Below are 106,453 nucleotides of genomic sequence, written 5' to 3'. Positions count from 1 at the left end.
ACATGTGTGCACATATCTTAGTGCCTGCGGGCGGCTGCTGTGTCTTTGTCTTTGTTTGCTTGTACATATTACATCTCCCACCTACTCACCGCAGTCCAGCCCTTCCTCCATAGCTGTGCTCAGACATTTCAGGAGATGATAACCAGACTCATTTTTGGGCTCATCTTATGTACTGTAATTCTACCTTTACCAAAATGTAATAATTTTGTCTACACAAATTGTTGCAGAACTTTACAAACCCTTTGTTATATTCTTTTGTACAGATTTTGAGTTATTTCACATCTTTCACATTAGAAACCAACAACATATTAGCTCCACCCCTCTGTCATTTATATGATTGAAAACTGCTCAAAAGTCACAAATTTGCCAGAATTGTTTGTTAACCTCTGTAAGGCCTGGTTTACATCTGCGTTCGGGTTTCCATTCGGGGAGACCGCTTGGGAACCCTCCAAACGGAAACCTATACGCATAAAAAGTGGTTACCTAAGCAAACTCGTGGATCCCATAGACTGTGGTTTCCGCAGGAAACATGCGAAGAGAAAAGTGGTGCTCTAACAATCTTACTGTAGTGGGGACATTTTTTTGTCTTAACTGGTTGTCAATGGATACAAGCAGGAACTTTCTATGGTCAGCGAACCCTAGCCATAATGTTCTTATTGTAGTCAGGTTATCAGGAGGACACTACATGTATGAGAAGATAACCCGACCACAATAAGGACATCATGGCTGGTTATCAGGAGGACACTACATGTATGAGAAGATAACCCGACCACAGTAAGGACATCATGGCTGGTTATCAGGAGGACACTACATGTATGAGAAGATAACCCGACCACAATAAGGACATCATGGCTGGTTATCAGGAGGACACTACATGTATGAGAAGATAACCTGACCACAATAAGGACATCATGGCTGGTTATCAGGAGGACACTACATGTATGAGAAGATAACCCGACCACAATAAGGGCATCATGGCTGGTTATCAGGAGGACACTACATGTATGAGAAGATAACCCGACCACAGTAAGGACATCATGTCTGGTTATCAGGAGGACACTACATGTATGAGAAGATAACCTGACCACAATAAGGACATCATGTCTGGTTATCAGGAGGACACTACATGTATGAGAAGATAACCCGACCACAATAAGGACATCATGGCTGGTTATCAGGAGGGGACACTACATGTATGAGAAGATAACCCGACCACAATAAGGACATCATAGCTGGTTATCAGGAGGACACTACATGTATGAGAAGATAATCAGACCACAATAAGGACATCATGGCTGGTTATCAGGAGGACACTACATGTATGAGAAGATAATCAGACCACAATAAGGACATCATGGCTGGTTTTCAGGAGGACACTACATGTATGAGAAGATAACCCGACCACAATAAGGACATCATGGCTGGTTATCAGGAGGACACTACATGTATGAGAAGATAACCCGACCACAATAAGGACATCATGGCTGGTTTTCAGGAGGACACTACATGTATGAGAAGATAACCTGACCACAATAAGGACATCATGGCTGGTTTTCAGGAGGACACTACATGTATGAGAAGATAACCCGACCACAATAAGGACATCATGGCTGGTTTTCAGGAGGACACTACATGTATGAGAAGATAACCCGACCACAATAAGGACATCATGGCTGGTTTTCAGGAGGACACTACATGTATGAGAAGATAACCCGACCACAATAAGGACATCATGGCTGGTTTTCAGGAGGACACTACAATCTATTCAGCACTTATGGTCCTCAGACCCTCACCAATCAGACTCTGTGCATGGAGAATAAATCTTGTCATGCTACAATCCCTTAAACTGAAGAAACGATATTTAAGCATTTTCCTTTAAATTCACACCAAAGCTTACATGAGACATGGCTGAAATCTGCACCTTCTCTTTAGTGAGTTTATATAAATCTAAGTCTAATGATCCTGGTATGAGCACAGGGTATTGTACCCCGTCAGCCCCCTCCTCCCTTGCAGTGAATCATAGGACTCCCCCGTGTGATTCTCTTACTGGGCCTCGTGCCCATAGCCTGGTTCATTTCGTGTTTTACCACGACACAACAGACCTTGTTAGGCAGCGAATGAGACTGAGCAGGAATGTAAACAGAATACCCTGGAGCTGCCGATACATCTGGGACATAACTGTGAGGATGGCACATAATAGTAATATATATGCAGCGTTCTGTAATATTATATATTACACTAATGCTAGCAACAGGCAGGATACACTGCAAACACATAACACACATCAATATCCTACACAATATACTGATAACACACTGTATTTGAACATGGGGGCAGTACTACTACTACTAGTTTTGTACATAGTCGTATTATAGCAGTAATATTGTTGTACATAAGGTCTAACATTCTATTACTTATGTTCATGTACATTATAGTTGCTGGTCAGTATATGTGGCTGTTTACGTGAAAAGGGCCCAGATCGTCGATACTAATTATAGAGAAAATAGTCCAAAACATATTTGGGTAAAAAAATCACAATTTTGTTTTATGCAAAAATTTTATTTAAAAATATGTCAATTGTGCTTTCAATAAAAAATTTTTTGCTGTTTCGGACAATGTTACACCATAACCGTTACAATGATACCAAGAACTCCATATCGACAGTGTGGGCCCTTTTCACATAAACAGCCACATATATTCTCACTTAGTGTGTAGGATAATGGGTGATTATTATCTCTGTAGTGTAATAACTGCTTTCTTCAGGTCTAGATAAGTGTTTGTTCCTTTTGGTAAACCCACAATGGTTTTGTCATTGTTGGCCTTCCTCTTGTGATTTAGTGTAAAGTATTATTGTGAAATATTAATGGTCTAAAATCATTTGTTAAAAAGAACTGATGTGACTTTTTGTGTTAGTTATTTGATATTCCAGCTTATTGTGAGTGACAGGTTCATTACTGAGTAAGATAAAATATTTCCCGTATTTATTATGTAGAATAATGTTACATACTGCAACTCGATGTCATAATATGATGTACTTAGTACAGTCACACGCAGTGTCACATATGACCACGGATATGGTGTATCTACATGACATGACAACATTAGGAAATCCTTATTGTCTTCATTTCAGGATGAAGTTAAATATAAATATCACACCACGGTATATGACAGCGATGAAGCATTACTGATCAGTACTGTCGCTCTGTGTATGAAGTTACCCTTTTATGTTTGGTTTAAAATAAAGTATTGTTTGAAAAATGAATGGTAATATTATATAGGGCTTGTATCACATGGGAAATGTTTGGTAACTGTATGGTAATATTATACAGGGTGTGTATCATATGCTCACTGTATTGTAATATTATATAAGGTTTATATTATATGGTGACTGTATGGTAATATTATGTAGGGTTTATATTATATGGTCATAGTATTTAGGGTTTATATTATACTAGCAGGAGGACCCAGCTTCGCAAGGGTATATTTAATTTTTTGTTTCTGTAGTGGCCTCATAAGAATCGTCTAGTTTTGCACCGGTGTATTTTGTATGTCGTTTGTGTGTGTGTGTGTGTCCATAAGCGTCATGTGATCATGTGTATCTCAGTTTGGATATCAGTGAAAAACCTGCAATTGCTTGTTATGGATACCTGGAGTAAAGCTGTGTGATTGTGACCTTGTGTAACAGTGTCATCCACAGCGCCCTGCCTCTTTAAAGCTGACATACAGCAGTGAAGAAAAATGGCTGGTTTGCTATGGAGACCTAGAGTAAAGCTCTAATGTGTGATACTGTGTGCTGAGCTGTGTATCTAATCCTTCAGCGTGTGGTACTGTGTGCTGAGGCACGTATCTAATCCTCCCGCATGCGCGGTACTGTGTGGTGAGGCACGTATCTAATCCTTTGATGCGTGTATCTCAGTTTGCAAATTAGTGTTGGATTGTGCATATGGAGTGACCGTATGTATGGCAGTCAGAATATGAGTGAAAGACTTGCAGGTTTGCATTGGCTAATGCCGGTCATTGTTTTGGGAATACTGTATCTCCAGAACCGTACGTCCGAGAGAGTTGAGGTCTCATCTAAAACCTTCCCGGACACCTGAAGTATCTGTGTGCCAAATTTGGTGAAGATCGGTCCAGTCCTTTGGTCGTGCATAAGGAACAGACAGGCAGGCAGAAACTCATTTTTATATATATGAAACGGTCACTGTATTTTTATATTTTTTAGGGTTTGTATTATATGGTCTCTGTATGCTACTATTATTTGAGCTCAGTATGATGGTATATTTTCAGCTACTGTATGACTGCATTATGTCAGCACTGCTTATTGGTAATATTTGGTTTATTGGGTATTTAGGTATTACATACAGTGGGGCAAAAAAGTATTTAGTCAGTCACCAATAGTGCAAGTTCCACCACTTAAAAAGATGAGAGGCGTCTGTAATTTACATCATAGGTAGACCTCAACTATGAGAGACAAAATGAGAAAACAAATCCAGAAAATCACATTGTCTGATTTTGTAAGAATTTATTTGCAAATTATGGTGGAAAATAAGTATTTGGTCACCTACAAGCAATCAAGATTTCTGGCTCTCACAGACCTGTAACTTCTTCTTTAAGAGTCTCCTCTTTCCTCCACTCATTACCTGTAGTAATGGCACCTGTTTAAACTTGTTATCAGTATAAAAAGACACCTGTGCACACCCTCAAACAGTCAGACTCCAAACTCCACTATGGTGAAGACCAAAGAGCTGTCAAAGGACACCAGAAACAAAATTGTAGCCCTGCACCAGGCTGGGAAGACTGAATCTGCAATAGGCAACCAGCTTGGATTGAAGAAATCAACTGTGGGAGCAATAATTAGAAAATGGAAGACATACAAGACCACTGATAATCTCCCTCGATCTGGGGCTCCACGCAAAATCTCACCCCGTGGGGTCAAAATGATCACAAGAACGGTGAGCAAAAATCCCAGAACCACGCGGGGGGACCTAGTGAATGAACTGCAGAGAGCTGGGACCAATGTAACAAAGCCTACCATCAGTAACACACTACGCTGCCAGAGACTCAGATCCTGCAGTGCCAGACGTGTCCCACTGCTTAAGCCAGTACATGTCTGGGCCCGTCTGAAGTTTGCTAGAGAGCATTTGGATGATCCAGAAGAGTATTGGGAGAATGTCCTATGGTCTGATGAAACCAAACTGGAACTGTTTGGTAGAAACACAACTTTTCGTGTTTGGAGGAAGAAGAATACGGAGTTGCATCCATCAAACACCATACCTACTGTAAAGCATGGGGGTGGAAACATCATGCTTTGGGGCTGTTTCTCTGCAAAGGGGCCAGGACGACTGATCATGGTACATGAAAGAATGAATGGGGCCATGTATCGTGAGATTTTGAGTGCAAACCTCCTTCCATCAGCAAGGGCATTGAAGATGAAACGTGGCTGGGTCTTTCAACATGACAATGATCCAAAGCACACCGCCAGGGCAACGAAGGAGTGGCTTTGTAAGAAGCATTTCAAGGTCCTGGAGTGGCCTAGCCAGTCTCCAGATCTCAACCCTATAGAAAACCTTTGGAGGGAGTTGAAAGTCCGTGTTGCCAAGCGACAGTCCCAAAACATCACTGCTCTAGAGGAGATCTGCATGGAGGAATGGGCCAACATACCAACAACAGTGTGTGCCAACCTTGTGAAGACTTACAGAAAACGTTTGACCTCTGTCATTGCCAACAAAGGATATAGAACAAAGTACTGAGATGAAATTTTGTTACTGAGCAAATACTTATTTTCCACCATAATTTGCAAATAAATTCTTACAAAATCAGACAATGTGATTTTCTGGATTTGTTTTCTCATTTTGTCTCTCATAGTTGAGGTCTACCTATGATGTAAATTACAGACGCCTCTCATCTTTTTAAGTGGTGGAACTTGCACTATTGGTGGCTGACTAAATACTTTTTTGCCCCACTGTAGGTGTACAGGATTGTATTTGATCTTACTTTTTATGGCAGTATGATATTAACACTGTATAATGGTGTTATTTGTACATTATATATTGTTATTATTTAAAGGGGACCTGACACCATGAAAATGCATCTTAAAGGGAGTCTATCATTGGCTAGATGGTTTTTTTAATAAGCATACCTTTACATAGCCTTTAGATAGGCTATTCTAGGAATACCTTTCATTCATTGATCCTCGCAGACGTTTTTTTTTTTATAAATTAACCCAGCTAGAGAACTGTTCTGGACCCGTTGGCCAGGTATAGTTACTATCTAGAAAGTTGGGAAAGTCCTTATTATAAATCCAACAATTTACAGAAGATGAGGATGCCATGATTATTTCATTATGTTGGATTCTCTTTAAAAACTATATAAAAGATTCATGGTGTGACTGGAACATAGCGCGCTTGTGGTAGAGAGAGAAGGATATTGCTTCATATAGATCAATTTATGCACCGTGCAAAAGGCTTTACCCTGAGATTGTTCTGTATGGCCGTCCTGTAGAAATGTTACCGCACATGTATGTTTTATGTGGAATGGCTGTAAACGTCAAGCGCAGATCTCCTCGTGTCCATTGTGGTTTGAGATGTGCTGAGACTACAGGACTGGAGTGTAGTACATTAATAATGATGTGAATGGCTCATACATAAGGCAGGCTGTATTACACTGAGGCGTCTCCACCTTTACTCTCTGGACTCCATTAAGTATACAAGCAACGAGAAAAACAAGTAGACTTACTACTAGGCCGACCGCCCATCATTTGCAGGTAGCTGGATCAAACATATTATGTTCTCTTTATTATTAAAATCTCTGTACAGATACTCCGATACCCCATCTGCAGACAAACCAGCGACAACAGACAACATATAGACAATCTAGATAGGATTATACCACTCGTACATACAGGATTTTCCACAGCAGATTTTGCAGAAAAATCTACACATGACCTGCAGGTTGGTCACTGCCTGTGCTGTGGATTTGCCCCTGAGTTCACCCTATACCTTCATTGTAACATTGGTACATTTCAAGTTACTTTTGTTAATTCCTTATACAGACACTTTTCGTTTGTTTCTTGGGGCCGGGAATTCTGTGAAGTTTTTGCTGTCCTATGTGTTATACTATTGGCCTATTCAGGGTATTTCTCCTCAGATGTGGATTGTTCTGTAATGTGCCTGGATTAGTAACGTCTCATCTTACTTTTGTGAGATTGTCATTTGTTGCATGGGTTAATCTTTTGCCTGGGGGTTTCATGTTTGAGACCTGGGAGGGTGCACGCTTTGGTCTTTTAAGTATTATGTATAAGCGTTGTAGGACATTTCTCAGTAATGTTACCTTTACCTGGAATTGTTTGTGCAATTACATTCTATGGTGACTTCTAGTTTCTTCATAGGAGACAATAAAGGGGTATTCTGCTTACTACAAATGAATCCCATTCCACTGAATAGGGAATAAAGTTCTCAGCGTGGGTCCCGTTTCTATGTGTCTTGTAGGAATGACGCTGTAGGTCCCACATGGATGCTGCTGATCCATGCAATGGTATAGGACTGTCAGAGATGGACATGCACCGTACTCAGCCCGATATGAGTTGTGCTGAACTTAAATAAAGAGGTTTGTTTTCCATTCCGGTGAAGTGCGGTCCTTTGTTCTGGTCCATGCACATATTACTCATCTGATCGGCGCTGAGCATTATGGTGTTTTATTGATTAGAAAAACTTTTAGTTGCTCCAAAGATATAAGCTCTTTTAGTTTTAATGCAAATTATTGTTTACTGACCAAGTGGGCGGTGACTCTGTGGTTTCTATTGGGGCGGGATCCCTGTGCTATATGTCATGACTCCTAGTATCTTTTCTATCTGCTATGAGCTTGTATGTGTTCTTTATTGTGATATATTATAATATGTATATATATATATATATATATATATATATATATATATATATATATATATATAAATAATAATATATTATATGTGATGTATTATTCATGCCATGGTGGGGTTATTAAAGGATTATCTTATCTTATATACAACTGAGTTATAATAAATTGGGTCAAGGTACCCCCGCCCCGACTCTCCCTGCTCCTCACCCCATTGCACAACATGACAAGCAAGGCCTAGAATGGGAGTTGTGGCGCATGTTTGGTATAAGAAAGGGCCTTGTGCCAAATGTATGCCACAATATCAGCAGTGATCAACCTCTCCCTGTGTCTGTAAAACGATATAGTGTACTTAGAGGAGAGACTGTGAAAGGGTTAACCTGTACATTTGGAAGGGTGGAGAATCCATTCCAGGCATATAGTGTATAATCCAGGTCAAGTCAATCTACATAGTTGGATGGTTTCCCAGTGGCGGCATCTTTAATACATCAGCACCAGAGCTATGGGGCTCTACATCATGGTGTACTATGCTAAAGGGAAACACCATGAGCTTCACAGATGGGAGGGAATCCGCAGAGGGTCCGGGATCCTCAGCAGCCTCAGCACAATGCTCCAGGATCACTGGAAAAAGTCCATTACTATAGGGCGTTACTGAAGTGACTTGTGGATTATCTAAGGGAGCTTCTAACTAGGACAACCAAGTCTCCGGGAATATAAACCCATCACACCGCTCGGATGTCCATCAGTCATCATTAATCTTTGGGTGGAACCTGTCAGAAAGTGTTGTGTGCCCCCCACAGGAAAATTGGAGCATTACACAGATGTCATTGAAATCAAAGGCCTGTCTATATAAAGTACAGATGCAATGTCCTCCAGAACAATATCAATATCAGATCGGTCTTGGTCTGACACCCAGCACCCAAACTGAACAGCAACAATAAATGGAAGTGGTGCTCAATTCCGGTGCGCAGTTCTCCATATTCACTGACCATTTCCCAAAATAGTTATCGGTCACGTGACCTGTTGGAAGATCTCTCATTAAGGTGAATGGGACTGAGCTGCAATACCAAGCACAGACGCTATACAATATACATACCTCCCAACCGTCCCGATTTCCGCGGGACATTCACGATTCCGGTGACGTGTCCCGCGGTCCCGGTTGAAGGGAGGTATGTCCCGATTTCAACTCAGATCTGCGTCCAGAGGAGTTGAACACATACGCGGCTGAAGCAAGAAGCTGTCACAGTTCAGCTCCTTGCTTCACCGCTGAACGCCGCCTACTGGCTGTTCAGACGCGATGTGATGACGTCACATCGCGTCTACAACTGTGCGCGAGTGAAAGAGAGAGGCATGCAGAGAGCAGCAGGGAACGAGGAGAAGGTAAGTGTAATGTTTACACTGAGGTGGAACGTGAAACTGGGGGCAGATGAAGGAGAGGACATACAAATGGGGGCAGAGATGGAGAGGACATGAATCTGGGGGCAGAGATGGAGAGGACATGCAACTGGGGGCAGAGATGTGGGGACATGAATCTGGGGGCAGAGATGTGGGGACATGAATCTGGGGGCAGAGATGGAGAGGACATGAATCTGGGGCAGAGATGGAGGGGACATGAATCTGGGGGCAGAGATGGAGAGGACATGAATCTGGGGGCAGAGATGGGGGGACATGAATCTGGGGGCAGAGATGTGGGGACATTAATCTGGGGGCAGAGATGGAGAGGACATTAATCTGGGGGCAGAGATGGAGGGGACATGAATCTGGGGGCAGAGATGGAGAGGACATGAATCTGGGGGCAGAGATGGGGGGACATGAATCGGGGCAGAGATAGAGAGGGGACATGAAACTGGGGGCAGATGAAGGGTGTATATGAAACTGGGGTAGCGATAGAGGGGGAACATATAATTTACGGGTGACTGTAGGAGGATTATACTGTGTGGGCACATGAAAAATGAATGAGAATGGGCGGAGTCAACACAAAGTGGGCGGGGCTAAATTTGCCGCAGTGCGCCTAGCGCGCTGCACATTTTCTCCCTCTTTAAGTTCTTCAAAAGTTGGGAGGTATGCAATATATACAGTGCTGTGCTTAGTAAGTAGTGAAGAGGCTGCAGCAGTTTTCTGAATATTGCAGTATCATTAAACAGCCAAGTGGTGGGGTACCAAGTGTCATACCCCCACTGATCACATATTAATAACCTATCCTAAAAAATAGCCCATCAGTATTTTAGTACTGGATGGCTGGGGACATATGCAGTCGGATAGAAATGGGCCCTTCAGGCTCTCGGTTACTGCCCTCGGCTTAGTTCACATCTGCCTTTACTACCCCCATGATAAAACGTGTGCTAAGTCTAATTTACAAATTGTTCATCTGCATTCCTCTATATCAGAGGAAAACTACCCGAGAGAAGATTCTCACCTTCCTGTGTATGGGAACAGCATATGGAGGAGGAGATTATACTATACCACCTGTGCCCTTTAAGTGCCCCAGCAATTGCTGCCAGTGGGAAGAAGCCTTTGTAGTTGCACAAGACCTGAAACACATCAAATATCTACAAAATCTGTCATTTCACCTCATAAAATATGTCACATTGAATCTTTGCTCGTTTTCTTTGTAATTTTGCCTAGATTTTTTTTCACAGTCTCCAGACAAAGAGTGACTACCGCATTAACAATTCTCTTCTGTGTACTTTACTGGAAAATGCTACAAAAGTACACAAGTCACATGATATAATCACCTACAACATAGTGAGCGCAGCTCTGGAGTATAATACAGGATAAGTAATGTAATGTATGTACACAGTGACTGTACCAGCAGAATAGTGAGCGCAGCTCCGGAGTATAATACAGGATAATTAATGTAATGTATGTACACAGTGACTGTACCAGCAGAATAGTGAGCGCAGCTCTGGAGTATAATACAGGATAAGTAATGTAATGTATGTACACAGTGACTGTACCAGCAGAATAGTGAGCGCAGCTCTGGAGTATAATACAGGATAAGTAATGTAATGTATGTACACAGTGACTGTACCAGCAGAATAGTGAGCGCAGCTCTGGAGTATAATACAGGATAAGTAATGTAATATATGTACACAGTGACTGTACCAGCAGAATAGAGAGCGCAGCTCTGGAGTATAATACAGGATAAGTAATGTAATATATGTACACAGTGACTGTACCAGCAGAATAGTGAGCGCAGCTCTGGAGTATAATACAGGATAAGTAATGTAATGTATGTACACAGTGACTGTACCAGCAGAATAGTGAGCGCAGCTCTGGAGTATAATACAGGATAAGTAATGTAATATATGTACACAGTGACTGTAACAACAGAATAGTGAGCGCAGCTCTGGAGTATAATACAGGATAAGTAATGTAATGTATGTACACAGTGGCTGTACCAGCAGAATAGTGAGCGCAGCTCTGGAGTATAATACAGGATATAACTCATGGTCAGTACACAGTTGTAGAATTATTCTAGATGTAAACTGTTCAGGGGTGGAGTATATACTTCTCTGTTATTATCATTACTCCACGTATATCATCTCTGTAGCCTGTATCTTTGCTCATCGGGTTGGTCTGCAGTTACAGATCTGTGTATATATAAGGTATATTTGATACTCTCCTTCATCTCAGATCTTTACTAAGCTCATCTGGTGATTTGTATAATTGCATTTCTTCTCCAGGCATTTATAGGATAAGCCTCTTTTAAAGGGGCAGCCCACACTCACAAGATTGAGCCCCTGCTCCTTGAATAACTATGCTGTGAACAGGAAATGAATACATTGGAGATTTGTAGTTCGGGACCGCTCCCCACTACAGATGTGCATTCAACATCCATATGTGTGCTAGAGAGGAACGTACAGGGTTGGGTTACTGGAGGGGGGCATTCATACATTAATTGGTGAAAAAAGGATATAGAGGGTCAGGAACCTCTTATAGTGACAAATGATGGCATACAGGGGCTCTTCATATTTTTGGTGCTATAGAGAAAGTCATAACAGACAGATGACCTAGGGAGGCGTCCAGTGATAGAAGAGCTGATTGTCTCCATTACTATGGTGAAGCACCAAAGGCTTGTTGTGGTTGCTGTTCCTGTCCTGTAGCAGATTCTGGAGCTCTAAATGATGTGCCGTAGCTGGGGGGTACATTACCTAGTTTTCATCAGGATCAAGAAGTTTCAAGTTGCTCCTCTGGCACTGGTTACTCCCCATTTCAAAGGTGGATGGAAAAATATCACCCCTCATAATGATGCAGTGGGGACAACTTGTGACTGTGACTATAACTGTGAATTGTAATGTTATGTTCTGGGGAGACTACAGATGTTCATCTACTACAATTTATCCATCACTATGTAGAAGCCCATCCATATGGAAGTCATTACAGACGACCTTCCCAGTAACTCAGCACCCTGAGAAATACAGGCAGAAGAGCAGAATATTCCTGATGATTATAATGGTCACATCTGAGCCACATTACATGAAAAAGAGGGAATTATAGTAAATGTGATGAAAGCGCAAGCAATCTGTGGGGGTAGAGGACCCGAGACTGTGCCATACTGACACTGAGAGGGGAAAAGGTCAATGACAATCCTAGAGGTTTTTTTTTTTTTTTTTTTTTTTGATAATGACAGGCTGACACTCTGGGTACGGGACAATGACAGGCTGACACTCGGGGTATGGGAAAATGACAGGCTGACACTCGGGGTACGGGACGATGACAGGCTGACACTCGGGGTACGGGACGATGACAGGCTGACACGGGGGGTACGGGAAAATGACAGGCTGACACTCGGGGTACGGGACGATGACAGGCTGACACTCGGGGTACGGGACGATGACAGGCTGACACGGGGGGTACGGGAAAATGACAGGCTGACACTCGGGGTACGGGACGATGACAGGCTGACACTCGGGGTACGGGACGATGACAGGCTGACACTCGGGGTACGGGACAATGACAGGCTGACACTCGGGGGAAGGGACAATGACAGGCTGACACTCGGGGGACGGGACAATGACAGGCTGACACTCGGGGGACGGGACAATGACAGGCTGACACTGGGGGTACGGGATAATGACAGGCTGACACTGGGGGTACGGGATAATGACAGGCTGACACTCGGGCTACGGGACACTAACTTTTGGGGGTACTGTGAGGTTTTGTATTCAAATGTATTACTGGATGCGGCACGTGTAGACTGTCAGGGTGCCGTAAATCTGCTGGCTCAGCACTGGGGGGGGGGCTCACAGAAGAGGTGACAATTACTAAAGGGCACACACAGGAAATGCGCAGAAGAAAGAGGAAGCAGACGCCCCCACCTCAGCTGGCATTGTGTTTGCAAGGCGCTAAATACAGTAACACTTCTGCCTTTTTGGCCTTTGTTGTCATAGAAACCACCGAAACAAACAATCCCAAGTTTTTGTCAGAACATCAAATTGACATTCACTTCCATGTTTGGTTTACAAGTCATTTTGGATGCACAGGGACCGGCAGATTTCCAGACTATAAGATTCCAATGTGACTGAATTTAATTTTACAATTGTACATTTTGCTACAATGGTGAAGATTCTGCTTAGTAACAGATGATCTGATCAGGTGGTTTGATATTATACAGGAAATAAAAAGAAAAATCCATGTATAATAATAAAGGGGTTATCCCATAAAGACACCACCTGTGGATAGGGGATGAGTGTCACATCGCTGGGGGTTCCCCAACAATCAGGAAAATGAGGGACTAACGCTTCCTCCATGTGAATGAATTACCAGTGTGTTTGTGTGACCGGCACATCTTTCACTGCTATGGGGCTGCCAACGCTCGGCCCTCCAACAATGTAACACAGGCTACACAGTGACTTTGGCCACGACTTAAATCATGAAACCAAAGATTGTCATGTTGCCCTGGGACCCCTTCATCTGTGATCCTGAGGATGCAGCGACTACAACTTCTAGTCACAAACAAAAGCCACCACTGCTTGATCTCTTTACAACTCAGAGTCAATGTTGCAGCACCCTCAGGGTCACAGTGTGACTCCATGTACTTACATTAGAGGAGTCGCAGGGCAACATGATGATCTTTGTGCAACAGGAGTACAGAAAAGTAAGGCCATAGGAGACTTGACTGCAGATTCCGTCTAAAATCTGCAAAGAAAAATGTCTTGCACAGAGGACTAGTGGAACCCCTTTATAGTCTATGGGATACGCTGGTAACTGCTTTTATTTAGAAGTTGGGCTCTCCCTCTTTCGGGTCTCTATGTGGACCCAAACGACAGAGACAAACACTAGTGTGAAGTATCTGGGCAGAAGATACGGTACAGGGCAGGACCACTTTAACCATAGGGACAAAAGTGCGTGACTGCGGGATAGTCCTACATTTGCTGTCCCACTGTCCTGGGCAGTGGGTCTGATGCGGCCCCAACTTCAACTCATCGGCATGGGGTAACCTGGAGGGGGGCATTATAATATAATGAGGAAAAAAAACACAACTGTCGGCGGCACTACTGTTCCCAGAATATTTTTAAGTTCCCGACCTCCAAATCAGGTGAAGCAATGGTGGCGTAGACAATAGGAATCCCTATAATTACACTGCTTGACGCAGACTAGGCGGTGCTCACTAGAGTTGAGCGAGTACTATTCGAAACGGCCGTTTCGACTAGCACGCACCCATAGAAATGAATAGAAGCGGCCGGCACGCAGACTGTGTCGTCGGCCGGCTGCTTGACCCCCTGCATACCTGCTGCGTCCATTCATTCCTTTGGGTGTGTGCTATTCATGCTGTATGAGGGCCACTAAGGGATATTATACTATGAATTGTGCGAGTCAGGTATGTCTAAGTGGTGGTGATGGGGAGGGAGCACTTATTAAACCTTTGCGCTGGACCCACCAATGTGTTAAAAGGGCCCTGATGCTGGGACTTTGGGACTTGTACTGCCATGGGATGAAGACCAATATATATAAGACATTTATAGGTTTCATTTTACAAAGAAGTGTCAGATTATCAGAAATTGAAGTTGCATTGGATTTTAGGAAATTAATGCAACACCCTCTATTTGTGAACATTTCATAACCTACTAACCTCCTCTCCCCTTCAGGCCATGGACTGTCCAATTGCCCTTGATGTACAGCTCTGCTTTTATGATGTGGTAGATGTTGGCATCAGACCATAGACAAACTTCAAAGCTCCGATCTTTTAAGAATATAACAATGGCTTACTGGGCACAACACAGAAGATCCCCAGTGACCAATATGTACCATACAAACATGGTGGATCAATCGTATTCTACAAAGAAGACCCATTGTACCCAGAGCATCTGGTATCTAGGAGGAGGAGGCCACAGAAACTGGTGAGAGGATAGTATGACACATGGCAACGCTGGTCACACATGATATTAACATTACAGTCCTATGGGAAAGAAAATGTAGTCACTAATTCTAACGTCCCTGACAACATCCCTTATTACTCCGGAGTTTTTCTTTAAGAGCTGCTTAACGTTTGTCTTGTTTTATTAATGTGGACAGAATATAAATCTTCATGTTGGCTCCATCATTTTAGAACAGTGTTGATTCTGCAGACACATGGAGACAATGTCACATTGTAATGTAGGGAACATCTACACTATAATCCAGCCAACTTGCCTCTGGCCATAGGAGCAATTCAAACATCAACAAGAGGGAGATTTATTTTCTTCCTCCTCATACACCCAAATTTATAATTGCCTGTGTCTGCTCCGGGGAATAATCGCTTGCCCAGCAGTAAGAAGCTGCCTCGTCTGACCATGCGTCCAGCTCACAACAGGTTTCCTCTTGGCTACCACTTGAGTCTTTAATCAATTTAGCACCATACAAAGGCCATGTTCTTGAGCTGCCAAAACTTCACAAGTTGCCCAGCCACAGAGTGGCATTTAGATAATGAGACAGTTGGATGGAATTCAGGGAAGAAAGATCACATCAAGATAGACTCTATTATGTCCGAGCTCATGGAAGAAAGAGCACATTTGTATACCCCAAATTCAGGGTCAAGTATGACAGGAGCAAAACTAGGAATAGATGAGTGTGCACTGTATTATCAGGACAATAGGAATAGAACTACCATAATACTGCCCCCTATGTACAAGAATATTGTACTGTATTATTCGGACTATGACTCACTCTTTTTCCCCAAATTCCGAAGGAAAATGAGGGTGCGTCTTATAGTCCGAAGACGCCGTGCTCCTGCCACCGCTGGTTTTCCGCAGCGGCAGGAACGTGGTAATACTGCGGGCACCTGTGCCGGCGGCTAAAAACCCTCCCCGGCATCCGCCTTTCTATTATAGCGGATGCCGGGTCTGCAAGTAATGGCAGCTGCTCTGCTGCAGAGCGGTCGCTATAAGAAGGAGACGCCAGAGCTAGTGATCAGAGATCACAGGCATCAAAGTCGTCCTCGTCCCCCCCGAGTTTAACCTTTGGAATTGAAGCCGGCTCCTGGGCGGCGAGGTCGACCTGTTCTGGTGACAGCCGGGAGCCTAATGAAGACTCACAGGCCTGTCATGGCAATATTACTAATGCAGCTAGTCTATGACCAGCCGCGATGGTAATGTACAGAATCTCCCACAGACGGCAATACACTTGTATTGCCGTCTATGGGACTTGCAATCAAATGATAATACTCCTATGTACAAGGGTAGAACCGCTGTACATATCTAGGTACACTTATTATGTTGTGCTGCAGTAGTTAAATAAAACTTGCAGATACATTAGGTTCTCACAGTTTATTCTGGGTGACAATCACGGTGTATAAATTAGCACCCTCCAGGGATAAGATCGCTGATTATTCTGTCATATTTGGGATACTTCCTCCTTTTGGACAAAGTAGATTTTCACTTTTTTCCTCCAAGCAGTTGATGATTGTAAATCGGATGAATGTGTTATAATATCTATAAGATAAGCCTGAGTCAGGTGACTGGAAAGAGAAGTTTCAGCAATCATGGATGTACACAGCTAGTAGAGAAATCCAAAGAACTATATAGTGATCAGGAAAATAAACAGAGGTTTATCTATGGTTGTCCTTAAACAACATCTGCAAACAATGATGGTGGCAGTATTATAGTAGTTGTAGTCTGGTACATAGTGAGGTTTTATTGTAGATAATGCTGTAGATTCCCTTCTTCTTGTAAGTATACACCCACACATCTTTTCATACTAGTTGTCATTTCTGCTACTCTTGCAGTACATTTACTACTCAGTAGGGGGTGATAAAGAGCACAGATGAAAGCTCCAGTCAAGAGTGAAGAATATAATGCTGCTCTCTCCTGCTGAATGATCACAGGGACAGTAAATATAGTAATATGTAAGTAAAGCCATCACTACCCTGTTCCTTGGGATTACTTCTGTGCAGCATAATCCTTGGAAGTTGCCATCACACCTTGCACTTCTCCCAGTCAGAGTCCACCCCCATTATTTGAGAAGGGTGGAGGTTGTGATTACATAGTGAAATGGGGCTGGGACACAATTGATAACTTTTCTATTGTTGGTAATTAATGTTCACTGCTGATCCTTCTTCAGCGATCTGTGAGAGATTACAAGTGACCCTAATAAATAGGTGTTTGTTGGACTTTTAAAGAAAAAAAAGAAAAAGACAGGGGGCAGCTGTGCAGAAAGTGAGACCCACAGACACAATCATCATCTGAAGAAATGGACTTTGGAATGGGGAGTAAAGGTTATCTTTTGGTTTAGGCCTTTACATTGGTCAAATTAACATGAAAGGCTGAACTTCTAAGGAATCTGGGAACAGGCCATAGGACACTTGTGATATAAGAAGGTATCACATCTTTGTAAGGCTGTGTATAGAGCTCCCTGCCAGGGCTTTCAGTATCTATCCTGTACTGCCTGGTGATGTATCATAGTAATATTTCTATAATGTGATATTTAATAATACACGGTTTCTTGTACAGAATATGAAAGAGCCAGAAGCAGAGTCTTATTCCTTTTTGAAAGTTAGAAAATTCAGAGTGACCTCTAGTGGTCAGCCGCAGAATAACCTCGTCTACCCATTTTACTTACCTCTTCTGTATCAACCCCGTTGCTTGAATGACACCGCAGCTCTTGGTTCTGATAAACTGGCACTCTCTAGTGGTGTCTGTGACAGCGATCGTACCAACCACACCTAAAACTGATAACACACACGGCTCTTCAATGACATATCCTATCCTACTAATATTATAAATGTGAAAGTTTGTGTGCTTGGAGGTTTGTTCCTCAATCATGCAAAAAAATCACTGAACAGATTTGAATGGAATTTGGCACATAGATTTAACCGTGGTTAGAAATATAGGCTACTTTTTATCCCGGTAAATGACATGGCTTCACGACTGTTATGAATTTATGTTCATATACTATATTACACTGCTCTTATCTCAGCTTCTGAGAAAGCCAGGGCTGTTATCTCTCTGTGTAAACGCACACTAACCCTCTGTGGTTTGTGTACATGCATTTGCATATTATCTGATCTGCTCTAGGCACTGCAGGAAACTTGACACGGGCAAACACCTTTAATCCAAATTGGCAGTTTGTCAATTTTAAATATGCCTGGAAATAGAAAATCTAATTTGTCGTAAATAACGAGAATTATGAAGGAGCCAGAAGTCGCAGAGTTCTTCTCAAGCGGAGCTAACGGAGATCATCAACAACACGCTCATTATATGGTGTCCCAGCGAGCTGCTGAGATGTCGGAACAATTACAGGCACAGTGTGAGGAACAAGTTCAGCGGCAGGCCAGCTTGAGAGTTGCTGAATCACCGGAGCATGCGGATCATCAACCCCAACAACGCGCTAATTATATGGCGTCCCAGAGAGCTGCCACAACAATCACGGGCACAGCTCCAGGAACAAATTCAGCAACAGGCCAGCTTCAGAGCTGCCAAAACGCCGGCGCATGCGGATCATCAAGGCCAACACGCTCATTATATGGCGTCCCAGCGAGCAGCTGAGATGCTGGAACAATTACAGGCAGTGTGAGGAACAAGTTCAGCACCAGGACCGCTTGAGAGCTGCAGAAACGCCAGAGCAGGCAAACCATCGACCGCAGCTGAATTTGCTGAATATAGGTGGATCATCCACTCCAACAACACGCAGACAAAGTCGCGGGCAGAGACTACTACACCATGATCCTCTAGGGGATGACGTGTTACAGGGCTGCAGATCCAGCTCTTCATTATCAGATAACCCAAACAATAAAACTTCACTTATTTCCTGTTAACTACGGTATTTTTTAGAACATGGTACGGGAAAATGAAACCCCTCATCTGTATCAGATTTATCTTACCACTCTTGTCAAAGTCTGGAATTCACCGCTAGTTACAGGGATGGAAAGTCTTCTCTATTAGTGGCACAGATACAGTGTATACTGCTCCCTGTTATCAGACACTCTACCTAGCAGAGGTCAATTGTAAGTCACATCCCCAATGCTATAAGACCTGTTATCACTCACCCTGCTGCACTAATACAAGCCCTGGAGCTGGCAGTGCAGACCTATACACCATCAGCACGAATCAGGCATCATCTTAAATGCTCTGTGCTGCTGTGAATCCCCTCAATTCTAATGTAGTCAAGTGAGTAGACAAGGGATAATGTAGAAAGTGTGCAAATATTTGTTTAATCACCAAAAAAAATTGATTTTTTTTGACAGTTCACTTAGTGAATATGAATTTATGACTTCTCCACAGTGCTACAACAAAAATAAGGGAGACTTTGTGTAATTCCGGAGCAGAGAACTGGTGCAGCCATCGTGTCCTCCCCCAATCACAGAGGAGATAAAGCAATTGTCAGTGTGAGGATCTACAGTATAATCATAGAAGAACAACAACTCCCATCATCTATAGGAGAACTCATTAGAAGGAAAGGAATACAAAACAAAAGTAAGAACTTCTGAGTCTCCACGTCTGAGACCGATAAGTCAATCGTCCTTATACAATGCATCACAGAAGAGAAGAGAGCAGCGTGCAAGGAAGACACTAGACACTGTGCTGCCACCATGTGGAAGACTTGTGTTACTGCAGGCACACTTGTTAGCGCCTTGTGTCCCGCAGTATACTGCAGGCTGTAAACATCTTAGAAGAAAATCTCATTAGCAGCTAGGGGTGATTGAGGAGTGTGTCATTGGTAGGAAAGGTTAAAAAAAAACAAAAACAATTTTTGGCACATGAGCACCAAAGATCTTAAAATCAGTCTTGTATGTACCGCAAAAAGCAGACTATGGCCTTGACAGATTATATATTAGCTGTATCTGCCAATCCAGCCATTATACCCTGTGCACAGAAAAGCTCCCGGCCTTGGTCAGGACATGCAGGGTTTCTGTCAGTCTATATGAAGGTGGAGTCCATGGCGTTGGTTTCCTGATTATTTCGGGCTCGTGCCTCAAAGAGCTGTTTGATTAAAGCCGACTTCTCCTGCTCCAGCTGCGTGATCCGGTCACTCTTGTCTGACACTTCCTGGAGACAGAAAGATGGATATACTGATATAATGGCCTAATACTTAGTTTGTTATTCCTACAGATTTCTGGCTGGAATTCCAGATCTGATGGGCTGAATTATAAGATATTTATCCACATCCATGAGCCTTTATACACACTGACCAAAAAAAAAACAAAAACCTGACACCACAAGGTGATGTTGTCCTGGAGAGAATCCTCAATGTGATGAATATCTATGGAAGTGATAATATTACAGCCAAAGGAGAAGGTTATTAGGGAAACTGGACAATTGAGTGCTAGGACCCTGTTGGACATCTCTAGCTACAACATACACAGAACATGGAGGTATATACAGGTTCTGTATGCTATATTGCACAACATTTACCACAGGTGTTACACCTTGGCCTGTGCATCTTGCACACAGTTTGGTGATGTCCCAGCTTGTCCTATAAATGGTGGAATGGTAAATCTGGGAATCCTTGTGTGTGGGCAAGCATTATCCCACAGAGTTGAGAGCCAACCCATGTGGCAGTGTCAGGATGTCCTGTATATAATACTGAGCCATTCATAGCCTTGTATCACTACTGGGTATGACCATCTGTCCTATGTAACATTCCCCACATCACTACACCAGCAGGGGCCAGTGTGTCACTCCACAGCAGAAGCGGGATTAACCCTTTCCCTGCCAAGGACGTCAGCTCTACATCCTCCCAGGGTGGCACTTCAGTAGCGGATGACGTAGCTAATAAGACCTCCCTACTAATGCCGATATCTCTGGACTGCCTGAACATATCTTGATGCTTTAAAATTCATTTTAAAGATGAGAATCTCATCTTTAAAATGATATCAAGGAATTCATGATCGAATTTATAGTTTTAGAGCAATTCACTGTTGAAAAAACTGTTTGGCATTCAGATCCAACTGCAGATCTCAATTCCCGACTGCATTTCAACCGTGAATCGCTCCAAAACTTTAAGTTCTATCATCAAGTGCTTGGTATCATTTTAAAGATGAGAAGAGGCCGCCTCAGGTTCCAGACTAAAAGCTGGGTAGCTGCAACTGAAAGCCGGTTCACTGCACTGGCATCCAGCCACGCACTCTGCTCCGGATTAGGCCCAATGAGGCGACTCGGCCTGAAGAATGAGCATGTCGCTTCTTTTTTTTTTCCAGGAGCCATAAGAAATAGCTCCCGGAAAAAAAAACAACAACTCCTGAGCGGCTCTCATTGACTTCAATGGGGGCCGTCTTTTTTGGTCAGGATTTTGAGGGGGATACGGCCTCAAAACCCTGACCAGAAAACTCTGTGTGAACTTACCCTGAGACATAAGAGCATGCACAATTTTCCAGGAATCTAGGCATGGGATTATTTCTGCCAATGAGTGTATACGCATACAGTAACTAGACTTCCAGCTGCCTCCCTGTGCCAGATTATGGTATAGTCCGTGATAAACTACAAAGAAAGCTGCTAGATTATGAATTGCAATGATTTAATACCACATGCTGGATTTAAAGAGATTTATGTCCTAGTGAAGACTCTAGAGCTGTCTGTAATACTTTATACCTAGAAGACGACCAAGTATCTCCTGCCCACCAGTAGGGGGAAGCACTGGATCCAGAGTCACAGTCTATGCCCTGGATGCATAGAAGATTTCCCAGTGCTGTGGCATTGAACTGAACTACCAGGATACGGCTTTTATAAAAGAAACCTCAATGCCTCTCCAGCGCTTGTGAAACTACAAGTCCCAGCACACTGCCGGTTGGAGTCCACGCTCACCTTTGTCAGTAGGCGGTTCTGTTCCTTCAGCATATTCACTGCTTGTTGCTGTCCAGGCATGATGGGTGCAGCGGCCGCAGAGGGGGAGGAGTGTACGGCGGCCTGATGAGGATATACAAGGTGGTTATATGGCAACATCTGGGTTGCCATCTTTGTGGAAGGATTGTCACCCAACTTTCCCAAAAACAGATCTAGCAAACCTTTAAAAAGGACTACTTTTATTGGCTTAAGGGAAAACTACTATTTTCAAGGAACTACTTGCTCCATCTGCAAGAAGCCATGCACAGAATACACATCTTCTATACTCTACTTGTTTTATGGTCTCACCTTGCACGGATTAATCAGCTCGCTCAGACATCGATTCACATCCTGTAGTTTGGGGAGCAGCTGGGTGAGAGGTCCCTGCTGACCCTCACTGAAGGGATCCTGGAAGAAAGACAGGCTCTTAAGTCTTAAGGAGTTATGGTACTGATACACTGTGACACAAAGAAAACTGAATGCAGCACTATACAATAAAGCATCTTAGACTGTCCCATCCACGTAAGAGAAGATGTGCCACCACTTGCATCAGAACAGAATATATTAACATAAAGCGCTGTGGAATAGGATGGCGCTATAGAAGCACAAGAATCATATGCCAAAAATACTGAACTTGAGCTTAGTTGTTATGAACGTAAAACAGCCCCACCTGTCAGCTGTATGGAGAACTGCAGGCTGACTACAGCACTCATCACGCTGACATGCCTACCGTTTTTGCCAGGTTTCTCTGCTGTTCCTGCACAATATGGATCTGCTGAAGGTACCAGTCCCGTGCCCTCTCCACCAGCTCCAGCCCCTGAAGCAGAAGATCCTTCTCATGCTCCTTCTCCTTCATCATCTTCAGCTGTAGAGAGACACGACCAACAGGAGGAAACAGAATGCTCTGCTGTATCACATGGGGCACTACTCATAACTGGCCTAGTATCAAGTGACAGGGCTCACCAAAGACTTGGGGAATAAGCAGCATTGAGGAGAAGCTACTACTTTACCAAGAGCTGAAGCTTCAATGCCCTGAGACATGGAGTTAATAGCAATATATTCATTCAAAAACTTATGGTCACCAAGAGCAGCTAAGGACCCAAGACTCCTTGACCTCAGATGTCACCCATCCTCTTTTAGCGCACGCCTTCCCCGATGAACCATCCTAAGGAGGGCACAAAATAAGTGCATGGTATAGACTAAATCAACCCAAAAGTTCTGACAACCCTTACAATTACAGAATAGGAGCAGAGTTGTCAGCTGCTGTTCTACTCCTGGTTAAGGAATTACATGACCTTTAGGACCACAGAGAGACATGCACTCCTTGCCAAAGCAGCCATTTAGATCTGACAAGCTTATTCGGATGGACGGGGACATCATCTGGGCAAAATGATTAAAGGAGTTATAGTAGGATTTGTTTAATTTAAAGGGATGTTCCAGGAATTAGTCATTAAAGGCCTATCCTTGGAATTGGTCATCAATCGAAGATTAGAGCGGGCCCTACACCCAGGACCCCTCCGGATCCAAAGTTTGAAGCAACCATGAGACGACATGTTCATCAGTCACATGGCCTGGTTGTAGTTCGGTCCCATTCCAGTGAAGGAGCCGAGTTGTGATACCAAACACAACCACTATACAATGCAGGGCACTGCGCTTGGTTTTATTTTAGGAGACCTGCAGGGGTCAGAATAGATATTGTGCCAATGTCATGGGTACTCAGTAGAGGAGCGTGCTCCAGACGTAAGGCAGCATGTGCAGTATTCTCATGGACTGTCTATGGCTAATGTAACTGCTATGGACACATCTAGCAGGCATGGCAGGAGCTTTCCCGCTGTACACACTGGCAGTTCATCGCATTATATTCTCTGTAGAATATTTTGGCACCAGCATAAAAAAAAAAAAAAAAAATAGAAATAAGTAGGCTGGAAAGTATCGCCGCTGCGATCGTCCTCCTCCTCCGCACCCAGAGGAGCGCAATTGTGCAAGGAACAGATGTCGGGCTCAGTGACCCAGCACCTATCTGACCCTGTGGTCCTCCTTTTCCTGTATCCTCCAAATCTAAAGGGACAGTTGAGTGCCAGGAATTTCTAGTGTGCATGGATAAGTCACTCACATGCAAGAACCGGACGGCCCCCGGGGCTCATCTTGGCAGGTTATCAGACTGACTTAAGGAGGGGAGATACATTAGAGGGCAGTGACGCATCCCTTTAAAGTCACAACGGCATACAGCTGCTCTTGTGTATGTAGTCCTACTCCCCATGTGAACCTTACCATGGTGTAATCCACTCCATTCGTAATGGTATGTCGCCTGTGCTCACCACGGCTGCGCTGGTGCCGGCACTGATCTGCCAGGCCTTGACTTGTCGATTCACTGTGTGACCTACACATGGGCTTCACCTCTCCTCCTGCTGGGGACACAAGCAAGACGTCAGTGACCTCAAGGGGCTGATCTGGGTTACCATGAGCCCTCCTAGATACAAGGGGGAAGATTGAGCAAAACTAGTGGGGGAGCGATAGCGCTCCATTATACTACAACTCCCAGCATGCCTTGTCAGCCAGCGATCAGAGAATGCTGGGAGATGTAGTTACAAGAACTAGAGCAGTAACTGGAGAATGCTATGAATCCCACACATGGGAAGGGAACACAAGCAGTCTGCAGATTAGTCAGACCATTTAATATTTCATTGTAAGAGGAAGGAAAAAGTTCCCTGAACACCAGAGCAGAAATCGTGACACAACACGCAGAGGAGCTGTAAGGTTAGTAGTCTTCTCATCTTAAAGGGGCAGCCCAATCATCAAGCACTCTGGGATTTTATTATTAGTGACATATCCTTAGGATGCATCAATGTCAGAAGTGTTGGGGTCTAAGCTCAGCCCCCCCACTGATCAGCTATTTGTAGAGTCTACCTGCCGGTGACATCGCATCTATTGCTCTCTTTATACAAGTCACTTATATCGCAGACAACTCAAAGTCATTGGAGATATCCAGTATTATCATCCCAAAGTAGTGAGAGGGCGGCCCACCTACCATAAACAGCGCCCCGCACTCCTACAGGGGTGAGCTGCATTAGGAAACAGCTAGTTATGAAATTGTCCATTATAATGATGGAGCCGGTCCAAACCTAAAGTATTTGGCCACAGCTTTGCTAAGAAGATCGGAAGGAGGGTGTGGGGGGATTTTTCACCATCACATGGAAGTGATTATACTCAGAATAATCGCACTCTCACATTACCAGCTGGAGAAATACCAAGGTGGTCGCCGCCCGTCCCCCACATCGCTGCAGGCCAGAGAGGACTATATATATTTCTATATCCATCGCCATCACTGGCCGGCCTGCAGCAATGTGAAGGACCGGCGCTGTCTATATTTTATTACACACGAGGTGGCCAGCGCCAGTCCCTCACATCGCTGCAAGCCAGAGAGGGCGCTATACATGTGTTAGCCATACAAGACTCAGTCACCGTCTACATGAAATAGGCTGATGAAAGTCCTGCAGATATAGTCTGCTTTTTCGTCCACATCTTCCAGTTTTAAAGCAACGCGCCTGTGATGGACCCCATTAGTCAATGCTCTGTATGTATCCAGCGTTTTAGCAGTCCGCCTGTCTGCTCTTGTCCTTTGACCAGGCACTATTGTGAACCTAAATCTTTCAAACAAACTCCTAACAGGACTGATCTTGATTTGTCTTGTACTCCAGTCAGGTCCAAAGCTGCAGTCACAATTCAGCACAGTATGTCTGTATGTCCCTTGCCTAGGAGACTGCGGTTGACAATATTTAATAGGGACGAGCCAATAAACCACAACTCCTAGAAGGCAAATCAGAGCAGCAAACTACAGAGGCATACTGAAGGTAGGAGCCAGCAGAATTGTGACTGCAGCTCTGGATGTGACCAGGTCTAATCTTTATGATACCTATAGGATGGAGCTGGTGACCCTGGGAATGAGAAAGGCCGGCACTATAACAGTCAGTCACCAGGAGGGGGCAGCGCTACATGCCAATATTTGTTTTACACCTGGTCCTTAAACTGACTAAGGACAAGTGGTGGGGTGTGAGGATTCCCAACAAGGGCTCTAGCCTGCAGACATGTGGCATGGGGGTCCTCACCCCAGGGCTGGGGGAGGGTCACACTGCATGTCACACAGCTGCTAGTACTGGCACAGCTCTGATAAAACAAACAGGGCATGGCTGGGCTCCACTCACTGAGGATTCTGGGAAAGCTGGGTTACGATGTTTACTGTTGCCATTACGGCCCCTGCAGAATCTGGTTCATGAATAGAAGACAAAATCGAAACTAAAGACAAGAGGACAAGTTAGGCTAAGGTCACACCTGCCAGCCCGACTTGTCAGGAAGAAAATGTCAGTTACCCGACAGCCCCCATTATAATCACTGGGGGGCCCCTGGAATCCGTCACCCATCGTTAGACAGGCCATCTTTATTGTTTAAATTTGTTCTGCCTAACCCACGACAGATTAAATGATGCAGATGTGAACATGGCCCAACTCTGCGCCCGCTTTCCACATTGTGTGATCACCCAGCTTTACTGAGAACAGATACTGCTCAGACTGGATACGACTGTAACAATCCTTCAGCTGTGAGAAGTAAAGGCTACACAATGAAGGGGAATACGGTTACGTTGCAAATTGCCAAGACACGATGGCTGCTAAAAATTAAAACTAGACAGATTTTCTGTGGCTGTTAAGTAATTTACTGCGACATTACAGCATTGGCTTCCTGGTGGTCTTTGGCCGCACTGTGTGTACGGTCACCAAAGTCACTGTGTAGCCGTGGTCTAAGGCACTGTTCACATGGTCATATGTGACTGACTAGTGCAGCATGATTTACAGCAAAGTGCAATCCCACAGACCCCATTGTATGTCAGGGGGCTTGTGCACCCCAGCCCCTATTATTATACAAGCAGTGGAGCCCCTGTGGCCCCCGCATTACCCAGCTTGGCTCTGTCCACTCCTCTGTCCGGCTCTGCCTTCCTGCAGGTGGGCACAGCTCCTTCACCCCCAGCACTGGGCTTCTCTTGACTGCGGCCAGGGTTGGTGCCATTGATGAAGCGCACCCCTAGTGGCTGGGGTTTGCAGGTGTACCCCACTTTTCCATGAACTTTCCCTGGAGCTCTGGGCGCCCCCACTTGGTAATTCTCCCTGTTCTGAGAGTTCAGCATTGAAGACCGGAGCCCCAAAACAAACCGTTCGAAGGTGAGGTATCCATCAGGGGGCGCCACCTTCCTCAGGCACAGCAGCACTCCAGGGGGCAGCTCTCGGGTGTCTGCCCCTCTCCAGCGACTCTCTATCTCCTGGATGTGCACGTAGCCCCGGCGCTCATCGTCCAGGATGTCAAACAGGGTGCGCAGGCTGTGGAGGAAGGCCCGGGGTAACCCCTGCGTGCTGCCCGCCACCGCCGCCTCCATAGACCCCGACACCTGAAAGCCAGACTCGCACCCGGACACGGCGAGTGCAGAGTGAGGAGACCCGGCCGTGACGTCACAATGTGCTCCTCCTGCTCAGCGCTCATTGGGCAGAGCTCACCTCAGCTCGCCGCTGATTGGACGAAACACACCTCTATTCGCTGCTGATTGGCCAGGACAGAGCAGACGTTCAGTTTGATTTTGAGAATAGTTGAGTTGTGATGGAAATCAGATGTGAGAGCAGCGCGGACCAATCAGCGAGCAGGAGCACAGCGCCCCCCCTCATGTACTGACGGGGATACAGCACAATGCACCGAAATAGCGGCCTGTTTTCTCGTGTGCACTATGAACATTAACAATATTTAAATAAGGATATCATCTTCACTGCATGCAATAACCACTAGGGGGAGCACACTGTATATGGCTGTATACTGCTAGCATTATAACTGCCTGCAATAACCACTAGGGGAAGCACACTGTATATGGCTGTATACTGCTAGCATTATAACTGCCTGCAACAACCACTAGGGGGAGCACACTGTATATGGCTGTATACTGCTAGCATTATAACTGCCTGCAACAACCACTAGGGGGAGCACACTGTAAACGGACGTATACTGTTAGTATTGTTACTACCTGCAGCAACCACTAGGGGAGAACACTGTATATGGCTGTATACTGTTAGCATTGTAATTGCTTGCAGTAACCACTAGGGGGAGCACACTGTATATGGCTGTATACTGTTAGTATTGTTACTACCGGCAGCAACCACTAGGGGAGAACACTGTATATGGCTGTATACTGTTAGTATTGTTACTACCTGCCTCAACCACTAGGGGGAGCACACTGTATATGACTGTATACTGTTAGTATTGTTACTACCTGCAGCAACCACTAGGGGGAGCACACTGTATATGGCTGTATACTGCTAGTATTATAACTGCCTGCAGTGACAACTATGGAATATTGAACACCATAGAAGCTGTATAAAATCTGTATACGATGAGCTCCCTCTAGTGGTGGCTACTGCAAGTGGTTATAATAACAAGGTTACGTGTACCTCCTGTCTGCATATTGGTTAAGCTGCGGCATATTTGTGGCAGTCTATGCCTGTCTCATATAGCTTGGAGCTGTCTACATTTAAGGCAGTATTAATGTTTTCCCCACAACCACTGTGACGCTTCTATTCACTGCCGGCAATCAGAGAGTTCTGTGCTACAGGGGTCTAACAAGGAAGTGTATACATCTGAGGGTCACCTCACCCTCCAGGATGGACAGATCACCCTTCTGGTATATCCTGCTCTCCATGATATTGATCCTTTTCTATAAACTAGGTCAGGACTCGCTGCGGATTATCCTTATTTATTCATAGGCTGCAGGTTGTTAAAATGGACTTAAAAAATCGCCCTAATGAAGACGAGAAGGAGAAGGCAACTCTAGCTGCAGCCTGGGTAGATCTAGAGGAGCGCCTGTCAGGTCAGGTACATGAAATAATATATGGTCATCATGACCAGGCAACATATTCTGTCTGGCTGTATGAGAATCACTTAAGCTAGGTTCACATCTGTGTTAGGGTTTCCTTTTGGGGGGTTTGCTTGGGGACGTTTAAAGGGGCTCTATTAGCAAAATTTTGCTGTATGAGCCCCACATACAGGCAACGCTAATCTTATTTTAAACCCCCCGCCCGTTTTAAAATAAAACTATAAAAACATATATGTAAATCATACGTGAACGTGCACGCTGGGCGGTCGTGCACAATCCGACGTCATCTTCGGTCCCACCTTCCTCTTCTTTCTTCTTCCAGTGACGCCCTCCTGTCCTGGCTCTTCTCCGCCTTCATCTTCTGTTCGACGTTCGGAAGCGTATTGCGCATGCTCGCGTAGTTCTGCGCAAGCGCGGGATTTGAATGCAACCCGCCGGAAGAACAGAAGATGGAAAATGAGGAGAAAAAGGCGCTGCTGGCTTATATAGCAATTCACAAGTGTAATGTTACAGTTTAGGGCTAGTTCACACGTGAACAAAGCGGCGGATTTTGAAAGCGGATTTCGCTTCAAAATCCACCCCTTTACAATAGTGGTCTATGTAGACTGCTTTTTTTTTTCTGCTAGCAGAAAAAAAGAAGCAACATGACCTTTCTTCAGGCGGAAGCCGCGGCGCGCTGAGCCGCAGCTTCCGCCTAGCGGCAGCACCCTCTGGTGCCGGCTCATTCAAAAGTCTTCAGCCCCCTGTCCTGATACCCGTAAATAATATCCAGTCCACACAATTGCCATCAGAAGTCATGGAATGAGTTAATAGATTAGTCCGGCTGTGTGTAATGTAGGCTCAGTGTATATATATATATATATATATATATATATACTGTATATATGTATATATATATATATATATCCTGTAAAGGCCTCAGTGGTTTGTTAGAGAACACTGGTGATCAAATTGCATCATGAAAACCAAGGAACTCACCAGACAGCTCAGAGATAAAGTTGTGGAGAAGTATGAAGCAGGCTCGCTCCGGTTATAAAAACATATCCCAAGCTTTGAGCATCCCAAGGAGCCCTGATCAATCCGTCATCCCAAAAATGGAGAAAGGATTCTACAACTGCAAACTTACAAGATGTAGCCATCCACCTAAACTAACAGATCACTGAACAAGGAGGTCAGAGGAGCAGCCAAGAGGCCTATGGTCAGTGTGGAGGAGCTCCCGAAATCCTCAGGTACAGGGAGAATCTGTCCACAGGACAACTGGAAGTCACTGCACTCCTAATGACCCCTTATTTTAATGACCACCCCCCTTATGTTCATAAGGCCTCCTAATATAAATGATGCCCCCTAATATAAATAACTTTCCCTTTATATTCATAACGCCCCCTAATAACCCTTATATAAATAATTGTCCCTGTCTTGTAAACCGCAGGCCTCATGTGGCTTACGGTTTACAAGTTGCTGAAAGCATTGTAATTAGTTCAATGTCTGCAGACACCGATTTAGTTAAAAGTAGAAGATGTATTAATTGCGGCCCTGTGGTGGGCCCCTGAGTATTAAAAAAAAAAAAAATTCAAGTCAACAATCAGCAGCCCAGTGGGCCCCCTCAGAGACTTGGAGCCCTGGCACTTGCCTGATACCGGCCCTCGCCCTGCCATAAACTATCACATAGGTGTTGCTAATCTGTATATGGCCATCTACAGTCACCCACCTAAGGTTGTTTTACTGAGGTCAGTGTTCACCTCTTTACACAGACATCACTTACAGGCCAACAATTTCTGCTCTCGGAGTGGTTTGCACCCAGCTCTCTAAGCTTCTTCGATGGATCCCTCCCGTGGTGTGCCCGTACAGGTCATTCAGCCCTCGGATCCATTAGGTCCTGTACGTGTCATATCTATTCATGTCCCAATAGTTCTCTATAAAGGCTCTTATAATTTCAAGGCGTCTTCTTCTATAATTGGTTGTTGGCGGTATCGTCTGTAACATGGCAGTCTAATGAGATCATTACTGGAGATGTCTCTAAGGTAACAGATCATCTCAACTACAGGTAAGATGGATTAGAGCCCTTATATTTACCTTGGGGCATTACAGCTTCTGGATGTTTAAGAGCCTCTGAGGCGGGTCACATATTTCAGAGAGGCTCGAGTCTATACTGAGGATGGGTTACCCAGAGATGAAGGTCCTGGCATCCTCGTCTTATGATGCCAAGGCATTGAGGAAGCTGGGCCAGACCACTCTGGAGCACACCTCGGCTCATGGGATTCCCAACATCTTCCGTTCTCGCCACTGGTTCCGTCGCCTGGTCTGGTTGTTCTTTGTGAGTTTCGCTTTGTGCTGTGCCCTTTGGCAGTGCACCGAGATGGTCATGACTTACTACACGTACCCGTCCCATGAGAAGATCATGCTTATCTCCAGCTCCAAGCTCAAGTTCCCGGCCATCACCATCTGCAACCTGAACAGTATGAAACTTTCATCCATCAAGAAGAGTTTTGCAATGGCGACCTCCCTGCAGGTGCGAGTTATGCCCACGAAGGGCACCCGTGAGATTATCTGTGTGTGTGGATTTATTGGCTCGTGTGTCTGTGGATAAGTAAATATGGTACATTAGAAAACATGGCGGTCAGTGTGCATTATGGCGCCATACAGACCTGCAACTAATTTAGGAAGATATTCATAGATCTCGCAGAACATTCATATTTCCTTCCAAGGTGTTAAAACCAATCCTGATCTAACACTTCTCACAGCTGAGGGATTGTTACATCGTATCCTCTGTAAGCCACCAGCTGATATGTTACCTGCACTGATACATTGTAACAAACTTAGGACAGGGAGGAGATCTGTGCTCTTGATATACTGTGTACCTACCTGTGTAGACTTAATACAGATGTAACAAATCCTCAGCTGTGATGGAGTTTCGGCTTCTAAACAAGTATGCCCCTATTGAGTGACAGCAAACAGATGCCATGAGGATTTCTTTGTGTTTTTTTCTCCCTAGGACTCTGGTCTAGAACAGATGCATCGGAGAAATCGCTCACACGTCAATGCATCGTCTGAATACCAAGATGAGAGCGTGCAGTACGCCAGCGCCTTCAATAGGTTCGCTTCGGAATTCAACCAGTTAACGGATGAGCAGAAGGTGGAGATGGGACACCAGCTGGAGGATATGCTGATCTTCTGCAACTTCCATGGTCAGGAATGTAACACCAGGTACAGCAGGATGGAGACTGGCCCTACATGTAATATGGGCTGCTATGTTGGGGTGTGATGGGTTCTGGGACTGGTGACACCATTGCTGCATAAAGCTGTGTGGAGTGTGGTAATATAATGAAGACCATGACCCAACATGACCCTTCGGGGGTAAGGGGTCAGCAGCCTTCATCCTAGTCTAGGGATACAAGGGGAGCAGTGGGCACTGTCTAGATACCAAACTAGTCATATGACAGTGGAGAAATTAATCTGACCAATAATAGCCGGTCCCTCCCCCCCCCTTCCTCTTTCCACTGTGCCTGCAGAGCCCTGAAGAAGTTAAGTGAACCATTCTGCCTATGCCTAGATCTGTTTATGGAAAAGTTGGGTGATAGCCCTTCCTGGAATTGAAATGGTGGCCTTATTGAGTGGCTATTGCCCTGTTAGTTATGAAGTGATACGGTCCCTGCTCCTGTCACCATATACAGTCCTATGAAAAAGTTTGGGCACCAAATCTTAATCATTTTTAGTTCTAAATATTTTGGTGTTTGCAACAGCTATTTGAGTTTGATATATCTAATAACTGATGGACACAGTAATATTTCAGGATTGAAATGAGGTTTGTTGTACTAACAGAAAATGTGCAATATGCATTAAACCAAAATTTGAGCGGTGCAAAAGTATGGGCACCTCAACAGAAAAGTGACATTAATATTTAGTAGATCCTCCTTTTGCAAAGATAACAGCCTTTAGTCGCTTCCTGTAGCTTTTAATCAGTTCCTGGATCCTGGATGAAGGTATTTTGGACCATTCCTCTTTACAAAACAATTCAAGTTCAGTTAAATTTGATGGTCGCCGAGCATGGACAGCTTCAAATCATCCCACAGATGTTCAATGATATTCAGGTCTGGGGACTGGGATGGCCATTCCAGAACATTGTAATTGTTCCTCTGCATGAATGCCTGAGTCGATTTGGAGCGGTGTTTTGGATCATTGTCTTGCTGAAATATCCATCCCCGGCGTAACTTCAACTTCGTCACTGATTCTTGAACATTATTCTCAAGAATCTGCCGATACTGAGTGGAATCCATGCGACCCTCAACTATAACAAGATCCTCAGTGTCGGCATTGGCCACACAGCCCCAAAGCATGATGGAACCTCCACCAAATTTTACAGTGGGTAGCAAGTGTTTTTCTTGGAATTCTGTTTTTTTTGGACACCATGCATAACGCCTTTTTGTATGACCAAACAACTCAGTCTTTATTTCATCAGTCCACAGGACCTTCTTCCAAAATGAAGCTGGCTTGTCCAAATGTGCTTTTGCGTACCTCAGGCAACTCTATTTGTGGCATGCTTGCAGAAACGGCTTCTTTCTCATCACTCTCCCATACAGCTTCTCCTTGTGCAAAGTGCGCTGTATAGTTGACCGATGCACAGTGACACCATCTGCAGCAAGATGATGCTGCAGCTCTTTGGAGGTGGTCTGTGGATTGTCCTTGACTGTTCTCACCATTCTTCTTCTCTGCCTTTCGGATATTTTTGTTGGCCTGCCACTTCTGGGCTTAACAAGAACTGTCCCTGTGGTCTTCCATTTCCTTACTATGGTCCTCACAGTGGAAACTGACAGGTTAAATCTCTGAGACAACTTTTTGTATCCTTCCCCTGAACAACTATGTTGAACAATCTTTGTTTTCAGATCATTTGAGAGCGGGCTGTCCATGCTCGGCGACCATCAAACTTAACTGAACTTGAATTGTTTTGTAAAGAGGAATGGTCCAAAATACCTTCATCCAGGAACTGATTAAAAGCTACAGGAAGCGACTAGAGGCTGTTATCTTTGCAAAAGGAGGATGTACTAAATATTTATGTCACTTTTCTGTTGAGGTGCCCATACTTTTGCATTGGTCAAATTTAGGTTTAATGCATGTTGCACATTTTCTGTTAGTACAATAAACCTCATTTCAATCCTGAAATATTACTGTGTCCATCAGTTATTAGATATATCAAACTGAAATGGCTGTTACAAACACCAAAATATTTAGAACTAAAAATGATTAAAGAGGACCTTTCACCACTTTTGGGCACATGCAGTGTTATATACTGCTGGAAAGCTGACAGTGCGCTGAATTCAGCGCACTGTCGGCTTTCCCGATCCGTGCCCGGTGTACAGAGCTTACGGTGCCGGTACCGTAGTGCTCTATGGTCAGAAGGGCGTTTCTGACCATTAGCCAGGAACGTCCTTCTGCCTCGCGGCGCCTATCGCGCTGTGCTGTGGAGCGGGGAGGAACTCCCCCCTCCCGCTCCTGATAATACTCGTCTATGGACAAGCGCTGTGAGCAGAGGGAGGGGGCGTTCCTCCCCGCTCCACAGTACAGCGCGATAGGCGCCGCGAGGCAGAAGGACGTCTCTGGCTAATGGTCAGAAACGCCCTTCTGACCATAGAGCACTACGGTACCGGCACCGTAAGCTCTTTACAGCGGGCACTGATCGGGAAAGCCGACAGTGTGCTGAATTCAGCGCAGTGTCAGCTTTCCAGCAGTATATAACACTGCATGTGCCCAAAAGTGGTGAAAGGTCCTCTTTAAGATTAATAGGGGTGCCCAAACTTTTTCATAGGACTGTAACCATGCAGGGTTGTAAGAAAGCTGGGTGATAACTGAGATGTAGGCTTTATTAGCAGACTAATGAGTGGCTATTGCCCTGTTAGTTATGAAGTGATACGGTCCCTGCTCCTGTCACCATATAACCATGCAGGATTGTAAGAAAGATGAGTGATAACTTAATTGTAGGCCTTACTAGCAGACTAATGAGTGGATATTGCCCAGTTAGTTATGAAGTGATACAGTTCCTGCTCCTGCCACCTCAGGAAAGCTGTGTTAACCCTCTGTGGTAGTTGTAATGTGACTCTGAATGTGTCTGATATGGGTTATGCAGCACCAGGTAATTCTCTGTTATCAGCCATTCATGGATGTCAGGCCTGTGCTGGCTATAAAGTTGCCGCTCCCTGCTCCGCCTGGCTTTCCTCAGTGACTCCCGGCGTCTTCCCTGTGATCTTTTACTGTCCTGCTTTCATCATCTGCCATGTCCCTGCTCCTGGTGTCAGATGTGGGGGCGCACCCCGCTAATGGCCCCATTATGTCACGTTCCATAGTAATATTGGGATTAAGGAAGAAAGCAACTCCTCTTACTGGCCAGTCCTGGGATATCATCTACTTAAAGGGCAGGTTTCCGCTCAGGATCTCTGCTTGCTGCCAATGCATACACATATTACTGTCCAGAGGCTAAAAACCTGATATTTCCATTCACTGACAGCAGGCAGAGATCTTGAAAATTGCTGTAATGAGGAATAGAAACACAAAGGTGGGAATTCATCCCTATATGCATGTTTTGTGGCATGTAAGCGGCATATTTGCATCAGCCTCATCACTTTTCTCAAACAGGTCATGGCCTGGGCCTCATTTATAGCACCAAAATCTAGGCTAGTTTTGAGAAATCCACCCAGTTGTCTATTAGAAACCTCCAGAACTTTCTATGTTACACGGATTATAAACGTGTCCTGGCCTGAGGGCGCGATCACACACGTGGCAGGGTCATGGTAACCACACATAGATTACCACTAATTGTCCTGCTGCATCGGAACTGGCAGGTTATACAGGGCAATTAGTGGTAATCCATATACGTGTAATAGCTGAGGGTTTGTTACAATTGTATCAGCTGGAACAATCCCCTGTGAGCTGAAGACACAGCAGCACAAATCTCTGATCCTGTAGTTTGTTACATTGTATCAGCCTGTTTAGAGAATTGTCTGATCTGGATACATTGTAAATATTTTTTATATTGTATATTTTCTTCTTCCAGCTACTTCTCCAGTTTCATTAACTATAAATTTGGAAACTGTTACACGTTCAACTCCCAGAAGCCGACAGATTACCGAGGGAACCCGGTGAGCACCCAGCCGCTCAACATCACCAAAGCGGGGTTCATGTACGGTAAGTGGCAGCCTAGGGGACCCCGGCCCATTATTGTACCAGGCTGAGGGCGTGGAGGACACAGGGGTCCAATAACGTCAATGGAAAAGAAAGCTATCGTTTATCTGTATCTGAAAGAGTTGGGTTACTCTCCGTTACTTTAGAGAGAGTGACATTCCCAGTAGGCACTGTAATGGAAGCCAAATTGGCTACCACCCTGCTTTCCCAGAAAGAGATAACTCTACGAAATGGCTGAGGCTAGTAGTTCCTTTTGGAAAGCTGAGTGGCTATTTCTTATGAAGTTTAATGGCAGTCTTATTTCACAAAAACAGATAGATTTAAGAAGTGGCAGAAGAACAAAGCTAGGATTACTGTCCATGACTATGGGAAAGCTGGGTGACTTACACCTATGGCAGCTGACGCAGCAGCCATTTTGAGTGTCAGTCACCAGTCTAGCAGCGTAACTAATACACTGCCACTTAAAAACCAGAGAGACTAAATGAGCAGATATTACTGATGGTCAGAGAGTGGCGCTGTAATTAGTTATGACCTGGATATTACTAACTAGCAGCCTCTGGATAGCAGTAATGAGTGTGGATAATGATAATGGACGACTTCTCCAAACTGCCCTGTGACTCGCCTTACTGCAAGCTTTCATCCAGTGGGAGGTTCTAGAAGGTTCTGGAGTATGGGTCACAGTGGTTAGTACTGTAAGGGGTACAGTGGTTAGTACTGTAAGGGGCACAGTGGTTAGTACTGTAAGGGACACAGTGGTTAGTACTATAAGGGGCACAGTGGTTAGTACTGTAAGGGGCACAGTGGTTAGTACTGTAAGGGGCACAGTGGTTAGTACTGTAATGGGCACAGTGGTTAGTACTGTATGGGGCACAGTGGTTAGTACTGTATGGGGCACAGTGGTTAGTACTGTAAGGGGCACAGTGGCTGGTACTGTAAGGGGTACAGTGGTTAGTACTGTAAGGGGTACAGTGGTTAATACTGTAAGGGGCACAGTGGTTAGTACTGTAAGGGGCACAGTGGTTAGTACTGTAAGGGGCACAGTGGTTAGTACTGTAAAGGGCACAGTGGCTGGTACTGTAAGGGGCACAGTGGTTAGTACTGTAGGGGCACAGTGGTTAGTACTGTATGGGGCACAGTGGTTAGTACTGTATGGGGCACAGTGGTTAGTACTGTAAGGGGCACAGTGGTTAGTACTGTAAAGAGCACAGTGGCTGGTACTGTAAGGGGCACAGTGGTTGGTACTGTAAGGGGCACAGTGGTTAGTACTGTAAGGGGCACAGTGGTTAGTACTGTAAAGGGCACAGTGGCTGGTACTGTAAGGGGCACAGTGGTTAGTACTGTAGGGGCACAGTGGTTAGTACTGTATGGGGCACAGTGGTTAGTACTGTATGGGGAACAGTGGTTAGTACTGTATGGGGCACAGTGGTTAGTACTGTATGGGGCACAGTGGTTAGTACTGTAAGGGGCACAGTGGTTAGTACTGTAAAGGGCACAGTGGCTGGTACTGTAAGGGGCACAGTGGTTGGTACTGTAAGGGGCACAGTGGTTAGTACTGTAAGGGGCACAGTGGTTAGTACTGTAAGGGGCACAGTGGTTAGTACTGTAAGGGGCATAGTGGTTAGTACTGTAAGGGGCACAGTGGTTAGTACTGTAAAGGGCACAGTGGCTGGTACTGTAAGGGACACAGTGGTTAGTACTGTAGGGGCACAGTTGTTAGTACTGTATGGGGCACAGTGGTTAGTACTGTATGGGGCACAGTGGTTAGTACTGTAAGGGGCAGAGTGGTTAGTACTGTAAGGGGCACAGTGGTTAGTACTGTATGGGGCACAGTGGTTAGTACTGTAAGGGGCACAGTGGTTAGTACTGTATGGGGCACAGTGGTTAGTACTGTAAGAGGCACAGTGGTTAGTACTGTATGGGGCTTAGTGGTTAGTACTGTATGGGGCACAGTGGTTAGTACTGTAAGGGGCACAGTGGTTAGTACTGTATGGGGCACAGTGGTTAGTACTGTAAGGGGCACAGTGGTTAGTACTGTATGGGGCACAGTGGTTAGTACTGTAAGAGGCACAGTGGTTAGTACTGTATGGGGCACAGTGGTTAGTACTGTAAGGGGCACAGTGGTTAGTACTGTAGGGGCACAGTGGTTAGTACTGTAAGAGGCACAGTGGTTAGTACTGTATGGGGCTTAGTGGTTAGTACTGTATGGGGCACAGTGGTTAGTACTGTAAGGGGCACAGTGGTTAGTACTGTAAGGGGCACAGTGGTTAGTACTGTATGGGGCACAGTGGTTAGTACTGTATGGGGCACAGTGGTTAGTACTGTAAGGGGCACAGTGGCTGGTACTGTTAGGGGTGCTGTGGTAGTACTATAAAGAACAATGTGGCTGGTACAGTAAGGGGACACAGAGCTAGTAGTAATCATCAGGAAATTGGCTGTTTGGGTTGCTGTGGCTGGCAACTTCAGGGGTGCACTGTGGATGGTGCTGTAAAGGGGGTGAACTGTGGCTGTGATTGTTAGGGCACCTATGGTTTGCACTGTGGTACTGTAAGAGGCAGTGTGGTTAGTACTGTAAGGGGTGCTGTGAATGGTACAGTAATGGCGATGTGGCTGGTACATTAAGGGGGAAACGGTGGTCAGTAGTAATCATTGTTGGGGAAGTGACTATTTGGGTTGCTGTGGCTGGCAACTTTACAGACACATTGGATGGTGCTGTAAATGGGGGAACCATGGCTGTGATTGTTAGGGCACTGTTGTTAGTAGTGTTCAGGGGCACTGCGGCTGGTATTATCACGGTTCTGCTCATATTGTTTACGTGGATTGTGGCTAGTACTATATGGGGGACACCATGGTAGTTACCCTTGTTACGGAGCTGACTGTTTGGGTTGCTGTGGTTTGCACATTAAAGGGGTGTTGTGGATGGTACTGTAAAGGGGGCATTGTGCCTGTGATTTTTAGGGCCCCATTGTTAATACTGTGATTGGTAGCCTATGGCGAGCTTGTAGTACTGCTGGTACTGTGGCACAATGATAGTTAGGAATTGTTAGAAATCTATAGTAACACTGTGGTTTAGGGGGGTACTGTATTAAACTGTTTGGGGGTACTGTGGCTACACTGTATGGGTTATGGCTAGTAGGACCAAATGGGTGTGGGCAAGATCTGGGGTAGTCTCTATTACCCACATAAACCTGACATATTGGCATTAACCCTTCTGTGTGCTGGCAGGTCTGCACCTGGAGCTGTTCATTCAGCAGATTGAATATGTGAAGGACATGACGCACGCCGCTGGCATCCGCCTCCTCATTCACGATCAGGTCCAGATGCCGTTCCCCGAGGATGAAGGTGTCAATGTCCCACCTGGAGCTGAAACTGATATCGGCCTGATGAAGGTAACAGGGTAGCATGCAGGGACTTGTAGCTTCACGGCATCTAATCTGATATATAACGCCATGCTATCCATATATAAGTACTGACCTCTTATATAGAGTTCAGCACCCCCTCAGTCACAAGATGTACCCCCTATAGTTAAACCTATAGGATCAGGCAATAAGCTGTAGGTTTAATGAGATGTGTTTCTCATTATAGACCACTAGATGGCGCCCTGACAATGATCAAACTCTCCCAGGGCCCCACATAATATACGACAAGTCTATTATATTCTTATTATTGATGTCTTTCTTCGTGCAGGTTCACATTGACAGGCTGAAATCACCATATATGAGCAAGTGCACTGATGGCGAGGACATCAAGAACTTCTATAAGGATGTGTATGGAGCCGGCTACACACGAGAGGTCAGTGTGCCCTGCTGCACAAGGAGGGAGTGACAGTGTGGCGCTATACTATGTAGATTCACCTGTAAGCAGGGGTGTAACTTAGGGTTAGTGCAGAGGATTCAGTCACTCCCAGGTGCCTTAAGATCCCCATAAAGTGCCTCTACCCTATATAAGGAGACCAGTACTATAAACCTGAATATTTTACACTGGGGCCCAGAAGCTTCATGTAACACCGCCACAATACTCACTGAACAATGCAAAAAACGTACCAGTACCTTCATGTGTGTATAAAATAATGTGGCGTCTTTCTTCTACACATAGTGATACACTTGTTCCATTGAACTGTATGGACCTGAGCTGCAATACCACATATAAACTGCTTCAAGAGTGGAGCTGTATTTAGGAAAAAAATAAAAACAAAAAACTTCATTATGGACAACCCATCGCCTCTAAACATACATTGTGACTACCATGGTACCCGTGCAAAAGACAGATTAAGGCTAAGGCCACATGTAGCAAGTCTCATCTCACAGCGGACCTACCGGCGGGAAAAAGCAGCTGAAATTGGTTGGTTTCTGCAGAATTTAGAGCTAACTTTGAGATAAATTCCACCTGAAAATCAGCCCCAAATTCCTCCTGGAGTCTGCCTGCCATTGTTTTCAGTGTCAGACGCTTCATTTCTCCAGGGTGCTCAATAAACAAGCGTTCTGCATGAATTCTGCAGCTGATTCAGCCACAGAATGCACCGCAGGTCTTATAATGATAAGCCCATCTGGGTCCTAGGCAGAAAGTCATGGGGTCAGAATTGGGGGCCCCCAATTCCTCTCCAAACGATGCCGTGTCAACCCCTCCTTCCCCCTGCACCGGGGCCACTTATCACCCTTCACATTGCTTAGGTTGAAAACGGCACCAAACCCCCAGCAGTGTGTGGATAGGATCCTGGTGCTGTCAGCCCCCTCCATGATATCTCAGTCTCCTCTTGTCCTGACTTTGCTGCCTGTATTTTCCTGTTGTCTGCAGGCCTGTAAGCGGACGTGCGCCCAGCAGAACATCATCGACAACTGTGGCTGCTCTCACTGGGAATTTGCTTATCCAAAGGAGCTGGGGTACCCCAAATGTAATCTCAGCAATGCCGTCATCCGTGAGTCCATTCTACTAAGTACTGAAATATCGCATATGCTCTATTGCTCTCTGCTATCAACCATATCATGCTTGAAATGACAATGCCTCCATTTTCTGCAGCATGGCTGCCCTTGCTCTGATCTCTGTGTTTTTTGCTTCCAGGTGACTGTGTAAAGCTTTATGAATTCAAATTTGCTCATGATGAATTAAACTGCCACTGCCCCCTACAGTGCAAGTAAGTGAACTGCACCCATCAGTCTCTACTCTGCAGTCACAGGCTTTCTTAGAACTACCGTAGTACAACACCCATCATGTCCTGACAGTCACAGCCTATCAAGATATGCTAGGAGTTGTATTTTCCCACTTGCTGAAGAGCCATAAGCCAGCCTGAGTTCCCATGGACGTTATCACCCAGCTTTTCCAGAGTCCTGATCTACAAGCCTGTCTAAGAGTTTATTCCGAGGTTGCTTTTCCATTCAGGAGTCTTAAAAAGCTTGGTGAGAGTAGTACAGAGAATAGTTCAGCCAGTCTGCAGTTTCTTGGTTATCTGCACCTTTCTTTTATAATGAGTTGCACTCAGCTTTCTGCAGATCCTGAAAGACTTACAAATATAAGATTGCCTCATTCTCTCTATTCAAGTAAGTGTCAGTCTTTACTGTTGATCGTCATTCTATTCATAAAAGAAGAAGATGAGAGCTCATGGTCCCACCCGACGGTCACAGGTTGTCGAACGAGGTCAGCGCAGCCACAGAGCACATGACACAGCTCGAGAATTTCCTGTCTGTTTCCAGCTGACTCCGACAGACGCAAAGATTCTGCCAGTTCTGCTTTTCTGAATCACATGACTGAGTCTGCGGCTATAGCAGTACCTAGACAAGAAGAAACAACTTACTGCTCTGGACTGAAGTGTCTCTCATTTTGGCAAAGCTGAGTGACAACCAATATGGCTGCCTTTACAGCTCACATAGGAGTTGTGGCTCAGCTTTCTCAAATGTAATAATCTGTTTAATTATCCAGTAATGCCTTGATGGCTCCTAGGTAGATCTACTGTTCAGGAGTCTAGGACAGCTGGGTAAAAACTCTTTTAGGATAGGGCGCCATATTTCTGTAGATAACACTGACACAATGGTTTGGGGAATCGTATCATGTCCACTGCAGGCAATGTGTGGACGGGCGTTTACACCACAAGGGGCTCCGGCCTTAATATATCAATGCACTAACTGGCAAAGAAATACATTTGCAATAAATAAGTTTTTAAATTGTATCAGTGCTGGGAAAGATGGGTGACAACAACTATAATCTAGTGTTTATACTAATCTGTATTTCCGTGTAACAGAGAGGAGCTTTACGAGCTGACCGTGTCCGGATCCCAATGGCCGTCCAGCGCTTTCATTGTAAGTGTGGTGTATTAGATGTGAGGGTGCAGGGCACGCAGCGTGGCGCCCACACGTGGCATAGAAATGTACTTATTACATGTAATACATCTTCTTAGGCATAAGAGACATCTCTCCTCCTTACACACCCTTATAGACAAGAGATCACTGTACATATCTTACAGTCGTGTCCCCTCACCATCCCATGTCAATCTCACATCCTGGAAGCTGAGATATGTGGTGTTGTTTGCACAAACCTTCCACTGTAGAAAAGCATAACATGGAGGGAAGATTGTAAGCAGCGGCTCATACCTCAGCCCTCAGGATGTCTGTACCACCTGGGGGGTAAAAAGCAAGACATCTGGGGTAACTGCAATCACCCCTGGATTTAAAGACCGGTAATAATTCTTGACCAAGGAGTCGCCTGTACGAAGTAAAACCTATATTTCTGTCTATAGGAAAATTTTTCCAAGGACCTTAAAGAATGGGGAGGACAAATGAAAGACATTGCGGACAACCCAACACTTATCAGGTATCATTGTCTAGTCTATTGCTCCCTGTTATCTGCCACTATGCTGACTGTAGTGTTTGTCATTGGGATGGCTGACATATATATTACCGTATATCCACAAGTTATAATGCTGCTATGTTATAGGTTGATGAACTTTTTAGGGTTGCCGGCCCTATAAAAACGTCTGATTTTTCTGGTTTCGGCAGGGATAACTTTGTGAAGGTCGTGGTTTACTTCAAACAACTAAATTTTGAGCTGATAGAAGAAGAACCATCAATGACGGTGAGAACTAAACCCAACATATATATACATATACTGTATATGGCTGCACTGACTATGGGGCCTGGGTACAGGAAGCAATGAAAACAGTGGCGTTATTAGGAATGGCAGGGCCCGAAGGCAAACATTTGACATGGGGCCACCCCCACACACTCCTGCACACACTATTATGCCCCATAGTGGCTCCTGCACACAGTATTATGCCCCATAGTGGCCCCTGCACACAGTATTATGTCCCATAGTGTCCCCTGCACATAGTATTATACCCCATAGTGGCCCCTGCACACAGTATTATGCCCCATAGTGGCCCCTGCACACAGTATTATCCCCCATAGTGGCCCCTGCACACAGTCTTATGCCCCATAGTGGCCCCTGCACACAGTCTTATGCCCCATAGTGGCCCCTGCACACAGTATTATCCCCCATAGTGGCCCCTGCACACAGTATTATGCCCCATAGTGGCCCCTGCACACAGTATTATCCCCCATAGTGGCCCCTGCACACAGTATTATGCCCCATAGTGGCCCCTGCATACAGTATTATGTCCCATAGTGGCCCCTGCACACAGTATTATGCCCCATAGTGGCCCCTGCACACAGTATTATGCCCCGTGGTATAATAAACGGAGACCCAGGAGAGGATACAAACATAAAAAACACTGTTACTTGCCCCTCCTTGGCTCCAGCGAACTCCCCACTGATGTTAGCCATCTTCAGTGATGGAAGAGACATCACTTGAGCCGGGCTTGCATCACAACGCATAAGGACGCAAGCCTGGCTCACGTGACGTCTGGAACATCACCAAGTAGGCCTGAAGCCTGCCAGAGCCCAGGAGAGGTAAGTAGCAGTGTTTTTTATGTTCCCTCACCTCTCCTAGCCCTCTGATCATTATACTCCGGAGTCTGAAAAAACCTCTAGAGTATAATGATAGCAGGGTTTGCGGGCCCATGCCCTTACTTACCGATCCTGGCTCCTGCTCACAGCCACCTCCGCAGAAGGGGAAGCGCTGGCAGACGTGAGCAGAAGGGAGGATCGGTAAGTAAATAGGGCCCGCTACCTGCTGGAGTTACTATAACGGGCTATTTAAAAAATATAATAATAAAAAATCCACAGTGGTAGTGGCTGCTCTCGGGCCCCCTAGTGTCCCATGTCCTGTGATATCCGCTACCACTGCTACCCTGGAAGTTACGCCCCTGAATGAAAACCAGTGTCCACCAACATGGCGGCCCATACTAGTCACACTGGACATCAGAAGTTGTCATTCTGCAGATCTTTTCAGTGCAGCTCTGGATGTGACTGGAGTAGGTAGATTTAAAGTGGACCTCTGCTGCTTCGATTGCCAACCAGTTTAGATTTCTCTTTTCCTTACAGGAAATTAACCTCATCTCTAACATGGGGGGCTTGGTCGGCCTGTGGGTGGGCTTCTCGGTGTGCACCTTGGCGGAGTTCTTTGAGCTGCTGTTGGACGTCATCCTGTTTTTCATCCAGAGGTGCATCAGGACGGTGAACAAGCAGGAGGAGGGCTACTCCAACCCCTACACACAGAAGCAGAGCCCCATCTACCTACACAAGACCACCAAACTGTAATAGGGGGAGCAAGGACCTTGGATTTGGGGACTCACTGTAGAAAGGAATGGCAATGGGTACAATGTGATCCCCCTGCACTCATGTGCACACAGCCCAAATACTGGCCACTGTTGTGTTTGTAGCCCATATAGTGAGTGCATAGCCAGGAACACTGCAAACACATCAAGTACCAGAGACCACAAAAAGCCCCAATGTCTCTCACCCAGGTGCCCCTTCACTTGTGCCACTCTTTGGGAGAAGTCTTGAACTGCAAATAAGCTTAGCAACGTTCTTGGGAAAGCTGGGTGATCACCAGTACAGCTGCCCCTACAGGACATGTCACCTAAGTTATACAAATCTACCCACAGAGGGAAAACTAAATGCCTTAGGAACCTAGGAAACATGGCTGATACAAACTGCGGTTGTCACCCAGCTTTCCAGGAAGCGGACCGACTGAGTAGACTATAATGGTGTATTGTTAGAGGATGATGTTTTATGTTAGATTAGGGCAGTGTTCTGCAGCCAATAGTTCTCCAGCTGTGAATCTACAACTCCCATCATGCCCTGACCACCGTATCCTAGTCAGAGAGCGCTGTATTATGTCACAAGGGGCAAATAGGTCATAGATTCACTGCACACCGCGTAACCTTTGTGGCATATTTTGCAGCACTCAAAGATTTCTTCGGTTACATTGACACTTTAGGCAATTCTGCGCATTCCTGCGACTTTTACAAACAAGGTGAGTGATGAGGTTGGAGGAGGGCGCACAGTCTCTGCAGTGTAATGCATTGAAATGGTCGCGCCTCGCTCAGGTCTCCGCACATGTATGTGTAGCCAATATTAAGGTTGCTCCTCCATGTTTTTTGCTGGACTGGATGAATAATAATGTAACCTGCGTATATTGTCAGCTGAAATAAAGACATTTATCTACAGGGTCACAAGGTCAATCCACGTCAAGAGCTGAGGAGGTTTTAAAGGGGTTTCTGGCCCTAAATCCATTTTTCATACTGATGCTCTTACCACAGGATCAGCCATGAGTAAGTGATCTGTTGGGATCTGTTAGGACCTGCTAGTGGAGGAGGAGTGCCAGGGGTGCATGTAGCGCCGCTCCTATACAAGTAATAAGAGGGGCACTGCAATTCTCAGACTTCTCTATTTAGCTTTGCATTTTTATTGGAGGAGCTAACGCAGTCGCTGTGAGTGGATTTGTTTGGTGGAGTTCCCCTTTAAATCTCCCTTGTACACGTCTTACAGCCTACAATTTCACCCTCAAAACATCTGAGTTGCAAAACATGTTTTCTGCGCGGTGTGGATTAGTCCTGACTCCACCTGAGTACACAGTGGCCGCTCTGATCGCTCAGTGTTTGCACAGTGTGGATGTTGGCAGCGCCCCCCGCTGCCCTCCCCAGGACACACAAAGACCCCTCTATTCACTGCACACCGAGAAGAGAAACCCCCATCATCCTCCTCAGCGGGCGCAAATACTTATAGCGCAAACAGCCAACGCAATGTAAATATAACCCAAGCCCCACACTCGCCTCTCAGGAGGGTAGAAAACTATTCACATATTTGTGAGCTGTGTCTGACTCCGGGAAAGCGGGGTGACAGCTAATATGGATGTTATACACCTCCTACAGGATTGTCACCCAGCTTTTTCAGACTACTGAACAGAAAATTTACCTAGTTATTAAGTGACACATGACCATGGATAACTAGGCAGGCATGACAGTAAAGCTAGATGACAAACTCTGTATTATATATGTCAGGGGCACTGTGGTCAGCTGACATTATTATGGGGCACTGCGGTCAGCTGACATTATTATGGGGCACAGCGGTCGGCTGACATTACTATGGGGCACTGTGGTCAGCTGACACTATTATGGGGCACTACAGTCAGCTGACATTATTATGGGGCACAGTGGTCGGCTGACATTACTATGGGGCACTGTGGTCAGCTGACATTATTATGGGGCACTGTGGTCTGCTGACATTATTATGGGGCACTGTGGTCGGCTGACATTACTATGGGCCACTACAGTCAGCTGACATTATTATGGGGCACTGTGGTCAGCTGACATTATTATGGGGCGCTGTGGTCAGCTGACATTATTATGGGGCACTACGGTCAGCTGACATTATTATGGGGCACTACGGTCAGCTGACATTATTATGGGGCACTACAGTCGGCTGACATTGTTATTTGGCACTACAGTCAGCTGACATTATTACGGGGCACTGCGGTCGGCTGACATTACTATGGGCCACTACAGTCAGCTGACATTATTATGGGGCACTGTGGTCAGCTGACATTATTATGGGGCGCTGTGGTCAGCTGACATTATTATGGGGCACTACGGTCAGCTGACATTATTATGGGGCACTACGGTCAGCTGACATTATTATGGGGCACTACAGTCGGCTGACATTGTTATTTGGCACTACAGTCAGCTGACATTATTACGGGGCACTGCGGTCGGCTGACATTACTATGGGGCACTGTGGTCAGCTGACATTATTATGGGGCACTGTGGTCGGCTGACATTATTATGGGGCACTGTGGTCGGCTGACATTACTATGGGCCACTACAGTCAGCTGACATTATTATGGGGCACTGTGGTCAGCTGACATTATTATGGGGCGCTGTGGTCAGCTGACATTATTATGGGGCACTGCGGTCAGCTGACATTATTATGGGGCACAGCGGTCGGCTGACATTACTATGGGGCACTGTGGTCAGCTGACACTATTATGGGGCACTACAGTCAGCTGACATTATTATGGGGCACAGTGGTCGGCTGACATTACTATGGGGCACTGTGGTCAGCTGACATTATTATGGGGCACTGTGGTCTGCTGACATTATTATGGGGCACTGTGGTCGGCTGACATTACTATGGGCCACTACAGTCAGCTGACATTATTATGGGGCACTGTGGTCAGCTGACATTATTATGGGGCGCTGTGGTCAGCTGACATTATTATGGGGCACTACGGTCAGCTGACATTATTATGGGGCACTACGGTCAGCTGACATTATTATGGGGCACTACAGTCGGCTGACATTGTTATTTGGCACTACAGTCAGCTGACGTTATTACGGGGCACTGCGGTCGGCTGACATTACTATGGGGCACTGTGGTCAGCTGACATTATTATGGGGCACTGTGGTCGGCTAAAATTATTATGGGGCGCTGCGGTCGGCTAAAATTATTATGGGGCGCTGCGGTCGGCTGATTTTATTACGGGGCACTTCGGTCGGCTGACATTATTATGGGGCACTGCGGTCGGCTGATTTTATTACGGGGCGCTGCGGTTGGCTGACATTATTATGGGGCACTGCGGGCGGCTGACATTATTATGGGGCACTGCGGGCAGCTGACATTATTATGGGGCGCTGCGGTCGGCTGACATTATTATGGGGCACTGCGGGCGGCTGACATTATTATGGGGCACTGCGGGCGGCTGACATTATTATGGGGCGCTGCGGGCGGCTGACATTATTATGGGGCGCTGCGGGCGGCTGACATTATTACGGGGCACTGCGGTCAGCTGACATTATTATGGGGCACTGCGGGCGGCTGATTTTATTACGGGGCACTGCGGGCAGCTGACATTATTATGGGGCCCTATGAATGACTATCTATTACGGGGGTGTCATGTATGAAGTGCAGGACTACATATCCCCAGCGGCCGGGCCCTGTTATGGAGGTCTGGTCAGGATTGTCTCCCCCCCCCCCATGTAACTCATGAAGTTTCCGCCCACTGCCTGTATATAGAGAGAGCAGAGATCACATGACTGCCGCAGCTCCGCCCCCTGCTCGGGGCTCCTCAGCTGATACCTGCTCTCCTGGTCGCTATAGTTACCGGCCGTGGAGGGCTCCGCAGTGACTGCGCGCTCGTCTGGTTCGGTCGTGCAGTGACCGGGCCATGGAGTGTGAGCTGGAGATCCGGCGGAGGCTGCAGGGAGCCGGGCAGGAGCAGCTGCTGAGCTTCTGGGATGAGCTCAGCCCCGGGGAGCGGGACAGCTTACTGGGGGAGCTGAGGCTGCTGGACGGCGCGGAGCTACAAGAGCACTGCCGGCGGGCCCTGGACGCCTATGTGCGGGAGAGCAGCTCACCCCAGCGGCTGGACCACAGGATGAGCCCCGTACCCCCGGAGTTCCTGGGCAGCGTCAGGAAGAGCGCCCCCGAGGAGCTGGAGGCCTGGGAGGAGGAAGGTGGGTGACAGTGGGGACCCCCAAATCTAACAGTACCCCAATATCACTATACAGGGGCGCCCCTGAGGAGCTGGAGGCCTGGGAGGAGGAAGGTGGGTGACAGTGGGGACCTCCAAATCAACCAATACCCCAATATCGCTATATAGAAACACCCCCGAGGATCTGGAGGTCTGGGAGCAGGAAGGTGGGTGACGTGGGGACCCCCCAAATCAACCACTAACTCAATATCACTATACAGGGTCGCCCCTGAGGAGCTGGAGGCCTGGGAGGAGGAAGGTGGGTGACAGTGGGGACCCCCAAATCTAACAGTACCCCAATATCACTATACAGGGGCGCCCCTGAGGAGCTGGAGGCCTGGGAGGAGGAAGGTGGGGACCTCCAAATCAACCAATACCCCAATATTGCTATATAGAAACACCCCCGAGGATCTGGAGGTCTGGGAGCAGGAAGGTGGGTGACGTGGGGACCCCCCAAATCAACCACTAACTCAATATCACTATACAGGGTCGCCCCTGAGGAGCTGGAGGCCTGGGAGGAGGAAGGTGGATGACAGTGGGGACCCCCAAATCAATCAGTACCCTAATATCACTATATATATATATATATATATATATATATATATATATATATATATATATATAAAAACACCCCCGAGGAGCTGGGAGGAAGAAGGTGGGTGACAGTGGGGACCCCCAAATCAACCACTACCCCAATATCACTATACAGGGGTGCCCCCGAGGATCTAGAGGCCTGGGAGGAGGAAGGTGGGTGACAGCTGGGGACCCTCATATCAAACAGTACCCCAATATCACCCTACTATTACTATATAGGGGCGCACCTCAAAATCGGCATGTATTCCGCTATCACTATAAAGGAGCATTCCCAAGGAACTGGAAGCCTAGGAGGAGGAGGAAGATGGGCCACAGCTGGGAACCCCCAAAATCAGCACATTTCATTAGGCTCCCGGCTCATAATTCTCTGTACTCTCAGTGTGTTCCCCAATAGCATCCTATGAATCCCCTACCCAGGTCACGTGCAGCCATATTTCCTCCTGTGATTATCTATGAGACCTTGTACCTGGGCTGTGCCAGCATGTTCTGTAATAATCTGCAACTACAGGGCACCTCCGCTATAATATGTGGCGTTATCTTGGCGGGTCTTCAATGACAGAACTTTGTAATGATAAATAATATGCAATAAATCCGAGGCAGACTACTATGCCGGGGGCCGTCCAGTGTGACCATAATATACAATGTACCACCAAGTGTCAGCATAGTATACAATATGCCCAGAGTGACTGTGATATACACCGTGACCATTGTATACTGTGCTCTGTGTAATATACAGCGTGTGTCACCCAGTGTGACCATGACATAGGTGCTATAGATAGTATCCCCTGGCTTGGTATGGAGACCTATTGGAGGTTCTTTTTTTTGTTCGAGGAACAGCGCCGCACTTATTCAGGGATTGTGTCTGGTATTGCAGCTCATCTGTGTATAGAGTTATAGGTTGCAGTGACCTTACAGGATACAGCCCCCGATCCTCTCATGTGAGATGTCTGTTCTCAATCCTTCCTAGTATTGTTCCTGCAGTCAGAGGAGGATCCGGTGCTGCACCATACGCTATATATACAGGTCATAGGTCTATGGAGTAACACTGCTGTATGAAACGCATGAAGTGCCCGATTATAAGAAGTGGCGCTGGGCATTGGGCTATGGTCTTTACAGTTTTTCTGTTTTCCAGGTTACCGCCAGATCTCACAGAACAAGGTGGCCGTCCTGCTGCTGGCTGGGGGTCAGGGGACACGCCTAGGGGTGACCTACCCCAAAGGAATGTACAGTGTGGGGCTGCCCAGTGGAAAGACTCTGTACCAGATCCAGGCGGAGCGAATTCTACGTCTGCAGCAGTTGGCAGGAGAGAAGTACTCTACACGGTGCACTGTACCATGGTGAGGGGCCTCTGCGTCCATCTATGTGGTCTTACAAGGGACAACCCAGTCATAGTTTAAAGGAATTGTCCATTTTGCACGTACCTTCTTCTTGCTGACAGCCCCTCTATCAGCGTGCAGTAACCAGTCAGATCTCTTCTTCGATTTTGCAGCTAAAGGTGACAATAAAAGGAAGCATCTGATTGGTGGCCGCAGGCTTATTAGAGTGCTCAGTCCTTGTTTTCTTGGCTCCCCAGGTACATCATGACAAGTGAGTTCACGCTGAACCCTACTCGGGCGTTTTTCGAGCAGCACAACTTCTTTGGCATTGATCGGACAGATGTGGTCATGTTTGAGCAGAGGATGCTGCCTGCCGTTGGGTTCAATGGAAAAGTTATTTTGGAAAGGAAGGACAAGGTGGCTATGGCCCCAGGTAAATCATGATGGCTACTGCAGAGAGATTGTGGCTTATATGGCTTCTGTTTGCCATAGCAATACACATTCTACGAGAAATTGCAGAAGCAGCAATCACTCGGTCTATTCTCTGCCCTCCTGGGTATGTGTCCGCTAGCTGTAGGTTGTCATACCCTGGGGGATCAATAACATCATCTCAGAGAATTATCTTTCCAGCAGTTTCCTAATATATCTTTAACATTTATCACTCCAGATGGTAATGGCGGCCTGTACAAAGCCCTGGCTGACAACCATATTTTGGAAGACATGGAGGCACGAGGCATCTCTTATATCCATGTATACTGTGTGGACAATATACTGGTGAAGTTGGCTGATCCTGTGTTCATAGGCTTCTGCGTTTCCAAAGGTGCTGACTGTGGGGCTAAGGTACGTCACTAACTTATAGACGTGTTCTTAAAAAAGTTGTCCTGGTCTGTGCTTCTATCTCAAGGGGAGCTGAGCTGCAGTAACCCAACCCAACTAATACATAGAGAGCGCAGCAGTGCTGTGCACTTAATACGGGGCCCTGGAGTCTCATGGTGCCCGCTCTACAGTGTAAGACACCAGTATTATAGGTAGTATGTTGTGAGAGGGGGCTCCATTACCTGTTTTGCGTTGGGACCCATAAACTTCAGGTTACGTCTGTGACCACAGCTTTGAACAACTGATCATGGGGTTGTCAGGTGTCAGATCCCAAACGATTTGATAGATCATGAGTATCCATAACCTAGAACCCACTTTCATGTGATCATCATTTTGATTTCTCAGGTGGTGGAGAAGTCGTACCCATCAGAGCCTGTCGGGGTCGTGTGCCAGGTGGATGGCATCTACCAAGTTGTAGAGTACAGTGAGATCAGCCCAGAAACGGCAGAGAAGTGCAACCCCGATGGTAGCTTGACCTATAATGCCGGCAGCATTTGCAATCATTTCTTCACCCTGGACTTCCTGAAGAACATGGCTGGGTCAGTGGCAGGTGCTCTTTATGTAGGGGCGTCCACATGTTTTATGCTCAGCTGCTGACAGCCTGGGCTCCCCTAGGACAGTGGATGCTAAAGGCACATTTTAACCCTCAAGTCCCTAAGTTTATTACATCAGTGTCCCAGCTCTGCAACCAAGAAGCTGCAGCGTCTATCCATACTATACTTCCACACTCCAGAGACAAATGGTGTCAGATGTGCATGGCAGCTGCTTAGGCCTGGTTCACATCTACGTCGGTAATCCGTTCAGGGGAGTCCGCATGGGGACCCCCCCTACCGGACTACCGAACGCATTGGCAAGCAGTGTGCAGTGAAAGCACACGGACCCTATAGACTATATTGGGGTCCGTGTGCTTTCTGCTTGGTCTCCACATGGAACATGCGGACAGAAAAATAGTTCACAATCTACTTTCCTATCTGCATGACTCGTGTGGAAAGTACATGGACCCCACTATAGTTTATGGGGTCCGTGTGCTTTCACTGCACAGTGCTTGCCAATGCATTCGGTAGTCCGTTCGGGGAGGTGCCCATGCGGACTCCCCCCGAACGGATTACCGACGCAGATGTGAACCAGGATCCAGGTCATCAGTTTAAAGGGATTCTCCAGGACTATGATATTGATCACCTGTCCTTGGCGTAGGCCATCAATTAAAGATTGGTAGGGCTCTGACACGCAGAAAACGCCACTGGTCAGCTGATTGAAGGGTCTGTGGGGCTTGGACAAGTGCTGCGGTCTTTTCATTGCTACCCAAGCACAGTGTACATTGTATAGTGGTTGTATTTGGTATTGCAGCTCAACTCCATTCATTTGAAAAGACCCGGGCAGCATGGTCATGTGACCAATGGACGTGATGTCACTGTCCTGTGAATAGGAAGTGGCTTAAATAGCTGATCAGTAAGGGTCCTGGGTGTCAGACTTTTCTTAAGCATAGGTCATGAATAGAGATGAGCGAACACTATTCGGAACAGCCGTTCCGAATAGCACGCTCCCATAGAAATGAATGCGGCATGCGCTTTGCCGGCGGCCGGTCGCTTAACCCCTCGCGTGCCGGCTACGTCCATTCATTTCTATAGGAGCGTGCTATTCGGAACGGCTGTTCCGAATAGTGTTCACTCATCTCTAGTCATGAATACTGATCTGCTATTGATGATCTATCCTGATGGATATGAGTAAAGTAAAGACCTGGAAACCCACTTTAGTACATGGAAAGGGGGGGGTTCTAAATGGAAACATATTATACTTTACTGTTTTTTTTTTATGTGGAGAATTGAAAGTTTCATTTGCTTTGAAGACTGCATGCAAGCCTCAATGTTAACCACTACCTTGTACCCCTTCCTCTATACATTGGCGTCTCTTCCTTCAGGTCCCTAGAGAAGCGTCTGGGATACCACGTTGCCATCAAGAAGGTCCCGTATGTGGATGAAGAGGGAAACTTAGTGAAGCCCACTCGGCCAAATGGAATAAAGATGGAGAAGTTTGTGTTTGATGTCTTCCAGTTCGCCAAGTATGTGATATTCCCTGTGTGTCCACTAGGGTGGCGCTGTCTACAGGTCTGTGGGCACCAGTATGGATGATGCCAGGTACTCTTTGTTGCAGGAACTTTGTGGCATTTGAAGTTGTGAGAGAGGAAGAATTCTCACCTTTAAAAAATGCAGATACGGCTGATAAGGACACCCCGACGACAGCGCGGCGCTCGCTTCTGTGGCAGCACTACCGCTGGGCTCTGAAAGCTGGGGCTAAGTTCACCAATGCCAATGGTCGTGCCATAGCTGAGAACGCTGGGTCAGTATTTAATGCATGAGATATAATCGACGCTGCAGACGAGACTCTTGCCATAGCTTATGTCTTCTTGTCTTTGTAGTACTCCAGAAGCGGATGAGCCGCCCGCAATCTGTGAGATCTCCCCTTTAATCTCCTATTTTGGAGAGGTGAGTGGTGTGTGTGAATAAAGTGACCTGGTGATATGCTGGCATTGTCCCTGAGACATGCCGCTTTGGTATACAAGGGCCTGACACAGTATATGACAGTGTTACAATAGTTCTAGTTTGCATCTATTCCATCGTATGGCACAGGTGATATCTGGTGTGTTCTGCTTGCAGGGCTTGGATGTGCATCTGAATAACATGGACATCTCGCCCCCCTTCATTCTGGACATTCAGAAGGTGTAGGCGAGATGAAGATCTGCAAGATACATGGTGGGCGGAAGGACCACAGAAGTCAATGTGCCTTATAATCCGTCGGCGCGGGAGATCCGTGATCACTGCCATGTGCATCAGCAATTTACCATAAAAGCTTAAGCCAAAAATGGAGCCCAATGCTGTTCTCGGGGCTGACGCCGGACATCAGTCACATGGGACAGATTTAAGGACAATCAGCTCGTGATATGAAGATCTGTAGTGCTGTGTTAATATCAGTCAGGTATAAAGAAAATTGACCAGATGTGCTTTTACCCTTTAAAGGGAATTTCCAGGACTATGATATTGATCACTTGTCTTTACAATGGGTCATCAATATTAAATAAGTGGAGTTTTGACACCAAGGAAACCCTTCTCTCTCCCCCCCCCCCCCAATCTCCTGCAGCATTTGGACAAGTGCTATAGCTGTTTCACTATTTACCAAGCACAGCACTGTACATTGTGTAGCGGCTATTCTTGGTGCTTCTGCTCAGCCCTATTCACATGAATAGAATGGCGCTGCACACAGGTCATGTGACCACTGGTTGCGATAGCAAGGGCCTGGCTCTCTAAACAACTGAGCAGCAGGGATCCTTGCCTTTACTAATCTAATATCTATGGTATGTCCTAAGGACAGGTCATCAATATCAAAGTCATGGAAAACCCCTTTAAGGGGCCTCCAGGCTCCTCCCTCTTATTGAGGCTCCTCTCCCCCAGTCTATCTGCAGCAGCTCCTTGATAACCTCTTTCTCACTGCTGATTTAATTTACTTTGCTGGAGACCATCTTCCCATGCATGAATATGCAGAGCTGCAGTGTAAAGCATGGCAAAGAGAGCAGTCCAAGACTCTGCGGATTAGGAAGAGTTCAGTCTTCAGAAGCAGCACCATATCTGTCTGGTATTGCAGTGGATCTCCAATTAACCTATGGTTAGGCATGGTGTTGTTTCCTGAAGAGAGTAGCGGTGTTTCGATAATCCTGGACAAGCCTTTATCGCTCTCTGCTCCCCAGTAAGTGTCAGCTGACACCTACAGTCACATACACACTAAGAATAGCAGTGCTGTGTCAGCAGATCAGGGGGATACACTGCGGCCTTTGTCCCTTCACATCCCTCGCTCTCAGGTAGACACAGAGCCTGAAACAAAACCAGATTGTGTCATCCTTAATTGCAAAATTGCTGCGACTTTTGTCAGAATTCACACTACCGCGCAGTCTGGTTTGCAGTCTTATCCTTAGAGGGGTTTCCAGGAGGAAAAAAAATTAACTACAGAAAATGTGATAAATAAAAAATAGGGAATTCGTTGTCTGAACAAACCCCTAGGGTCTGGATATCAAATATCAGATTATAGGAATGTCACTGACATGACCAGGATTGTCTGACAACCAGTCTATACACATGATAGGATGCGACACCTCACAATTCACTATTCTTAATTGATCCACGTTCCTGGTATGATCAAAGAAGTCAAACCCTGCCTCGTCCGGCCTTCACTGTGAGATTATAACTCCACAATGTTCCAATAAACCGGAGACTGCTCCTTAGTACTGGTGTGATGTCGTGAGCTCCTCTTGGTGGTTGTCAGAGTCGCCTGTCTCTCTATAAGGCGAGATGTGTCATCTCTATAATTAGGAATGGCCAGATGTCTGGGGCCCTAACACTAGTATAATGCTACTTTCCCCCTCTAGTTTCTTAAAGTGAGTGGAGTCAGCTACAGTTCCTTGTAAAGCCATATGGTCGGGGGCGCCACTGTGCAGGGAAAAATTAGAATCACAACACTAAGGTCCCATTCACATCTGCGCTGGTAATCCGTTCGGGGGAGTTCGCATGAGGACGCCCCCGAACGGAATACCAAATGCACTGGCAAGCGGTGTGCAGTGAAAGCACACGGACCCCATAGACTATGATAGGATCCGTGTGCTCTCCGCGCAGTGTCTGCATGGAACATGTGGACAGAAAATAGATTGTGATCATCAGCAGTGTCCGTAGGTATTATCTATTGCAAGATTTTAGCAACGGACACTAGCTGAACCGTCAATAATCTGTTAAAATTTCCATTCATTTCAATGGGATTTTATCTTGTGTCTGTTTACACCCAATCCGTCAGAAGTCTGTTTTTTTTTCAGCGGACAAAAAAAATCCTACATGAAGGACTACACGTCCAGCCAAAAAAAAAAAAACGTTTTCCCGCATTGAGGCTTCATAAGGACACCAGCGGTTTGCTTATAAAACCCATTAACATGAATAGGTTTTAAAACTGACTCCTGGAAGCCGTCCCCTATCCAGTCTCTCTGGAGAATAGGATGGACAGACACAGGGGCCCAAGTGCGGACGTTCCCTTAGCATCAGCTAGTGTCTGTTATGATAGGTGTCCGTTTTTTAGGGGGGAGGTGAGGTTTACGGACAACTTCATAATGGAATCCAATAGTCGTGTGAACTCTGCCGTAATCATTCCCGTTCACTGACAGCAAGCGGAGCTCCATGAACATGACGTAGTCTTATTAGGCGGTAGATAACATGGCGGGGGCAGAGCGGGTGGCGTGGGATCACATGGTCCTGAGTCCTCCTCACAGCAAACCACAAGCATCCAGCTCATCGTGTGAATAGAGAAATGAGGATGAACAGGTCGGAGCAGTCACCGCCAGGCTGGGAGGGATCAGTGACACCATAGACAAGAGGAGGCTGAGGGACTACAACTCCCAGCATGCCTGAGAGCCAGACACACTGGATGTAGGGACTGCGGGGAATAGAATGGAAGGGATACAAAATACATCACGTAACATTATCTTATATGGATGACATCACCACTTTAAAGGGGTTTTCCAGGAATTGGCCCAACCCATGTGAAGTCTGGGGGATGTGAAATTAAAAATAAAGCATCATCGCCTGTCCCCGGCGCCCTGATCTTCACCATAACGACCAATCAGCGGTCTCAGAAAGAGACTGTTATTGTCACTCACGTATGTCACTGGCTCCAGGCCACGACTGCAGAGCGCCAGGGACAGAGGAATAAACTATTTTTTATTTTACACCTCTCAATGACCGGTTGATGTTTTTGTTTTAAACAATTTTAATAAATCTGCCCCTATGTTTGTAGCCAATCACATCCCAGCTCTGCAGAAAATGACCTGGTCGGTTGCTATAAGTGACGGCCACTTTGATAGATTTCCTCAGCCCTAGTCTAGATCAGGTAGTGGCACGTGCCCTCATCCAATATGGCGGCTCTGGGTTTGACAGCTCTGCTGTCGCCGCTAGAGGCAGCGGCGTTCGTGCCGCGCATGCGCCCTGACCCCCGCATGGTCCTGATCGGGTTGTTGACATGGAGGGCTAGGCCGGAGCCTGGGGCTGTAGTTACCGCTCCGCCTTAGACTTCCTCCTCCTTCACCGGAGAGGCTTGGCATGGGGAGAGGGTAACCCGGAGAGCAGCCATGTACTCCCCGCAGCGCCGGGACTTCATGTCAGTCACCCTCATCCCGGAGGGCAGCGGCGGCTACAACAACAGCAAGAGCTGGAGGCGGAGGTCGTGCTGGCGGGTAAGAGGTTAATGACAGCAGGGACTCAGGGGATAGGACGGGTTAATGACTCCCGGCCGAGCTCCTGGCATGTGTTTGGGGGTGTTATTATTATTGGGGCCCTTCTACCCCTCAGTGTGACATTGTACTGGGGCCCTTAGTGTCAGTGTCCTGCCCTGGTGTGAAGGCGCCGCTTCTCTCTGCTTGTCTGTAGCCATGTTCTCACTGTCCAGGTGTGAAGGCGCCGCTGATCTTTGGTGTCCTGGAGTGATGGAATCGCAGTTGTTGTGTGGATATCCAGGTGTGATGGGGCTGATGCTTGTGGGTACCCGGATGTGTTAGTGCCGCTTCTCTCTAGTTATCCTAGATTAATGGCGCTGCATAAAACTAGTGCCGTGTTCACACTGCCCAGATGTGATGGCGCCGCTGGGCTAGGATAGATGTATTGTGTTCTGCTGCTCTCTAGATCGCCTGCAGTGACAGCGCCGCTGCTCGCTAGTTGTGCTGTTATGGTGCTGCTGCTCTCTAGGCATCCTGTGATATTGCTACTGTGATGGCGCCGCTGCTCTCTAGTTATCCGGGTGTGACAGTGCTGCTCTTTATTTGTGTCAATCTTTAGTTGTGTTACTGTAAAGCTGCCGTCTCTCTAGTTGGGCTACTGTGATGGCGCCGCTGCTCTCAGGTTACCCTGGTGTGATGGCACCGCTGCTCTCTAGTTGTCCTATTGTGCTGCTGCTCTCTAGTTGGGCTACTGTGTCTCCGCCGCTGCTCTCTAGTTATCCTGCTGTGATGGCGCAGCTGCTCTCTAGATGTGCTGCTATTCTATCACTGCTGCTCTCTAGATGTCCTGGTGTGACGGCGCCGCTACTCTTTAGATGTGCTGTTATTCTAACGCTGCCGCTCTCTAGTTATCCTGCTGTGATGGCGCAGCTGCTGTCTAGATGTTCTGGTGTGAAGGCGCCGCTGCTCTCTAGCTGTCCTGGCGTGACGGCGCTGCTCCTCTCTAGATGTGCTGTTATTCTATCGCTGCCTCTCTCTAGTTATCATGCTGTGACAGCACCGCTGCTCTCTAGATGTGCTGCTATTCTATCGCTGCCGCTCTCTAGTTATCCTGCTGTGCGCCGCTGCTCTTTAGATGTCCTGCTGTGACGGCGCCGCTGCCCTCCACATGTGCTGCTATTCTATCACTGCTGCTCTCTAGTTTTGCCGGTGTGTCGGCGACACTTCTCTGTGGTTTTCCTGGTTGCTGCCCCCCAGTCTCCGGTGTATTCCTGGGGGGTGTATAATGTTACCTGTTCTACCCTCCGGGGGGCGGTACATCATGTGTATATATATGTGTATGTCTGTATACTGGGGCTCAGGTGTTATAAGGCCCCGATGCAGCGAGAGGTGAGGCACGGCGGAGTCTGTACTGAGTGATGGAGCAGGTGAGGCCCTGACACATTGTAGTATAACCCCAGCTTACCCCATGTGCCCTGATCTAGGCCATGTACAGCGCCCCTTACTATAGGGGGATCCCATCTGCATATGTGTGGGGGAGGGGGCATTGTTTATATGCTGCTGGTTTTTATAGGTTACTATATGGGCGGAGCACTATGGCCTATAGTGGATGGATATCAAATACCTCATAATAAAAGAAGATGGTTCCTAAACTTACCCCCCTCCCCACCCTCCATTATTCGCCCTCCCTTTGCTGAGCCCACACTTCCTGTCTTATCTTGCAGAAATGGAAGCAGCTGTCCAGGTTGCAGCGCAGCATCATCCTCTTCCTGTGCACCCTGCTGGCCGTCTGCGGGGTCGTGTCATTCTCCAACCTGGGTGAGCACTGGAAGAGTAAGTATTACCCGCAGGGTCACTGCATGTCACATGACCAATCGTACAAGAAACCGAAACATCACCCACCTGGATATAACACCACATATAGCATTATATATAAGGGGCACCAGGCCTGATAATATACTTTATTCACAGACAAGGAGACTGGATACAAGTGTAACAAACCTTCAGCTGTAGGAAGTGTAATAATGATTAATGAGCAGAATAGTGAGCGCAGCTCTGGAGTATAATACAGGATAAGTAATGTAATGTATGTACACAGTGACTGCACCAGCAGAATAGTGAGCGCAGCTCTGGAGTATAATACAGGATAAGTAATGTAATGTATGTACACAGTGACTGCACCAGCAGAATAGTGAGCGCAGTTCTGGAGTATAATACAGGATAAGTAATGTAATGTATGTACACAGTGACTGCACCAGCAGAATAGTGAGCGCAGCTCTGGAGTATAATACAGGATAAGTAATGTAATGTATGTACACGGTGACTGTACCAGCAGAATAGTGAGTGCAGCTCTGGAGTATAATACAGGATAAGTAATGTAATGTATGTACACAGTGACTGTACCAGCAGAATAGTGAGCGCAGCTCTGGAGTATAATACAGGATAAGTAATGTAATGTATGTACACAGTGACTGTACCAGCAGAATAGTGAGTGCAGCTCTGGAGTATAATACAGGATAAGTAATGTAATGTATGTACACAGTGACTGTACCAGCAGAATAGTGAGCACAGCTCTGGAGTATAATACAGGATAAGTAATGTATGTACACAGTGACTGCACCAGCAGAATAGTGAGCGCAGCTCTGGAGTATAATACAGGATAAGTAATGTAATGTATGTACACAGTGACTGTACCAGCAGAATAGTGAGCGCAGCTCTGGAGTATAATACAGGATAAGTAAGGTAATGTATGTACACAGTGACGGCACCAGCAGAATAGTGAGCGCAGCTCTGGAGTATAATACAGGATAAGTAATGTAATGTATGTACACAGTGACTGCACCAGCAGAATAGTGAGCGCAGCTCTGGAGTATAATACAGGATAAGTAATGTAATGTATGTACACAGTGACTGTACCAGCAGAATAGTGAGCGCAGCTCTGGAGTATAATACAGGATAAGTAATGTAATGTATGTACACAGTGACGGCACCAGCAGAATAGTGAGCGCAGCTCTGCAGTATAATACAGGATAAGTAATGTAATGTATGTACACAGTGACGGCACCAGCAGAATAGTGAGTGCAGCTCTGGAGTATAATACAGGATAAGTAATGTAATGTATGTACACAGTGACTGTACCAGCAGAATAGTGAGCGCAGCTCTGGAGTATAATACAGGATAAGTAATGTAATGTATGTATACAGTGACTGTACCAGCACGACAGTGAGCGCAGCTCTGGAGTATAATACAGGATAAGTAATGTAATGTATGTACACAGTGACGGCACCAGCAGAATAGTGAGTGCAGCTCTGGAGTATAATACAGGATAAGTAATGTAATGTATGTACACAGTGACTGTACCAGCAGAATAGTGAGCGCAGCTCTGGAATATAATACAGGATAAGTAATGTAATGTATGTACACAGTGAGCGCAGCTCTGGAGTATAATACTTGGTGTAACTCGGGGCCTCCACCTCTGTAGATTCTTTGCTGAAGACATGCGGCTGGACCGGTTGGACAGTGGATGGAGCTTCACAGAGATTCAGGGCATTGTTGGTCTATTCGGGAGATTTCTTAGCTGGGTTCGACCTCTGTAAGATCATTGGGCGCAGCCATATTGTTAGTCACCCATCTTTTCCCAGAATCAGAATTGTATTCCTTTTGGTTTCAGTGGCACACGGTGAGGGGCATGCTGGGTGTTGTGGTTCTTACTTCTGTCTGTCTTCTGTCTTTAGGTCTGACTAGTCAGCTAGAAGGTGGTAATGATGGCTGGAACTTGCCTGGCGTTAACCCCGCGCACCCTGCCATGTTGCCAGCCCCTAAACAAGCAGAAGACCCAAATGACAATTTACCAAAGCCGCCACCCCTGCCCCTACAGGAGGTACCATGTTTTGTTATGTTGGGGTTGGAGGGGGGGGTGTTCTGGGGAGTTTATTGCTCATGTTTTCCATTTTGTTCTTTATGTAGAAGCCCAGGAGACAAAATAAACGTGGCCCACCTATCCTACAGCCGCCCCCCAACAAGAGCCAAAAGCTGGAAGACAATGAGCAGCGGCCGGACGAGGTGGAGAACAACCAGCCGGTCATCAGGTAGCTGCAGACCCTGTGCGCCCAGCAGGGGGCGGGGCATAACTTCACCATTGATGTAGATATCTGCTAGCGCGCGGCGTGCCATTCCTCATTATCATGTACTGTCACTTTAAGTGGTTACTTAGACTTGTGTCAGCTGAATCTTGCATCTTGTCTTGGAAGATCTCTGTTGGAAGTAAGTGAACCTAAAACCCATGAACTACTGCTCTCAGAGCTGCCTTTGCCTGCTTACAGTGGATCAGTGCAGACAGTCTGCTGTGAGGGGGGACATTCACTGACCGCACATTACGTGTCCACGTCTCGGCACGGTCGTCTCACTCTTGTCTGTCTGTATTTGCAGCTGGAGAGGAGCGGTGATAGAGCCCGTGCAAACTGTGGCCCCTTCTCCAAACAAAGCCCAGGAGCCCACAAAGGCCCCTCCTCAGGACGTCCCCGAGCAAAAGGAGCCTGGTAAGATCAGTTTGTTGTAATATAAGGATGCATTAACCCTTGATGGTAACAACCTGTTCTGCAGCTTTCTAAAAATACTTCTCATTTTCAAAGGGGTATCATCAATTCTGCAAAACCTGGCCAAGACAGGAGTACAGGCTGTTTGTATCCAACTGTACCCCTACATCTCACCCCAAGGGTCAGGACATAGTAGCAGTGCCAAGATGGGAGCATCCCTTATCCCCCCCTCCCGATCTGCTGTAAAAGAATGGCACCTTCACTACAGCTCTATACTCAATGAAGTCCATGGGAGGAGAGCTGCAGTGAATGGGGCTTTCTGCTTCTGGCACCATATTGTGTAATGGGTGACCCTGAACAGCTGATCAGGCCGGGGGTCGGTGCCCTATCGATCATGTACCCTGAGGATAAACCAGAAAAAAACCCATTAAAACATAAGCCCCAAAAACAAAAATAAAAGTTTGAAAAAAATAAAATATAAAAACTGTTCTCCCTTTCCCTAGAACTAGAGATAGGAGAATCTCCAAGGTTTCGGGTGACTCGGGTCCTGATCTTTTTCAGGTCGAACAAATTTGGATAAACCAGAAGTGAAATTCCTATACCGTAAGGTCTCTTCAGACCCCCAGCATATAAAAGGGGGGCCCAGGGAAGTTTAAAAAATAAAAAACATTCCTACTTGCCTTCGCCTCCTTGTGGCTTCCACTGCTGTCTCTGGTATCACTACGTTCAGCGTGCCCATGTGACCTTGGTCATACGACTTCACACTGCACGCCATGAGAACACCCAAAAGAGGTGAGGGAGGGCGAGTATGAACGTGTTTTTTTTTTTTTTGTTTTTTTTTGTATTCACCTCCTTTGGGCCTCTCCCTATTGTGCTGTGGGGTCTGAAGAGACTGCAGAGTATAATAGTTTAGCACAGTGCATGTCAGGGCAGCCATTCTAGTTCAGCCAAATGTTTTGGAATATTCAGGTTGAACCTGTTTCGCATCAAATCGTCTCGCTCATCGGATCTACAACACCTATATAAACCAAGCAAACACAACGGTCGTCCCGGTGGCCAAAACCCCCCAAACTATAAAAATATTGATCCTGGACGTTTGTGGGCGTTCCCTATCATGCAGCCATGACACTAGGCTGTAACGCCCGCCCATCTGACAGTGGAGGGATATTGGTGCCGAGAGTAACATCACCCATATCTCCCGGGGCACATAATTCAGTGCACTGTCCGCTTTGTAGCGGTATATAATACCACCGGTGCAACATTTCCTGTTTAGAGAAATTTTTTACATTGTTTTTCTAATTGTTGATTTTTGTAAAGCTATAAAATATGTTGTAAGCTCTCTTGAGCAGGGCCCTCAGTCCCATTGTGTGAAATTAAGTTCTTTGTTATGTATCAGTCTGTATCTGAACCCTACAAATTGTACAGTGCTGCGGAATATGTTGGCGCTATATAATTAAAATGTATTATTATATATTATGTTGAAATTGAAGGAAGTGAAACATGGAAGACAATGGCGCTAATGCACTTCTTTGTGTATTTCTACCTTTCTTATGAGTTTTTCATCTCTCCAGTTATTCGTATAAGGAGTGGAAAAGAGAATGTGATCATAAAATATGGCTGGGGTAGGAAGGGGTTAAGATCCCAGCTTGCTGTCAGTGAACGGGATCATTAGTTGTCTGCACCCAGAGGCGGAGAATCCGTTCGGATCATTTCCAGCTGCCACTTTGTTGCAGTGTGTCAGCTGACCTCAGCAGGAGCGGTTTTCAGTTTCCATTCAGTGACAGTAAGCAAAGACATGGAAATGGAGCCATTGCTGCAGTTTATGAGCGGGGTACCGGACTCTTCACCTTGTATTTGTCGCTGTTTTTTGTCTCCTAGTTCCCATCAGTGAGCGGCAGGAGGCAGTGATCGAGGCTTTCCGGCACGCCTGGTCGGGTTACAAGCAGTTTGCCTGGGGTCACGACGAGCTGAAACCAATCTCCAAATCCTATAGTGAATGGTTTGGTCTCGGTCTCACCCTCATAGACGCGCTGGACACCATGTGGATTATGGGCCTGAAAGAAGGTGACTATGGCTTCTCAGGAGTAGGGGGCAGTAGGGCACCGCTGATCTGCGTGCCCCGCGTGTAGAATGGAGAGGGCACTGTTCTTACATGGCACACACTTGTAAGATCTCTTTGCATGATGCCTTCCTTGCTTACATCCAGAGGCAGACCTAATTCTTCTCACCGCTGAGGGTTTGTTACAGTTGTGCCCAGCATAGACTGTTCTCTTGTAACAACTGCAGCGCAGGATGGAGCACTGCATTGTGTAGACTGGATATAATTGTAACAAACCCTCAGCTGTGAGACCTGTCAGGCCTGTACAGGGTTATAAGCCTCTGTATTTAAACTAGAATATTCTTATTGAAGCAGAGACTCTTGCACCCCACCCCCCCTCTCTCCCTGCTGATGTTCTCCTGTAACGTGTCAGCGTCCCTTTAACTATTTTTCTTTCTTTTCTATTAGAATTTCAGGAGGCCCGGGACTGGGTGGCCACCAAGCTGACGTTTGATAAGAACGTGGACGTCAACCTGTTTGAGAGCACCATCCGTATCCTGGGAGGACTGCTGAGCACCTACCACCTGAGCCAAGACCCGCTCTTCCTGGAGAAGGCAGTACGTTCCGCTCCGTTACATACTGACATGAGCCTGCCAGCGAGCCATTGTTCATAACCAGTGGGACGTGATCAGGTTCAGTACGAGGCTCCCCAAGTATGAGGTGTCCCCAAACATAGTAGGATGTAGTAGGGAGCGGTAATCTGCAGCTGTCAAAATGTGAGATGTGTTATACTGCCAACTGGTGGTGCGCAGTGGAATTTTCTTAAAGGGGATTTCTAGTCCCAGATGGAGTTTTCATACTGATGACTTATACAGAGGATAGGACATCAGTATCTGATCTGTGGAGGTCCAACATCCGAATCCTACACACAGTAGCTGTTTTGACAGCTTCTAGATGCAGTGAAAAGGGAGCATGCTATGGCTGCTGCTACTGAAATAATAGTAGGGACACTGCAATTCTCTGGAACCACCGCTATGTAGTGGACAGAGCTGCAGCTCGTATAGGAGCAGTCACTGCACACTCCATATCCACAGCAGCAGCTCCTGGTGCCTAAAATCTGCCAGAACAGCTGATCTGTGCGGGGTTCAGATGTTGGACCACCAAGAACTCATACTGATGACCTAGCCGGAAACCCCTTTAAAGCTGAGGCCCCACGTTGTAAAAATGCAGCTTTTTTTGTTTTGCTCTGTTCTTGAGCCAGAGCAAAGAACGGCTACAAAGGGAAATCTATGGGAAGTTCTTAGACTTCTCCCCTCTGCTCAATCCACTCCTGACTTCAGCTCAAGTAACTACAGCAAAATTTGCAAGAAAAAAATTCTGCATGTGCTGCATGTCCACAACATGGGGGCCTCAGCCTTAAAACAATATCTGATGTCGCCCTCTGGTGGTCCTTGGAGGAATTGCTGTCACCCCTATACAGAAATAAATAGGTAAAGCTCCTCTAAACATCAGATCTCATTCATAGAAGTATGTTCTCCATTGGACGCCATAGTTTTATATCAGGGTTATCCAGAACTAGGATATCCTTTGTTGTGGCCTCTTCACAGCATCTTACATTGTATAGTGGCTGTGTTTGATATTGCAGGTCAGTCCCAATTATTTGCATGAGGCTGAGCAGCAGCATAGTCATGTGAGCAACGGACGTGATGTCCCTGGCCTGAAAAGAGGAAGTGGAGCTCAATATAGTCCTGGAATATCCCTTTAAATATCTGCTCTCTCCTCTGTGTCCCCAGAAAGACATTGGCACTCGCCTGCTCCCGGCCTTCAACACCCCGTCCAAAGTGCCCTACTCTGATGTCAACATTGGAAGAGGCACTGCCCATCCTCCACGCTGGACGTCCGATAGCACAGTGGCCGAAGTGACCAGCGTCCAGTTGGAGTTCCGCGAGCTGTCCAGACTGACGGGCGATGAACAGTTTAGGGTACTTGACCCCTCTCAAGGTTTTTTATTATGTCCCATTGAGTTATATATAAAAGTTGGGGTTTTTTTGCCTTCCAGAAAGTGGTGGATCAGGTCACCCAACATGTGCACAGCCTGTCTGGGAAGCGTGACGGCCTGGTGCCCATGTTCATCAATACCAACAGCGGACAGTTCAGCCATCTTGGTGTCTTCACGCTGGGTGCTAGGGCTGACAGCTACTATGAGTATCTGCTCAAGCAGTGGATTCAGAGCGGCAAGAAGGAGACCTCGTAAGTGGGAGCTCCTGCCTCCTATACAGGGGCCCAATGTAGTTTTATTAACCCCCCCTCCGTCCCGTCATTTTCCTGTCACCCTTAGTACATCCCAGGCATTGCAGACTTTGTCTTCCCCGCAGGTTCCTAGAAGATTACATGCAGGCCATTGAAGGCGTCAAGAAAAACTTGCTACGCAAATCTGAGCCAAACCAGCTGACGTTTGTTGGAGAACTTTCTCATGGTCACTTCAGCCCTAAAATGGTGAGGATTTTTTTTTTTTTTTTTGTATGATGACTATTCTATCCCTTGCAGTACTATGATTTACCACATGGGGGTGCTGCAGCACAGATTTCAATGGATTCATTGATTGCACTGACAAAGCCGACAATGCTGTCCATTGCTCTGATCTGTCACACTGTATTAGGATCAGTGGTGCAAAAGAGCAGGACAGTGACCGAAATCTGTAGCAAGTCAGTGCAGATCACTAGACATCACATGCTGCTTGCAGTCACTTGTGTGGGTCGGAGTTCCCTGCTTGTGATTATCCAATACCTGCAGACTCCTCCAGACAAGCGGAGACCATCTTAGATTGTAATATCCAGGGGCCGAGAGCAGGGCTTAAATCTGACAACGTTATTCCTGATACTTACTGGGTTGTATAGGATTCAGAAAACATGGTGGCTGGCTTCCAATACCAGCATCACATCATAGGCCGTGGATGGGGCTGAGCTGTGATATCACTGTATGATGTTTTTCTAATTTGGTGCGACACCTTTAAGGGGCCTGGCCAGACCAAGCACAATGTCCTACATGCTATAGTGGCTGCGCTTGGTATTGTAGCTCAGCCCCATTCATTTAAATGGGACTGAGCTGAAGCGTTAACATGTGACCGATGGATGTGATGTCGCTGGCCTAAGAAGATGATGTGGACATCTTGTCTTAAGACAAGTTGTTGATGAAGATCTCAGCAATTCAGTGCTGCAGGGTTGCCACATAGACCTCCAAAAGTTAGGGTGGAGTTCCCCTTTAAGGACCCAGAGCTGACTCTGCATAGTAAAACCGTGCAGCTCTTCCCCATCGGTGGCAGCGGTCGCCATTGTCCCTGGTGACTCTCACTCTCTCTGCTTTCAGGATCATCTGGTCTGCTTCCTGCCGGGGACATTGGCATTAGGAGCTCATAACGGGATCACCAGTGACCACATGGAGATCGCCGTGGCCCTCATGGAGACCTGTTATCAGATGTACAAGCAGATGGAGACCGGTCTGAGCCCCGAGATCTCTCACTTCTTCCTGCACGCTGCAAAAGGGAGCAAGGACATCGACGTCAAGGTGAGTGCCTGGCGCAGTCACATCCTTAGATAACCCTTATATCAGGATGTCACATGTTGTGTCATTTTGTGCCCCTGCAGCCTGCGGACAGACACAACCTGCTGCGGCCGGAGACTGTGGAGAGTCTCTTCTATCTGTATCGCTTCACCGGAGACACCAAGTATCAGGACTGGGGCTGGGAGATTCTCCAGAACTTCAACAAATTCACCAAGGTAATGGCTTCCTACTACGGGGGGGCTGCTCCTGACCCTGGGGTTATCTAGAACTCCGCACTATACATTGTAACAAACCATCAGCACAGGAGAGAGCTGCGGAGCTTGCAGAGGATTTGGTTATAGGTTCACTTCCTCCTTTATGTCTCCTCAGGTCCCATCTGGTGGCTTCACGTCCATCAACAACGTCCAGAGCGCCACGAACCCCGAGCCGCGGGACAAGATGGAGAGCTTCTTCCTGGGGGAAACCCTAAAATACCTATTTCTGCTCTTTTCCGATGATGTCGATTTGCTGAACCTGGACAAGTTTGTCTTCAACACGGAGGCGCACCCACTCCCGGTCTGGACCTCCTAGCGTGGGTATAACATGACATCACGGCCATCTTGGTAAGGCTGTCGTCCTCCCTGGCGGCTGGTGAAGATCTACATCCACCATGCTGAACACACCGAACCGAGCGGTCCCATAACAACCAGTCTGAACACAGCTTTATCTTACTGTAGGTTCTGAGGTTTTGGTATCTGCCGTCAGGGACGTGTAAAGGGTCAGGAACTACCAAAACCCAACTCAGGACTAGAAGCCTGGACTAGTGATAGTGACCGCCGGGGTGAAGAAGGCAATGGGCCTATTGTATGGAATGGGTCCAGCTTCCTAAATCTCTCCACACAGCCATAGGGTTAAACGTTTTTAAGCTTTTTTTCTTTTCTTTTTTTCCCCCACTGGTGGCGGGTTCAGAACCCTTCAATTATAATATGGCGGGCAGGTAACACGGGATCCACCACTGACAGCGGGCACAGCTCATCTCCCCTCTCCTCTTTGCACTGAGCATGCCCACTACACTTTACTATAGACATTGCTCGGCCCTGTACATAAGTATCACATATTTCAATATCAATATTTCTTTTTATACTTTAATATGTGAAAAATACAGTATAAAATGGTTCAATTCCTGCAGTGACCACTAGAGGGTGCGGAGTGCTGTTCAGTTCAATGGCTGCTGTATACACTCGTATGCCTTGAGCTCCCTCTAGTGGTGGCCAGGCAGGCTGCACTTATCATATAGCACTATGGCTGTGTGCAGGGCATGTGGAGCGGCGCCCCCTATAGTGATGGGGCAGAATTCTGGACTTAAAATTATTTTATATCTCAGGAATGACGACGTTTAAGCTGAGCCCTCGGAAAATTAACCAGGACTGGATATTCGTCAGGCCAGGAAGCCGTCCCGCTTGTTTTACGGGGGAACACTGTGACTAAATCCCACTATAGCTGTGACCTGTCTGCTTCACGTGTAAATACTGAGGGGTTGGCAAGCGACAGGGGGGGGCACTTACTTTTATTCCTGTGCCTAGAACTGGATGCGGGGTACTGCCTTAAAGGGACAGTAGTGCTAAAATTTTTGTGTGCGGGGTGATTCACAACTGCTTTCCATGTGTCTTTTGGGGAGGTACAATTGAACCTCCCCTCTGTTAGAGGTTTAGTTTTCTTATGGGGGGCAGGTATGTCGGATGGGGCACCCCTTAGATTTTCTGCAGGGTGAAGTGGTAATTGTGTCCTTTGCTGGTGAGTACTTTGCAGTCACGGATATTGGGGTGCGTGTTACATTGTATCTGCGTGTAACCGCACGCCGCGGCGACCATCAGTTGGTGCAATGTAATATAATGCCGCCAGAGCGGCTGTAGAGGGCGGAGCGGCGGTCTGTTAGCCCCCACATTGCCCCTCTAGTCCTCATTAACCAAAGTGGCCATTACTGGTAAAGTGCAATTTAGCATAAAATATTAGTGCGATCCAATCACTGCGTCTGGGTTGTACCATCCCACTGATAATATGGGGGTGTGTGGATGAGGATTCTGATATATATGTTATATAAGAAGGGTAATATAATATATTCATCTATTATATATATCTATGTAGAGTTTATATGATAAGTGGAGGGTGAGTACTGTATATATGTCTATATGTGTATATATTGTCCTCCTCGTGTACAGGCAGCTCGCCTCTGTAATATAGCACACTGCTGGAACCTAAGGAGGAACTCCTTCATATCCTCAGTGCTTTAGGGTCCTTGGAGTATGGCTCCGCATCATTATACATCTCTATGATTTATTTTGGGTTACATCTTCTACTATGGTCATATCCAAACTTAGTGTCTCTTACTCCTGTCACATCCAAACCTTGCATCCTATTCTCTGGTCACATCCAAACCTTGCATCTTATACTCCTGTCACAGTCCAGCCTTCCATCTTGTACTCTGGTCACAGCCAAACCTTGCATCCTATACTCCGGTCACAGCCAAACCTTGCATTCTATACTCCGGTCACATCCAAATCAGCAGTTTGCAACTTGTTGCTTCTTAGAATCGATCACACCCTTAGACCGGGCTACACCAGTGACTTTTCTTACAACACTCGCCAAAGATCTCATCTACTGAGAGTGATTGTGGTCAGGCTGTGGCTGTCACTTTGTTACAACTGCAGCCCCATGACCGCCACCAATCCTTCCCGTCCCCCGTTCTCTGATGGTCACCCAGATGCTCATATTACTCGGCACACTTCATGTAGTTCATCTGCGTGTAACACTTAATGCATCGGGGGGTCCACAAGATTTTGGTTCTGAACTGCAGCTCTGGATGTGATTGGAGGACGTGTGTAGAACGGCTGACACAGACGGAGTTAAACCTTAAAGGTGAGAACGTCGCCACTTTTTTCTTTTTATTACGGATGTCGTCGATCTCCAGCGATCTTTACCGTCACAAATTGATGTAAATTTTACTCTTTCAGGTTTCGGCCACAATTTAGTTGTGACTTTGGGTGTGGGATAAGCAAAGGGCTGGATCCGTTGCTCACTGGTGACCCTGGAGGTGGATGGCCGGTACTGCAGGCTGGTATTTCCTTCACTGCTATGGCCGCTTACCCTACAGGTAGAGAACATCTAGGCTCAGGCCTGTATGTCAGGGATCCCCAGGACTGGTGTTGATGGAAGAGTTGCCCTTTATATATAGTTGTCTTCTACATGACTGTGGGGTCACCAGTGTCACCGGGATTATATTCCTAGCATTCCAGGGATGCTCCAGATCCACTGCACGTCCATTCCTTGTGGCGGTTTATTACGCAGGACGCCTCATAAGGCGCAATGTTTATTCCATTGAAACTGTGAAGTTCTCTTTAATTCCAGGCTTATTTGCTTCTCCCTTCCAGTATACAACCCCCCCTCCCCCTCCGATGACCTTATGTAACCTTTACATTGCCGGCTTTATTAAAGATCTCATTGAATTAACTTTATCGTGTGCTGCTGTTCTTCGTTTTTAAAGGACATTGGGGGAAGCATTTAATTTTAGCCATATTGTCTGTGTCTTTAAAGTTTATACAGATTGTACAGTCACCACTAGAGGGAGCTCACTACATACAGATTATACAGTCACCACTAGGAGGAGCTCACTACATACAGATTATACAGTCACCACTAGAGGGAGCTCATGAGCTATCTGCATACTGTATTATTATTGAATACGATGTAACATTAGTATACAGTGAGCTCCCCCTAGTGTTGGTTTATTATATCACGTAGCACTGTGTCTATTGGCCGCAGTTAACATATATTAGGAATCTAAATGGCTCAGAATTCTCCAGATCTTGGCGTCATCCTCTCCTGTGATTCAAAGAATTGCTATTGACTTGTTACTGTGCTTTTATCTGAATCTGGGAAAGCTGGGTGATACACATCACACCACTGTTATCCAGCTTTCTTCTCTCATCTTTGAGCTCAGCAGTCTTCACTGCATCTCAAGTGTTCATGAATCAGGCAGCTCAGGATGAACAGAGTGATTTGCAGTCTCTGGGGCCTCCTGGAACGTCTTGTCCTGAAAAGGCCATGTGAGAAGGAAGTATTAGCGCGCACATTAGATAGATTGCACCTGTATTCTTGCTGTTGACCTTTTACATTCCTCCAGTCTCTTGTTTCCAAGGTGTACAAGCCCAGACCTGCCCTAAATCTACCTGACCTGGCCCAGCCAATCGGGCGTGAAGTGCAGCGCCCCCGGGGTCACTAGAGGTATTGTTGTAAGGGCCAGATATGGGACATTGCCAAGCGCTGGAGATGGGAGTGTTGTAGCTGAGGACGCTCGGTAAACAGCGTGAAAGCCTCTGGCGAGTTGTCCTCGGAGGAGAGCGATGTAATGGGCTCATACATTATACCTATAGGAACCAGCAACATGCAGAACGGATCCGTCAACAGCACCTTCACCTCCGACAACTACCCTGAGAAACTGCTGGAGAGGATCCGTCAATTCCGATCCCAGCGGGACCTGTGCGATGTGACCCTGGAAGCTGATGGTGTCCTCTTCCCTGCTCATAAGTTACTATTGGCCTCGGCCAGCTCTTACTGTAAGCTGCTGTTTACTGATCCCAAAGTTGGTGACTCTGTAAGACTAAAAGATGTCAGCGCCAAAGGTCTGCAGAATCTCCTGGACTTCATCTACTCCAACAAGCTGCACCTGTCTTGGGACAACGTAGAAGACACCTTGAAGGCGGCCGAGGTCCTTCTTGTGCGGGAAGCCATGAAGCTCTGCTTCCAGTTTTTAGAGAGTGGTCTGAACCGGGAGACGAGTATGGACGTCCTGAAGATCGCCAGGCGGCACGGCCCGGAGGGGCTGAAGGACAAGGCCGACAGCTACCTCGGCCACCGATTTCAACATGTCCTAGGACATTCGGGAGACCTCAATCTGCTAGACAAAGAGACACTGTGTGCAATTCTGGACAGAGAAGATGTCCCGGGCGGCAGCGAGCTGGATCTGTTCCGGTTGGCGGTGTCCTGGCTACAGCACGACGGTGCGAGGATGAAGGAGGCGGCAGATGTTCTCCGCAGGATCCGCTTCCCACTGATTTCTCTAGAAGATCTCCAGGAATACGTGAAGGAGACGCCCATCATGAAGACGGACTCGAGCTGTTTCCGATACCTGCAGGAGGCTCTGAAGTACCACTCGCAGGTGTACGCTCAGCCCACCCTGCACTGTGACGGCGCCACCATGAGGGCTACATCTGACAAGCTCCTGGTTCTGGGCGGGAGGACGAATGATAACCAGGTCCTGGGCAGTATCTGGGTGCAAAATGAGGATGGCAGCTCGTGGTGGGAGCTGGGCGAGATGTGCTGCCCCGTCTACAATCACTGCGTGGCTGTCATCAATGACTTCCTGTACGTCATCGGGGGGCAGAACAAGTGTGACCCATCAGGGAAACATCCGTCTAATGAGGTAAGATTTTTATTAGGCTTTATGGGGGAGCACTGACATTGGGCAGACCAGAACCCTCCAGCCATACCTGCTGCTCAAGGGCTTACCTGGCACCGTGCGTGTCCTCAGGAGAGGGGGTACGAGTCTGATCAATGGCTCTGCAGGGTCTGGACGTCTCCTTGTAGTGACAGCAAGCAGAGATCTGTCAACTCAAAGTTTGTTAGAAAGATTCATTCAATAAAACTGAGCGCTGGCCCTTTAATTATCATTGTCGGTAAGTTGGCGCCATCTTCAGGCATAGAGTAGTCACTGCAGGTTTACTTGCTGTGTGGGCGGGGCTATGACAACTTCTCCCAGGCTTTGAGGGACTTCTTGGCATTAACCCTTCATTCCCCCACATGTCCTAGGGATATACATGTTACTGATCATATCATTTAACCCCTGCAGGTATTCCGGTTTGACCCGCGCTCCGGCTCATGGCTACAAGTGGCCGGCATGTTAGAGAGGAGGACGCGCTTCCACACCGAAGTGATTGGCGAATGTATAATCGCTGTGGGCGGAGGATCCCTCCTAGGTCATCTCACCCCGAGCACGGAGGAGTATCACCCTGCCCAAAATAAATGGGAATATACTGCCCCCTTCCCTATCCCGGTGGCCGATCACGCCGGCACCAGCCACAGAGGCATCGTCTATATCTCCGGTAAATACGACACAAAGTATAAACTTTTATATAACTGTCTGAGGGGTAAAGCAGCACAGAGTATTTCAGTCTGTGGCCTCCCATTTACCTCTATCCCCCTCCTCACATTGTGACACTGCCCGTCACCCGCAGCCCCGTCCTCACTAACCTCATATACTACAGGTCACCGACTCCTGAAATACTCTGTGCTGCTTCCAACTTTCCTTCTCTGTCCGTAACCGCCCACTGGTCTCTGTTGTCCACCGCACAATGTCCATGCCAGTCCTGACCTCACTAACACTGTGTCCTATATATCACTCTTCTCACTCTGCTCCTGAAATCCTCTGTGCTGCTGTAATTTCACCTACGTCATTGCTTACAGGGGGTTATTCCACTAGTAAGACCCTTAATGAAGTCTACAGTTACCTGCCAAGGCTGAAGCGCTGGGTGGTGAATCGCGCCATGACGTTCGCCCGCTGTGATCACGGAATGGCCGCCATTGGCGACACAATCTTCTGCGTTGGCGGGCGCACACTTAATGCGGTGAGAAAAATTAAGTTTTTCACATTTGTTTTTGACACTTCCCAAAAATTCACCATCATCTGGGCTGAGGGGACGGCACCGCCCCCTAGTGGTGACGAATGGCGCTGCAACGGTGATGAATTCTGTGTTTTCAGGCTAAGGAATGGATCCATGTCAATGAGACGGAAGTTTACTGTCCAGCCACCGACCAGTGGAGCGCCCTCAAGCTGTCGCCCTTCGACTGCTGCCAATTCAGCGTCTCCACCCTCAAGTCCAAGCTGTTCATCACCGGCGGAGGCTCCTTAAGACGCATGAATAAAGAAGATGGCGTCTTCATGTACGACCCCGAGTCCAAAGCCTGGAAGAAGATGGGGTCCCTGCCACGGCCACTGGTGGACCACGCGTCCTGCACCATCAGGTTATCTCATGGGATGATGGAGGAGAAACAAAAGGAAGACGAAAGTCCGACCGTCCCGAACAAGAAACGCTCAACGCTGAACCTGTTCATCACCGGCAAACACCAGAGGGAGCTGTGAGCGAGACGTCAAGTCCGGAGCTCCCACCCCGGGGCAAGCCAGAGACTGACCCCCATCATATACAAGAGGGTATGTTAGGACACCAACCACAAATGGACAAGGAACCAAAAAGCTTCCTAGTGCCCAACCAGAGACACTGTCAAATACAGGGGGCCTTGACCTGTTTGATTGACGTGAGTTGTTGGAGTTCCCCTTTAAGACAAGGTTAAGGGTGCATGCACACTACGTAACGCCGGGCGTGTATGAGAGCCGTACACGCCGGCGTTACAGCAGGGCTGCCGAACACTTCCCATTCACTTCAATGGGAGCGCTCGTAACAGCGGCGTTTACGAGCGCTCCCATTGAAGTGAATGGGAAGTGTTCGGCAGCCCTGCTGTAACGCCGGCGTGTACGGCTCTCATACACGCCCGGCGTTACGTAGTGTGCATGCACCCTAAAGGAGTATTCACACCTAAGGGGTTCTCCTGATCAGTGGACCCCCATCAATGGCATTAGTGACCCCCAGCTCTCGTGGAACTACAACTCCCAGCATGCTCCATTCACTTCTATGGAGGTTCCAAGAACAGGCAGTGCATGCTGGGAATTGTAGTTTCATAACAGCTGGCGTGCAGAAGGTCGCCGACCCCTGCCCTGTCCTATGGATAGGGGATAACTTGTTATGACGGAAATACCCCTTTAAGAGAAGGCGGAGCTGAGTGATTCTGATATCTTATATATATATGTATGTGTCTTATATAATAAACCTGATCATCTTATATCAAACGATTACCCTTAAAGGAGCGCTGCGGCCCCTCTGATGGCGATTATGGGGTTCCATGGGCTTGTGCGCCCAGACCCATCCAATCCAGTCATGCCCCATCCCAGACTGAGAAAGCTGGGTAAGAACTAACATGGCTGCCAGTACAGCTCACACTGGTTCCTTCATCACTGGACAGATTTGTCATTTAGAACTATAGGAAAGCTGGGTCACAAGCAATCTGGCCACTGTTACTACTCCTACAGCATAGTCACCCAGCTTTCCTAGGATCCTGTAAGGAGTATGTACTTCTTGAATAATTTAATATTACTTTCCCTGTTCCATAATGAAGGGTTTTCCGTCCAAGCATGGCTGACACATGGCCGCAGGTATCGCTCCCACAGGACAGTCACCCAGCTTTACTACAGCTCGAATGACAGATCTGCTATCCCTGCCCAGTACTGCGGAATTTGGACATAAGTAGCTCTGTCTAATGTCCGCCATGTTCCCGAATCATCTTCATACACAGTGTTGGAGAGGTGACGAGTTGTCAGGTTGGTGTCACTTTAACAGGTAAGTACTAAGAGCGGTGTCTGACCCAGAGGCAGGCGGTAAAGTGGTGAGTAATGTGCGGGCGCCAGGAGGAGACCCCACAGAGAAAGGACAGGGACTGCTGCTGTATCTAAGCCTGGTCATGTGATACTGCCTGCTGAGCTATGTATCTAATCCTATCCTGTGTGATACTGTATACTGAGCTGTGTATCTAATCCTATCCTGTGTGATACCGTATACTGAGCTGTGTATCTAATCCTGTGTGATACTGCATACTGAGCTGTGTATCTAATCCTATCCTGTGTGATACAGTCTGCTGAGCTGTGTATCTAATCCTATCCTGTGTAATACTGTATACTGAGCTGTGTATCTAATCCTATCCTGTGTAATACTGTATACTGAGCTGTGTATCTAATCCTATCCTGTGTAATACTGACTGCTGAGCTGTGTATCTAATCCTCTCATGTGTGATACTGTCTGCTGAGCTGTGTATCTAATCCTATCCTGTGTGATACTGACTGCTGAGCTCTGTATCTAATCCTATCCTGTGTGATACTGTATACTGAGCTGTGTATCTAATCCTCTCATGTGTGATACTGTCTGCTGAGCTGTGTATCTAATCCTATCCTGTGTGATACTGTATACTGAGCTGTGTACCTAATCCTATCCTGTGTGATACTGACTGCTGAGCTGTGTATCTAATCCTATCCTGTGTAATACTGTATACTGAGCTGTGTATCTAATCCTATCCTGTGTGATACTGTATACTGAGCTGTGTATCTAATCCTATTTTGTGTGATACTGACTGCGGAGCTGTGTATCTAATCCTATCCTGTGTGATACTGTATACTGAGCTGTGTATCTAATCCTATCCTGTGTTATACTGTATACTGAGCTGTGTATCTAATCCTATCCTGTGTGATACTGTGTACTGAGCTGTGTATCTAATCCTATCCTGTGTGATACTGTATACTGAGCTGTGTATCTAATCCTCTCCTGTGTGATACAGTCTGCTGAGCTGTGTATCTAATCCTATCCTGTGTGATACTGTATACTGAGCTGTGTATCTAATCCTATCCTGTGTGATACTGTATACTGAGCTGTGTATCTAATCCTATCCTGTGTGATACTGTATACTGAGCTGTGTATCTAATCCTCTCCTGTGTGATACTATCTGCTGAGCTGTGTATCTAATCCTATCCTGTGTGATACAGTCTGCTGAGCTGTGTATCTAATCCTCTCATGTGTGATACAGAAGTAATTCTCCTTGAGTTACAGTTCAGTATTAGGCATTTATTTGGATACGTTGCGGCTCGGATACATTGTATCGTATCTTTATGGGTCTTGGTTGTCACAGTGGGCTTCTCTGCTGCTCATTGTAATCTTGGGCATCAGGATGCGCCTCAGAAGACCTTTCCTATGGAATAGCCTTGCCCTCTGACCAGGAGCGGTGGAGTTGGCGGTGGGAAGCCTGATACTTGTAGTTCGGTTGTCCACTGTGTCCACTTGTTCTATACTTTTCCATCTGTAGCGGTCTATTAACTCTATTATGTCCATTTCTATCGATATGTGGGATTTCCTCACTTGTCTTGGTCTGGACTTGTCAATGTAGACACAGAAAAGTGTAAAGAGTGCGGTGACCGAAATCCTCATACCTCAGCAATCAGGACGGGACCAGAGGGGACCTGATATCACAGATTCTGGTTCATTATGGCTACCACTAGAGGGAGCTTACTGCATCCTACATGTAATAAATCTGTATGTAGTGTGCTCCCCCTAGTGGTGACTGTATAATCTGTATGTAGTGTATATTCTTGTACATAGGAGCAGTATTATAGTAGTTATATTCTTGTACATAGGAGGTAGTATTATAGTAGTTATATTCTTGTACATAGGAGGTAGTATTATAGTAGTTATATTCTTGTACATAGGAGTAGTATTATAGTAGTTATATTCTTGTACATAGGAGTAGTATTATAGTAGTTATATTCTTGTACATAGGAGTAGTATTATAGTAGTTATATTCTTGTACATAGGAGTAGTATTATAGTAGTTATATTCTTGTACATAGGAGTAGTATTATAGTAGTTATATTCTTGTACATAGGAGTAGTATTATAGTAGTTATATTCTTGTACATAGGAGTAGTATTATAGTAGTTATATTCTAGTACATAGGAAGTAGTATTATAGTAGTTATATTCTTGTACATAGGAGTAGTATTATAGTAGTTATATTCTAGTACATAGGAAGTAGTATTATAGTAGTTATATTCTTGTACATATGAGGTAGTATTATAGTAGTTATATTCTTGTACATAGGAGTAGTATTATAGTAGTTATATTCTTGTACATAGGAGTAGTATTATAGTAGTTATATTCTTGTACATAGGAGTAGTATTATAGTAGTTATATTCTTGTACATATGAGGTAGTATTATAGTAGTTATATTCTTGTACATAGGAGTAGTATTATAGTAGTTATATTCTTGTACATAGGAGCAGTATTATAGTAGTTATATTCTTGTACATAGGAGCAGTATTATAGTAGTTATATTCTTGTACATAGGAGCAGTATTATAGTAGTTATATTCTTGTACATAGGAGCAGTATTATAGTAGTTATATTCTTGTACATAGGAGCAGTATTATAGTAGTTATATTCTTGTACATAGGAGCAGTATTATAGTAGTTATATTCTTGTACATAGGAGCAGTATTATAGTAGTTATATTCTTGTACATAGGAGCAGTATTATAGTAGTTATATTCTTGTACATAGGAGCAGTATTATAGTAGTTATATTCTTGTACATAGGAGCAGTATTATAGTAGTTATATTCTTGTACATAGGAGCAGTATTATAGTAGTTATATTCTTGTACATAGGAGCAGTATTATAGTAGTTATATTCTAGTACATAGGAGGTAGTATTATAGTAGTTATATTCTTGTACATAGGAGGTAGTATTATAGTAGTTATATTCTTGTACATAGGAGCAGTATTATAGTAGTTATATTCTTGTACATAGGAGCAGTATTATAGTAGTTATATTCTTGTACATAGGAGCAGTATTATAGTAGTTATATTCTTGTACATAGGAGGTAGTATTATAGTAGTTATATTCTTGTACATAGGAGTAGTATTATAGTAGTTATATTCTTGTACATAGGAGTAGTATTATAGTAGTTATATTCTAGTACATAGGAAGTAGTATTATAGTAGTTATATTCTTGTACATAGGAGTAGTATTATAGTAGTTATATTCTAGTACATAGGAAGTAGTATTATAGTAGTTATATTCTTGTACATATGAGGTAGTATTATAGTAGTTATATTCTTGTACATAGGAGTAGTATTATAGTAGTTATATTCTTGTACATAGGAGTAGTATTATAGTAGTTATATTCTAGTACATAGGAAGTAGTATTATAGTAGTTATATTCTTGTACATAGGAGCAGTATTATAGTAGTTATATTCTTGTACATAGGAGCAGTATTATAGTAGTTATATTCTTGTACATAGGAGCAGTATTATAGTAGTTATATTCTTGTACATAGGAGCAGTATTATAGTAGTTATATTCTTGTACATAGGAGCAGTATTATAGTAGTTATATTCTTGTACATAGGAGCAGTATTATAGTAGTTATATTCTTGTACATAGGAGCAGTATTATAGTAGTTATATTCTAGTACATAGGAGGTAGTATTATAGTAGTTATATTCTTGTACATAGGAGGTAGTATTATAGTAGTTATATTCTTGTACATAGGAGCAGTATTATAGTAGTTATATTCTTGTACATAGGAGGTAGTATTATAGTAGTTATATTCTTGTACATAGGAGCAGTATTATAGTAGTTATATTCTTGTACATAGGAGCAGTATTATAGTAGTTATATTCTTGTACATAGGAGCAGTATTATAGTAGTTATATTCTAGTACATAGGAGGTAGTATTATAGTAGTTATATTCTTGTACATAGGAGGTAGTATTATAGTAGTTATATTCTAGTACATAGGAGGTAGTATTATAGTAGTTATATTCTTGTACATAGGAGGTAGTATTATAGTAGTTATATTCTTGTACATAGGAGGTAGTATTATAGTAGTTATATTCTTGTACATAGGAGTAGTATTATAGTAGTTATATTCTTGTACATAGGGGTAGTATTATAGTAGTTATATTCTTGTACATAGGAGTAGTATTATAGTAGTTATATTCTTGTATATAGGGGTAGTATTATAGTAGTTATATTCTTGTATACAGGGGTAGTACATATGTTGGATACAGGCTGTATTCTCTGAGCTTCCTCCATTATGTTCTGCTCCTTCTTCTCTGTACTTTCTCGCCCCGCCATCTTCCTCTGGCCTCATTTACTATTAATGAGATGCGTTGTTGTGATGAATCTCAATTTACTGCAAATCCAATAAACAGCGCAGCAATAAAGATGGATGACTGAGGACATATATTATGCCGGGATCTATTCTGCCATCCATTACTTGTTATTGTAGCGCTGGTTCCGGAGCTCCCCCTTACACTACATCACATTAATGGCTGGAGCTTGTCCATAAACACATTTTACTGCAACCTTTCAAGGAGACGACAAAATATGAACTGGCTGCGGGCGATAAACTATCAGGAAATAGGGGTGGGGGGTGTAAATATGTAAAGACACAGCACATTATATATAGTCGGTGCTCTTAGATTATTCTTATGTGGTGATCTTAAAGGGGGACTCCGGTTAGTCTTGATCTTTAGGTCATCGTTTCTGATTTCCTTTTGCTAAATCCCTTCTTGACCTTCCAGATTTGGTTGATGGTGTGATTTGGGATTTCTGACTCTCCCCTGCCCTCTGTAGTACCACTGCTCACCACCAGGGGTGCAATGACCCCAGTCAGGGTCACACACATGTATATGTAAGGACACAACGGTCACATAATGTTCATCCTCGTGAGCAGTTATACCACTGATGACATCATCGTCTTTGTCACCTATAGCCGCTCCCTATGGCGGTGACATAAGCTGCAGACTATTATTTCCGGATATTTTTCCACTTGGGAATCTCTGCCAGTAACTTCTCTGTCAGCACATTGTGTACCGCCAGACGGTGGCCTCTGGCCTGCTGATGTATACAATACCGCACTATACTGTCTGTGCTGGGGAGTTACAGAGACTCACAAACAAGAAAATCAGGTCCCAAAACTGGAAATTGTAGCCAAAACTGTAATGAATTACAATCCATTGTTTGACAAAGCGACTGCTAAGGGGGGGAAATCCTGCAAATAGGAAGAAGCAAAAAGAAATGTCATCTAGGTGCAAAATGTCCTGCCATGTATACAGCTCCCATGCAGACTAATGTCTCTCACGTGTAGCCTGCTCCTCCCATCTTGTGTATACAGCTCCCATGCAGACTAATGTCTCTCTCAAATTGAGAGGAGTAATATAAGACAACATAGATTTGTAGTCTGTTACCATTGAGACACATAGGCCTGGACAGGAGCTGTATACACTTGTAGGATCAGTTTAATAAAGACCAAGTTGATGATGTTCCACCATTTTCTTCTGGGCTCCCAGGTGGCATCCATTGCTCCTTCGGGCTCCTTCTTGGTGACATTGCCCCCCATCCCGAGGGGACAGCAAAGACATCATAAGGTCGGTGCCGCCCACATGACCGCTGAGGTCCAATCACAAGCCTCAACCGTCCTCCAGGGTGCAAGACATCACCTAGGAAGAGACCCCAGAGTATAGGATTTGTGGGTGCTGACCCCCTAATGTTTCAGTTTCAGGTCGAACCAGAACCTTTTGGAAAATTTAGGCCTACTCTGTTTCTTTCCAAACTGGTCCTCTCATCTCTCCTGCTCACCGCTGAGGGTTTGTTACAATGTATCAGGGTAAACAATCCTCTGCGATCTACAGACGGCTCCGACCACCCTGATACATTGTAACAAACTCATCAGCTCTGAGAGCAGAAGTAGACGACAAAGACCTCCCGACAGTCCTGTAACAGAGAACCCAAAATGGGAAATCTGAGAGGTTATGGGCAGACGGGGGCAGTTCTGGGAGTGCAGATATTGGGGGGGGTGTAGGTTCATATACTGACTGCGGATGTACGTATTCTCACAGCAGGTTTATGCTATCACCTACTTGTGATGACAGGTCCGATACTTCTATACCAACCCGAAGCCTGCGAATGGCCGGGGTGTTCAGGTAATGGCCACCTACAGTCCGCGACACATTCCTATGGTCGGTGATATTGCCGGAGCTACAACGTATTCTTACAAGCTGCTGAACGGTTACATGTATCAGCGCCCCCTTTAGGTCAGATTTAAGGGTACTTGCCCCCATGCTCATAAGTGAATACAAGTTGTAGAATTTTTCTCTCCATGTACAGTAATAGTCACTGCCACCCCATTATCTTATGTCAGACATTGGACAAGTGGTGGCGCTGTTGCATTAGTGTCTATGGAAAGTGATTCTGGTCAATGATGGGATTGCAAGTGAGTATAAACAGAATTTTATTTTTGGCCTTTGGACAGAGAAGCTTTAGGAATCTCCCGAACCCCCAAACAAAAAAACACCTCGGCCCTCTATATACTAAGGGGTAAGGTGGAGGGGAGCGGATTATATTAGACAATGTTGTAGCTTTATTCTTCCTTCCTTTGCCCTGAGGTCTCCTGAATGTATATATTGGGTCTCCATAAAGGCTCTAGGTGGAAGCTGAGAGTAGTCAGTAATGAGAGGTTGTCAGACCTGGCTCTGCCGCACAGACCGGTCTTGCTGTGCCGTGTACAATGACTTTCAGGACTTGTCCTATGTTGTGGTGATGATGAGATGGTTGGTGTTAATGCGATAAGTACTACAGGTCCCAGCATGTCCGTACAGTCCGCAGCTGTTAGAGCCGGCCAGGACTTGCATCAGAAACAGCAGCAGAATGTTCAGGCCCTTCATCCTGAGACGTAAAAACACCTTCTAGTCCCAGGAACGGCAAGAACCGAGCAAATCTGTCCACCAGCTCAGTGATCAGTATGGTGGCTCAGTGAGTAATATAGTGGCTCAGTGATCAGTATGGTGGCTCAGTGATCAGTATGGTGGATCAGTGATCAGTATGGTGGCTCAGTGAGTAATGTGGTGGCTCAGTGATCAGTATGGTGGCTCAGTGAGTAATGTGGTGGCTCAGTGATCAGTATGGTGGATCAGTGAGTAATATAGTGGCTCAGTGATCAGTATGGTGGATCAGTGAGTAATATAGTGGCTCAGTGATCAGTATGGTAGATCAGTGAGTAATATAGTGGCTCAGTGATCAGTATGGTGGATCAGTGAGTAATATGGTGGCTCAGTGATCAGTATGGTGGCTCAGTGAGTAATGTGGTGGCTCAGTGAGTAATGTGGTGGCTCTTTGGTAAGCATGGTGGTTTAATAATCATGTAGTGGCTCAGTGGTTAGTACTGTGACTGGGTGTGCATGTGTTCTCAGAGTCTCTGGACCATGCCTGGTACTTCTTGCCCTACAGCTCCGGCTCCGTCTCCATACATACCAGATATCAGCCGGGCTCTGATGGACTCTGCAGGTTCCACTAACTGATACTACAGGGGTATGGACAGCTTAAAGGGGTTCTCTAGACTCTCAGTATTAATGGACCCCACCAATCTGATAGCAACAGTCTATCTCCCAGCACCCCCCTGGATCAGCTGTGACTGCCTCCTAGTGGCGGTGCAGGGTATTACAGCTGAAATGAGTTAGAGCTGCATTATCCATCCCCAGTGAGGAGTCTGACACTGTACCCTGTACACTGTAACCACAGCCCACCCCGGCACAGTCATGGGTAACATGTTGTCCATCTAGATGGCGGTGATAGATTCTGCTCGGATGCATGGCGCTTATGTGACATCGGCTGTAAAATCTGTCAGCTTTTAGAATCTGAGGCAAAAGTTTATTCTGTCCTTTGTTCGCTCTGCTCAGATATTCCTCTCTATTGTCTGAACAAGTCAACAAAACAAGGAGTGAGCGGGGCCGGCGGAGGCGAGGAACGCCGCACATAGTCATGTGTCATAGTGGGAGTGGGATCAGCACCCTGTCAGCTCTGCTGTGTCGTGTAGTAGACATGTCTGCCATACTAAATACTGGAGATTAGTGTTACCCCTCTGTTACTCCTCCTGGAAAGACATGAAAATATTGACAACTAGGCAGTAGGATGTGTCCAGCATCAGACTGACAACTGACTGACAAGGGGAATAGTAACGTCTGGTTGTCAACTTATTCACATGTCCAGAAGGGATAATACAAACCTACCATTCAGGGCTCAGGGAAAGCTGAGTGACAGGAAGGATGAATGGTCTGTGGGTGGTTTATTTTTCTCTGGCTGATACTTGGGGCACAGGATAATGACAGGCTGATACTCGGGGTACAGGATAATGACAGGCTGACACTCGGGGTGCAGGATAATGACAGGCTGACACTCGGGGTACAGGACAATGACAGGCTGACACTCGGGGTACGGGATAATGACAGGCTGACACTCGGGGTACGGGATAATGACAGGCTGACACTCGGGGTGCAGGATAATGACAGGCTGACACTCGGGGTGCAGGATAATGACAGGCTGACACTCGGGGTGCAGGATAATGACAGGCTGACACTCGGGGTGCAGGATAATGACAGGCTGACACTCGGGGTGCAGGATAATGACAGGCTGACACTCGGGGTACAGGATAATGACAGGCTGACACTCGGGGTGCAGGATAATGACAGGCTGACACTCGGGGTGCAGGATAATGACAGGCTGACACTCGGGGTGCAGGATAATGACAGGCTGACACTCGGGGTACAGGATAATGACAGGCTGATACTCGGGGTACAGGATAATGACAGGCTGATACTTGGGGTACAGGATAATGACAGGCTGACACTCGGGTACAGGACAATGACAGGCTGATACTCGGGGTACAGGATAATGACAGGCTGGTACTCGGGGTGCGGGATAACGACAGGCTGACACTGGGGGTACGGGATAATGACAGGCTGAAACTCGGGGTACAGGATAATGACAGGCTGATACTCGGGGTACAGGATAATGACAGGCTGATACTCGGGGTACGGGATAATGACAGGCTGACACTCGGGGTGCAGGATAATGACAGGCTGACACTCGGGGTACGGGATAATGACAGGCTGACACTCGGGGTACGGGATAATGACAGGCTGACACTCGGGGTACGGGATAATGACAGGCTGACACTCGGGGTACGGGATAATGACAGGCTGACACTCGGGGTACGGGATAATGACAGGCGGACACTGGGGGTACGGGATAATGACAGGCTGACACTCGGGGTACGGGATAATGACAGGCTGACACTCGGGGTGCGGGATAATGACAGGCTGACACTCGGGGTGCAGGATAATGACAGGCTGACACTCGGGGTACAGGATAATGACAGGCTGATACTGGGGGTACGGGATAATGACAGGCTGACACTCGGGGTACAGGATAATGACAGGCTGATACTGGGGGTACATTCCCCATTACTGTGCACATGCTCCCCGGTGACACGTGTTCCTCCACATCTCCGCCTGGGCTATGTCAGGAATGTGCTCGGGCTCGGGGTGCTCTCGGCTTCCTCTCATACATAACATCTTTGTCCTCTGTCACTTGTCGCTGTACACACACGGCATCATCCCACATTCCACTCTTTTCCTGACACTGCGCTGTACATGGACGGGGATCATCACATCCTTCTACTACCAGCTGGACTATAACATGACCTGGTGAGCACATCATTCTTTTTCACAGCAGCACAGAGGGTTACAGCAATAAGTTGGAGAGATGGCTGATATCTGAGGACAAATCACCTGGAAGATTCATAGAAAAAAACGAAACACTATAGAATGGAAATGTGTAAAGTGTAAAGGGAGCGGGATTAACCCCATCACTGCCCAGAAGGTATCTATCTATCTATCTATCTATCTATCTATCTATCTATCTATCTATCTCCTATGTATCTATCTATCTATCTATCTATCTATCTATCTATCTATCTATCTCCTATGTATCTATCTATCTATCTATCTATCTATCTATCTATCTATCTCCTATGTATCTATCTATCTATCTATCTATCTATCTATCTATCTATCTATCTCCTATGTATCTATCTATCTATCTATCTATCTATCTATCTATTTCCTATCTATCTATCTATCTATCTATCTATCTATCTATCTATCTCCTATCTATCTCCTATCTATCTATCTATCTATCTATCTATCTATCTCCTATCTATCTATCTATCTCCTATCTATCTATCTCCTATCTATCTATCTCCTATCTATCTATCTATCTATCTATCTATCTATCTATCTATCTATCTATCTATCTATCTATCTATCTATCTATCTATCCATGTGATATATATCTCTGTATCTCTTGTATTTGTTCTTCCTTCTCTCCGGCTTTTCTATTACACGATTTTCCTCTTTTATTCTCCCACACAGAGATTCTTAGTCATTTCTGAAGAAAATAATTTCACTCCATAGAAATCTACATACAGGACTGGGGGAGGGGATATATAGAGGACAGGTGGGGTCTACCACCTATATATATAGGACCGCCGGGATGTATTCTGTATAGAGGACAGGTGGGATCTCTCTCTATATATAGGACTGCTAGGGTGTCACCTGTATAGAGGACTGACAGGCGGGCTCCATGGCTGTTAATCCCCCCGGAGATGGCTCTGGGATTATCTAGAGGCGGAGGGTCCCTTTAATCCCTGTGCTAATAGTGACAGTGACCTGCAGGAGAGGGATGGAGAGGTTTCCCTCCACACAGTGAATACATAATCCATGGGGAGCGGACTACTACTCCCAGCATCCTCCCCTGTGCTGGATGTGTGTGCAGTGCGCCCTGAGCTGCGCTATATATCACATAGCAGGCGCCCTGACGTCTCTGGATGTGGCGCTCTACAACTGCAAGGATCACCCAGAGGAGGGAGGCTGAGCGGATCTGTCTGTGCATGTAATAGACTGTGTGATCAGCGGCGCCTCCTATCTGTACACAGAGACAATGCATCTGATGTGTTATAGAGCAGCACACAGGGTGGGCTTAGATACACAGCTCAGCAAACAGTATCACACAGCATAGGATTAGATACACAGCTCAGTACACAGTATCACACAGGATAGGATTAGATACAGCTCAGCAGACTGTATCACACAGGATAGGATTAGATACACAGCTCAGTATACAGTATCACACAGGATAGGATTAGATACACAGCTCAGCGGACAGTATCACACAGGATAGGATTAGATACACAGCTCAGTACACAGTATCACACAGGATAGGATTAGATACAGCTCAGCAGACTGTATCACACAGGATAGGATTAGATACACAGCTCAGCAGATAGTATCACACAGGATAGGATTAGATACACAGCTCAGTATACAGTATCACACAGGATAGGATTAGATACACGGCTCAGTATACAGTATCACACAGGATAGGATTAGATACACAGCTCAGTATACAGCATCACACAGGATAGGATTAGATACACAGCTCAGTATACAGTATCACACAGGATAGGATTAGATACACAGCTCAGCGGACAGTATCACACAGGATAGGATTAGATACACACCTCAGTATACAGTATCACACAGGATAGGATTAGATACACAGCTCAGTATACAGTATCACACAGGATAGGATTAGATACACAGCTCAGTATACAGTATCACACAGGATAGGATTAGATACACAGCTCAGTATACAGTATCACACAGGATAGGATTAGATACACAGCTCAGCAGTATCACACAGGATAGGATTAGATACAGCTCAGCAGACATTGTGTACACCTGTTATTAGTGCTTTCTCCAGTTCCGCCGGTAGGGGTGCTAGACTTGCTCGTTGTGTAGTGAGTACAGCTCCGCGGTGTGGCCGGTAGGGGCGCTGTGGCAGCAGGCAGCTTGCAGTGCAGTGTGGCCGGGACATGAGAGCTGTGTGATCGCGGTGCCGGCTCCAGTGAGTATCGCAGTGTCAGGCTGCTGCGCCCCCTCTGGGCTCTCTGTGGGGAGGGGGGTCCTCCAGTTTGGGGTGCAGTGTCCGAGTCCAGCCTGGTGTTTGTGCCCTGGGGTGTGATCTCCCCCCGGCTGGCTACTATGTATCTATAGTGATGTATTTGTTGTGCTGGGGGTGGGGGGGCTTCTGTAGGATTAGTAGGGGCAGTGGGTGCTGGGAGTTGTAGTTCTGCTCAGGTTAGAGAGCAATGCCGAGTAAATAGAGGTAAATCATTCACTTGGCAAGTCTCAGTTCACATTTCAAGGTTGTATCTTCAGAGTAGAATAATCTGCCATCCTGCTGGTGTAATGTATGCTGCTATATACTGATATACTACTGCTGTATACTGATATACTACTGCTATATGCTTACATACTACTGCTATATACTGATATACTACTGCTATATACTGATATACTACTGCTATATACTGATATACTACTGCTGTATACTGATATACTACTGCTGTATACTGATATACTACTGCTGTATACTGATATACTACTGCTGTATACTGATATACTACTGCTGTATACTGATATACTACTGCTATATACTTACATACTACTGCTATATACTTACGTACTACTGATATATACTTACATACTACTGCTATATACTGATATACTACTGCTGTATACTGATATACTACTGCTGTATACTGATATACTACTGCTATATACTGATATACTACTGCTGTATACTGATATACTACTGCTGTATACTGATATACTACTGCTATATACTTATATACTACTGCTATATACTTACATACTACTGATATATACTTACATACTACTGCTGTATACTGATATACTACTGCTGTATACTGATATACTACTGCTGTATACTGATATACTACTGCTGTATACTGATATACTACTGCTGTATACTGATATACTACTGCTGTATACTTACATACTACTGCTGTATACTGATATACTACTGCTATATACTTATATACTACTGATATATACTTACATACTACTGATATATACTTACATACTACTGATATATACTTACATACTACTGCTGTATACTGATATACTACTGCTGTATGCTTCTGCTATATACTTTTATACTACTGCTATATTACTGCTATATACTGATATATTACTGCTATATACTTCTATATACTACTGCTATACGGGGGGGGGGGTGTCACCATTTGTGTCACTAATACAGCAGCATTCACACTGTGCAATCCAACTTGCATATGAGAAGCGTAACCCGCGGCTCCTGTGCGGTATAACATGGGGGTCGCCGGGGCTGGATCACTATGGGGGATCTCTGCCTGCTGTCAGTGACTGAGGGAGTCCAAGTGTATTTAGATACATTGTAACAAACTCAGAGCATTGCCTAGACTGGATACAATGTAATACTATCAGGACAGTAAGAGATGTACTGCTGGGCTCATAGAGCATTGCCTAGACTGGATACAATGTAATACTATCAGGACAGTAAGAGATGTACTGCTGGGCTCATAGAGCATTGCCTAGACTGGATACAATGTAATACTATCAGGACAGTAAGAGATGTGTACTGCTGGGCTCATAGAGCATTGCCTAGACTGGATACAATGTAATACTATCAGGACAGTAAGAGATGTACTGCTGGGCTCATAGAGCATTGCCTAGACTGGATACAATGTAATACTATCAGGACAGTAAGAGATGTGTACTGCTGGGCTCATAGAGCATTGCCTAGACTGGATACAATGTAATACTATCAGGACAGTAAGAGATGTACTGCTGGGCTCATAGAGCATTGCCTAGACTGGATACAATGTAATACTATCAGGACAGTAAGAGATGTACTGCTGGGCTCATAGAGCATTGCCTAGACTGGATACAATGTAATACTATCAGGACAGTAAGAGATGTGTACTGCTGGGCTCATAGAGCATTGTCTAGACTTGATACAATGTAATACTATCAGGACAGTAAGAGATGTACTGCTGGGCTCATAGAGCATTGTCTAGACTTGATACAATGTAATACTATCAGGACAGTAAGAGATGAACTGCTGGGCTCACAGAGCATTGCCTAGACTGGATACAATGTAATACTATCAGGACAGTAAGAGATGTGTACTGCTGGGCTCACAGAGCATTGCCTAGACTGGATACAATGTAATACTATCAGGACAGTAAGAGATGTGTACTGCTGGGCTCACAGAGCATTGCCTAGACTGGATACAATGTAATACTATCAGGACAGTAAGAGATGTACTGCTGGGCTCATAGAGCATTGCCTAGACTGGATACAATGTAATACTATCAGGACAGTAAGAGATGTGTACTGCTGGGCTCATAGAGCATTGCCTAGACTGGATACAATGTAATACTATCAGGACAGTAAGAGATGTGTACTGCTGGGCTCACAGAGCATTGCCTAGACTGGATACAATGTAATACTATCAGGACAGTAAGAGATGTGTACTGCTGGGCTCACAGAGCATTGCCTAGACTGGATACAATGTAATACTATCAGGACAGTAAGAGATGTGTACTGCTGGGCTCACAGAGCATTGCCTAGACTGGATACAATATTGCCATATAAGTGAATGGTGTTGCGATGTGACCCTGAGGCTGCTGCAATTTCCAGTTGCAGAATAATTGTGCAGTCTTGTTTATTTTTGTGCTTTGTTCTCTTTTTGTGAAGAATTTGTAGTCGCCGCATCTCTTAGGACACAGCGTGACTGCACGGACTGACATTAGTGAGAGTCGCAGGGCGGACGCTGCGATCACCGTGTGGCCCGTGCAGTCCGTGCCGTAGTCTCTGAATTCACAAATATTCCATCCCCTGAACATTGTAACAAAGTCTGATAGAAAGTCTTAGACATTATTCACATCTGCGTTTGTGGATTCCTCTCCCCTCTGCAAGCAGCACTTTTCTCTCTGCACTTTTCTTTCTGCATTTTTCGTGCGGCAACCACACAGACCCCATTATAGTCTATGGAGGCCGCGAGTTTCCTAAGGTAACCATTTTTTTTATGCGGATAAGGCTTCACGTTCGGGGGAATCTCCCAGCAGACTCCAGAACGGAAACCCCAACACAGATGTGAATTGGGCCATAGATGGCGCAGCTGCAGATATTGCGCACGTTGTCCTGGTCCGGAGTCCGCAGCGACATCTGACATTCTCGTAATGCATCAGTCGCCGTTTCCCCAGGCAGTGCCAGATCACACGGTACACGGCGGGCGGGATTCATGGATATCAAAGGTCACATCTCACTAATCCAGGAATGTCGGGTTTTTTTGTAATTTTTTTTTGATCGGTCTGTGTCTGCAGGGGTTAATGTGCCGTGTGTGGTCTGGAGCGCTTACTCAGCCGGCGCAGCTTGTTATTTGGGGATTCCAGACCCTGTCATTAGGCCTGTGTCACTTTTCTGGCCTCACCCTCAGTGAACCTCTAAGAGACCTGTGGCCGGGGCTAAAATTAGGACTAAATGTATAGTATAGTAAAGGGGCGTGGGCAGTGCTGCTCTTAAAGGGGAGCTCCACTCCTTTAAGCACGAATCCCTGATGTAATAGTATTATAGGAGTCACTGGTGTCCGGACTGGGAGGGATCGGGTCACTCCAGCCCGGCTATCAACAGGATTCCAGGGGTCTGAGCAGGTAAAAAAAGGGGGAGTTTGGCACCCCAGTTTGTATGTCAGAAATCGCCCCTCCCTTCGTTTCAATGAGACCATCCGAGATGTGTCACTGTATGTCTAGGAGTCTGGTAAAGCTGTGTGAGGAGGCCTTGCTGATTATTCACCCAGCTTTCCCGGAGAGTGTGTCATCTGTGTCTTAGCCCTTCCTTCTCTTCCTTTGATTTATCATTGTGACAACCTGTAATTTACGACACGTGAGGATTGTGGCACTCACACCATCGAGGCGTGGATGGCGCTGAGCCCGGGCACAGGAGGCGACACGTTTGTACAGGGAGGGCGCTGTCGGACGCGTTGGTGTCTGATGGTTTCCTGGACGGGGTCAGGTCTACACCGATGACATCACTGACAGTAACCTGACTGATGTCAGCGCCGCACAGAACAACTTCCCGTCTACTTGTGAAGAGGCGGCTGCCAGCAGGGAGAGAGTTACCCACATAACAGATGCCCTTCATGTATGACTATTCATCTGTTCTTGGAAAAGTTGGGTGACAACCAATATGGCCGCAGTTACGGCTCTCGCAGGAGTTGTCTTTCCATTCCTGATTTTTTTTTTATATTTATTTTTTAAAGGATTGTAGGGCATCAAATTTGTCTTAAAGGATGGGGATACATTATGTATAACTACAAGGAGGCGGGGCTGTGACAACCTCGCAGATATGATATATATACAGGCTGGTTGTCGGTAACGGGGCGGGGCTGTGACAACCTCTCAGACATGATATATACAGCTGGTTGTCAGTAACAGGGGGCGGGGCTGTGACAACCTCTCAGACATGATATATACAGGCTGGTTGTCAGTAACAGGGGGCGGGGCTGTGACAACCTCTCAGATATGATATATACAGCTGGTTGTCAGTAACAGGGGGCGGGGCTGTGACAACCTCTCAGACATGATATATACAGGCTGGTTGTCAGTAATAGGAGGCGGGGCTTTGACAACCTCTGAGACATGATATATACAGCCTGGTTGTCAGTAATAGGAGGTGGGGCTTTGACAACCTCTGAGACATGATATATACAGGCTGGTTGTCAGTAACAGGGGGCGGGGCTGTGACTACCTCTCAGACATATGTACAGCCTGGTTGTCAGTAACAGGAGGCGGGGCTGTGACAACCTCTCAGACATGATATATACAGGCTGGTTGTCAGCAGTAATAGATGAATAGCCGTACTGTAGTATAAGGTGTGCGGTTCTCTTACCTTAAGGTCCTGACAATAATGTCGGCGCTGTGGATAGTGGGCGGAGCTAGTCACTGTCTGAGTGGGCGGTAGCTGTCGGTGATCTTGTGGGCCGCGTGTCTGCTATTGCACATTGCAGGAGATGTAGGCATGCTGGCTGATCACTGCGAGGCGCCGCAACTCACTGTGATTCATTATTTAATAGAAAAATCTTATCTGTGAGAATTTAACCCCTTCCGCTCTCCAGTTTCTTATAAGTAACAGGTAATTCTTTAACAATCTCCATTACTACATTCTGCAAGGCAAAATTGCAGGGACTGTGGCTATAAATACTAAAGAGCCCTCCTTAAAGGGACCGTTCACCAGCTCCATCTTTTTCCATCCTCCGGTAGCCGCCCCTCCGCTGATTCTGCTGCAGTTGGAATTTTTTCTCGAGCCCGCACCGTTCATGAGCAATCAGCTAATAGGCTGTCTATTGTCAGGTGGGCGGTGCCAGACTAACTGCTCCAGCCAAGGACCGCCCACCTGGTGACAGAGAGTATAAGAGTGTCGGTTATATCAGCACTGATTGCTTCAGAATGGTGGGGGCTAGAGGAAAAATTCTGACTGCGCCGGAATCAGTGGAGAGCCAGCTAATGGAGGATGTGAAGAGTTGGAGTTGGCAAAAGTTCCTTTTACATTATAAAATTCCATATAAGCAGCATGACATAGATCTGCAGATCTCTCAGCTTGTGTTTTAGTGACATTGACTTAAAAGGTGTCGTCTACTCCTGTCACATCCAAATCTGCGCTCCAAATATTTCTGTTGCAGCAGATGAGCAAGTGCAAATTAATCTCCAGGAATGGCCAGTGGAATTGTGAGTGCAGCTTTGGAAGTGACTGGAGTGTGAAATCGACAAATAAAGGATTTTCCTGCCGAATGGCATTTTTTAATTATCTGGGTGTGTCAGTTCTGCTAATATGTACATGGCATAAATCACATCGAACCCCGAGGGCGGCATCAAAGATGGCACAAAAAGCCCCATAAAAATCATTAATCGCTGCACTGGAAGCCTGCCCAAGATATACTGCGCCCAGGAAAGCTGGGTGACAGCCAGGAAAGATGGCGCCTTACAATGGTTCCTACCTAAGTTGTCTCTCATAGATGCCAATACAATCATAACAGATGAAAGGCCGGGAATCACATGATCAGGAAAACTGGGTGACAACCTCAACTGTGTGTACATATCAGTAGTATTATAGCAGTTATATTCTTGTACATAGGAGGTAGTATTATAGTAGTTATATTCTTGTACATAGGAGGTAGTATTATAGTAGATATATTCTTGTACATAGGAGGCAGTATTATAGTAGTTATATTCTTGTACATATGAGGTAGTATTATAGCAGTTATATTCTTGTACATAGGAGGCAGTATTATAGTAGTTATATTCTTGTACATAGGAGGTAGTATTATAGTAGTTATATTCTTGTACATAGGAGGTAGTATTATAGTAGATATATTCTTGTACATAGGAGTAGTATTATAGTAGTTATATTCTTGTACATATGAGGTAGTATTATAGTAGTTATATTCTTGTACATAGGAGGTAGTATTATAGTAGTTATAGTCTTGTACATAGGAGTAGTATTATAGTAGTTATATTCTTGTACATAGGAGGTAGTATTATAGTAGTTATATTCTTGTACATAGGAGGTAGTATTATAGTAGATATATTCTTGTACATAGGAGGCAGTATTATAGTAGTTATAGTCTTGTACATAGGAGTAGTATTATAGTAGTTATATTCTTGTATATAGGAGCAGTATTATAGTAGTTATATTCTTGTACACAGGAGGTAGTATTATAGTAGTTATATTCTTGTACATAGGAGCAGTATTATAGTAGTTATATTCTTGTACATAGGAGCAGTATTATAGTAGTTATATTCTTGTACATAGGAGCAGTATTATAGTAGTTATATTCTTGTACATAGGAGCAGTATTATAGTAGTTATATTCTTGTACATAGGAGCAGTATTATAGTAGTTATATTCTTGTACATAGGAGGTAGTATTATAGTAGTTATATTCTTGTACATAGGAGCAGTATTATAGTAGTTATATTCTTGTACATAGGAGCAGTATTATAGTAGTTATATTCTTGTACATAGGAGCAGTATTATAGTAGTTATATTCTTGTACATAGGAGCAGTATTATAGTAGTTATATTCTTGTACATAGGAGGCAGTGTTATAGTCTTGTACATAGGAGTAGTATTATAGTAGTTATATTCTTGTACATAGGAGCAGTATTATAGTAGTTATATTCTTGTACATAGGAGGTAGTATTATAGTAGTTATATTCTTGTACATAGGAGCAGTATTATAGTAGTTATATTCTTGTACATAGGAGCAGTATTATAGTAGTTATATTCTTGTATATAGGGGTAGTATTATAGTAGTTATATTCTTGTACATAGGAGTAGTATTATAGCAGTTATATTCTTGTACATAGGAGGTAGTATTATAGTAGTTATATTCTTGTACATAGGAGCAGTATTATAGTAGTTATATTCTTGTACATAGGAGCAGTATTATAGTAGTTATATTCTTGTACATAGGAGGTAGTATTATAGTAGTTATATTCTTGTACATAGGAGGTAGTATTATAGTAGTTATATTCTTGTATATAGGAGCAGTATTATAGTAGTTATATTCTTGTACATAGGAGGTAGTATTATAGTAGTTATATTCTTGTACATAGGAGGTAGTATTATAGTAGATATATTCTTGTACATAGGAGGCAGTATTATAGTAGTTATAGTCTTGTACATAGGAGTAGTATTATAGTAGTTATATTCTTGTACATAGGAGCAGTATTATAGTAGTTATATTCTTGTACATAGGAGGTAGTATTATAGTAGTTATATTCTTGTACATAGGAGCAGTATTATAGTAGTTATATTCTTGTACATAGGAGCAGTATTATAGTAGTTATATTCTTGTACATAGGAGGTAGTATTATAGTAGTTATATTCTTGTACATAGGAGGTAGTATTATAGTAGTTATATTCTTGTATATAGGAGCAGTATTATAGTAGTTATATTCTTGTACATAGGAGGTAGTATTATAGTAGTTATATTCTTGTACATAGGAGGTAGTATTATAGTAGATATATTCTTGTACATAGGAGGCAGTATTATAGTAGTTATAGTCTTGTACATAGGAGTAGTATTATAGTAGTTATATTCTTGTACATAGGAGCAGTATTATAGTAGTTATATTCTTGTACATAGGAGGTAGTATTATAGTAGTTATATTCTTGTACATAGGAGCAGTATTATAGTAGTTATATTCTTGTACATAGGAGCAGTATTATAGTAGTTATATTCTTGTACATAGGAGCAGTATTATAGTAGTTATATTCTTGTACATAGGTGCAGTATTATAGTAGTTATATTCTTGTACATAGGAGCGGTATTATAGTAGTTATATTCTTGTACATAGGAGCGGTATTATAGTAGTTATATTCTTGTACATAGGAGGTAGTATTATAGTAGTTATATTCTTGTACATAGGAGCAGTATTATAGTAGTTATATTCTTGTACATAGGTGCAGTATTATAGTAGTTATATTCTTGTACATAGGAGTAGTATTATAGTAGTTATATTCTTGTACATAGGAGTAGTATTATAGTAGTTATATCCTTGTACATAGGAGCAGTATTATAGTAGTTATATTCTTGTACATAGGAGCAGTATTATAGTAGTTATAGTCTTGTACATAGGAGCAGTATTATAGTAGTTATATTATTGTACATAGGAGGTAGTATTATAGTAGTTATATTCTTGTACATAGGAGGCAGTATTATAGTAGTTATAGTCTTGTACATAGGAGCAGTATTATAGTAGTTATATTCTTGTACATAGGAGGTAGTATTATAGTAGTTATATTCTTGTACATAGGAGGTAGTCTTATAGTAGTTATATTCTTGTACATAGGAGTAGTATTATAGTAGTTATATTCTTGTACATAGGAGGTAGTATTATAGTAGTTATATTCTTGTACATAGGAGCAGTATTATAGTAGTTATATTCTTGTACATAGGGGTAGTATTATAGTAGTTATATTCTTGTACATAGGAGTAGTATTATAGCAGTTATATTCTTGTACATAGTAGGTAGTATTATAGTAGTTATATTCTTGTACATAGGAGCAGTATTATAGTAGTTATATTCTTGTACATAGGAGCAGTATTATAGTAGTTATATTCTTGTACATAGGAGGTAGTATTATAGTAGTTATATTCTTGTACATAGGAGGTAGTATTATAGTAGTTATATTCTTGTATATAGGAGCAGTATTATAGTAGTTATATTCTTGTACATAGGAGGTAGTATTATAGTAGTTATATTCTTGTACATAGGAGGTAGTATTATAGTAGATATATTCTTGTACATAGGAGGCAGTATTATAGTAGTTATAGTCTTGTACATAGGAGCAGTATTATAGTAGTTATATTCTTGTACATCGGAGGTAGTATTATAGTAGTTATATTCTTGTACATAGGAGCAGTATTATAGTAGTTATATTCTTGTACATAGGAGCAGTATTATAGTAGTTATATTTTTGTACATAGGAGCAGTATTATAGTAGTTATATTCTTGTACATAGGTGCAGTATTATAGTAGTTATATTCTTGTACATAGGAGCGGTATTATAGTAGTTATATTCTTGTACATAGGAGCGGTATTATAGTAGTTATATTCTTGTACATAGGAGGTAGTATTATAGTAGTTATATTCTTGTACATAGGAGCAGTATTATAGTAGTTATATTCTTGTACATAGGTGCAGTATTATAGTAGTTATATTCTTGTACATAGGAGTAGTATTATAGTAGTTATATTCTTGTACATAGGAGTAGTATTATAGTAGTTATATCCTTGTACATAGGAGCAGTATTATAGTAGTTATATTCTTGTACATAGGAGCAGTATTATAGTAGTTATATTCTTGTATATAGCAGTAGTATTATAGTAGTTATATTATTGTACATAGGAGGTAGTATTATAGTAGTTATATTCTTGTATATAGCAGTAGTATTATAGTAGTTATATTATTGTACATAGGAGGTAGTATTATAGTAGTTATATTCTTGTACATAGGAGGTAGTATTATAGTAGTTATATTCTTGTACATAGGAGGTAGTATTATAGTAGTTATATTCTTGTACATAGGAGCAGTATTATAGTAGTTATATTCTTGTACATAGGAGGTAGTCTTATAGTAGTTATATTCTTGTACATAGGAGTAGTATTATAGTAGTTATATTCTTGTACATAGGAGCAGTATTATAGTAGTTATATTCCTGTACATAGGAGGTAGTATTATAGTAGTTATATTCTTGTACATAGGAGCAGTATTATAGTAGTTATATTCTTGTACATAGGAGCAGTATTATAGTAGTTATATTCTTGTACATAGGAGCAGTATTATAGTAGTTATATTCTTGTATATGGGGGTAGTATTATAGCAGTTATATTCTTGTACATAGGAGCAGTATTATAGTAGTTATATTCTTGTACATAGGAGGTAGTCTTATAGTAGTTATATTCTTGTACATAGGAGTAGTATTATAGTAGTTATATTCTTGTACATAGGAGGTAGTATTATAGTAGTTATATTCTTGTACATAGGAGCAGTATTATAGTAGTTATATTCTTGTATATAGGGGTAGTATTATAGTAGTTATATTCTTGTACATAGGAGTAGTATTATAGCAGTTATATTCTTGTATATAGGGGTAGTATTATAGTAGTTATATTCTTGTACATAGGAGTAGTATTATAGTAGTTATATTCTTGTACATAGGAGGTAGTATTATAGTAGTTATATTCTTGTACATAGGAGTAGTATTATAGTAGTTATATTCTTGTATATAGGGGTAGTATTATAGTAGTTATATTCTTGTACATAGGAGTAGTATTATAGTAGTTATATTCTTGTACATAGGAGGTAGTATTATAGTAGTTATATTCTTGTACATAGGAGCAGTATTATAGTAGTTATATTCTTGTACATAGGAGCAGTATTATAGTAGTTATATTCTTGTACATAGGAGGTAGTATTATAGTAGTTATATTCTTGTACATAGGAGGTAGTATTATAGTAGTTATATCTGTACAAGGAGTATAGTATTATATAGGAGGTATATTATAGTGTATAGTAGTTATAGTCTTGTATATAGGAGAAGTCGTATATAGTAGTTATTAGAAGTAGTATCTTGTACATAGGTATCGTATGGTTTGTATATTCTTGTACATAGGAGGTAGTATTATAGTAGATATATTCTTGTACATAGGAGGCAGTATTATAGTAGTTATAGTCTTGTACATAGGAGTAGTATTATAGTAGTTATATTCTTGTACATAGGAGCAGTATTATAGTAGTTATATTCTTGTACATAGGAGGTAGTATTATAGTAGTTATATTCTTGTACATAGGAGCAGTATTATAGTAGTTATATTCTTGTACATAGGAGCAGTATTATAGTAGTTATATTCTTGTACATAGGAGCAGTATTATAGTAGTTATATTCTTGTACATAGGAGCAGTATTATAGTAGTTATATTCTTGTACATAGGAGCAGTATTATAGTAGTTATATTCTTGTACATAGGAGCAGTATTATAGTAGTTATATTCTTGTACATAGGAGCAGTATTATAGTAGTTATATTCTTGTACATAGGAGTAGTATTATAGTAGTTATATTCTTGTACATAGGAGCAGTATTATAGTAGTTATATTCTTGTACATAGGAGTAGTATTATAGCAGTTATATTCTTGTACATAGGAGGTAGTATTATAGTAGTTATATTCTTGTACATAGGAGCAGTATTATAGTAGTTATATTCTTGTACATAGGAGGTAGTAATATAGTAGTTATATTCTTGTACATAGGAGCAGTATTATAGTAGTTATATTCTTGTATATGGGGGTAGTATTATAGCAGTTATATTCTTGTACATAGGAGCAGTATTATAGTAGTTATATTCTTGTACATAGGAGGTAGTCTTATAGTAGTTATATTCTTGTACATAGGAGTAGTATTATAGTAGTTATATTCTTGTACATAGGAGGTAGTATTATAGTAGTTATATTCTTGTACATAGGAGCAGCATTATAGTAGTTATATTCTTGTATATAGGGGTAGTATTATAGCAGTTATATTCTTGTACATAGGAGGTAGTATTATAGTAGTTATATTCTTGTATATAGGGGTAGTATTATAGCAGTTATATTCTTGTACATAGGAGTAGTCTTATAGTAGTTATATTCTTGTACATAGGAGTAGTCTTATAGTAGTTATATTCTTGTACATAGGAGTAGTATTATAGTAGTTCTATTGTCGTACATCTAGGGCAGTATTATAGTAGTTCTGTATCTCGGTTGGCAGTGTTATATTTTGGGTGTTTTCCTCCTTGTACATAACTCTCTGCTGGTGTATATCTATTGATCGGTGTATTAATATCCTTCTTCGTGTCCTTGCTTGTTCCTTAGTCATGGTACATGAGTTCTTTGCTTGCTTTTATTATCAGAGTCTTATCTATGGTTTGTGCTGGATCCAGTGACATAGTGACGCGTGTGGCGCACGCTCGGCTCAGCATTAATAACTATCACATGTTCACACCCAATATGTTTCTGTATAAATAAGGATATTACACCGCCACTACGTGACCTCATCCCTTGAATTTTATTTTAGCTCTGTCATATGTACCGTAATAGGTGTGACACATTATTTACATTTTTCATGGGTCCCCTCCCGCCCCAACTAAGGGCATATAGGGACCCCCCAGTACCGCCGCCATGTGGCAGGATGGAGAACTGGTGTCCAGGATTCAAGTAATCTTTGACTACACAGATGGTCATTGACATGTAATACTGCATTTGACATTTAGGTGGCGCTACTCATGGCATTACCGATGGGCGGCTTCTGATTGGTTGTTATGGACAGTGTCAGCGCATTAGTCAGTGTTCTGTCTGCATTGCCAGGCTCCTGAAGAAGGCGTATAATCCTGTGACGAGTGGCCTGTGACCGTCCCGACCTGCTGACTAATCCCAGTCACTGTAAGCCTGTGCTGCTCTGCCGGCTCAGACCTTCTGTAATTATCTGCGCTAATTGCCTGCGCTAATTGACACTCTAGGAAATTTCCAATCCTGATCCAGCAGGCGGCGCCATTTATCCAAGAGATTCCAATCAAGATATAATAACCTTTTGACCCTAAGAGGATTCCGTAGCGCTGTGGCGACTCTAAAGCGGAGATTTCCTCTAATCCTATTAAGAATTTAATAACTTGTAAATCTTTGATGACAACAAACATTTTCTGAGCTGACGCAAGGATGTGTTTGGAGTTGATCAGATTTTAGGGTTTAGTGTCCCTTTAAGGGAGTGGGGCCTTCCTGTCCGGGCCCCTTGCAGCCTCCATTACTATAAATATATTTGCATTAGGTTTAAGGTAATGCTTTATTATCTTTGCAGCAATGTTGTAAAGTGAGTGATACTGGGGACGCCACAAGTCTGCCACACTGTCACATGTGCAGAACCCGCATCATGTTCTACCCTGCTCTGTGGCGCCGCCCTGCTGACATTAAGGTGACAGACTGCGGTGGTTCTTGTAGTGATATCATTGGTCTTGTGTAATATTTTGTCGCCCCCTGCTGGGAAACTGAAAAGGTTGTGCAGTTTCCAGGGAATCACCAGGTGCAACGACTTGCATCATCCCCGCATTGAGTTGGGGTATTTCCATAGGTCTGTCAACAGCGACCATGGCGTCCCCTCCCTCGCCGTCACTATTGAACTTTTTGCTGGCACGGCTCCCTGGCATCAGTCGGACCCCCGATGTGTCTATGCCAAGAGCAGCGGCTGCCAACATGGCCGATAATGGAATTCCGCAGCGTCCAATTGTGTAAGGGGATCAGCAACGCTTTGCAGATGTCGCAGAACTTTTGTGCGAGTCTTGTTTTTGGCCCTGGAGGGGGGAGGGGGCGGCGAATGCCTCTGGACAATGACACGGCCGCCCTGGTAACAAGGCTACGGCCAGCGCGCTGCCGCTCTGTAGGAACAAGGACGGTATTGATGGCGGCCACAGCTGGGCAATGACTTCTAGTAATCCATTCTTACAAACAATATGGCTGCCAGGACTGCTCAGACCGGGGCCACCCAGCTTTCTTACAACCCCGGCCTTACAAAGAGATTTTGCACAGAATGTATAACAGGAGCTGCTATGCAGGACTCTAGGAAAGCTGGATGACAGCAGAAGGGGTGACAGGGCTGTAGCACCCAACTTTCTGAGACCCCGAGCAATTCTATCTGCAATACAAGATGCTTTACTGAGGAGATGTGTACATGTTTGAGAAAGTTGGGTGTGGGAAGTGAAAAGGAGGTTGTGTTGGATTTCATCCAGCTTTCCTAGATACGGACGGGACAACAAAAAGCTGAAAGAGATTTTTTCTGTTGATGAGAAACAATTTATGTGACTAATAATTTATAGAATGAAGAAGATTCTGATCTGTAAAATGTCTCAGAATATTGTGAAAGCGTCTCCTCATATCACATCCTGCCATCAGAGATCTAATCCTTCTATTATACAACCGCCAACATAGTATCGTCACCAGGCAGAACCGTATACAACATCTCAGCCACTACACGGCTGCGCCAGCATGTATAAGGGTGGAGTGCAAATATACTCCTGTGCTCAGTGCTGCCCCCTGCTGACTACTGTATAGTATATGAGCTGCAAAGAGGAGGGGTCCAAAGTGTTACAAGCACTGCTCCTATGTACAAGAATATACCTACTATAATACTGCTCCTATGTACAAGAATATACCTACTATAATACTGCTCCTATATACTAGAATATAACTACTATAATACTGCTCCTATGTACAAGAATATAACTACTATAATACTACCTCCTATGTACAAGAATATAACTACTATAATACTACTCCTATGTACAAGAATATACCTACTATAATACTGCTCCTATGTACAAGAATATAACTACTATAATACTACTCCTATGTATAAGAATATAACTACTATAATACTACTCCTATGTACAAGATTATAACTACTATAATACTGCTCCTATGTACAAGAATATACCTACTATAATACTGCTCCTATGTACAAGAATATAACTACTATAATACTACTCCTATGTACAAGAATATAACTACTATAATACTACCTCCTATGTACAAGAATATAACTACTATAATACTACTCCTATGTACAAGAATATAACTACTATAATACTACTCCTATGTACAAGAATATAACTACTATAATACTCCCTCCTATGTACAAGAATATAACTACTATAATACTACTCCTATGTACAAGAATATAACTACTATAATACTACTCCTATGTACAAGAATATAACTACTATAATACTACCTCCTATGTACAAGAATATAACTACTATAATACTACCTCCTATGTACAAGAATATAACTACTATATTACTACCTCCTATGTACAAGAATATAACTACTATAATACTACTCCTATGTACAAGAATATAACTACTATAATACTACCTCCTATGTACAAGAATATAACTACTATAATACTACTCCTATGTACAAGAATATAACTACTATAATACTACTCCTATGTACAAGAATATAACTACTATAATACTGCTCCTATGTACAAGAATATAACTACTATAATACTACTCCTATGTACAAGAATATAACTACTATAATACTACCTCCTATGTACAAGAATATAACTACTATAATACTACTCCTATGTACAAGAATATAACTACTATAATACTACCTCCTATGTACAAGAATATAACTACTATAATACTACCTCCTATGTACAAGAATATAACCACTATATTACTACCTCCTATGTACAAGAATATAACTACTATAATACTACTCCTATGTACAAGAATATAACTACTATAATACTACCTCCTATGTACAAGAATATAACTACTATAATACTACCTCCTATGTACAAGAATATAACTACTATAATACTACCTCCTATGTACAAGAATATAACTACTATATTACTACCTCCTATGTACAAGAATATAACTACTATAATACTACTCCTATGTACAAGAATATAACTACTATAATACTACTCCTATGTACAAGAATATAACTACTATAATACTGCTCCTATGTACAAGAATATAACTACTATAATACTACTCCTATGTACAAGAATATAACTACTATAATACTACTCCTATGTACAAGAATATAACTACTATAATACTGCTCCTATGTACAAGAATATAACTACTATAATACTACTCCTATGTACAAGAATATAACTACTATAATACTACTCCTATGTACAAGAATATAACTACTATAATACTACTCCTATGTACAAGAATATAACTACTATAATACTACTCCTATGTACAAGTATATAACTACTATAATACTACCTCCTATGTACAAGAATATAACTACTATAATACTACTCCTATGTACAAGAATATAACTACTATAATACTACTCCTATGTACAAGAATATAACTACTATAATACTGCTCCTATGTACAAGAATATAACTACTATAATACTGCCCCCATTAGATGATATTGGTTTTTCCTGTGTGTTCCCTTCTGCAGATAGGGGGAGACACTTGCAGACCTATTAGGAGTTTAACCCCTCATGCCTTGTCTTATAGCGGTCACATTATATGTCTTGTGGTTGTCTTTCAGTGGCGGTCCCCACCATGTGTGAGTCGGGGCTCTTCTCTCCGGAGCCCGCCAGCCCCGGCCCGTATTATGGCGAGTGCTCGGATACTTACTACCAGGAGGACCGGTGGCAGAAGTTGCGCACGGCGGTCAGGAAGTTGGAATTTTGGGAGAGTTTCAGCGCTGAGCCAATAGGAAGCGGATTCTTCTCTAAAGTGTATAAAGTAAGTGACCCCCGTGATTCATGTGGAGTTGTGGTGGCGGCCATGTTTGTCACCCAGGTATAGCAGTTATCAGGAAGTTTTGTGATTGACTTCTCCTTTGTTTTCCTTGGTGTGTTTGCCCTTTAATAATTGATCTGTGCCCGCAGCGGTGCGGGTGCTTCAGGGCGGCGTTCACATTACGAGTGCGGTGTACGGTGACATGTGACCAGTAAGAGGAGATCTGCCGCTACTGAAATATTAATGGCCTCCTGTTCTTTCAGGCCGTGCCGCCCGCAGGGTCGTGTTCTCTGTTCGGGGTGTAAAGGTTGTAATACAAGCCGGGCATAGTGGGTCGGTCTGTGTGATGGCGTTGTAGTCGCCAAAACTTGCTGCCCGTAAGAGGCTCTAACACTCATCTGTTTCTGGGAAAGCTGGGTGACAAGCCATATGGCTACCATTAGAGCCTCAGTTTTGCCATGGCGCCCCCTCTCTGCCATGTAGGTTATGGAGAACATTATGGTGGTGAGCGATGGAGGATTAGATACACCACTTGTGATTTTCTACTCTTCTTGGTGTTTTGGGTGGAGTTTCCCTTTATCTGATATGGCGGTGTCGCGGTTGTGCGGTACATTACTCGCCCTGGCCCCCGCTCACACCGTACAGATAACATTAGACGGGGTTCTGTGTCGCCCCCCTGAGGCCCCGCTGTCACCATTCACCTTCTAGTACAAAGGCGATTTTATGGAGCAAAAATTAAAACAACTTTTCTCATAGATGTAATTATGAATATAATGCGGGGACAGCAGTGAGGACTGACACAAACAGTAGATTAGAGGCGACATAACGAGATCATCATGCCATTCAGTGTAATCTAAAACAGAAGTGGCGGTCGTCCTTCCTGGAGCTTAGGAAAGCTGGGTGACCACCGCTGCAGGTTGTAATGGCAGCCATATTGGTTGTCTCCTGTATAGATA

The 106,453-nt window shown here is 44.8% G+C and overlaps 6 protein-coding genes across 7 annotated transcripts in view; 5 read left to right on the top strand and 1 right to left on the bottom strand.

The window, feature by feature from the left end:
- Positions 1-19,910: 19,910 nt before the first annotated feature.
- On the bottom strand, positions 19,911-27,560 carry SAPCD2 (suppressor APC domain containing 2). Of its 2 annotated transcripts, none has more exons than XM_075260615.1 (6): positions 27,057-27,560; positions 24,381-24,517; positions 22,840-22,974; positions 22,419-22,517; positions 22,092-22,193; positions 19,911-20,336 (listed from the first exon to the last, which is right to left on the bottom strand). In XM_075260615.1, exons 1-6 carry the CDS (start codon positions 27,529-27,531, stop codon positions 20,208-20,210), a joined length of 1,077 nt encoding a protein of 358 aa, XP_075116716.1. In that variant the 5' UTR covers positions 27,532-27,560; the 3' UTR covers positions 19,911-20,207. The 2 variants fall into 2 exon arrangements, with proteins under 2 accessions (XP_075116716.1, XP_075116717.1); XM_075260616.1 differs by having other exon boundaries at positions 24,381-24,514.
- Positions 27,561-31,165: 3,605 nt separating this feature from the next.
- Positions 31,166-44,872, top strand: LOC142185120 (epithelial sodium channel subunit gamma-like). Its single transcript, XM_075260376.1, has 11 exons — positions 31,166-31,519; positions 32,003-32,214; positions 36,053-36,183; positions 39,403-39,566; positions 39,865-39,969; positions 40,972-41,092; positions 41,236-41,308; positions 42,410-42,467; positions 42,905-42,978; positions 43,164-43,239; positions 44,607-44,872. The coding sequence occupies exons 1-11, from the start codon at positions 31,166-31,168 to the stop codon at positions 44,820-44,822; spliced, it is 1,584 nt and encodes a 527-aa protein (XP_075116477.1). The 3' UTR covers positions 44,823-44,872.
- Positions 44,873-48,621: 3,749 nt separating this feature from the next.
- On the top strand, positions 48,622-56,081 carry UAP1L1 (UDP-N-acetylglucosamine pyrophosphorylase 1 like 1). The gene is made up of 9 exons (XM_075260853.1): positions 48,622-49,018; positions 50,762-50,966; positions 51,203-51,378; positions 51,613-51,785; positions 52,167-52,360; positions 53,740-53,880; positions 53,973-54,158; positions 54,238-54,304; positions 54,476-56,081. Exons 1-9 carry the CDS (start codon positions 48,730-48,732, stop codon positions 54,542-54,544), a joined length of 1,500 nt encoding a protein of 499 aa, XP_075116954.1. The 5' UTR covers positions 48,622-48,729; the 3' UTR covers positions 54,545-56,081.
- Positions 56,082-57,842: 1,761 nt separating this feature from the next.
- On the top strand, positions 57,843-71,754 carry MAN1B1 (mannosidase alpha class 1B member 1). Its single transcript, XM_075259908.1, has 13 exons — positions 57,843-58,080; positions 59,784-59,892; positions 61,794-61,939; positions 62,026-62,147; positions 62,488-62,597; positions 64,473-64,658; positions 65,101-65,249; positions 66,426-66,614; positions 66,692-66,882; positions 67,008-67,128; positions 67,999-68,196; positions 68,277-68,408; positions 68,563-71,754. Exons 1-13 carry the CDS (start codon positions 57,976-57,978, stop codon positions 68,761-68,763), a joined length of 1,959 nt encoding a protein of 652 aa, XP_075116009.1. The 5' UTR covers positions 57,843-57,975; the 3' UTR covers positions 68,764-71,754.
- A 642-nt stretch (positions 71,755-72,396) lies between these two features.
- LOC142185128 (kelch-like protein 9) lies at positions 72,397-75,495 on the top strand. Its single transcript, XM_075260383.1, has 4 exons — positions 72,397-73,651; positions 74,078-74,330; positions 74,692-74,852; positions 74,987-75,495. The coding sequence occupies exons 1-4, from the start codon at positions 72,578-72,580 to the stop codon at positions 75,365-75,367; spliced, it is 1,869 nt and encodes a 622-aa protein (XP_075116484.1). The 5' UTR covers positions 72,397-72,577; the 3' UTR covers positions 75,368-75,495.
- Positions 75,496-105,542: 30,047 nt separating this feature from the next.
- The window catches only part of LOC142184747 (dual specificity testis-specific protein kinase 2-like), a 12,851-nt gene continuing 11,940 nt past the window's right edge, over positions 105,543-106,453 (top strand). Inside the window, exon 1 of the mRNA XM_075259807.1 lies at positions 105,543-105,557. Coding sequence (XP_075115908.1) covers positions 105,543-105,557 — 15 coding nt within the window. The remainder of the gene's footprint in view (positions 105,558-106,453) is intronic.

This window comes from Leptodactylus fuscus, chromosome 11, assembly GCF_031893055.1.
Source record: "Leptodactylus fuscus isolate aLepFus1 chromosome 11, aLepFus1.hap2, whole genome shotgun sequence".
Taxonomy (NCBI): Eukaryota; Metazoa; Chordata; class Amphibia; order Anura; family Leptodactylidae; genus Leptodactylus; species Leptodactylus fuscus.
This window is presented reverse-complemented; position numbering and strand designations above follow the sequence as displayed.

Bases quoted from the DNA above. Each gene is read 5' to 3' on its own strand.
- LOC142185128 (XM_075260383.1), top strand. From the start codon at position 72,578: ATGGGCTCATACATTATACCTATAGGAACCAGCAACATGCAGAACGGA. The intron at 74,331-74,691 runs GTAAATACGACA...CATTGCTTACAG, and splicing joins AGGCATCGTCTATATCTCCG to GGGGTTATTCCACTAGTAAG. The intron at 74,853-74,986 runs GTGAGAAAAATT...CTGTGTTTTCAG, and splicing joins GCGGGCGCACACTTAATGCG to GCTAAGGAATGGATCCATGT.
- LOC142185120 (XM_075260376.1), top strand. From the start codon at position 31,166: ATGGGTTACCCAGAGATGAAGGTCCTGGCATCCTCGTCTTATGATGCC. The intron at 31,520-32,002 runs GTGCGAGTTATG...TTTTCTCCCTAG, and splicing joins CAATGGCGACCTCCCTGCAG to GACTCTGGTCTAGAACAGAT. The intron at 41,093-41,235 runs GTGAGTCCATTC...TTTTGCTTCCAG, and splicing joins TCTCAGCAATGCCGTCATCC to GTGACTGTGTAAAGCTTTAT.
- UAP1L1 (XM_075260853.1), top strand. From the start codon at position 48,730: ATGGAGTGTGAGCTGGAGATCCGGCGGAGGCTGCAGGGAGCCGGGCAG. The intron at 51,379-51,612 runs GTAAATCATGAT...TTATCACTCCAG, and splicing joins CAAGGTGGCTATGGCCCCAG to ATGGTAATGGCGGCCTGTAC. The intron at 54,305-54,475 runs GTGAGTGGTGTG...TTCTGCTTGCAG, and splicing joins TAATCTCCTATTTTGGAGAG to GGCTTGGATGTGCATCTGAA.
- MAN1B1 (XM_075259908.1), top strand. From the start codon at position 57,976: ATGTACTCCCCGCAGCGCCGGGACTTCATGTCAGTCACCCTCATCCCG. The intron at 59,893-61,793 runs GTAAGTATTACC...TTCTGTCTTTAG, and splicing joins CCTGGGTGAGCACTGGAAGA to GTCTGACTAGTCAGCTAGAA. The intron at 67,129-67,998 runs GTGAGGATTTTT...CTCTGCTTTCAG, and splicing joins GTCACTTCAGCCCTAAAATG to GATCATCTGGTCTGCTTCCT.
- SAPCD2 (XM_075260615.1), bottom strand. From the start codon at position 27,531: ATGGAGGCGGCGGTGGCGGGCAGCACGCAGGGGTTACCCCGGGCCTTC. The intron at 24,518-27,056 runs GTAATGCGGGGG...TTGTGTCCCCAG, and splicing joins AGTGGACAGAGCCAAGCTGG to CAGGAGGAGAGGTGAAGCCC. The intron at 22,518-22,839 runs GTAGGCATGTCA...TCTTTCTTCCAG, and splicing joins AGAGAAACCTGGCAAAAACG to GATCCCTTCAGTGAGGGTCA.